The sequence below is a fragment of the Cyprinodon tularosa genome, unplaced genomic scaffold (assembly GCF_016077235.1).
Source record: "Cyprinodon tularosa strain WSP-4 unplaced genomic scaffold, ASM1607723v1 ctg59, whole genome shotgun sequence".
Taxonomy (NCBI): Eukaryota; Metazoa; Chordata; class Actinopteri; order Cyprinodontiformes; family Cyprinodontidae; genus Cyprinodon; species Cyprinodon tularosa.
Window position 1 is genome coordinate 632613 of NW_024039329.1, and position 144179 is coordinate 776791.

General features: G+C 38.5%; 5 protein-coding genes and 1 long non-coding RNA gene across 7 annotated transcripts; 2 read left to right on the forward strand and 4 right to left on the reverse strand.

Annotated features, from left to right (window-relative positions):
• Nucleotides 1–411: 411 nt before the first annotated feature.
• On the reverse strand, nucleotides 412–1906 carry LOC119797588 (protein phosphatase 1 regulatory subunit 3E). The gene has a single exon (XM_038306730.1). It carries the CDS (start codon nucleotides 1576–1578, stop codon nucleotides 694–696), a length of 885 nt encoding a protein of 294 aa, XP_038162658.1. The 5' UTR covers nucleotides 1579–1906; the 3' UTR covers nucleotides 412–693.
• Nucleotides 1907–11564: 9658 nt separating this feature from the next.
• atmin (ATM interactor) lies at nucleotides 11565–22753 on the reverse strand. The gene is made up of 4 exons (XM_038306753.1): nucleotides 22376–22753; nucleotides 18210–18335; nucleotides 15710–15909; nucleotides 11565–15616 (listed from the first exon to the last, which is right to left on the reverse strand). The coding sequence occupies exons 1-4, from the start codon at nucleotides 22724–22726 to the stop codon at nucleotides 13843–13845; spliced, it is 2451 nt and encodes an 816-aa protein (XP_038162681.1). The 5' UTR covers nucleotides 22727–22753; the 3' UTR covers nucleotides 11565–13842.
• A 1052-nt stretch (nucleotides 22754–23805) lies between these two features.
• Nucleotides 23806–28212, reverse strand: cenpn (centromere protein N). The gene is made up of 10 exons (XM_038306741.1): nucleotides 27906–28212; nucleotides 26754–26799; nucleotides 25833–25892; nucleotides 25631–25704; nucleotides 25380–25553; nucleotides 25172–25273; nucleotides 24953–25007; nucleotides 24763–24863; nucleotides 24538–24661; nucleotides 23806–24226 (listed from the first exon to the last, which is right to left on the reverse strand). Exons 1-10 carry the CDS (start codon nucleotides 28113–28115, stop codon nucleotides 24105–24107), a joined length of 1068 nt encoding a protein of 355 aa, XP_038162669.1. The 5' UTR covers nucleotides 28116–28212; the 3' UTR covers nucleotides 23806–24104.
• A 1969-nt stretch (nucleotides 28213–30181) lies between these two features.
• cmc2 (C-x(9)-C motif containing 2) lies at nucleotides 30182–34104 on the forward strand. Of its 2 annotated transcripts, XM_038306692.1 has the most exons (5): nucleotides 30182–30479; nucleotides 33139–33206; nucleotides 33424–33494; nucleotides 33577–33648; nucleotides 33752–34104. In XM_038306692.1, the coding sequence occupies exons 2-5, from the start codon at nucleotides 33170–33172 to the stop codon at nucleotides 33833–33835; spliced, it is 264 nt and encodes an 87-aa protein (XP_038162620.1). In that variant the 5' UTR covers nucleotides 30182–30479; nucleotides 33139–33169; the 3' UTR covers nucleotides 33836–34104. The 2 variants fall into 2 exon arrangements, with proteins under 2 accessions (XP_038162620.1, XP_038162621.1); XM_038306693.1 differs by lacking the exon at nucleotides 33139–33206 and having other exon boundaries at nucleotides 30184–30479; nucleotides 33386–33494.
• A 3136-nt stretch (nucleotides 34105–37240) lies between these two features.
• On the reverse strand, nucleotides 37241–90393 carry LOC119797614 (chromodomain Y-like protein 2). Its single transcript, XM_038306764.1, has 7 exons — nucleotides 90154–90393; nucleotides 60642–61248; nucleotides 51066–51283; nucleotides 41379–41551; nucleotides 38498–38708; nucleotides 38246–38389; nucleotides 37241–38151 (listed from the first exon to the last, which is right to left on the reverse strand). Exons 1-7 carry the CDS (start codon nucleotides 90175–90177, stop codon nucleotides 37993–37995), a joined length of 1536 nt encoding a protein of 511 aa, XP_038162692.1. The 5' UTR covers nucleotides 90178–90393; the 3' UTR covers nucleotides 37241–37992.
• Nucleotides 90394–97659: 7266 nt separating this feature from the next.
• On the forward strand, nucleotides 97660–98687 carry LOC119797566. The gene is made up of 2 exons (XR_005282603.1): nucleotides 97660–97718; nucleotides 98522–98687. It is a non-coding gene; the product is annotated as an uncharacterized LOC119797566 (long non-coding RNA).
• Nucleotides 98688–144179: the final 45492 nt, after the last annotated feature.

Here is a 144179-nt window from a genome sequence, read left to right on the forward strand (position 1 = left end):
TTTTTTTCAGTGTAGGGTCCTGGGATAGATCTATACAGAGCCCACATAAAAATGCTGAGTTTGCTACACCTCTCGGTTAATGTCTGATAGTTTATTTTTATTTCCCAAAAGTTGAGAATATTGCACAAATAAATAACATGTGAACATTTTAAATACAGTAAGGCATTTTCAATATCTTATTAGAAATGATATACCTATGTCATACATAAAATAACCATTTATATATTATCTTTTTATATAATCTATTTCATTTAATTTTCATTTACATCTCCTGTTTCAGCAGATGTGTGCCCAGATAAGCTTTAACCCGTCCCGTTGACCACTGAATCAATACACATGCTAAACAAGACGCACAAGCGATAGTAATGTCACAACAACCTCTTCTGAAGTGAGAAGTAAAGCCTGAAGCTGTTTTTTCCGTGGCATATTAAAGAATATGAGCAGGGCCTCCCAAATGGCACCAAGCTTCACCGAGCCCAGAATGGAAAAAGAAATAAGAGGAAAAAAACAGATCGCATCTCCTCCCTCCTGCTGGGACTCTGTCCGGCTGATCATTTTCTGTCAAAAAGATTTGAGTCACGACAGGAAAAAGAAAAAAAAAAAAAACACGAAGCCAGATATTTAACAGGCTACAGTCTTACAGTGAAGGTCTACCCGGGCATCATTACGCGCAGATTACGCACTGATCGGCCCTCAAATGAAGTGGATCCAACCGTTTTCCCATTCCCGCGGCGGAGACATCTTCAACCGGTGGCGGCGCACCTTGTAGTTGTTCCCGTTGTTATTGTCCCAGAATTCCTGCCCGCCGACACAGTATTTAATAGCGAACTGCAAGGTTCCGCCGTTATCCAGGTATGCGGGCATGACGATCTTGAAGCTGAACTTGTCGGTGACGCCGTCGCTCGAGTCTGGGACGTAGGTGGCCAAGCTCTCCATGAAGGTGATCCAGTTGTTTAGGGAATAGCGCAGAGAGACGCTCTTCTCGAAGGCCAGGTTTAGGACGCGAACGAAGCCAGAGAGGGTGAAGTCATCCGTTTGAACGCTCTCCAGCAGAACCTTCACCTCTCGGACCTTCTGCTCGAACCCGGGTAACGTGCCTGGGTTTGTGAACTGGAGATCCATACACACGGTGTGCGAAGGATCCCGGGGGAACTTTGTGTCCAGGTTATGGAGCGTCCCCTTGGGTAGTTTGGCCAAAATGCGCTCTGGTACCACCGGCTCGTCCGCATCGTCGAAGTGCTTCACGGAAATGAGCTCCAAACCCAGGGAATCAGCGAAGCGGACCTTTTTTTGACTGCTCGGGCTCCTGCTGCGCGCGATCTCCAATTTTGCCCTCTCCGTGGGCGTGGGGAGCGATTTGCACCTCCGGCGCAGATTGGGGCTCTGCGGGGTCTTCAGGAAAATCTCCCTGCCCCGCGGTCTCTCGTCCACCACCGGGCTCTCCATGGGTTCACACGATCCGTTCATCAGTTCGTAGTCTTCCCCATCCTCGAGCCTCGGGTTGGCCGCGGTCAGGCTTCCGAAGAGCCCGGCGATGCAGCTGTAGTTCCTCGGCAGGCAGTTCTTGGGAGGCAGCATTGCAGCGGCTGGGACGCACGCGCACACACCCGGGCTTTGCTTCAGCGCCAGGGCGACCTGCACTGCACAACCGCGCTGCTCGTGATGAAATACAGCCTGCGAGTTAAGACATGAAGGGCTCAGGTGGTAGTGTCCCCCTCGCGGATAGGCGCTCCTGTTGCGTCAGAGGATGACTCCCCTCAGCTCTGGACCAATTAACCGATAGTTTGTTGTTCTGCATCTGGGAGCAGCTACGTAGAAAGGAATTTACATTCAGTTTCTGCTCCGTCAAAACAGAAAAGGATAGGGTGTGAAAAAAGAGAAAAGAAAATGTAAGGGTTCATCTCGTGCGTAGTTGCAGGGCATGGGGGACGTACTGACGTCACCAGGCTACGTGCAGAAGTTCACGTTTCATCTCACCGAAAATGCTTTCCCCACTTCTGAAGCAATAAAATTAACTTCCTTTTTTTTTACTTTCACATGATATAATCCGCCCCCTGGAAAATTAAAAAAGAGAAAATAAAGATGATAAAAATAATAATTTATATGTTTCACATAAGCAAAGCACTGTGCATTCCAGACTATTTACACTATATACTTTATTATGCCAAACTTTCACGAAGCTTCACATAGGCCTATATTTTATTCTTAATGCTAAGGTAGCATTAAGAATAGTAGTCCGTGAGGCAGACACCCTGTCTACTTTAAGGCTAGGCTTAAAACTTTCCTTTTATAGTTAGAGTGGCTCAGGTTATCCCAAGCTATCTCCATAGTTATGCTGCTATAGGTTTAGACTCCTGGAGGACATAGGGACCCCCATTTCATCATTCTGCTTCATTCTCTCTCTATTCTCCTATTCTGCAGAATCTGTTAGTTCAATCTCTAACATTATGCTCTGTCTGCTTTTTCTCAGAGTAGCTTTGCCTTGTCTGTTCCTGTTTGGCTGTGACGCCATCCTGGAGAGAAACATCAGCTGTGCTGCTTCCATCAACACCCTTGTTTATAGATGCTGGAAATCGGCCTGTTTTCCAGTGTAGTCCTGTTTCTCTGACCGTGACTGGCTGGATGTGCTCTCTTCGTCCTCTGGCATGGGAGCTGGCTCGGTGCTCGTCAGCCTGGCTGTGTGTTTCCTGGACGGGGCCGCCTTTTGCAGCTGCTTTTTGTATCTCTGCTTCTGTCTCCTTGAACCCCAGTCGGCCTCGGCAGATGGCCGCTCACACTGAGCCTGGTTCTGCTGGAGGTTTCTTCCTGTTAAAAGGGAGTTTTTCCTCTCCACTGTCGCTACAAGCATGCTTAGTGTGAGGGATTGCATTTGAGTCAATGAGTCGATGCAATCAACTGGTTTTCCTTAGATAGAAAACTTTGAACTGTAAAGTGCCTTGAGATGACTTGTGTTGTGAATAGGCGCTATATAAATAAACTGAATTGAATTGAATGTTTCCTGCGCCGGAAGCAGCCCTCCCATACTCTTAACGTCACGCCTTCCCTGTTACCATGACGACCTCACCACTGCCCTCTGAAGGCATTTACAACTGCGAGGAGTTCTGGCAGGTTAGTACAGGACCTATTCAACTTGTAAAGCAGATTTTGTTTTTTTTTAGGGTAAGAGAGAACTTTGTGAATTTTATTTTGTGTGATCTAAGCTTAAGGAACTATTTGATCATTATTTTATATCATCTCCTAGGATCCACCTCAAGCTAATAACTTTGAGACGAAACAAGATTGTCAGGAAGCGATGAACAGAAACGATAGGGTGTCTGAGCTTTAGACACTAAGGAGGAAATGTGTTGAAGCTCTGCTTGATATAAGTGAGGAGAGCTACATGAGAGATGTGCAACCCTATGAGTGGCATTGTTACTCTGAATAGGAACATGCTGTAAGTGATGCAGTCTCTTTTCTTCTGATTTATTGAATATTGGACTGTTCAAAGACTTTTTTTAAGGCTTTTGAACTCAAGCAAACCATCACAACATCCATTATTCACAAATAGAAGTAACAGCTGTGAACCTCTCCTGCCTTGCTTTCTAAAAAAAACTAAAATCCTTATTCCAGAAGTCAAAGTAAAGGTGATAGTGGGGAAAAACAACAACAAACTGCCATAATGGTCCATCTGGAATTTACCCTTAAAGGTGCTGTAGGAGATCTTGGGAAAAACTGTTCCAACAAGCTATATTTTTTAAACATACACAACCATGCCTCTCCCTTCAGACCACCCCTCAAAACCACCTCTTTAAAACACATGAAGAGCAGCAGGAGCAGCCCTGATGATGCAGGGCGCTATGATCACTTCTCTGAAACAGTTTATTAATGCCTAAATTAACTTAAAATGCCGAAATCTGCCTGCAAACCATGTTCGCTTTTATTACCCTGGTGCCTGCAGTTTGGATTACGTACATGAAAAATGCCTTCCAGCTAGCCTAGTAAACTAGCCCCACCCGCCAGCGGCCAAAATAGTTTTTGCCTGTGAGTGGTCTAGCCTCGATCAATGCCGCAGGCCCTAGAACTGGCGGGCCAATTACAACGCGGAAATGTGTTTTGAATGGCTGGATGCAAAGCGGGCGGGACGACAAAGCTGTGCGACACTGGAGAAAGCACAACGAGGAAGATGGTAACAACTATTAAACAGTTCTCGTTTGACTCAGCTTTACAATCAGTTTTGGAAGGATTAGACTTGGGGTTTTCCTTGAAAGGTGAGCAGAAAGAGGCTCTAAGCTCATTAATTTTTAAGAAGGACGTATTTTCTGTTTTACTAACAGGCTGTTTGTTTACACTCCACCACCAGCTTTCTGTCGCGCTTACGTCACAGTCAGTTGCGCTCATTGGTCAGAGCGTTGGCTAATAGGCACTGACAGCGGTTTGAAAAACAACGGGTTGTTCTCATCAACAATCTTCCGATGTCTTATTCATCGGGGCCAGACTAAATTACACATTTAATCTCAGTCTGGTTTATCAGACTACCTACCAGCTGGTCGCCTCTGCCGTGGCAAACTGCAAGAAGGCGATCAGGCCAGAGGCTGCTCTTGAAGGGGATTACTCGGGGGTCTAAGTTGCTCTGACAGAAATAATATCTGAAGGCAGGATGGTAATCTGGATGAACTGACTGCACTGATGATGTATTCAGGTGGACTTTCACTTCAAAATAGGTTCAAACTACTTTTTACCCACTGATCACAGCAAATATAGCTGCCATTGTTACAGGCAAAGAAAGTATAGGGCATCTCCGCCGAATGCACATCAGACCCATCTTTTTCCACCATGCAGCCAGAGCAGCAACCGGGATTTTGGTCGACTACAGTTCAGCACGTAGTCGAAAAAGAAGTCAGTGCAAAAAAAAAACACAATAATCCCAAGACTTTGAGTGGACTAAAACATCTGTATTATTGGATTTATTGTATGGATCTTTTTTCACACAGATTTATCTTTCGTATTAAGTTTGGTTTGATGAGGAAGATTTAAGAGTGCATAAACAGCAAGTAAAGGGGGGGTACTTTTTTTGCTGCTCTGTATACTGGTGGCTTCAAAGCTTTTTACACACTTTCAAATTGTTGTTCTGCTTTTCAAATATGGCATAAAAGGAAAAAAAATTGTCTGCAGGTTATTCAGAGCTGTTTGTCCTTTATGTGAGAATTTACAGCAGTTGGTACATCTTTCAATCCTGTAAGCAGTGAGGTAGGTTGACCTCTTGAAATTAGTTTGGATTTGATCTGGGGAATTCTGGAACCAAGTAGGCACATCAAACTCATTTTATACTTTTCGAACCATCCTCTTTTGGCTTTTTGGCTACCGACATGTTCCCTTCCAGATGCACTAGACAAGACACAATAATGTTTAGGCTGATTGGTGAAAAAAATCTGACAGTTTGCAAAAAAAGCAATCCATATTCTTCAGTGCAAAGTCCATACCTTTATGACAACTCAGAATACAGCCTCATTTCAGAGCCTCAGAAATGTTTTATCTGGTATTGTTTTGTTTTAAAATAACCATGAGCCATAATTAAGAGAATTTTCTACAGTCCACAACAAATAATTGAAGGTAAAAAAAAATTAGAGGTGCACTAATCAAAGTTTGAAGGGGAGGAATTTACCAGTTTTTCCTTTTTCTGCTAGCAAGAATATTGTACAGCATTTTTCTCCTCTATCTGCTTTAGCCCCAAGGAAAAAAAGAAATCTGTATCTGTCTAATTTTAAATAGGCACACATGATAGTAAAAGCTTGTTCAGTTAATCTTAAAAATCTTAAAAATAAATTTAGTTACTGACAAGACATTATGGATATTTTTACGTCAAGATGTACAAATTCATATATTTTGAACTATTAGTCATACCAGTTTGGAAGTGTTTATCGTTAGATGTTAATGATCATAATGGAGGATGTTACAGAAAAAAAGTAAAATACCAAATACCCTTACTATAGAGCATTCATAGTACCAAATCCTTTATTGTCCAACACGTTTTCTTTTTGCATTTCAAAAAATTTTATGCTTTATTTCTGCGGAGCCTGATTTATTTTATTTGTTTTATATCTTGAGATAAAACTATTGCTATTTTTCACTTATTTCCACATCAGGTTCAGGGTTGGGCCAGAGTCACCCCTATGGGGTGCATGATTATGAATCAGAAGAGCCAGAAAGAAGCAACACCAAAGAAGGCTAATAATCCATTGGGAGGCAACCAAACATCTTCTAAAGAAGGCAGCACATCCAGCCTGATGGAGCAGTAATGCAACTCTAACATAAGCTTCAAGGGATCTGGAACTTTGCAACTGGAACTTCTATAATGAGGCAATTACCTATACTTCCTAAAACATGACACAGTTCATCCAAGTAGTTATTCATAGAGAAGAACAAATCACTTGCTCTGGTGCAAACCCTGGTGACCACCAGGATCCTGTTAACATAAGGATAAGAAATGCATGTTCTAGAGCTTTTTGATGCGTGTCATCACTGATAACATTCGGTCAATTAAATATCCTTAGCTGATGTGTGTGTTTTTTTTTTTTTATAGACAAACAGTAGTGTGTTTTTCTCGGTTAATGTGCAATTTGTATGTACTGAAATTATGTTTCATACTCCCTAAGGCAGGAGTCTCCAACCCTGGTCCTCAAAATCTACTGTCCGGCAGTAGCTCCAAGACACTGCTAATTGAAATGACTGAATTACCTCTTCAACGTGCCATCAGGTTTGACAAAGGCCTGGAAACAAGCTATTCTTTTCATTTAAGCTGTTGGAGCAGGGATTCATCTAAGAAGGCTATCCTTTACGGTGCCTGTGCCATCTTTGTTCTTTCTCACCGCCACAGGAAATCACATGATGATTTGAGAGGAGAGCTCTCACAAAGCATAACAGGATGCATCTGCTCATCTAGTGACCATGGATGATCACTACTTTTCAAGGTGCATTGTGGGAAATTTCATGTCCACTACTTTTTCATCCACTAGACGTTCGGACACTAATTTAAATGACGTAACCACTATACAGTGCACTATATTAAGGGGGACGTTCGGACACAGCTCGGTTTCTTAACCCTGGTCCTCAGGGCCAACTTCATGTTATAGGCCCAGTCCCAAACCGCCACTTAGCACTATGCCTTAACTACTGAGTGTCAATCACAATGAAGTCCTTCTCACAGCTGTGGAGGGCACCTTGATTGAGTTACCGGTAGATGCTTTTCAACTGCTTTTCCCTCCATTGCTATGGCAACACAGTGACTCCCCACATGCATGGATGTAACTCTGCGGAGCAGATTGACATGACATCCAACATTTGTCCATTTCTCAAAATAAGTTTATACAGTCAAATAAAACTATTTCAAAGAGGAACTTCCCTTTTGGGGATCAATGACGTCTTTTTTCCCCCTCCTAACTTGGGATTTTCTGTCAGTGCGATGATGCAACAAACCAGCAGAACTTACATTTGAATGCAGGTGCTTCTTCCAGGTCGCCTTTACACCCGCTGCTAAGTTCCAGAGAGCCTGCACTGTTTCAGACTTGTAAATTAAGAGCTAAATGATCCACTCGCCCTACCCACTTTGTGGTTTAAGACGGCCCTAAATGTGGCGGACACTCTGTAGGGAGGTGCAAAAAAAGGGTTAGTGCTTAGGTGAAGTGGGCTCAGGCCTTAGCTGTGGCTCTACTCAAGCACACCTGATATAAATGATTGCATTACCTCCTCGGCAGCCATTAAATACTGCATAAGCCTGTTGATCACCTTTTCATTCAGGTCAGATATGTGAAGGCATTGAAACATCTAAAACATGGACGACAGCGGTTAAGAAACCCTGATGTAAAACCTGTAGGAGATTAGATCTTGAAGACCATGGCTGGCGACCCCAGACTTAAGGTGTTATGTGCAGTAGGATACCACCATGGTATCTGTTGAGCTAAGCAGGGATTGTCACCAACTTTGGCGCTTCTCCTTGTCATGCTGTAGAGGGATGCTACTCCAGTTTGTGTTGGGAACTGAACATAAGCTGATCTCCACTGGACATTTAGGTCAATGAAAACATGAACTGAGAAAATATTTTGCACTACATGTATTGTCTTACAATATTCCAAGGTATAAAGAAATATTTTTTGTGCTAAAGTTTAAGCCACCAAGAATTAGGTGTGCATCTAAAAAAAACATGTCTCAATAGAATAGGTCATGCATGTTGGGCTGCATGCTTAGCTTTCTTAATAGGAGCACTAGTGTTCCTATTTAAATTAAAATTTTAGTGAGGCTGACTTTTTTTCAAATGGGTGTTGCCAGCCACAAATGCCAAATAACCTGCCTGGTTCTTTGCAATATAAAGTAGGCCTCCAACCTTGAATGACAAATTTGACCCCGGATACATAGCATTTATTGCACTAATTTTTCTCTAAGACCACTTATAACAAAGATTTGTGTTTTCTTTGACTAAATAGTACAAATATCAGAATAAATTATGTTAAAAAGAATAATGACACAATCACATCCTTTGTATATTGTAGGTATGTCGACATTAGCAAGACAATATAATTAAAAATACTCCAAATACATTTTGTAGTGTTCCAGAAGATTGTTTTATCCTGAACTGAAAGTAAATTAACAAATTCAACTTCTTTAAGTAGAATTGTTCTTAACTGCCTTAACATACTGCAAAACCTATTTTAATGAGTTAAAAAAGTCAGAATAATTGTATTTACCCTTTAATTGTGTGGTTAATTTAGATGATTTGCCAATAGAATGGGTATGTTTAGTCTTAAAATAGAATAATTAGATAGGATGCACTTGAAATAAGACACTAATTTGTTTTTCTTATTTTGAATCTAAATTTTCTTGCTCCATTGGCAAAGTGTCTCACTTACCTAGCTCAATTAATGAATGAATTAATCTTAATTTAAGAAAATGTACTTGCTTAGATTTGTTGCAGTGCAGAGGCAGACAGTGGGTGAGACTGTGGATGAATTAAATGTAGGGAGGATCTATTATATTGCAACAGGTTCAAAGAAGGAAATAAGTAAAATATTACACTTACATGCCACTTTTTAACTCAAGGGGATTAGTTGAAGCTCGGCACATGTGGCTCATGATGATTAATGGGGAAACAGAGGAGAGTAACTATTTTCCCTCTGATTGCAGAAATGGGCTACAGCTGCTGTGTTTTGGAGGAGGGAGGGGCTCAACACTCACTACTCTCTAAAGACACTAAACTCAGAGCTGTGTGTGCCTGTGTTGTCAGCAAAGCATCCGACAATACAAAAAGTGGTCGCTACTGTCTGAAAAGTTGCTAAATATAGAAATAAAGTCACTGAATTGGCAACACTGTGTTCACCTGCCTCTGTTAGCTGATGGCAGTCATAAAGGCGCAGAGTCACGTTCTCATAGCGCTTCTTTTTTCATGTCTATGTGCAAATACGGAGGTGTGTGCACATTATTATGCTGCTTTATGTGTCACTGCCAGAAATCTATAACGCAACAGTGATGTCCCATCACTGGTTCCTTAAGTATTTTCCTCATACAAGTTTACTATTTGACTTTTTGGAAATGTCTCCTTTCTTATATTTAATAACTTTTCAATCAAAACAACATATCTGAGAGACAGAAATGTGCTAACCAGCTTTAAAACAACATAATAGAATAAATAAAAGATATAAACATATCCTCCAAGCTAACCACCAGATCTTGAAAAAGATCCTTTTAGGAACCCCCTGGTAACTGAATGCCTTGATGTGAATGGTTTTACAGAAGTCTTACGTTATTAAAAACCTTAAAAATAACTTATTTTTAAGAAAAAATAGTAAAAAAAAAGGGTTTTTTAAAATGTAAATTTTCACATTCAACCCTTTTTACCAGCTTTCTTTTCTTCTAGACTCTTTCTATAAGTGTTTAAGCAGCTCTTCTTGTTACTTAGCAACAATGCACAGAGAGCTAATAAAAAAGTGTAGCAAGATTCTTTATTGGGAATCTGCGCCTTCTTAAACTTTTATCAGTTTTAGTATCAGAGCTTTCATTGTACATCCCCATAGTGAGTGAAGTTCAGCTCATCTAGCTCTTAATCTTATCTCAACATTATGCTAAAATCCAAACCTTAAATATATACTGGTCCCCTAATGTCAGCTAGGTAGTAAAGAAAAGTATAAATATTTAGTTGAAAATGTAAATATTTCAGTTTTCTATTAAGTTTATATATTCCAATAAAATGCACTTTAATACAAACCTTTCTGCACACTGGAAATTTCGTCAATATATATAGTAAATGCACTTTTCTTTGTTCCTTTTGAATAATTATCTTAGATGTATGCAGCTTGGCAGGGCTGTGTAAAGCCTGTGGCTCTGCAGAGATGTAAAGAGAGCTTCAGCTCATCTGTATTGATTTTGCCTCTTATAACCACTCCATAGAGTGTTTATAAGATAGGGTTTAGTGGTTATTTAATGATGGGATCCCGTGGTCATTAAACCAGGTATTGGTACCTTAAGCTTAATATCTGACAGCAGAGGGATGACTGGGTGCTCTAAAATATCCTGTAGTGAGGACCATGTGGACCAAGACCAGCAGAGAACATAGCTGTAAAATTAGCAATAAGTGGGAAAATTCACACAGGTCCTCAAACTGCTTGGTTTATGATTCCCTTCACTCCTCCTTCAGACTCTGGGGCCTTGGTTTACAATTAAAATGTAAGATTGCATTATTAAAACAGCAATGCATATTATGTAACAATCAATGCTTTTAAGCCCATAAGAAAAGCTTCCATAGTCTCTGGTTCAGGAGTAGCTAAAAACAATGAATGCAAAAGGTGTTTTTCAGTAAGATTTTATGCTTTCAGAATCTGTGCCTTCTGTGCTTTGCTATAATGGAGACCAATCTTCCACTGAACTATATATATATATATATATATATATATATATATATATGCTTGGTTATGGTCCTCTTCAAAGTTATCTTGTTTAGCATTTATTTGTAGTTTACTCTTCCCTTGGCTTCTTCTCAACTGTCAACCAGCCATTTCCCCCACCAATGTGTGTATAGACCGTGCATTAAAATCTTTAGTCTTTTTCTAATATTCCCAGTTTCTAAGAAAAACAGATCATTGTGCTTTTATCAGGTGCCATTAAAATGAACAGGGATGTTGGAGATCTATCACTGCGTTTTTGTTTTTATTGAACTTTAACTCGCATTTGAGAAATGTACCTCTGCATTTAACCCATCCCCGTGGGGAGCAGTGGGCTGCCATTGTGTGGCGCCACAGGAGGAGATCGAACCGGGTACTTGGAACCTTCTCACAAGTGCACTACCCTTACTCCCTAGGCTAACACTCCACTGATAAATCTATTAGTTTGACTTTTTAAGTTGCCAACACAATATCTGAAAGTCAGATTAAACAGGATTCACCTGGAGTATCTTCATATTTTAACATCGGAAATATTTCTCAATTTTTATGCAAAATGCTGCCGGATATCTAACTTATGTTTATATTGCTCCTTTTTTTAATTGTGCATACAAATCACATACAAAGGTTTTAAGGGCATGCTTTAAGGCAAAAATAGACAGATGTCCTTTGAATATTTATTGACAACTGAAGTGTAGCTTCAACACATAACTAAGGCAACGGATAACTATAAATTGAGGCAACTGAAACAGAATTATTCGAAACAAACTGTGCATGCACTCCTTCAAAGAGAAAACACTGTTAACAATAAAGACCAACAAAGCTTAAACATCATCAAGGCAATGCTGTGTTTTCTTAAGTCAATATAAAGCAATAAATAGTTCAATTTATAATGTTCCAATAAAACTTTTAAGACAGGGAATCTTCAAACATTAAGAACATTGTGAAAAAAAAAAGTGTGGAACAGTTAGACACTGGGCTATTTTCTATACATTCTTCACTTTCTGATTTTTTTTTTTAACTTGAACCCCCCCGCATACATAAAATAACGAGATGGAACGTTTTCATTAATGACGAACAGGAATCATTTCATATGACAATCCTCAAATCCAAAAGGAACTGATTTGGTACATCATGCAACCCTATTGATAACATTTCTACTCAATGGATTAAACATGCAACGCAAGGACCAAAGGAATGCAGATGGATTCGAATATATTTTATCTTAAAGCAGCAACTTATATCAAACATAACCAAGTTAATAAAGTTAAGGCACAGACAGAAACAAACAAGGCCTATAACCTTTTGTTCTTTTTAGAAAATGATATATTCTGCCTTTAGATAAATAAGTTAAACGGTATTAAAACAAAAGCTATACGTGGACCCTTTTGGAAAAGAAGCTAAAATACAAAGTGACGCCAAAGATTTTCTTTTCAGTCACTACCAGATGGTAAACACAAAGCAAGCTGTTAATCTTAGCTTTAACTCACTGTTTACTGCACATTTACAATACAGGATCTCCTCAGCACAGTGCTGCTACTGTATAAACTTACATCCAGCTAATGAATAAGTCAGAGACTAAATGACTGGGAGTGCTTACCTACGAAAAAAACAATAAAAAAGACAAGTTTTGTTTCCACACAACATTAAACATCAATTACATCTCAATAAAAAGTGTGCTAGAGCTCACAAGACTTATTACTTATTTCAACTTGTGCTACAGCTGAACGCGTTTTATTTTAGACGTCTTTTAGCTGCTTAGAGCGATGAACTGTTGTACTGTGGTAGGCTTAGTGTTAAGAAAACTAAATAATTGGTCACATCTCTCAAACTTTAAACGCTAAGTGTATGAAGTAGAGATTTTAATTCTCTAAGGCAAACAGTAACTTAAAGAAGGGCAGCCATCAGATGCACAACTGCAGACACAGCCATTTCCTGTAGCCAACCTTGTAAAGGTTTCATGCGCTTTTTATATGTAAACAAAGTGTGCATTAAGACATCCTGCACTGTTAGGATGCCGATTGTTCAAGAGGCTTTAATACCTGTTAGTTTAACATGGAAACTGTAAATTAAGAGCAAATGTCATAAACTACTGAAATAATACAAAGCACTTTAGAGGAAAACGCACACAACATACTATGTGTACAAAAAATATATGTAAACTGGCACAAGAGCTAACCAATCATGCCTTCTGAGCTAATAAAGTGCAACAAAGCTGTCAGCAGGGTTCCTACTTATATTTTATAGACAAACAAACACACTTTTCTTTTCCAGACTCAAATCTCCTGACTGTTTTTGTTTTTATAACTTTCTCAATATTTGAGAAGAAAAACATGCACCCTGGACTACTAATAGAAATGTTTTTCAACACACTGAAAAAAACCCAAAACAAAACTAAAATGCTGTTTAAACTGCTTCAATTTTTCAAAATTGTGTATTTATGGATTTAAATATGAATTGTAAGCTATCCAAAGTTAAAGGGGAGTAAAATGGCTCCTTTTATGATATTTCTATTACTGCCTCAGTCAGTATGCAAAAAACTTGAGGTCCTTTGTGGCAAATCAAAGACAAAATGTCCTTTTAACATAAATATATGCAAAAGAAAAACAAAATATCCACACAGAATGTATTTAGTAAGATTCAATTTTTAACCTTGAGAGAATTAAGGTCTAAAGTCAGGAAAATGAAACTTTTTTCAGTAATCACTTTCCTTCTTTCCATCTTCTCAAGACCCATAAAATGCTCCAACAAAGCCTGAACTTTGTAACTGTAGAAACCCTGCCCTGGGTATATAAACCTGGAAACGCTCTGAATGTGACTGCCCCTCTGGAATGGTCAAATGGCTACTAGAACAACATGGACTCATTCTCCTTGAAGAAAGCGGCATATATCAGAACCCTGTTCTGCAAAAGGCTCATGGCAATCCTCACTAGGAGGCTTTTCAGCTGTTTGGTTTGTCAGAGTGCTGAAAAAGAGCACAAAGTTCCTCGCATGTTTGGGTTTCCACGGAGCTGAAGTGTGACTCCATGTTCCATGCCAGGTCAGCTGACAGGAAGTCATCCATTACAGTCTGTGTTTCATTGCTGGTCAGGAAAAGGTGTCCAAGGCTCTCCGCCTGACTGGTCACGGTCTGGGTTTCTGTGCTGTTCAGCATCCTTCCATGCTCGCCCGGAGCTGTTTGGGTCTGCGAGGACAGACCTGCTGCAAAAGAGGGGGGGTCTGTCTGTGTTTCAGTATCTGAGGACTCTGTGCTTATAGAAAAACTTGAATGCCGTAAGATGTTGCTCAGGGGAATGCTGCTTCCAGAGCTTAGCAGGAAATTGAGATCAGTCTGAGTTTGGGTGTCAAATAGCTCAAGGTCGCTGGCTTGGGATCGATTCTGTCCCTCGCTTTGGTCAAGTTCATCCATGAGGAGGAAATCTGTCTGAGTCTGAATATCCAAAGATTCCAGAGGTGTATCGCCACCCAGGACACCAAGTTCACTCTCCTCCGTCTGTGTCTGGATGTGCACAGCATTGAGAAACTCCTCAAAGTCAAAGTCTATACCATTGTGCTGCTCCGGAACTGAGCCTGGGCCTGAGCCACAGCCAGCAGAGGCCTCTGCGAGGTCCTGGTGACCAGACAGAATGTTTTCCAGGTCATTTAAAAGAGTTATAGTTTGGGTCTGATTGTCCGCCACATTACTTGCATTAAGATCATGTGTTTGCACTCCAAAACACATACCAACCACTGACTTTGGGTCCGCATATAGACAACCTCCTTCAGCATTAAGGGTTTCATTTATCTCTGTGCATGTTTGGGTAGAAACGCTGAGAGAGTCATTCTCAAATAGATCAGAGCACATAACAGCCTGATTCTGAGCTTTCTCCTCCAACTGTGGCATTATGAAACATGTCTGTGTCTGCTTCGTTTTGTACGGCAGCACAGATGAACAGGAGGAAGCAATTTGGCTGAAGCACTGACTGTCTGTCTGAGCTCCAACGGATGATGTGGGTTTGGCTCTTGAAACAAATGTTTGAGTTTCAACACTAACTGGCAAGAGGACTTGGGCGCTCACACTGATGTCTGTTTGAGAGCAGGATGACACGGAGGACTCACTCACAGAACAGAGTCCAATTCCCTCTCCAATTCCTGCCACTGGAGCCATTTTGGACAAATAGGACCTGTCTGTCTGGATGTTGGTAGAGACGCCTCTTCCTCGCTGCCCTGTCATGCTGCTTGCCGAGTCGTCTTTATTTGTAGGGTCCAGATTGACCTGAACCCCTGTGCTGATTGGGTCTTGGCTAGAACGTGAAGAAGGAAGGCAATCCTTTAAAGCAAAACTTTTTACATCGAGTTGGGATAGGACTGTTCCTGGGGTTTGTGGCAGAAGCTGAAGGGTTCCCACAGAGCCTTGGTTATCAACGGCAAGCACTACAGACCTCAGAGCACCGCTTTCTGTTGATGGAAGGAGGACAGGCAGATGGGCCAGCTGCATAATTGGAACGCTGACTAAAGTCATCTTGGGTTTCGGGAGGAGCAACTTCTGAAGACCCCTGTGGGGATTACAGTTCTGGCTCACTGGATCTAGGATGTACACAGCGGAATCAGCAGGGAGCGCCATCTCTGCCACTTCTTTAGTATCAGGCGTCTTTTGAGCAGTTGAGTCACAAACCTCAACTTTTTCAGAAACATTTAAAAGTTTCTCCATTTTTCGCTTCTTTACAGGAGGAACTCTGTAAAAGAAAGACAAGACAGACAAAAATCAATTGAATAATAATAATATGGGTAGTTTAATAATGTCCCATTCATTCTAAATGTTTACATGCCTGTGTTCTGAAGGGATTTCATGACCCGTCCTGTAGATATGAGACAGCAGAGCGGCTCTGCTAGCATAGGGGCAGCCACAGGTACACTGGTAGGTCTTCCCACAGTCTTCAACGTGCCTCTTTAGGTCCCACTCTGTGCTGTAGCCATTGTTGCATTTGGAGCACTTGTGTTTTTTTTCTGCGTGCATCTTCATGTAGTGCTACAATTAAACACATTATTGGAAAATATAAAAACATAAAAATAATTAAAAAAAAAGGTTTACAAACACCTCAGCACCCATGCAGAGAAATCCAAGCAGTTAGTCTGGCCTCCTAATTCCAGAAATCCTAATCTGAACCAACAGCTGAGGGGTTTATGTCAGAACTATAGAGACCCCACCCTGTAATCCACAGGACCTTAAAACACATATTATGCGCTGGTAGACTGACAAGGACCTTAGTATACAGGTGCTGGTCATAAAATTAGAATATCATGAAAAAGTAGATTGATTTCAGTAATTCCATTTAAAAAGTGAAACTTGTATATTATATTCATACATTACATACAAACTCATATATTTCAGATGTTTATTTTGTTTAATTTTGATGATTACAAATGACAACAAATGAAAATCTCAAATTCATCATATCAGAAAATTAGAATATTACTGAAGACCAATAAAAACAAAGGATTTATAGAAATGTTGGCCAACTGAAAAGTATGAACATGAAAAGTATGAGCATGTACAGCACTCAGTATTTAGTTGGGCCTCCTTTGGCCTGTATTACTGCAGCAATGCGGCGTGGCATGGAGTCGATCAGTCTGTGGCACTGCTCAGGTGTTATGATAGCCCAGGTTGCTTTAATAGTGGCTTTTAGCTCTTCTGAATTGTTGGGTCTGGTGTATTGCATCTTCTTCTTCACAATACCCCATAGATTTTCTATGGGGTTAAGGTCAGGAGAGTTTGCTGGCCAATTAAGAACAGGGATACCATGGTCCTTCAACCAGGTACTGGTAGCTTTGGCACTGTGTGCAGGTGCCAAGTCCTGTTGGAAAATGAAATCTGCATCTCCAAAAAGTTGGTCAGCTGCAGGAAGCATGAAGTGCTCTAAAACTTCCTGGTATGTGGCTGCGTTGACCCTGGACCTCAGAAAACACAATGGACCAACACAAGCAGATGACATGGCACCCCAAACCATCACTGACTGTGGAAACTTTACACTGGACTTCAAGCAACGTGGATGAAGTGCCTCTCTTCTTTTCCTCCAGACTCTGGGACCTTGATTTCCAAAGGAAATGCAAAATTTACTTTCATCAGAGAACATGACTTTGGACCACTCACCAGCAGTCCAGTCCTGTTTCTCTTTAGCCCAGGCAAGACGCTTCTGACGCTGTCTGTGGTTCAAGAGTGGCTTGACACAAGGAATGCGACAGCAGAAACCCATGTCTTTCATACGTCTGTGTGTGGTGGTTCTTGAAGCACTCACTCCAGCTGCAGTCCACTCTTTGTGAATCTCCCCCACATTTTTGAATGGGTTTTGTTTCACAATCCTCTCCAGGGTGCGGTTATCTCTCTTGCTTGTACACTTTTTTCGACCACATCTTTTCCTTCCCTTCGCCTCTCTATTAATGTGCTTGGACACTGAGCTCTGTGAACAGCCAGCCTCTTTAGCGATGACCTTTTGTGTCTTGCCCTCCTTGTGCAAGGTGTCGATGGTCGTCTTTTGGACAACTGTCAAGTCAGCAGTCTTCCCCATGATTGTGTAGCCTATAGAACTAGACTGAAAGACCATTTAAAGGCTTTTGCAGGTGGTTTGAGTTAATTAGCTGATTAGAGTGTGGCACCAGGGGCCATCAATTTTGAACCTTTTCACAATATTCTAATTTTCTGATATGATGAATTTGAGATTTTCATTTGTTGTCATTTGTAATCATCAAAATTAAACAAAATAAACATCTGAAATATATGAGTTTGTATGTAATGTATGAATATAATATACAAGTTTCACTTTTTAAATGGAATTACTGAAATCAATCTACTTTTTCATGATATTCTAATTTTATGACCAGCACCTGTAAGACTAGGAGTTTATTGATGTGGTGATCAGCAGATCCACCATACAATAACAGTTAAACTTTAGAGATAATTCATAATCTAAATATATAATTTAAAAATCACTAAATTAATATGTACAGTTTTTGTGATGCTTAAGCCAAATATTAATTCATTTAAAACCACACTTCACTGTAAAACCTCACAGATGTAAATACGTCTCCCCAGACTTTTAGGACCCCCATCTGACGCAAAGACACAAATAAATAGCTTTTTGTAAAAATTAAACGACTCAGACCTAATTCAGTAAATCTCATTGGGTGAGAAAAAACATCACGCTATTTTTTAAGTCACATGTAAAGAGATGGGTTTTTTTTTTTTTTTTTTTTTTTTACATAGTTCAAAACAGGTTAAGATAGTTGTCGATCCGGTAAAAAAAGAAGCCATTATATGAAGAGAGCTCTCACTTGCTTAACCAGGGAGAACTGTGAGAAAGGTCTGTTGGGGCCCCTGGGACAGCCCTCGACGGGACAGCAGTAAAGTTTTTGTGAGCCCTTAATCTCCTTTCTGACTGTAGGGTTGACGATTCCATCCTGAAGGAACAACAAGAGCAAAAAGTTAAAAGACATCAAAGAGCTGCATTTCAAGGCTAAAACTAGTCCGAACTCAATTGACACAAACTAAAAGTAAGAAATCAACATTTGATCATTTCTTTGCTGTAATAACATATTTGTGTTGAAAGGAAGCACAAACTGTCAAACTGAGGGCCATTTTTTGGTTAATTCATAAATTCATAAATTGTGGCTGTCTTCTCTGTCCAAAATTCAACATTCCGATTAAACCACAAAAAACAAGAGTCAGTAGAAAAAAAGACATTTAAGATTTGGAGAAAGGATAGTTTTGTCCATAAATGTAAGGTACCATTTAATTGAAAAAGAGACAGCTGTAAATGTTTTTCTAGCTCTAAAAGAAAATTTAAAACTAATCAATGAATAAAAAAACCTGAAACATTTTAAGTGCCACATGTAAAAAAATTAATTCTACGGTATTCCATTTTTTGACATTTATGATTTCTCTAACTAAATTAATGAACCAATTCATATCATTAGGAACCAGCTTTTCCACTGAGTAAATATAACCCACTGGAAACAGACAACACAGCCGTCACAAGGATAATTATTAAAGGATCCTCTGCTTAATCAGGGAGAAGGAAGCAAGCAAGACAACCATAAGACAAACAGTTTGTTTCACTAAATGTTAAATTGTTGACCATCAGCATGCGGCTACATCACTTGGCCCAGATTTATTGTCTTTTCTATAGAGCTCATCAACAACAACAACAAAATGTAACAGAGATCCTTTGTTTCCAATGAGAAACTGAGGCAGTGAAAATCTACTGCAGCTTGAGGCTATTTAGGTTATCAGAGTCAGGTCAAATCAAAGCAGTATCTTTAGGCCCAGGAAAAGATACTATAATCAGATTTTAGACAATCAGAAATAAAATATGTCCATTCTGCAATCAGAGTTCACTTCAGAAACTTAACAATGAGCAACAGAAGAATAAGTTAGTGCTACAGTAATGAAGTGAATTCTAGGGGAGTTAAAACATTCTTAAAATAAAGCAATGTAGTGTCCAACTTCATGATTCAGTCCTGGAGCATCAAATCATTAATTGTAAGAAACAAGAAGTGCACACTGAGAACCTGCGGTATCTATATATCTATCTATAGATATATCTATGTATATATATATATATAAAGCAGAGAATTGATCTTCTCACTCCACTCGAATCAAATGTCAGTTATTTTCTGCTTAGAGCGGCATTGTAGATATATTACCGAAAGTGAGGCTAAGTAAAAGGATTATGATAAACAGGAACAGAGCATTGCCTAAATAAAGTTGAGCTGATGTTTTTTACCCAAGCTATAAACACTGTGATGTTCACGGTCACTTGTATATATAGGGCTTAAACCCTTTATTCCAAATCCAGGGAGTTTACTGGTTCTTTAAAACTTCCTCAGCCTGCATGCATCCACGACTAACAGCTCATTCAAATTCTCTGATTCACCTGTTTTAGACACAGAGCTTAGTCTGTTGTGGGACAAAAGGCAGCCATAGCCAAAGGAGAAGCTCATTCATGGAGGGGGTGACAGTGAATTTACAGCCTGCTACAGGAAGGTCTGATTCAGCAAGGACAGGGGAAACAGCCTGACTGCAAGCCAAAAGCTGCAACTGTCTCGGATTTAACTTAAATTTACCCATTTATAAAAGATAAACCTTAAAAAATGTTTACTGGACGTTAGTTAGGCTCTGTAAAAACTAATCCTTCCAAAAAAGAAAAAGGTAGATTATGCATCTTTGTATTCTGTTCTTTAACATAGATTGTTGGGACATGTGAAAAACTTCTGTTCTATTTGAATGTTGGGGCAAAAAAACATCTTTATCTGTTGATAATGGAGAAGGGTATGGGGCTGAAACAATCGGATTAATCGATAATTTAAATAATCATCAACTCATTTAGTCATCGGGGCTGCACAGTGAGGCAGTGGGTAGCAATGCTCCTTAGGTTCGATTCCTGGCCCAGTGTCTTTCTACATGGAGCTTGCATGTTCTCCCTGAGCATGCGTTGGTTCTCTCCAGGTACTCAGGCTTCCTTCCACAGTCCAAAAAACGTGACTGTTAGGTTAATTGGATTCTCTACATTCTCCTTAGCTGTGAGTGTGTGTGTGAATGGTAATTTGTCTCTGTGTTGTCCTGCGATGGACAACACAGGTGAAATAAATCGGCCATAGACAGCTGGAGATAAGACACCAGCAGGGATAAGTGTGATGGAAAACGGATGGATGGATAATTTAATCAATTAATCATTAACTCAAGTATAGAGACTCTAAAACATACCTTTAGCTGACAAAGCAATCCACTTAGACTACTAACTATACAAATATTGTCAAAATATAAACATTTTGCATTTAAGATAAAAAAAAAACGACTTTCTTCTGTCAATACACTGTTTTTTTTTTTTAATAAGTGCATTTTTTCTTGAATTGAGGAATTAAATAACACTTTGTCAATGGAGCAAGACAATTTACATTTAAAATAAAAAAAAAACTATTGTATTGCCTCATTTCAAGTACTTATGATCTAATTATCTTATTTTAAGATTAAAAAAATCTAATTCCATTGGCAAATCATCTTATTTACCTACTCAAATTAAGAGTAAATACACTTGATTTAATTTTTTTTTTTACTTATTTCTAGATTGTTTTTGCAGTGTATAATCTATCCAGAAGTCCTGAAGTGGAAAAGTTTTAGTTTCACTTGGTTTAATTTCATTAACAAAATCTTCTTTAAAGAACCTAAAAATAATCGACAGATATGAAAAATTGTTAGTTGCAGCACCAGAAGGATATAAATAATTCCTCAAATTGTATTTATGTTACTATAAAAAAGGAAGAATACAATTCTTTTTCCCCCCACTAACATTATACCCTCACAATACTACATTGTCCTACTTGAAATTTGGAAGATCTGTTCGTTTCTGGCTGCAAATGACACATTTCCTGGTTGAGAGAAAACATCTTATTCCCATAAAGTATTTGCTCTCCTTCCCTGACTTACATTTGAACCTAAGTGACATCCCATTAGGGTTCTGTGTGACTTTAAACTAAGCTTCGAAGCTGCAGCAGCTTCAATACTTCTAGGAAGTCTGTACACATGATTTAATGTTGATGGGATAATTTATCCATTACTCTCCATGCACAGTCGTGATGTCACAGACCAACACTGGACAAGAAGGCATGGCTCTCAGTCTGGCTTTGAATCAATCCCAAAAGTGTTCATCTGGGTTAAGGTCAGGAGTCTGAGCAGGTCAGTGCAGCTCATCCACAACAAATGCATCCATGTCTTAAATAGATCTTTGTGCAGTAGCAGACAGCCATGTTGGTTGGGAGAGTAAAGGGCCATGATCACCGTTGTTACACAATATGATGTTATCGTTATCAAATAAAAACCTCAATATCAGTATTTTAATCAACCATAGATTGGAATAAACCAGCTCCCACGTGACTGGTAAATATTTTAAACCTCCCAACTAATAAAATGCATAATGTAACAAAATCTTCAGCACACAGATGAAAGATTGCCTCATTTTTTCATCTGTTCTTAAAAGCAAACAGATGACAGAATAAGAAGGATATCACACTGAGCATATTAAGGGCTTTAAATAAACAAACAGCTCAAGCAACAAAGCAGGAGTGTTACTGGGCGAAGATATAGATCATTATGATATAGAATCACTTTTAAAATAGTATAGATGGCACCAAACAGGCTCATATAACCTAGATCTGTAGTTTAGGAGTTAATATAGGAATCTTCTTTATTATTGCCTAGAAAGACCACAACCCACCACATGCAGCTAGTATAAACCCACCTGAAAAAAAAAAACATATGAATAAACATTTCTTTATGAAACTGATCAAATATTGCACACCCTGTGGGTTATCTTCTGTGTTTGCTAATTGGATGACTTGCGTTTTCTAATTTTAGGGCGTTCTTCATCACTACTTAGCCAAATTAGCATGGGCTGTACTTCCATGTTAAAACCAGCCGAGTTAGCAGGTTTACCTTTACTTACGTTTATTCGGTGCGACTTTACCAGATGCATGTTTAATGCAGGTGTGTTGGGGAGGATCTTGCCACATCCTTCTACGGTGCAGAGGATGTTCGTCCGAACTTCTTTGGTCAGCTCGATAATGGTGGGCTTTATTATCTCCCGACATTGCGACATTGACTCCTCACAGCGTTTCACATCGCCTGACTTCGAGTTCTGCCTGCCTTTTGCCTTAGCCGTTGTAGAGGCGGCCATGTTTCTATGTTGACAGCCCCCTCCCCACCCTAAACCAGGCGTATTGAATGAACAGGGGCATAGGGTCCCTCCGCTTGGACTGAAAGGGAGCGTAACGTGGGGAAATCTAACCCCCGGCATTGACTGAAAGGCATCTTCACCAATCAGCTTACTTCCGTAGTGACGTTGGAGTACGTCACGTCCGAGACGACACAACTTCCGTTATGTTCGGTCTTAAACAGAGGAAAAAATATATATTAAAAAAAGGAAATATACTTTTTAGAAAGGAAACCTTTGTTCAAAGCAACCCCTTTTGAAATTCAACAGTGCATGAGCTTCTTTTTATAATAACATTTTTTTTTATTAAAAACAAAATACAAAACAGGTGCATTAGCTTATGCAGTTGATTTATCTTTTTCTTCCTTTAGATACTTTTCTATGCACTAATTTTTTTTTTTTGCATGATTACAAAAACAAAACGTAACTTTCATAATCCGAACAATTTATTTTTTTCAGCCAAATAAAGTTCAGCAGTTTATATGAACAAGCTTACATGCAACTGCTGTAACATTAAGCTTTATCTAGTGCCGTTCACCTTCACAAAGGAAGTGACTGAAACAATTACAATTTGCATGAATTATAAGCATTGTCTTCATTTGAATTATACATTTTTTGTGGAAATTTAAGTTAATGGAGATCAATATACAATTTTTAACTAATACAGAATCCTTTTCTCAAGATGTATTTATATATTTGCAGGCTAATATTGTTGCAATACTAGCCAGAAGCAGAATTTTTTTTCTTCTCTTAACCCTGTAATGCCAAATGTATCATATTTGATACATACGGTTTCTGAAATGTTTTGCGTCTGACACCTTTTGCATAATTTAATGGTAAAAACTTTGCTCAAAATCCTATTGTACACAATCAGATATACCTGATAACAGAGGGCAGAAGACTACACAAACAATAATCTTGACTTATCGCATAGTAATAAATTATTAATATCAAAAATGTATTTCTGTTTTTTCTTTTTACATATTTTGTTAAAAGGCCAAATAAGTACTTCAAACCAAAAAAAGTAATTTTCTGTTTTGTTTTATCCTTGGATCGGGCTTTGAAGGGTTAACTGTCACTTTTAATTAGACCTAAACACAAATAAATGTAAAATTGTATCTAAAACAACTTACTGCAGTGTTAGGGATAAAGTAAACACAAGGTAAAATAAAATTAAACTTTATTTAAAGGTTTAAGACAATAATTGTACAATTATTTTACAAAAAGAAAACAAAATTTCTATGGAACCATAACTAACCGTCCACTCTTTAATCCTTGGCTCACATAGAGGGACAAGTTAGACACTGGCTTTAATAACACAGATTCCATTGATGTTTTGAAAAAGAGATATATCAAATGGTGAGGTTTACCTTAAACCTTTGCTATGGATAAGCTGTTATCTGCAAGTCAGTTTGACTGAACAGGACTGAACAAAGGTTAGAGTGAGGGGCCAAACTGTAAATCAGTTCTTTGTCTGGGACATTTGTGAGCAGGCGCTGGGAGCATTATCTGTGATGACAAAATAATTTCTTCCTTTAAGGGGAATAGATGACAGCAAGGGAGTGAGGGGGGTTGAGGCAATTCCTGCAAAGTGAAAAAAAAAAACAATAACAGTAGGAATAAGCCAAAACGGGAAAATTGCAAAACAGAACCTCTTTTCTTTTTAAAATACACTCAGTTTCTAAAAATGATCTGAGTATGCAGCCCAGTAGGAGTGAAAGGAAATTGCTAATTTTGTTGGAGTAATCATGATGATTTCTATATCAAGTGTGCCCTCGTGTGGACACTTAGAGAACTGCAATTGTTGAGAAAGGTTCATTATAAAATGCATAATAAAATCCTGTGCTTTCGAATGTACCATTTCCTTTACGGCTGTGGCAAATGCTTTTTAGTACCTGAGGATGCACAGGATCTGAGTGACTCCAGGAGGTTGGTGCTCGTAAATTTAACAGCACATCTAAATGGCTCATCCCGCTCAGTCATGGTTTCATTAGTGGGGTCTTTGAATTTGGTTTCCAGCTTAAAGAAAATATACAAATATTAAAGAGACGCAATTCTGTTGAAAACTATGTGTTGAACCATAACCTAAATCACTTGTATTCAATAAGTGAGTAGTTTACCTTATAGACTGCAGTCTGTATTGCAGGTAACGCCCCTTCACCGAAGGCTTCTATTGCCATTCGATGTCTTTTTGCTGATGGCCCAGATTGCTCTTTTTCGACTGGCAGAGAGTCAAGCACAAAAACCAAACGATGTTAAAGAAAACAGGATACCCAACATAAATAGATCAGATAATTCTACTGAGCATACTTAAGGGGCTTTGATTCTGCTCTTTGAGAGGGCTGGGGAACTTTGTTGTAAACACCTGAGCAAAAAAAAAAAAAAGAAAAGGTTCAGTCAGTTATATCTTTAAGAGAATTGTAAATTTGAAAGAGAAAAAACAATTCAATTTACCTTCAAACAGTAAAACACTGGAATAAAATTACATTGGTGGCTAGTGGAGTATTTTGGTACAGGAGGGTGACTTACATGCTGGTATTGCCTCATCAGCAGGTCCCTGAGGGCAGTCAGTTTCCGTCCACTTAGGTTAGCATCCTTAATTCCTCTATGTCTCGTGGAAAAAGCCAAGGCCTGCAGCAAAAGCCAATCTTAGAAGGTAGAAACATGCAACACAGACACACACACACACAAAATACAAATATAACAAATACTTAAACATAGATTTTTTTTCTCTTACCTGCAATAGCAGAGGCTTATGCTTTGATGACAGACTGCTCACATAAACAAAAGGAGTCTGAAGATGATGGACAACATATGAGGCTCTCAGATTGTTTGGTGGAGATAAGCCCTCTCCCCAGGCGATCCGGATCCAAACAGCTTCATCTGTGTGCTTCCTAATTTTAACAAACACCTTTGATCGAATGCAAAAGAAATCATTAATGTTTCATAATGTGTAAAAACCCACATGCAAATTGTTATTAAGCTTACGTTTCTTTGGACTTCACGGAAATGGGATTTGAATTGCTCCTTAAACTGGATTAGATCTACAGAGCGAGCATCATCTATAAAATGGGGAAAAGAGATGGGAAAGGGTTAAATCTCACTGAAAAGGTGCAAAATAATTCAAGCATAACTACTGGGTCTCAGTGTTTTGAAGGTGGAAGAAGAATATGGTTGTTTGGATTCCCACCATCAGGATCCACAAGTTGGTAGGTGTGCCACATATCCTGGTCAGGATTCTCAGCAACATCTACAAGAAAATGAAACACACGTTACTAATTAGTGTTAATTTTAGCGCATCAATTAAATGAAAGAAATGGCTGCAGTAATGAGGTTTAATTCAGACCACATAATGTTCTGTTCCTATGAATTTTTGTGAACCCGGTTAGAAAAAATGTGGTGTGACAATACTATTTATTTACCTTTAGGTTGTTTTTCTTTTTGTCAAATAAAAGGCTTGGCCTTGATCTTGAACTGCCAATCATTTGGCTAATCCAAAAACGACATTTATGAGCAAAAAGTCACAAGAAAACAACAGAGGGGTAAAATACCAACCAACTACAAGGATAAGACATTTGTCCGTCTGTTTTTTCGCCAAACACCAATAAAGATTTTACGACAGGTTTCTAAGTATGGCTCTAAGAACGACTCATATTTCCTGACAAATCCTTAATCATTCTAATCAAAACAAGCCACTTTACAGGCTTCACATCCCATGTCTGACAAAGTCACCCTTTGTCTAGAGTTTCTGGAAAACTTCTGTTTTTACTATAAGACAGTGCAACGAAAGTTTAGCTCACCATTGTGAAGTGAAAATTAAGTGTTATGTAGTTCCTTTTTTTAAATAAATAAAAATCTATAAGGTTTATCTAAAACTCAGAAAAAAATCTTCCTTATCTCTGAAGGATTATTAGATGGGCAGATTATGAAACAGTTTTCAATGCAGGCCATAAAGTTTGGAATTGATTTCTTTTTACCAAAGCACGTTCTTCCACATTGGATGCGTCTCGGCAAATTTAACATCAGACTCCCTATAGTTTGATCTCTACTGTGATTAAATCAACACAGTAGATCTTGCCTATGACTTGTGCATCTTCTGAAGGGTACTTACATATCATCTGCAGTTCTGCAATGTGTTTTTCAGTCCATTTGTTCTCCTGTAAAGACAATTTTAAAGTTAGAAACCAAAACATCAACTTCTAACAGCAAACATAAACTCAAATCAAAGAAGACTCAGACTGCTTAAAGTGGAGACACATTTTTGTAGATTGATGCCATCTTATGATGAGTACATGGAAAACTAGGGAGCTGCAGCATTTCAACTGGTCTGAATATGAAGCTTTGATAAATGTCACCAATCTGTAACAATAAAAGATTCTTCTTTTCAATCAGATTCACCAAATTAATCATATTATTCTGAAAATGGGGATAGCAATTAGTAGTGCAAGGAAATACTGCACTTTTGTGGCCCGTCCCCTTTTATATCAAATAGTTTAGAGTCTGGTCTTATGTCATCTTGACTATTGTGCTCCAGTGTGAACATCTGCTATCAGGGGTGAACACAAAAAGCTCCAGGTTGCTCAGAACAAGGCAGCACGGTTGGCACTGAGCTGCTCCATTAGATCTAATGTCAGCCAGATGCATGGCTGACCTTCCTGGCTTATAGTGAAGAATAAGCTGCTTTTTAATACACTTATCCTCTTTAAGTCAGTCATGACTAGTAATGTTCCAGCTTTTATACATTCACAAATTGTTTTTAGTAACTCTGTTCATGATCACAACACTAGAGGTTCCAGTAATGGACAGCTTGTTTAACCAGGACCCAAGAGCAATGCTGTAAAGGGATCATTTATATATAGATCATTGTGTTTTTGGAATAATCTACCTCAATACATCTGCTGCACTCATAGCAAATGATCTTTTAAAAAGATTCGGAGACATCACTTAATGTCCTGAAGTGTTATTGTTTTATTGTCTGTTTTTATTTTACTTTTGTTTATTCTATAAAACAACAAGTATCTCTAAAACATGTGTTAAGAAATTATATTTTTGGAAATGTAATATTTTTTGACTGTGCTTTTGTTTTGTATGTTTTTATTATGGACTCTATCAAGACTAGGAGTTTGCCATGGCAACTGCTAATGGAGAACCTTTATACATTTACCAAATTGCCATAAACTGTGTGCTTTTCCTGAATATAGGCCACAATTTGTTCAAAAATGAAGAACATATAACCTATTCAGTGCAGGAGGTTTTACTGTACCTCACAAAGGGAGAGTATTTCTTGTATTAAGTCCCGTTTTGTTGGAGTTAAATCTATGGCTCTTCGCTGCTCTGCCGTCAGACGTTCCCACTTATCCAGAGAGGTTTTCAGCATCCGAAAAGGGATTCGTCGCAACAGCCGCTGCAGGGAGCGTTTCGCAGAATCATTCATATTTCTTATGGAACAATCAACACTGAACACATATACCATAAAACTGTATTTTTTCGGTTCAAACTACCCCGTTAGCCACTGAGAGCTACCGAAGACAGTCTAAACAACCGCCTTTCAGGGAGAGCATGAATCAACCAATCAACTACAAGCTCTCACTGTACTTTAGCGCCGCCTGGTGCGTCGGAGTGGTGCTGCACTTTTATCTATTGTGTACAACACTGGGGGAGGAAAACGTGAAAAAAGAAGAAAAACAGACACTCCAGAAATAAAAAAAGTAGTGTGAACCTTTTTTTGTGTGCTATACTTATTCATTCATAGAGGTGGCTGAGGTACCCCCAAATTGTGCTCAAGTAAGTTTACTACTACTTCATTATAAAAAAGATAGCCATCCAATAAATTAGACAATTATGAGTAAAAACTAGTGCTGTCAATCGATTAAATTTTTTAATCGCGATTAATCGCATCAATGCCTGAGTTAACTCGCGATTAATCGCATTTTAATCGCACATTTTTTTTCCTGATTGAAAATCATTTAAATACTCTGGATGACATACAAAAAAATACATACAGGCTAGGTTTGTGCCAATGTTCTTTTTTTAAAATGAAAACAGGTCACAGATACTGATTTATGCCATAGAAACATATGGCAAGAAGATGGGGAGGCATGTAGCAAAAAATAACAAATATGTAGCCAAAAAAAAGGCCCTGAAAACAGGCTGATGTAAAAGACAGTCTTTACAGTTAATACAGTCTTTTGAACAAAGACAAGCATTTTACCCTACTGCTATAAAATTTAGTAGAATTAACATTAGATGATAATTAACCAAGGTAATAATGAACAATTTTCAATCAATACATCAAAATCAATAGACCAACATCACTAGATGAAGGTAGTCTATGCTCTCTAGAAAGTTACTTTTCAGCCTCTTAACAAAAATGAGAACACACACACACCCACTCACCCACTCACCCACACACAGACACACCCACCCACACACACACACACACACACACGATACCGACAAGAGTGCCGTAGCAGATTCCATTTCACCTCGGTAATCTGTTTTCTCAGCGTATTTCAGGTTGCTACTAGTTACCAGACACTCAACTTGTTTGTTGGTGGTGGGGCTTAAAGAAAAGGCACTAGCGCCACCCAGTGTATGAGCGTCTTTTTTCCTTGAGGAGCTCCGCTCTGGAAGCCTATGAGAAATGCATAGACTGGGGGAAAATAGCCCCGCCTTCCCGCAGGCTGCAGCGGGATGCACTTGGAAAATTGTACCATAAAACCACATAGCGTTAATCTCGCGTTAAAAAAATTATCGCCGTTAAAATGGCCTCGCGTTAACGCGTTAATAACGCGATAATTTTGACAGCACTAGTAAAAACATATATGGTAGAAACGCTACATAAGTGTTGAGTGACTCAAAACATCTGATATTTAATATAATGTCACAGAGGGACCACTATGTAAGCTTAGGTGCAAACGATGGTATTTTTAAAGACTATAATGATAATTAAAACCAAAAATAATGTTCTTTCTTTCTTTCTTTCTTTCTTTCTTTCTTTCTTTCTTTCTTTCTTTCTTTCTTTCTTTCTTTCTTTCTTTCTTTCTTTCTTTCTTTCTTTCTTTCTTTCTTTCTTTCTTTCTTTCTTTCTTTCTTTCTGCTTGAAAAGTAATATTATTGTAAGTTGAAGTAGTCAGTAGCACGTTTTCTGTTAGTTTAAACATGAGTTTAGATAAATTCAGTCTAATTGTTCACAATTAAGTAAAGAAAAAAAGGTTCCAAATGTCCTCAATAAATTATAAATTAAAATGCAGAATTTTGGTAACTGTATTTACTATATATTTTCTATGAAATGTATTTCCTTACTTTTTGAAAGAACCTCTTGACTGATTATGGCTAATAAAGTTTTTGGAAATATTTCCAAACGATAGATTTATGTTTTATTACGAATGTGAAATGTGATACAAAACCGGATACATGTAGAGAGTAACCATCCTACCTTTCGTTTTAACAGTCCCACCCTCCCTTAAAAAAAAGCGCATGATTGGTCAATAATAAATAAGATCGGAAGCTGATTCGTTGTTTCGCTGTGTGACGTAGGTTGTCGCTCCAAATGTTATGAAAGCGGCGTGACTCGCTGCAATGTCCTACAGGCTCACATCTTTCAAGGAGACTATTCGTTTCATTACACACATTGAATAGGTTTTTGACCTTTGTCAGGAATTGCGTCGAGATCCAGATTAGTTGTTTTTAGGGTTTTAAAAAAAGAGGAATTCCTCTTTAAAATAGTAAAAGCCAACCTAGGCCTGTGTTGCATTAGCTAATGCTCAGCATTTAGGTAACGTGTTACATCGGAGGTGTTCTGGAACAGTTCTCATATGACACAGCTTTATCTCTGGTAAGTTTGATTTAGCTGACAGCTCTCAGTGTCTTTGAATAGCTCCTTAACTTTACCGAATAAAGATAAATTACATTTTCTAAAAATCTGCGTTTAAATGAATGTATATGGACCAAAAAGTTTAAAGCGTTGAAGCAAGGGTGTAACTTTGTAATAAAAGTTGGTGTGGAAGCTCTAAGGGTGGAGGCTGATGGATCTACAGGTACTCCACCTGAATGCTTTGATTAGCTTATTGTATTTTCCAAAAATGAGCTCAAACAGATTTACTGAATGCTTTCCTATTGTTGAGAACACAATAGGACCATAATACACTAATATTTATACTTATTGACAGTTAGAGAGATGTCTTTTAGTATATAATGACCAAAATTGATTCTGGTGCTGAAATCGATATCATGCATTCCTTGAATGTACAATTTCAATTCCATCCATCCAGTAAAATATGATATGCTGCATTTTAAATATAGCATATTTCTTTTCTTGTAAACTTTCTGGTAAACCTGAAGATATATTTTTTTGCATGTTGCATATGTAATTAAACCTGCTTCCACTTTCAATCTGCAGCTCTATCTATTTCTCTCTGTGCTCGGTTTAAAAAGATTTATGGACCTCTTTACTAATATAATGATGCCAGATACAAAATTTCAAGATATGTAGAGCTCTGCAGTCTAATTTCTGTCTGCACAATAAGAAAACTTGTGTTCATTTTAACCTGTAACTGAGAGTCTCAAGCTTCTTGCATTATAACACTAACTTGTATAAACTTACAATCTGTTGCCATTTTTAGCTGAAAAAGCTGCATATGTCTAACAAACAGATTTTTTGGTGGCATCTCTAAGTTAAAAAAATAAAAATAAAAAATGTCCTAACTTTTACTTGAAATTTGACCGCAAATCAGATGTCTCAAAGCGACAGATCTGATGATGTCACACCGAGAGGAGGGAGAGAGGGAAAAAAAATAGACTCAAAACGCTCTGAACACAGATAGCTGCAGCCAACCTCTTTGGCTAAAGTAAATGAGTGGAAAGGGGGAAAAAGCAGAAATTATTGGTGGGGACATGTCCACACCGGTCCTTCAGAAAGTTACGCCCGTGCGTGGAAGTATGTTATCACTATATTACAACATCTCAATGTCGTCAGCAGGTAGCTCTGTGATCTGTTAATGGAGGAACTAGCATACCCACAGCTGACTGCATTCAATTCAGAAAAAAATGAAAGAACGACCATAACCTTGGGACAAAACTGCCATCAAAAAGTTATGATTGACGTAGAGTGGCCTTTTTCCCCCAGATATTTTTGTTTCAAGTCATCTCACAAAACTGAAACACATTTATTCACAGTTACTATTTAAAAGACATGTACCTGGCAACCTGTACAACACTGCCCAAAAGTGTGTGTGTTCACTTATTTATGTTGCCTTTTTAGGACCGTTTTTTATATTTACTAACCTTCTAAGGACTAACGGGCCTCCTTGGGATCAAAGGCTGGTCCTAATGTTTATCCTTTTAGATTGAGTTTCATAATAAAAATAAATAATTGAACTTTATGGATCTCACATTGGAGAAATTTACCATTGCATTTAACCCAGGGAGCAGTGTGGGGTTAAGGGTCTTGCTCAGGGACCCAGATTGCTGGCTGTGGGGATCGAACCGATGTTCTGCATACCCATAGTCAATGCGCATGTGCAAGACGTCAGATTTGCGTTTATCCCTTTAGTTTTGTACAAAATATAGACTTTAAACTACCTCAATGGACGTGTATCCCTTTAGTCATGAACGACAAAAAAAAAAAAAAAATTAAGGTGAGATCGACATATGCTTCAAAAAGTAAGTACCGGTACTTAAATGTTTTTTTTTGTACATGACTAAAGGGATGCACGCCCGTTGAGGTAGCTTAAAGTTTATTTTTTGTACAAAACTAAAGGTATAAACAGGTATTGACTATGGGTATGCTCATCTGACAGAACACCGGGTATTTGCAACCTTCTCAGAGCACGAGCAAACTGCTCTAACCCACTAGGCCAACACTCCCCAGTTTAGAGGCATGGTGTAATTTATTTACTGTGCATTTAGTTATTTTCTAAATGTTTAACTTTTTTCCTACTTGTAACTTCCTTCAGTTTTAATGCAACCATGGTCATTTTAGATTTATGTTTTTCTGTGTCAGCACATGCTGATATTTTGTTTGTATGAGGTCCTTGATTACCCTGTTTTTATTCGTTATGGATGGGATACAGTTTTATTTCATTTTTTTTTACAGCAACTGAAACATGAAGTAGAGTTGCATAATTAACTAAGTGCAGTCAGTTTGACCTGGCTATGAGTAGGTTATGGGTTAGGGTTAACAGTGATGCCAGTACTGCTTCAACTTTCTGATATATTTAATTTCCCTTTCGGATTAATAAAGCATTTTTTAATTTAAATTGACCAATTTATACTGTTGCACATGGACCACTAATGATAGAAGGTCTGGCACTGCTGCTAACAGTCTTCCACAGCCATGTTAAATGTGATTTGGAGGAAAGCGTCGCTCAGTAGGTAAATGGTCATGTTAACTAGGATGATCTCTCTAAGACCACAGTTCACTACTGTTTAATGACTGTCTTTATCTATACATATATATACATAGTGTTGTATCCTCGTCTTCTATGTTTCTGCAGGTAAGTGTCCACAGGGAAATCAGTCGTCACAATGACCAGTCAAGATGGAGAGGGATTGGGAGGCACTAGTATCCTTTAGAAAACCTCTAACAGCACAGTACCTAAAGCAATACCAAAAACAGTGACAGGGAGATCCACCCATCCATGCTTTTGAAGACTGTTTACTAGGGAAGTCTTGTAGGCATATGCAAATGTTGTTCAGATGTATGTTCTTACCATTAGTGCTACTCTCGTTTGTTGGTTTCAGCACAGCTGCTGTGGCTCCTTAACTCATAATGCACCCTGACCTTTCACCCCACCTGCACACAGATGAGTGCAATGAACTCATAAGCCTCCTGAGACAGTGCCACAAAGAGGTAAATGACTCTCAAGCTCATTTTGTCACTGTGATTCTTGCATGCAAACTAAACTTTGTAACCTCCTTCATGCCTCCATCAGCACAACGTCATGAAGTTTTTTGGCACGTGTAATGACATGGACCGGGCCATGCGTCATTGTCTGAAGAAAGAGGTTTGTCAGTTTGTTTTTTTGCTAATTATGAACCAGTGTGTCAAAACTATTTAAGTATTTACTTCATTTTGTTGGTCGCTTTCTTCCTCTGTCCATTTCATAGAGACTTGAAAAACGGGAGCGCAGTAAGAAACATGCAGAAGAAATGAGAAAGAGGATAAAGGAAGGACCCAAGGAGCAGCTTTAAAGGAAGCAAAACGCACTGGAGCATAAAACTGGACATTAAACTAAAAACAAGAGTCCCATGACTGCCTTTCTGTCATCACAGAGGAACAGTTGTGACTGATTTATTATTTTTTTGTAAAGCTGTAGTGTTTATATCACTGATGGATGATTGCGGCATCCTCTGATGTAAAATTGTGTTCCTATCCTTTTAGTTTTTGCACATATTGGGAGCTGCTCTGAGGGATGCAGTGTTACAAAACATTCTTATTGGTTAATAAAAAAGAAAAAAAAGAGCTTTTTAGATTATCAACATTTTCAAAACCTCTTTTATTTTCACCGTTCAAATTTCCTTCATGGTTTCAGTGCTGGTACTTTTTTTGCAGCAATCACTGTCTGCTCCATTTTGGGAAACATATTTATTGCTAAAATATGTAGTTGGAATTAATCTTTTTTAAATAAAAAGTGAAAAAGCAAAATAACTCAAATTTGCATGAAATCTCTTTCAGTTAGATTTTGTTTTGTTTATCTAGTAAATTTAGATTAAAATTAACCTTCTAACCTAAAAAAATATATTTAAAAACTTACAAAAACAAAACATTGCCCACATTCAACAAATCAGTGTTTGATTCTTAGAACTTTTTTAAATCATTGATACATTGGGCTGGAATAAACAGGCATAAAAACAAACAATTTACAAAACTGTTCTAAATCTTGCCTTGAGTTTGGGATATTGTTCAGAAGATGTAAATATTCATTTCTTCCATTTATCAGGGGCAAGATAAAAAAAAAAAAAAAGGTCATATGGGCACTAACCTTTTAACATCATTTAAAACAAATAGATTTGATTCAGGACTAGACTATTCAAGTCTTTCCTGTGGGGCTTCCATAGTCCTGAGGCTATGGTTTGCAGTAAAAACAAAACGAGTTGCCCATCTCTATAGTTGGAGTGGCTTCACTAAAGTAGAGGTCAAATATTTAGCAGTTTTGTACATGAATAATTAACTAGGAGAATGACAGAGGCGTTACAGCATTTGTAGTAAACTTTGTGTCCAAACTTATTACTTACTAATTTGATAAATTAAAAGTAATCTTTTCCCAGCAAATATTTTTTTTTAATCTAAAGTGTATTTTTTCTGATTATTTCTAACCTGATTAAAAATAAACCACATCATGTATTTTTATGAGCTGAATAAAGCTGCCTAATCTGGTTTTCAGAAAGTTTAGATGGTAAATGACATGTACTTATATAGGGCCTTTATTCAAGTTAGGAGACTTGACCAAAGGGCTTTACACTACATTAATTCACACACTGATGGTGGCAAGCTACATTGTAGCCACAGCTGCCCTGGGGCTCACTGACAGAAGTAGGGCTGCCGTACACTGGCGCCACCGGACCCTCTGACCACCATCAGTAGACAATGCAGGTGAAGTGTCTTGCCCAAGGACACAACGACACTGAAAGTCAGAGTCGGGGCTTGAACCCTTGAACCGTCAACCCTTCGATTTCAGGGCAAACTCCTACATCCAACGCCACTGTCCCCTCAAGATCCAAATATTCCATAAAAGGGTCATAAACCGTTCTAGCTTATTTTGTCTCTGATAGGCAGGGCAATTCTTCCATTTATATGGAAGGAATGTGTTTAAAAAAAGCGATTTTATGCCTTTTTCCATTAATGATCAATTAGTTCTAAATTATCTGAAACACCAGAATGTCCAAGCATTAAAAGCACATGACAAAAAAAATTAAGATCTTTAGTTTTATTTAAAAAAACAGATCATGTATCTAATTGGACACCTTTAGATACATAAAAAAAAACATGATAGAGAAATAAATAGATAAAAACCCCATTTTAAAGAATATGCGTGGGTGCAAGTCACCAGAACATATTAACATTCACTTACACTTCAAAGCAGTCACAGCATGAGGGTCCTGCTTGCTTAATCTCAAGGCTGTTATCTGCTATTTATACTCATAGAAAATGCAGGAACATCTACTGACTCTAAAATGATTAAAATTTTTAAAACAAAATCTGTCAAAATGTATCTAATCAGAATTATTTCTCATTTGGCTTAAAATGATAATATTCAAGATATAACATCTGTTAAATTTATCTTTACTTGTAAAATAATAAAAAAAAAAAAAAACTTTGTGAAATTTTTTATCACTCCAGTCAATCCATAACCACAAAATAACACAGTCTCAACTTGAAAAATCCATCAAATCCCATGTTATCTACTTGTTCTTATCCATAAATGCCATAAAACACAAAAGATAAACATTGGACATGCTTCTAATTTATCTTAAATTAATATATTATCTAAAATCAGCTTTATTCTTAATTTATTCGCAGTAAAACTATGGAATCTAATTTAGATTACGATTGATGAAAAGTGTTGCAGTGCTACTGTAAGCAAAGAGAAGCCACATGACACTTTACCTTCAATGCTATCTAAAATAAATAGAAAAATAATTACAATGCTACAAAAACATACCCTGAAGTACAATACCATATATTACATGCAAGTAAATCTTCACTGTATAATTATTTACATCTCTTCCTAAACAGTTTACACAGACCTACACCTATGTAGACTTTGCAAAAACAAAATAGATCATTTAATAGAATACACTCTGCAAAATATCCTATTCAAAAAAATACTCAATAATACATGCAGATCAGGACCAGGCTGGCTCAAGTCTCACACATTTTGACACTTTAATTGACTTTTTATGACAAAGTGTTTTGCTTTTCCTTCCTTATTACTTAAAAATGTACAAGTACTGAGTATATACAATCAAGGATCATAATCATCCAATTCACATCTTCCAAAAAAACAATGCATCACACACCAACGGTCTTAAATGATGACTGAATTATCAATCATAAGTAAACTTTGAGGAAACCTGTGGAGGGAGAAAAGGCTAAGGGTGATAGGAAGGAAGGAAACCTTAAAAACTGGAAGCATATTAAAAGAAGTCCAAATATGAGCATAAACAAGCTGTTAACTGGTTAAGAGAGGGATTTAAAGAATAATAATAAATATCATTGATCTCACAACAGAGAAATTCACTTCTGCATCTTAACTCATCCCCTTGGAGAGCAGTGGGCTGCCACGGTGCAGCAATCAGGGGTTAAGGGTCTTGCTCATGGACCCAGAGAGGAGGCTGTGGGCATTGAACCAGGTACTTGCAACCTTCTCAGAACACAAGCGTACCACTCTAACCACAAGGCCACCACCAAATGCTCAATTCCTTTGAAGATTTTTTTGGTAGCTGATTAAAAAGGACCAAACACATTTGTGTATAATGGTATGCCCATTTCATTTTCATTAAAATGTAATTAAAAACCTTTGGTTGCATCTTCATGTTCCTAGTTTTCCTGTGCTAATTTACTGCCTCTACATCTCAGAAGTCCCCACTAAGGGACATTGAGGCTTAAATGTAATCATTTTATTCTCTTAAAAACAAAGTACTTTTTTTATAATCTTACATAGATGCCCAATTAACCAGCAAGAAAACATTCATTGGTCAAATGAAAATACTTTCACATCTAAATCTCTTAGGGATATGAATGATTTGAGGAGGTATGCCCTAAATATTAATATACTTGTTGTTCCATGTTCTCTTGACACACTGAGGTCATTTTCTGCTAAATTGTGGCAAATCTTGAGCTTTCATCTTGAACAACCACCAACATTTTTTTTACTAAAGCTGCTGTTTTCAGTTCATATATGGAGGATAATATTAAAGTGCATGCCAAGAACCAAACAGAACACACCCGTTAACTAAATAAAACAAATCACAAAAATCTCTTATACATACATTAAAAAATCTGAAATAAATATATGAATATATTAACAATATGCATTACTCCTTTGTTACATTAAGTGAGATAATCTCTGTTTTAAATGATGCACAGCTGCCCCCTGCTGCTAAAAGAACATAGAAATTATTACACAGTGGGTCCAATAAAAAGCTCTGATACAAAAAAAAAAAAATGATGTTAAGTTTTTATTTTTGTTTCTCGAGACACAAGTAGACACACGTCCAGAACGTTTTCTCTGATGAATGGAGCCAAAGCCTCAGAGTAAAGAAGTCACAGCATTTTCATCTTGGATGTCCCTATCCAGGACGCATCAGAACAGCAGAGGCCGTATCTTCCCTCTGACTCTGGAGGGTTACTTTTCGCTGGTTTTATTGTGCACGTAACTGAAGAGTGCCTCCAGTCCTTTGGTTGAACACCACAGCTGCTTTAGCATCTGACACTCTTTCTCGTTCACTTCCTCCAGGACTGGGATGAGGATGCTCCTCATCAAGCATTTAGATTCTTCTAGAACCTTATTTGGGGAAAAAGGCAAAGCAGTGATTTGTTAATCGTGTTTATAAGTCACAAACAAATTAGCCCAAAATGTTCTATAGATCAGGACCTACCACTGCATTGCATGATGCCATTTCCTTCACGCGCAGCATCACCTCTTGGTTAAATGTGGTTGGCCAGAAGACCTGTGAAACCAGACCCCGACTGCATGCTTCCTGTGCTGTAAGTTTCCTTCCACAAAACAGCATCTCATTGGCCTGTGGTTACAGGAGGTGTGTCATGTGATCTTTACATTAGTTTGTAATGAAAATGAGCTATTCATGTGATTTATTTAGATAAGAGATTTAATAAAAGTTTAGACCCACCAAAGCTACACCCAGAATCTGTGGGTAGGTGTAAGAGGAGCATCCAGATGGGGTGAGGTGGAGGGCTGCACATGGTGTTTGAAACCATGCTCTCTCGCTCGCCCACACCACATCACAGAGAGGCAGAATGGATGCCCCCAATCCCAAAGCAGGTCCATTTATTGCCACAACAATAGGTTTCTTGAAGTGGATAAATGCCAACACAAAGTCTCTAAAGTTGTACCAGGGAGATGAGTGGAAATTATGTTCAGAATTACTGCTGGTGAAGATTCTCAGTCATCCAGGTCATAGTCGTTCCAAAATAGTTCAAAAACAACCCACTGGACTTTGTTTTCCAAGTTTCAAGACGTTTACCGTATTTTCACGACTATAAGGCGCACTTAAACGTCTTTTTTTCCCCTCAAAATGTGCGGTGCGCCCTTTGGTGCGGTGCGCCCTATGTGTGTTGTAACTGCGACTTTTGAGACCACCTCATTGAGGAGATGATGAAAGAGTGGCTGAATGTAAGGAGACCAGGTGTTTTTTTCCCACTCATCACCATTAATCTGTGACTCCATGCGGGCCCATCTCACAGCTGATGTGAAAAACATGGTGAAACAAATTAACGCTGTGCTCGCTGTTATTCAACCGCTCGACATCGGTGTGAACCGGACCCAGCAGGTGCAGCAGAAGCAGCGTGTTTACATGCAAAGTCAATGGTTGACACGCGTATAGGTGCAGCAAAAGGTCCCGCAGCGCGTTTTGAGCAGCAGGCGCTGCGTCGGGAGCGTTTAAGCATCTGCCAACGCGCTGCTGCTGCTCGAGATGGAAAAATTGAAGTTTTGCTGCTGGACGCGCCGCATCAACCAATCAGAGAAGCTGATCTGGGAGCTGACAGCGAGACAGACACAGCGCTCTGATGACATATGATATTAAGGCAAATGAAAAAGGCTGGATGGATGAGGAGATGATGAAAGCGTGGCTGAGGGAGGTGTATGTGAGGAGACCAGGTGTTTTTCTTCCACGCATCACCATCGCTGTTAATCTGTGACTGCGTGCCCATCTCACAGCCGATGTGAAAAAAAAGGTGAATCAAATGAACGCTGTGCTCGCCGTTATCCCGGGGGGTCTGACAAAGGAACTTCAACCGCTCGACATCAGTGTGAAGCGGCCGTTCAAAGTAAGGCTGCGAGCGGCGTGGGAGCGATGGATGACAGACTGAGACCACAGTTTCACGATAAGTGGAAGGCAGCGCCGGGCAAGTTACGCCACCGTTTGCGGATGGATTGTTGATGCTTGGACTAACGTGTCTGCTGGCTCTGTTGTTCAAGCTTTCGCAAAAGCAGGCATTAGGAGCCGCGCTGCACGGAAAGTGACTCTGACAGCGAAGAAGGGGAAATTGGCATGTCTGATTTAGTGCAGCTGTTTAATTCAGAAACAGAGGATGATGACTTTGATGGGGTTGATTAATACTTTGTAATAAATATATGAATAAAGCACAATCATACTCAGTTTTGCTCCCGCTCTATTTTTCTACCTGAAAACTTAATTCAACAGCAGCCTCTGGGCCGGGTCTCCTCCTCTTCACCGCAGTGGCTGGCAGGTGTTTTTCATCTAAATAATCTAAATCTTGCAGCTATATTTGCTGTGATCAGTGGGAATAAAGTAGTTTTAATATGTTTTTAAGTGAGAAAGTCCACCTGAAAACTTAATAATTGCAGTCAGTTCATCCAGATTATTATCCTGCCTATACTATTTCTGTCGGAGGCGCTCAGACCCCCACATACCAGCGGTGCGCCGACAGTAGAATTCCCTTCAACAGCAGCCTCTAGGCCGGGTAGCCTCCGGGTTCACCGCGGTGGCTGGCAGGTGTTTTTCATCTAAATAATTTAAACTGCAGGCACCAGGATACCGGCAATAAAAGCAAACATATTCTGTCGGCAGGCTTCAGGAGTTTAATTTAATTTAGAAGTGATCACAGTGCTCTGTCATCTGCGATGTGTCTGTCTCACGGCCAGCTCCCAGGTTTGATTAATACTTTGTAATAAATACATGAATAAAGCACAGTCATACTCAGTTTTGCTCCCGCTGTATTTTTAAATTAGCAGTAGAGGTATTTAAAGGTAGTAGAGGACATGTACCGGTATATAAAAAATGCGCCCTATAGTCCGGTGCGCCTTATGTGTGTGTTAAATACAGAAATGGCACACATAACTGAGACTGCGCCTTTTAGTACGGTGCGCCTTATGGTCGTGAAAATACGGTAGTTTCCCATCTAGGAAGCTTGCTCATTTCAAAATGTCTGGAGTACCGTTGAGTTTCCTGCTTTCTTTTTTAAGATAGAGGCCTTGTCCTTAAGACAAACAACATTCTTTTGAGGACCAGAAAGTTCACATTTTGGACAAAAAAGACAAGTGGTTTCAAAGGGGTGTGAAGGAAGCCATTTAAAAAAACATTAAACAGAGGGAGTGGTTTCAGGTTCCAGCTCTCAAAAAAACTACAAGGCAGCAATAGAGTTGATTGCTTCCTGCTATCATCTCGATCCTCATCACAATACAGGGGATCAAAACACCTCACCTGGTCAGCAATGACCCTAACGACTCCCTTTTCAAGGACATGGGCGAGTATCGTGTATTGCAGGCTAAAAAAGACCTCAACCACTCCCCATTACTAAGGGGCGGGCCTGTTTTTTTCGGTTCACTTTGCATGTTTTTTAAACCAAAACAAGGTTTTGTTTTGGGCCACTCTATACACCTGGTACTCAACGCTAATCCAGAGATTTTGAATAGAAAAAGTTTCCTGGATTGAAACGAAATGTCTCCCAACTTTGAACACAAAGTCCAGTGGTTTTTGGAAACTTCAGAATTGCTGCATGTCCAACAATATAGATAATCCATCTTACCGTACAGATTCTGCAATTCGGCTGCTCTCCTTCCTGCGGTCAGTGGACAAACGCCCTATGAGGTATGAGGGCTCCAGGCCGCTACAGAAGATCGTGCCCACAGAGCTGAGGAGTAACAGCTTACTGTCATCAGCAGCTGCATTCCCCAAAGCTCTACAGACTTCCTTCATGATCTGCAGAGAAAGATGGATAGATTTGAATTTTCGCCAGCAGTTAGTAAAGCATTGTTATACTAGTGGTCAACATTTATCACCAGCAAGAAACCAAACAAATGAGGCATCCAGTTTTAAGGTTACATCATTGACGGTCTATAAACATTACAGGCTGTTACCAGCCAAGTGCCAACGTCATTTAGGTTTATTAAAATTAGTATTCCTGGTGTGAACAAGAGGTAATCACAAAGCGAAATCTTACATCTAATGGTGATAGTATTTTCCCCTAAACCCAATCAGATCAAAGGTGTGTTGTCCTAGCAGTGGTTACCTATCTATGCAGGACAAAGACTGAAGCTTAAGATTTGCCACAGCTCCAATAAAAGTTACATTGATAAGTTGCCTGTTGATGTTCCACAGTGCTGCTGTAAGTAGGAAAATATTTCTAACCAGTTTGCATTGCCTCAACGTTATTAGTCATCATGTCCAGTCAGCTCGCTGTATTCCCTTAGGAATAAAATGATGCATCGCTTCCACTTGATTCAGTGGGAAACAGGAAAACCTACAGCACCTTTCAAGAGGATTCATAAAAACTGTACTTTTATTTTTTAGGTTTTATATTCCAAGAACCAAAAATAAAAGCTTCATTTATTAGGATTTTATTTAAAAAGATACAAATAATATTGAACATTATTTTGATTTTTCCTTCACATTTTTTTTACTGCCTTTGTTATGATAAAACATCCCAAGCTTTGGGCATCTGATGAAGCAGCATTCAATATATCGTCCAAAAAATGAAAAGAATATGCCACAACTGCATAGCTATAAACACTTTGCTTTCCACTGGAGTTACACAAAGCATTAAGGTGAAGGACAAAAATATATTGGATATTGGATATTAATAACATCAGCATAATTTTGTCCCATTTACTTAAGCAATTTTAACTGTGATGAAATTAGAGGTCTACATTTTAGGGTCTGAATGCAGTTTTTGCTTTAATCTACAAGCACATATTTAATTTAAATTTCACTTAATCTAAACAGTTGAGGGGGTTTTGGTACATTTGTCTATGCTGTTTGACTTGTGAGGACATGACTAAGATTTGAATTTTATCACAGTCTGGGCAGAAATTGATAAAATATTTACAAAAAAAATAAAATATTAACAGACCAACTTGCTCAGCATCTTATCTTTTAAGCGCCTCGCTGCTAGAAGCGGCTGACTTGACCATATCAGCAATATCATTTATTTATTCTGTAGTGTAGCATTGGCAAACATCCTCACACAAACACAAAAATATTCACATTGTTAAAAAAATATTCTTGTTAGTTTGAGTTAACAACTATTTATCATTTCAAACAAAAACAGAAGTATTGGTTTAACATGTTTGGTTGTTGGATCATGTAATGAAGACCAGAGTGGACTTTAAACTGCACCCTCCACCCACATCACAATCAACAGACAATCATCACACACTAGGTTTTAATCAGATTATCACCCTTGACCTATATCAATCATCCAACCTTAAAGTGAACTTAATTCTCCATGTCTCATCAAGCATATAATCTGTCCTATTTGACTTACTGTGACCTCGGTCTGAACTTACACTTTCAAATTTTTAGGGATATAAGCTGGTTTACAGACATTACAAAGATCTGTGTCTTTATGGACACAAAGAGACATGACAATTGCAGATGTTGATTTTTTAAACAGTTCAGGTTAAACAACAGCTTTATGTTCAGCATTAATACAAGTTTTGAGGAAATTAATCTGATTACAAGTAATGTTTTCTGCACTGACAGAAAAACATCTGTGTTCCTGTGTTTTATAACAAATGATGACATTTTATTGAGACAGATTGAAATCCTGCTCACGATAACGAAGCAAAGATGAACAGATGCTGGATCAGCTCTGTGTGAAAGACAGAATAGGGCTGTCGAAGTGACATTCAAGTGCAGCCAGGAGACATCTTGAGGGGGGTTGGAAACAAACAAATATGGCATCGACACAGCAACTTTGAACAGCAGCTTTCTGGAAGTGAAGACTCTGGGATGATTATGTCCATGAAATCATCCACTTTATTCTGCATTTTATCACACTCAAATTAAAATATCTATTTTCAGCTCTTTTACTGAAAGAACTTGGCAAACTAAAAATCACTTTAAGCTGACGTTAGGAAGTGCAGAACACCAGAAAATCTGATAAATATGCTACTTTCCTAAGAAAACGGCATAACGACCGGGAAATAAGATCCCCCACCAGTGAGCTTTTAAGACCACAATGGGAGATGCAGCAAGTAGTCATATTGGCAACAACCACAGCCAAAGCAACTGAAGAGGTTTTCAGAGTGAATAGATAAAATATAAAAGATTTGAAAGACTTCCTATGGCTTAAGGACTCGAATTAAGACTTACCGGTACCAAGAATTTAGCCCCAATGGCTCTACAGCAGTTCCGTAATGAGATTTTGTTGCAGTGTATGTATCCAGTTTAACAGTGAAACAGAATAAAAGAAACATCCATGGTGAGATTGTCACCATTCTAGTGACTGAAAATGCAATAAGCCTGATGTCACTATATTAGTTTGAAGTGAGACACGTTCATAATTTGACACACAATTTTGAGGTACATTGCCTCGATATCGCCGTCACTCGAAGTCTTTTCTACAACCTCAACACTTTGTCCATGCCAATTTTAGCTTAGCAGCCTTGGTAAACCTTTGAGGTTTCATACACTACGGGGGTTAAATGAGGGTTGACTGTAGCACTGTACCACCAAGCAACTCTCTGTTGTCTGTGAAACATTTTAAGCCGTCCAAGAGACTCCAGTGGGGCTGCTCAGTGGTGTACTGGGTAGCACTGCTGCTTTGCAGCATGAAGGTTGCGGGTTCCATTCCTGGCCTGGGGTCTTTCTGCATGTGTTTGCATGTTCTCCCTGTGTATGCGTGGGTTCTCTCTGGGTACACCAGTTTCCTCCCACAGTCCAAAAAACATGTCTGTTAGGTTAAGTGGCTTCTCTAAATTCTCCTTAGGTTTGAGTGTTTGTGTGAATGGTTGTTTGTCTCTGTGATGGACTGGTGGCCTGTCCAGGGTCTACCCCACCTTTCGCCCGTAGACAGCTGGCACCAGCAGCCCTCGTGAACCCGCTTGAGATAAGCGCGATGGAAAATGGATGGATGAATGGGAGAAACTCCAGTGAACGATTTCTGTCATTTGGCATTCAAATCTGAGGATAAAAGCTCTGCTTTCTGGTACATTCTTAATTTTCATTGCAACATTGGTCCTTTGTGGTCACAAGCCTTTTGCTATGCTAGCAGAAAAGCACTGCTACATTATGGGTAATTCTTGCCCAGGGAGTAATGCACTGTAAAGTCCTGTCTCCAAGTCTAAGAAGGTTTACACGGAGTGTAATTCAGTCTGGCTGGTCGGGTTAGGTCGATTGTCTCCTCTCCTGTGCTGGGTGACCATTGAACTGGCAGCCTCCACTTGTCATAGTAGAGACCACTTCCGTTGGGCAGACAAGAGGTGACAAGAGGTGAGGTGGCCCTGCGATAGGCGCTACTGGGCCCTCTGACCACCAACAGTAGGAAAGGCAGGTGAAGTACCTTGCCTAAGTATAAGACTGCAGAGATGGACAAAGCAAGGGCATGAACTGGTAAATCAAGGGTTACAGAAAAATGTTCTGCATTAGTTGTTAATATTTAGTTTAACTTTTATTCAAGTCCAATCTTGCCCTTTAATTTTGTTTTAATTGTATAAAGACTGTCTGCTGCCTTGCTGAATTACTCTGAGATGGCCTGAGCGGATGTCTTTTCCCCCACTGACAGTTCAAATATGCTTGCATGCATGCAAACTCTCTCCCTATTGCCTGTCACTGTACTTATTTCTATTTTGTGGCCACAATGATTGGAATTTAAAATGTGCTAAATATGGTTTTAAGAACGGCAAAACCTGTGATAACTTCCTATTTCATTTGTAAATTTGATGATAATTACTTGGTTTGGTTATAGGATATGATCTGGATCTATATAAAACCAATGATACACACAGAAGGTTTGCAGCTGCTCCCTGCTATATTGCACACGAATCACTTTGCTCCTTATATGAAGATCTGCATCGCAGGTGCAAAAATGTTTGGGCATTTTAATACACCAAAATCATTTTAAAGATCAGGCCTTCAAGGTTATTTTCAATGGATGTCTTGTATGTTAATTTACAAGAAATTAAATCACAGAAAAGAACTGATGCTAAAACCATATCAGGGTCTGCTGGTGAAGATTCTAAGTCATCCAGATCAAAGTAATTCCAAAAAAGAGTCACAAAAAAATAAAAAAACAATCCACTGGACTTTGTCTCCAAGTTTGAAGATGTTTCCCAAACAAAATGACCCCTATTCTAAAGGGGCAGACCTGTTCCTCAGGTTCAATTTGCATGTTACTAAGCCAAAACAAGGCTTTGCTTTGCTCCACTCTATAAAGCCTTGAACCTGACGCTATTTCTGATATTTTGATTTGAAAAAGCTTCCTAGATGGAAAGTGAAACGTCTTCAAAATTGGAAACAAAGTCTAGAGGATTTTTTAAAAAGTTTTTGGGAAAATCTCAAGGTCAATCTACACTGATCACATAGATCTCATAGGAAAATAAATATCAGTATTTTGCAAATCACAACATTTTTTTAACTTTAATAATTGAATTTGATAATTAGCTTTAGCAATACACTTTATGTTTAGCACTAAATCAGGGGTGCTCAAGTCCAGTCCTCAAGAGCTACCATCCTGTAACTTTTAGATGAATCTCTTCTCTAGCACACCTGAATCTAAAGCCTAAATCCCCTCCTTTAGCTCAGCAGAGGCGTGGTAACGAGCCACTTATTTGATTCAGGTGTGTTAAAAACGGTTACATCATATAGTTGCAGGATAGTAGCTCTTGAGGACTGAACTTGAGCACCCCTGCACTAAATTGACTTGCTTTGTATTGTCACTATGTGTGTCTTTCTAGTATCGTAATATTTTATTTATTAATAATTATGTCAATATTTCACCATTACTGTTTAATATTAAGAGCATCCTGCAAATGTGGGTAATGATGCTGGACACTAGTTTGTATTTAGATTGACAGCCAGTTATGTATTGCTAGAGAGGGAGAAGCAGTTGGGATAGTGGTTCATGTTGCTGCAGTCTCACCTTTAGATGTCACAGAAAATTACACATTGTAGCTTTAAATAATGACTTTGACTTCTTAGAATGTGATCTAGTTATATGCAAAACATACTTCTACTTTATGAGACACCGGGCAAAAGATAAAAAGGCAGCAAGTACAGTCTGGCACAAATCAGGATCTCTGGTCACAGGTGGATGTCATTGCACTCCAGCTGCACAATGCTGACCCGTTATCATCCTATCCAGGAGATATCTGTAAATTCTAGCAATATCTGGTTATTGCAAGTGAAAGCGACACTTAAAAAGCAAAAGAAATATATTCATTATATGGACTCCCCATATAATGCTTATCTCTTTAAGACATATCACTTAAGAGTATCCCCGCTGCACCTTCTGTTTTAGAGGGGAACTACTAGTTCCAGAGGTGGTAAATTACATCAACATGTAAACAACATATAACCTGGTGGGATGGCTCCGCACCTGCAATGCACAAATATTCTGATATCTCTACAATCCATTGGGTAAAATAGCACGAACTAAATAAAAAGAAAACTCATTCTGAAGTTCTAAGATAATAGCACAGATTTCTTTTCATGTTCACAAATCAGTGCTAATTAACCTGAAGTCATACCATATGACCTGGTTTTATGCTTTATTGCATATAAAAACATCTTGTAATAATGTCACTACAGTCTCCACACTAAGTACCTTTTTGAAATTCATCATCAAATGAGAATTTAATAATTATAATCATAATAACACTAATAATAATAGTCATAATAATAGCCGCAATGATAAATAATGAACCATTAATACTACACCTTTACCACAAAATAAGACTTTAAAAAAACTATTTGAGATACAAGACTTAAAACAGCAGATGTTACTGAAAAAGATAAAAAAATACTAGTATTAATGCCATTTAACACACACACAAAAAAACATGTATCTAAAGTTTAAAATAAATATTCACAACAAATTTAGAGCTTTATGTAGATGCAAGAGAAAATCCACATATAGAAATATGATTCGCAAGATATTTCAAAGATAAAAGCGAGATTGTCAGTCAGATCTCTTTAAAAAGACGATTTCCCAGAAAATGGAGCCAAAAAGCTTAGTTCTGTTGAATACTTGGTGTGGAACACGGTAGCTGTAGTTGTGTTTTGAAGATTATAGTAAGTAAACTGTCATACTGTAAAGAAAAGTTGTATTCAAGGTTTTAGAAATATATTTTTTTTCCATTAAGAAGTGCTTGAAATTTTTTTTACTTATATTTATTATATTTTTTGAATTTTTTTTTGCTGCAGCAATTCAGCAAGCACATTTATAGGCAGTCTTGTTTCTGCTACTTCAAAGACCTAGAGGCATAGAAGGATGTATCAGGGCTGCTTGATAAGCCTAAATCTTACAGGCTTACTGTCACACAATTGAGTGCCTGTGAGGTACAATCTGTATTACCCTCAATGATGTATCAAAAGCAGGAACAGGAGGCTCAGTGTAACATGTGAGTAGCAGAAAATCCTGTTAGCTTAGTTATGAGATGGAGGTGGATGAATTTGCCTCACCCTATCATATCCGGACAATCCTGAGCTCACAGAATTTGTAACAGACATTATTGCAATGTTAGAAATGAAACTGAATAGAAAGAAGAAAGGATTAAGTTTTAAACGTTCCTGCTGTTTGATACAGTGACTATTTGCTCCCCAAAATCAAAACCTAAAAATACAAAAAGAAATTCTAGCATGCATCAGGAAAAACTATTTGCATGCATCAATCCACTGGAAATGAGGAGCAGCTTGTTGCTGAGTGGAAATAAGCATCCAATCTTATATTGGTGGAATCCTGCAGGCAGCTAGTTTACAAAGGTTGAAGCAGCTGGGAAGAGTAATTACCTGAAATTCAACTCTTCACATGTTGCCAATCATTTCTATACTGTAACCTTCCTTGACAATTCGTTTTGCAGGGATGAATGCTTTTTCGTCAAGAGAATTTAACTCAGAGCATGTTCTAAACACTATTTTAAGAATTATTTCTTAGTTAATGCTACATCAAATCAGGGAGCAAGCTGTGCACAAAGGTTGTACTGTTTAATTTGCCACTCCATAATAACTTGGGAAGGGAATTTAACTGATAAGGCATCAGCAGGTGATTGTGAAGACTATTAAAAATGCCATTGAACGCTGCTTGGCACAGATTTTGCATCCTAAATGCCTGTAGAGAGCGCACAGCTGGTACACTAGACCTAATCAGAAGTGTTTCTAAAAGTAGGGAGACCCTGCTAGTATGTGTCATGTTTTAAGTGATTTTCAAAAAAACTTTTTTGATTCCTTAAAGGATTCTCCTGCATTCTAGGAATGTATATGTGTATAAAAATGTACTGAAAAAGGAAAATGTATGTGTGTAATTATAGTAGTCCAAATGTGACATCTGTCCTGAAAATGCTTTAATGTTGTGCAGCACTGGAAGTACTACAGAGAGATCAGGGAAACACCGGACATCATTTTTTAGGGTTTGCACTTCTTTCAAAAGGCAATTACGAGCTCTTTTCCTCTTTGAATCAGCAGCACGATAGTTTCACTTTTTCAAGTATCTTCTTGCCTCAGTAACAACAGATGGCTGAACACTGGATTAAATGGCCTGTAGCCCTCTTATGACACTTGTAAAAGTTGGCTTTGGCAGGAGGCAGAAGTCATTTTTCCAGAAGTAAGCTAATGGCAGCTTTATGCAGCTGAAACCATCTCTCTAGGCAGATGTCACATAAGACTACTGCTTCTCATTCTGGCACCTAAAAAGCTAATATAAAGCAATTATAGCGACTTGCAATAACAATTTCTACCCCTTGTCCATTTCATCTTGAAAACCACAAACTTAAATGTAGTTTATCAGAATTTTATCAGACAGAGTCATAGTAGCAAATAGCTGTTGCAGAAGGATGCAAATTTCAAAATTATTAAAACTTAAAAACTGTACATACACAAGTCAAAATGTTGTCACTTTTTCCTGCAATTAGAGATCAAATTTCATCACATATGTCTGACAAAAAGAGGAGTAAAGCCCTTAAGACATAGTTTTTGAACAACAATTGTTAAGTTTTGCCACAGATTATCAGCTGTATTTAAACTCACTGGCCAATTTATTAGACCTAACAATAATAATAATGCATCTGTAGATCTTGCTAGTACAGGGTTGGACGTTCCTTTGCCTTCACAGCTGTCTTTTTGTATGGGCAAAGAGGTACTGGAAAATTCTTGAAAGAGTTTGGTCCATATTGACATAATAACAGGAGGGATTTTTGACTGACTTTTAAATCGGGAGCTTTGCCTTCTGGCCAAGCTCTCTTCCCAAAAACAGTGGTGCCAACCACCCCAGTGCATGCAGGTCTTGGCGGAAAGAAGCAAGCAGAACCACATCATCTGCAAAAAGCAGGGAAGAAATCCGCTGGTCCCCAAACCAGACCCCCTCCTGCCCTTGGCTTTGCCAAGAAATCCTGTCTATAAAGGTTATGAACATGACTGTTGAAAGTGGGCATCCCTGCAAGAGTCCAACTTGCACCTGGAACAGGTTAGACTTAATGCCACCAATGGGGAGTAAACTCAGATAAAGACCAAACTCAACTTGAGATGCATTTAAAGTGCAGATAATCAGCTTTTAATTCAGCAGGTTGAACAAAAGGATTGCATAAAAGTGTGACATACTACTTCATTTTTTTAAAGACACACAAAAAAATATTTTAAGAGCTCAAAAGTAATTCAAAAAATTAAAGTTTTTGTAAATAAAATTTTACTTTGTAAAAACTTGGTTAAAACTCCTTTTTTTGCCTTAATTCTTGAGCTTACAGACATCATCAGATGCTGCGTTTCCTCTTTTCTAAATGCTCTGTTTTGCTACAGCGGTTTGAATGTGCTGTTTGTTTGTGGGTCTTTCTGTATGAAGTTTTGTCTTCAACAAGCCAAATGGATGCTCATTTGGGTTAATATTGGGCGAGTGACTTGGCCATTCAATGCTCCCATTTCTTCTTTTGAATAAACTCCTGGGTTTCTTTGGATTTATATTTTGGGTCTTTCTATTTCCATTTGCTTTATGCATTGCTGACCAATCAGTTTGGCTGCATTTGGCTGGATTGGAGCACACAGAATGTCTCCCTCTACCTCAGAATTCATCCAGCTGCTTCTGTCCTATCACATCATCAATAGACACTAGTGACTAAGTGCCACTAGCAGTAATTTATATACTTATATTGATACACTTATTGCTTTGAGAAAGTATTCGCCCCCCTGGAACTTTTCAACCTTTTTTCCACATTTCAAGCTTCAAACAAAGATACAAAAATGAATGGGCAAATTAAAAGGAAGAAGGTATTAGCAGGTTCTCTCTCACCTCTGGTGTTAGAGCGTTGTTGTCTGTGGTTTGGCTGGAGAGCAGGACATGCGTAAAGCTCTCCTCCTTCCTGACCACAATGTCTCTGAATCGACAGTTGCTCTCGTTCTGTCGGACATTGTACCTGAGCCGCTTGTCAAACACATAGCCTTTCTCCTCTGCCAACTTCCGCTTTACTGAGCTTTGCAGATGCATCTTCACACTGGCAAGAGGAGAGTCTGAAAGAGATGAGGGATGACAGAACAGGCGCTCATTACTTTTTCTTGAAAGGGATTTAACATTTGACAAGCTGTGATTATTGTCCGTTTGCTTTTTTTGAATGTGTGGTTCGACTTCATTTCAGTTTATGTGATATTTCTTTAACATGCTCAGATTAGTGGAAAAAGCCCCCCAGCTCAAATACCTGCAGCCTACAAAATAATTTTTAGTGTAAATTAAAAAAGCTTGCAGATCTTCGTTGTAGCTGCAATGAGCTTTTAACACGCAAAAACAGTTTAACAGAATCAGTCTCTGCCTTTTCACTCAAACGGCAAACTTTTCTCTGAATAGGCAGTATTTTTACTAAGCTGCAATATTCATATTTATTAATTAAACTAGCTAATTCGAGTTTAACGCTCAGAGCTTCATAAAAAGAAAATGAGAAAAACTGAATCTCTTCCTCTCAGATAGCTGTTCATGTTGTGCTCTCAGCTCTCTGAAAAGGTTTATGTTTGTTTTTATAATGATATACAATTCTAACACATGTACATTATTATGAATAGTTAAAAACACAACAGTAAATGTTCTTTTTTTTAAATAAATGTTTACATTTCAATATAATCAGGTTTTTGGAAGGGGTTATCAGCTAAGCAAGAGGTTTGCTTCATGCTTCTTGCTCAGAGCCAATATATTCAGCCTCCTTTCTCACCCAGAAGTAGCCGCTTAATGAACTAATTCCACCATTAAATCATAATTTTTTTTTTTTTTTTACATAGAAAGTACTCCTGATCCACTGCTTCTAGGTTTTTCTATCTCTGGAAGATGACGATCTCCCACAGAGACTTGACATGTTTCATGGATTACTAAATTACAAAAGCAGAACACGTCACTTATCTGACTGATTCTAACCTGACGCGGCTGACCTTGTTAGCCTTTGAAATCAAGCTGTAATAAATGCCCTAATTTATGTTAAAAGTCTTTTACAAAAGTTGTGAAAATAGCAGATCTAGTTCAACACATCATATTGGTTAATACAGGTGCTGGTCATAAAATTAGAATATCATGAAAAAGTAGATTGATTTCAGTAATTCCATTTAAAAAGTGAAACTTGTATATTATATTCATACATTACATACAAACTCATATATTTCAGATGTTTATTTTGTTTAATTTTGATGATTACAAATGACAACAAATGAAAATCTCAAATTCATCATATCAGAAAATTAGAATATTGTGAAAAGGTTCAAAATTGATGGCCCCTGGTGCCACACTCTAATCAGCTAATTAACTCAAACCACCTGCAAAAGCCTTTAAATGGTCTTTCAGTCTAGTTCTATAGGCTACACAATCATGGGGAAGACTGCTGACTTGACAGTTGTCCAAAAGACGACCATCGACACCTTGCACAAGGAGGGCAAGACACAAAAGGTCATCGCTAAAGAGGCTGGCTGTTCACAGAGCTCAGTGTCCAAGCACATTAATAGAGAGGCGAAGGGAAGGAAAAGATGTGGTCGAAAAAAGTGTACAAGCAAGAGAGATAACCGCACCCTGGAGAGGATTGTGAAACAAAACCCCTTCAAAAATGTGGGGGAGATTCACAAAGAGTGGACTGCAGCTGGAGTGAGTGCTTCAAGAACCACCACACACAGACGTATGAAAGACATGGGTTTCTGCTGTCGCATTCCTTGTGTCAAGCCACTCTTGAACCACAGACAGCGTCAGAAGCGTCTTGCCTGGGCTAAAGAGAAACAGGACTGGACTGCTGGTGAGTGGTCCAAAGTCATGTTCTCTGATGAAAGTAAATTTTGCATTTCCTTTGGAAATCAAGGTCCCAGAGTCTGGAGGAAAAGAAGAGAGGCACTTCATCCACGTTGCTTGAAGTCCAGTGTAAAGTTTCCACAGTCAGTGATGGTTTGGGGTGCCATGTCATCTGCTGGTGTTGGTCCATTGTGTTTTCTGAGGTCCAGGGTCAACGCAGCCACATACCAGGAAGTTTTAGAGCACTTCATGCTTCCTGCAGCTGACCAACTTTTTGGAGATGCAGATTTCATTTTCCAACAGGACTTGGCACCTGCACACAGTGCCAAAGCTACCAGTACCTGGTTGAAGGACCATGGTATCCCTGTTCTTAATTGGCCAGCAAACTCTCCTGACCTTAACCCCATAGAAAATCTATGGGGTATTGTGAAGAAGAAGATGCAATACACCAGACCCAACAATTCAGAAGAGCTAAAAGCCACTATTAGAGCAACCTGGGCTATCATAACACCTGAGCAGTGCCACAGACTGATCGACTCCATGCCACGCCGCATTGCTGCAGTAATACAGGCCAAAGGAGGCCCAACTAAATACTGAGTGCTGTACATGCTCATACTTTTCATGTTCATACTTTTCAGTTGGCCAACATTTCTATAAATCCTTTGTTTTTATTGGTCTTCAGTAATATTCTAATTTTCTGATATGATGAATTTGAGATTTTCATTTGTTGTCATTTGTAATCATCAAAATTAAACAAAATAAACATCTGAAATATATGAGTTTGTATGTAATGTATGAATATAATATACAAGTTTCACTTTTTAAATGGAATTACTGAAATCAATCTACTTTTTCATGATATTCTAATTTTATGACCAGCACCTGTACATGCTCATACTTTTCATGTTCATACTTTTCAGTTGGCCAACATTTCTATAAATCCTTTGTTTTTATTGGTCTTCAGTAATATTCTAATTTTCTGATATGATGAATTTGAGATTTTCATTTGTTGTCATTTGTAATCATCAAAATTAAACAAAATAAACATCTGAAATATATGAGTTTGTATGTAATGTATGAATATAATATACAAGTTTCACTTTTTAAATGGAATTACTGAAATCAATCTACTTTTTCATGATATTCTAATTTTATGACCAGCACCTGTATAGCAGATGGACAATAACAAAATGTACAATAAAGGAATGGTTTTAAACATACAAGGTTTCCATCCAAAAGCAAAAATACTTCCTGATCTACTATGAATTATGCATTAAACACAGCCCAATAAAATCTTTATTACTCCAAAAAAGCAAAGAACCAAAAACACTCTTCTTTCTACTTTGGTAATTTTGGCTTTATTTCCAAGACTTTGCCCCTGGTTACTGCTGCTCAGGGGTAGAAGTAGGTTTAAAATAAAGAGTGAACCGACATATTTACCTTATAAAGACATGGCAAGCCGGACCTAAATTTCAATATGTTAAATAAAATGTTGAAATATTCAAATAGATAGAAACAAGAACTACGAGAGAGAAATATTCAAAGATCTATGTACCTTTTCGTCTGGATCTTTATCCAAAAATAAACAGAATGCAACGAAATATTGTCTTTAGATATAATTCAAGGATTCCTTTTGGTAGAATGAAAGAAGGTTTGGCATTTCCTCTTGCGAGCTGGCGGTTTTTTTCAGGGATTTTTTACACTTGTCAGAGTATGATCTGCCCCATATAGTTTATTAAAGCTACAGTGTGTAACTTTTAGCGACATCTAGCGGTCAGACTGCAGACTGCAGCAACATGAACATCTCCCCCCACCGCTTCTCCCCCCCAACAGTACGGCGAGCGTTACGGGACAAAATGTCTTCCACGACGTCCGCATCACCTACCTTCTCAAGTGATGAGGTTTGTTTACCTAGATAATTTTACAGATAGTATTTCATTAGTCTGTGTAGGGTATAGATTTCATGTAGAGTTAAGATAATAAATATACCCGTTATTTTTTCTACATCGTTGTGACGTTTTGGCGATCTCTCAATCGCTAGTTTGTTGGCTCTGCGCTGCCGTAGCGCAAAGATGTCTGCCTCCATGGCTGCGAGACCCGCTCCTATGTAATTATAAATAACGAATTCTAAGGCAATGCAAATATTAAAGTTAAGAGGCTGAGCTCGTAGATGATGATAAATAACATAGTTATGTATAATATATTACATTTCTGACTGTATATCCCTGTAATTATTACACACTGTAGCTTTAAGTATTGAGAGCAGGAAGAGCCATACTGCTGAGAGCGAACCATCAGGGTGGAGTGTAAAGCGCAGACTCTGAGCTACGCACGCGCAAAGACGCATTTCTTGCCAAGCACAGCTGGAAGAGTAGAGTTTGTTTTCACCCCTGCCACTGCTGCTATGATCTATCCGTGATCATTCAGAATGTGCAGTGCTTCACGCCAGGGGGGCGACATGAACAAACAGGATGCAGCAGCACGGCTGATACTGCTTATCCTGTCTGACAGATTAAAGCACAAAGATGCATGTTAAACGTCTGACCGACCACCCGCTTATATTGATTTAGTCATGTCAAGTCTTGTTGACACACCCATGAGTTATAATCTTTTAGGCATCAAAGATCCTTGTTTAGTTTATCAGTTTTAGTTATCGTCATGAAAAAAAAGGAGCGTCAAACAGACGCAAAACAGGGCCCAGGTCGTGGTCCAGGCAATACATGATTTTTCCTCAACAGTCCCATTTATGTTTTTATGTTTATATTACTCTATATCTGCTTTCTCAAATTTTCTGTTTTGCATTTCTAAATTTTCTATGGTCAGAGATGTTTATGATTACATTGCATCTTTTGGGTTAGGGTCCATTCATTGATGATATGAAGTACTGTGATAGAACATGGAAGTAGACAGTACCTTGACCTAAATAAACACCAAGTATTCAAAGAGGCCCCTTGGCCCCTATTGCAAAGAAATCCAATGAGTGTTTCATTGCTTTGTTTGGATTTCAAATCAGTTCAAATATACTTTATCAATCCCAAAGGAAAATTAAATGTTGACAAAATAAATTTTTTTTTTTAATCAAGTTTCTGTAGGTGTTGATAGCTGTAGGCAAAAACAATCTTCTGTAGCGGTCTGTCTTGCATCGCATCTGGAGAAGCCTCTTACTGAAGACACTTTGGTGTCATTACCCCAGCAGATGATGGCAGAAGAGATCACACCCTCTACAACAGACTGATAGAAGATATGTAGCAAAGGACCAAAGCTTCCTTAGGGAGTCATATCTATTTTTTTCTTTCTTATAGATAGCTTCACAGTTGTGGCTAAAGTCTAGTTTGTTGTCCAGGTGAACATCAAAGTATTCATATTCGTCCACTATCTCCACTCCCATGATGTAAACATGATTCAACTTTTTTGTGTTTACTCTGAAATCTATAATTGTCTCCCTTGTGTTGTTGACATTCAGGATCAGATGATTATTTACACACCATGCCAAAAAGCAGTTCACCAGCTCTCAGCTTCTTTAATATCTTTGATGCACCAAATTACTGCAGCATCATCTGAGTATTTCTGCAGATGACAGGACTCTGTCTGGTATTGGAAGTCAGAGGTGTACAGAGTAAAATGGAATGCTGAGAGTTCGGTCCCCAGTGGTGCTCCTGAGCTGCTGACTACTTGATTGGACAGCTGACCCTTCAGTCTAACAAACTGTGGTCTTTTTGTTAGGTAGTCTTTCATTCAGGCGATTGTTGATGCCTCCACTTGAGTCTTCTGGAGTTTCTTAAGTAAGTCAGGCAGAATGTTGCTAAATGCACAGGAGAAATCAAAGAACATGATTTACACAGTGCTGTCTGCCTTGTCTAAATGAAATTGGGTTTTTTGAAGCATGTGTATGATGGCATTTTCAACTCCAACTTCACGGGACTAAGGAAACTGCACGGGGTCCTAATAGCAGCTTTTTTGCTAGCCGAGGTGAACTAAGAGGAGTTTCTCTAGAACCTTTATGATGTGGAATGTCAGAGCAACAGGTTTACAGTCACTGAGATCTGTTGGCTGAGTTTTCTTTGGTACCAGAACAAGGCAGGAGGTCTTCGGCATGACTGGAACTGTCTCCTGGGTCAGGCTAAGGTTAAAGAGGTGTTGTAGAATCCCACAGAGCTGCTCTGCACAGGCCCTCAGGACTCTGGGATAACATCATCAGGACCTGGTGACTTATTGCGATTCAGACTCTCCAGTTTCCCCTTCACTTGATTTCTAAAGACAGGCAGGTGAAAGGCAGCGGGAGCAGCACCATCTTTTGATATAGAAACAGAAGACTCAATGGCAGAGGAGGGCAGCATGTCCATGTGACTGTGGGCAAGAGAGAGTGATGCTAAGGTTGTTCCTGCACTGACACTGTTGAAGAATGAATTCAGTTCATGAACTTTGTCCAGACTTCCATATGTCTGAACCTCCTTCTGCTTGAAACCTGTGATCTTTATCCCTGACCCCACATCTCTGATATTGTTTAGCTGGGTCTTGTCTTTTCCTGTATGCCTCCCTGCTTTCCTTTACCTTGATCTTAAGTTGCTTCTTTAAACTCCTCATTAATTCCCTGTCTCCCTTCTTAAAGGCTTGTTTTTTTTCCTGTTAAGATGTTGCTTCAGATCATTTGTGATCCTTGGTTTATTATTTGGGAAGCATTTCACTGTTCTGATAGCGATGGTGTTTTCTACACAGAAATTTATGAAGTCAGTCACTCACTCAGCCATTGCATTGATGTCCCCTCTATGTGGCTGACACAGTGCATCCCAGACTGTAGTCTCAAAATAACCTTGCAGGGCTTCTTCAGCTTCCTGTGACCATGTTCTTACAGTTCTTTTTAATGCAAGTTGTCTCTCATAAAGTGGCTTATACTCACAGAGCTATTTGTATCTAGCAACACCTGAACTGCATGTCACGTGACTTCAACCTATAAGTCCTATTTGTGCACAATCCTTTGCGTTGATATGAGAATTGTATTTAGAGGTAAATAATTAAGTACTCTGGATCCATCCAAATGTATAAAAAGGTCATTTGTACACTATATAATTTTTCAGTAAAATAACATTTATTCAACACCACTCTAGAAATTCTGTTGGTTTATTATTTTGAAAAAGTTATTGTTTAGATGAAAAAATACTAACTATTACCTTTAAATGGAGCTATTGAATGTCATAATCAAAGCTAGAATTTAGTGAAAATATCTAGTGGAAAATATTGTTATACTCCAATATACAGATCCAACCCAACAATAAGGTAGTGGCCCCAACTTTATTTGCGCCACAGACAGGTTCAATGTCAGACAAAATTTTCATGGACCGATGGTTAACTATAGGACTCTCAGGTGCTATGGTAATGATAATCATGCATTTAAAATAAGCCACCAAAAAAACAAAGTGAATAAAAACAGCCTAGCGCATCAGTAGTGAGTTGGTGGGAGCACGGAGCTTGTTTTACTGCAACGAGATGGTGGGAGTTTTACAGCCGAAGGATCATTTGACGACAATGTTGTGGCCAAAGTACGTCAAGAGTAAGTCAAAGACTGAAATAACAGAAAGAATCCAGGGATTTTTCAAAATAAAAAAACATATAGAGTCAAAAATGAAATACGTCAGAAATAATGTGAGTTATTCATTCATTTTTCCTTAACCAGGTGCCAAATGACAAATGGACAGGTACCGGGCTGAGGCCAGGGTATCACAGCATTAAGGCATATCAGTATGTTTATTCGAAATGCGCAAATCAGTGATTAATTTAAACATAATGAACGTCTCTAAAACACATAAAATTTGTGATAAACAAGATGTTAAAGAATAAACTGCTGCCACAAAGTATTTTTCCAAGTATACACACTGTAATCAAAGATGGCCCAGAAAAACAAAACAAAACAAAAAACAGAACAAAAAATATAAATTGGAAAGTTACAAGTAATTTAACCATTTTGGCTGAAATTCCCAAATACAGAACTAAGAAACTGAAGAGACAACAGTTCAACTGAAACTTAGAAACTACTCTACCATTGGCACCTTCATTAAATGTCCCTTTTGATATGCATTTCTGATAAATGAAAAGGACTCAGCACAGAACTAATGATTAACCATCATGGTTCAGACACTGGACTGTGACCCAAGAGTGAAATTCATAAGGTGTTATCAACTCACAATTGGAGCTTAAACAAGCCACAGTGTGTAAAACCACAGCTCCCTGCATTAGAAATGTGTACCTGCTGAAATATCGAGCACTGCACGCTATCATGAAGTATATTGACTGACTGTATGTAATAGAAAAACTGATCAAAAAAGGGAGTGTTTCAAGTGTTTCACTTGTCTCCTGTGTGTAATACAGTGTGAAAAACTAGAATTATGACTCTTTGTGGTTTTCTTTTACCATTGGCTTTCAACTTGGCACTATTCCCTACAGGCCAGAAATGTAAACTGTGTAGTAGCCTACGTAAGTTGATTATACCTTCAGCTCCCCCAGAGTTACTGTGAGTGCTTTTAATACACACACAAGCACACACAATCAATCTGATAAAATTTACTTTCCTACATGTTTTTTTCATGTATCTCAGGGAGTATACAACATACTCAAAGATGGGGAAATGGCATTTGAAAGCTGTTTGGTCTCATCATTGCATTAGCTTCTTTTGCAACCTACAAATGCCTTATAACTTCTCTGAATGTAATTGGTGAAGTGAGGTATCTGTCAAATTATTATGCTAATCTGTTTTCAGCACATCAGGATCCACACAAACAACTCGAAATGTGACACAGCAAAAACAAAATTTCATTAACAAAAAACGACTCAGCTACATTCTTAGGTAGGTCTAATTTGCTGTTGTGGAGTGGTTTTTAATGAATTTATCTTAAACAGATTTCTAGTTTTGACTTTAAAAAATTAATTATCTAGTTGTTTTCCATCTTAGTCCATGCAAAAAAACAAAAAACAAAACTTTAACAAAGTTATTTTACTGAATTTCATTAGGGGTATTCATTTACTTAGCTTAGAATTGGATAAACCTACTAAAAGCATCAATTAATTAATTATCAAGAAGAAAAAAAACCATACCATTTAAAGTGCAGATATAAACTGCAAATTGTAGTAAAAGTAGTTTCAGTTTGTCTGTTTTTTTTTCAATTTAATAAGTTTATGTTAAGTGATTTAATACAGGACCATAAGGAGTAAAAATTACTTATTTAACACAAGAGTGAAAGGGAATTGATGTAGAAAATCAAGCAATCTATAATAGAGCAATAGCTTTACATTAGTGGTTTCCAACTCCACTCATCAGCTGGATTTTCTGCTTGTTTTAAATATTTCCCTGCTTTAACAAATCTCATTCACATGATACAGTAGACCATCAGGCTCTAAGAAACCCTGAAAATGAGATCAGTTTTACTGAGTTGTGGTGAACTAAAGAAACCTCGGAAACATGAACGACACTGGCCCCCGACTACTGACCTGGTGTTCAATGTAAAAAACAAAAAATACCATAAGTGTTGTTTTCTGATTGCTTTTAAACTATTGTGGTAGCTGTCATACACCTTCAATCTTATATAAACTGTGCTTACCAGATCATTAGCTCCATTAACATCTTACCTAGGTGAGTAGTGAGCGGTGGTCCAGCGGCATCTTTTTCTCTTAGATCTGTATCCACTTTATCGGAGGGCAGTCGATGTGACCTTGCTGCTGTGTCATAAATAAGAGGCTCCATCTCTCCATTTTGAAGTCCATTATGAGGAACCCTCATCGAGGTAAAACAGTGAGACCCACTTGATGGATGAGCCTTGAATGTCATGGCTTTACTCATTCTCTCTCCTAAAGGATGTTTTCCAGCTCCAGTAACTACTTTCTTCTGTTTTTGAGTGGGCCCTGAAACTCCACCTCCAATTCCTAAAACTGATCCAATTCCCATGCCAACAGCTGGAACACTAGTCCTTTTCTTCTTTCGGGCCTCTGACCGTGCCTTGGAACTTTCTGCCACTGTATGCTGACTGGCCGTGAGGCTCTCACCAGGACGTTTGTCGACCTTTGGTCTTTTGTGCAAATGCCGTCTCGAGCTGTTAAACTGGTCGATGAATTCCTCACAGTGAAGCAGGTGATGCTCTGGTTCCCAGGTGTCCTCCTTACTTCCATAACCTTTCCATCTGATCAGGTACTCCCACTTACCCTTCTTGTTTCGCCTCTTGTCCACGATCCGTTCCACCTAAGGGCCACACATAGAAAACACATTAAGGTTGGCTGCATTGCAAATTTATACCTGGAACCCAAAATGTATATATGAAAGTAGAATCGAGGTCACAGAGGTGAAATTCTGTAGCATGGAAAGAGTTTCCAACAGAAGACAATTGCTGTACAGTTCTCAAAAACAGTACACGAAAGAAGTTTGTAGGAGAACAAAAATACTAAACAATTATCAAAAACTACATTCTTAGGACGTGCACTGGTTAGCGTGCACGAGCCATGTACGGTGGCCCTGGTCCTTGACGCGGGCGACCCGGGTTCGAATCAGGCCTGTGCTCTTTTCCCTTTCCCGCATGTCTCTCTCTCCCCCTCTCTCATACCCCTGTTTCTGTCTGCCTACTGTCGAAAATATGAACCACTACTGCCATTAAAACAAAACAAAAACTACATTCTTAGATTAGATGAAAGGGATAAGAACATATAAGAACTTATATATATATATATATATATATATATATATACTAAACTTCAAACTGCAGCACTGAAGACACAGACACTCCCTTTTGTCCATCTTACAAAGGGGTAGAGTAAAATCAGAAACAGCACTGAGCTACGGTTTTGTTGGTGCTGTTCATATAGCAGCATAAGTATCTTAAGACAAGCGCCTTTGTAATCCCTTTTAGCTGAATAAGCAAAAGCTACGTTTTGTGGAATTTCCCTGATGAGACTGATAAAAACGAAAAGACAAAGGATGCTGATAAGCCCTGATGCTAGCTGTTCTTGAACCACAGCCATTAAGAAACATGGAGGAATGACATTCTTATATTTAAGAAAAAATGGAAAATGCTAATTTTGCTCTTGTATCTCAACAGGTAGTAAACATACTTGACAATTAGATTCAGCTTTATTTGGCTATTAGTTAGGCTTTATGCTCCAACAGTTACAGTGTACTTGGAATGGGGTACAAATTATGATTCCTACTCAGTCCCATGACATGTCTTATGTTTTTAGGTATGTGGTACAAACTGCAGAAACCAGGATTATAAAAGCGAACAGCTTTTGCCGGCAGGTGTTGACATTTTAAGTTAATTTAGGCATTAAAAATGTGTTTCTGGTGGAGGTCACAAAACTGTATGAGCTGCGCTGTGTCTGTCTCCCTGCCAGCTCCCAGATCAGCTTCTCTGATTGGTTGATGTGGTGCGTCGAGCAGCAAAATAAAAAATTTAGTGTACGTAAAACCTGCTGATCTTCATAAGGTTACAAAACATTCTAGAAAAGGCTCTAAATAGATATAGATAATGTCTAGCTAAATGTGCTGTTTACCACATGTTTATTTCATTTGACTTTTATTGATTCTCAGTCATTTTTAACCAGTGCTATGCCTTAATCCTGACATCACCAATAAAACCCACCAATAGAAGTATCCCTTACCATAATCTAAACGTAATTGGGACCTAATCCCTAATTTTAACCTTTAAAAAAAAAAAAAAAAAAAAACTTTGATACAAATGATCCTAGATTTGATGGTGAATTTGGAAAAATGGTCCACTGTGGTGCCAAAACAGGAGCTCAGAGATCTACAAAAGCACACACACTTTCTCCTGTGTTTTACAGTAAGAGCACAGAGCGTCAAAATCCTGAGGTACGTTTTGTGACATCTGTCAAGGTTAAGATAAGAGCCAACCCTCTGAAAAAGAAAGATAAGCGACAACATTGGAGCCGTTAAGGCAAATCATCATCTTTTCTGTCAGCCCGAGAGCATTTCACAATAGAACGAGCTACAAAATACTCCAGACCACTGAAAAACACACAGAAATCATCATTTGAACAGTGATGAAATCAATACCAAACAACACATAGCAGTATGGTTAATTTCGTCAGCTTTCTTTAATTTAGTCTTAGTCAAAATGACAAAAATCAATTTTAGTCTTAGTCATATTTAGTCAACACTTTAAATAATAGAACTTCTCCACACACTGATTCTATTTTTCTCTATTTTTTCCAAATTTTTTCGTCATCGTCCTCGTCGACTGAATTAACACTGCATAGCAGGATATAGAAATGCATACATAGACATACACAAAATTGTTAGTATTCCTCATTTAATGAAACAAAAATCCAAAATAGTTAGAGAAATAACATACATCTGCAAAAGTAATACAAATAAAACAATTAAAATAACAAATTCTAACCATAATAATGACAAATCAAAGAGACAGATAATAGGAATAGTATCAAAAGAGCCCAGAAAAACGTCTAAAAAAATTAAAGGTGAACTTCAAGCTCATGGAATATCAATGTCAGATGACGTCATTGGCATAGTTTCGTTTAATGAATGAAAAACCCACAATGGTCTTGAGAAGAATCGGGTCAAAAAAAAGTTATAGTATCTAAAAATTATATAAAAAATTTTGACAAATCAAAGCCAGACATTGCTTTTCAACCATGCTTCAACAGATAAATTTTTTGTAAAAACAAACTCATTAAACCGGCCTGACCAGAAATTATTTAACACCTCCCTTGGAGGCAATCACTGCAAACAAACCCTTCTGTAGCTGTCTGCGAGATTTCATCTCCTTTCAGCAGGTATTTTTGCCCCCTCCTCAGGAGCAAACTGCTCCAGTTGTCTCAGGTTTAAAAGATGCGTTTTATAGAGGACATGTTTCAACTCCTTCCAAAGATCCTCATTAGGATTTAGGTCAGATCTACTCATGTCCTTCGACTGTGACCAAGCCTTCTGACACTAAGCAGGACATTTCTCTTTAGAATCCCTTGATAATCTCGAAATGTAAATGAAGTTGAAGCTAAGCAGCCCCAAAAACATAGCAGAGCCTCCTCCATGTTTCACAGTAGAGACAGGGTTATTTTCCAAACATGCTTCATTTCCCCCTGTGACATACATAGAGCTGATGGTCCTTGGCAAAAAGTTTCATTTTTGTCTCAAACATTCACAGTACATTTTTGAAGAAGCTTTGGGTTTATCAAGATGTAGTTTGGCAAATCCAAGTCTGAATTTTTTATGATTTATTTTCAACAATGCTGTCCTCTTTGATCATCTCCCATCAAGTCTATTTTGGATCAAACAGTGATGGATGGTATGATCTGACACTGTAGTTGTTTGAGCGTGAAGTTCACTCTGAAGTTTTTCTGGGCTCGTCTGTCACCATCTGTATGATCAATCTCTTAGATTTTGTCGTCATGTCCAGGAAGGATGGCTATAGTATTATGGATCTTACATTCCTGAATAATATGTGCAACTGTTGTCACATGAACATCAGTTGACTGGAGATGGTCTTATAGCATTTACCTTTAACTATTTGTCTATAATCTTCCTTTTCTTTACTTCATCTGGCCCACATTGAGTCTGGTACACACCATGTCACCAAACAGCACAGTGACTACTGTAATGCTAAATAGCAGACACACTTTGATTTAAAATGTACCTTTGGTAACATCATTTTCAGTCTTTTCTAGGAGTACCATCATTTCTGTCAAGGCCTGTTTTGTGAGTTTATTTTCTTTTTGAATCATTCTGTTGAAGCATGGTTAAAAAGCAATATTCATCCATCCATTTTCTTCCGTTTATCCGGGGCCGGGTCGCAGAGGCAGCAATCTAAGCAAAGATGCCCAGACTTCCCAATCCTAGCAGACCTCCTCCAGCTGCTCTGGGGGACCCTGAGGCAACCCCCCTGGCCAGTTCAGAAACATAGTCCCTCCAGCATGTCCTGCGCCTTCCACGATGCCTCCTCCCAATGGGACATGCCTGGAACACCTCCAGAGGGAGGCATCTGAAACAGATACCAGAGCCACTTCAGGTGGCTTCTTTCGACGTGGAGGGGCAACGACTCTACTTCGAGCTCCTCCCAGGTAACTAAGCTCCTCACCTGATGTCGAAGCAATATCTGACTTTTATATGTTCATTTTCATTGCACTTTTATTTATTATCACCTTTATCACACTGAAGTTATTTATGTGACCATTCTGGGTAGGTATGCACGATATAATCGGCCCCCTATCGGTATCGGCCTTTATCAGCCTTAAAACTGAATATCGGATATCGGCCACCCCACCATTATTTGATCAGATTCGGAGTTTCTAAAGTCTAAAAAAAAAAATACTACTTCTTCTTCTTCAAAAAAAATTCTTTTTTACAGACTTAAAAACTTCTAAAGACGAGGGAAAAAAATATTGATACATTAAAATATCACAATATCTTCATATGCTGATATATTGCCATTTAAAAACACCATATCAATCTTTTTTACTAATAAAATATTGCTATATGTCATCGTTATGCTACGAAATCCCCCGAAAATTCACAAAATTTTGCCATATTTTTATATGTTGATATATTGACGCGGTATCGATCTATTTTACTAACGAAATCTCACAAGAATTTGAAAAATATCACGAGAGTTGGTAACAATGAAATTTCATGAGATTTTGAAAGTAAAATAGATCGATACCGCGCTTTTAAAAATCAATTTGATATCAGCATATGAAAATATATTTGAGTATATTATTTTTCAAAGTGTCAGAAATGGACAACAAAACTGCTATTTTCAATGACTACTTATTTTTGTCCAGCTTTAACATCGGTATCGATATCGGTTATCGGCTACATGAGTTTTAAAATATCGGCATATTGGATATCGGCCAAAATCCCAATATCGTGCATCCCTAATTCTGGGTTTTTCCTTCATTAAAAAAGGGTTACAAAGATTTATGCCCATATGTGCAAGTTGCTCTGACCAACATCTATCACACATGTCTGTTTATCCTGTAACGTACCCTTCTGGAACTCTTGTTGGATTAGCTCTAGATGGGTGTTCTGCCAATAGCCTTGTTAAAACAATTAAAAATTGTATTAAAAAGACATCACAAACCTTTCTAGATAGTAATTAAAACCACATTTTCCTGAAAATTCTGGAGAGAGCGAAATGGTAAGAAAACACGGCACATTGATGACTGACCACTCTCACTTCGCTCCAATCATCCTGTGAGACCTATAGTTACAGCAACAAGTAGGTCAGTGTTTACTACTTTTTTGCAGTCATGGAAAAAAGGAGCAGCAGATCACTGCCAACACCCATGTTTTCTGTCTTTTTTATTTGATTTAACTAAAGACATCTGATAGATGGTTACACTGCAGTGATAGCTCATCACAGCTTGGCTGACTCCCCTGAAGTTAATATCTGGGTCTTTTGAGGTAACAAGGTAACAAAATGTACAGTAAAGGACTGGTTTTAGACATATAAGGTTTCCACCCTAAAATAATAAAATCTTGACAGTTAGACAACGGGATTTTTTACGCTTGGGAGAGGATGATCAGCCATATATAGTTTATTAAATATCAAGAGCAGGAAAATCCATATTGCTGAGAGCAAATCATGAGTGTGGAGCGTAAAGCGCTGACTCCGAAATAAGCCTTGCAAAGACGCATTTTGGCACAAGCATATCTAGAAGCCCAGAGTTTGTCAGAGTGGAGTGCGCAGTACTGGACCATTCGAAGTTATTTTCACCACTGCTGCTACGCTCCATTTGTCGTCATGCTGAATGAGCACTGCTGCACGCCAGGTGGGTGGAATGACCAAACAGGACACCGCAGCATGGGTGATACTGCTTAGCTTGTCTAACAGATTGCAGCACGATAATGCATTTTAAAATTCTGACCGACCACCCGCTAACATTTTGATTTAGTTTCTTTGACGAAAACTCACTCCTGTGAGTCGTCAATTTTTCATCAACAAAGATTCATATTTAGGTCATTAGTTTTCGTTATCGTCACGAAACAAAGGAGCGTCAATGAAATAATTTCGTCATCTTCATCATTGATGAAAACAAGACTGATTTAGAAGGAGAGAAGGGATCTTTATTTTCATTTTAATGGGATGTGAGCAAACAGGATATGTCTTCAGCTTTTTGTGTTTTGATGATTTTTAGTGACACAGCTAACAAGGTTTATAGGTTTAAATCAGATTGTATCCAACTATTCCGCTGGCTTAAGAAGAACCTTGCATTTCAGAAAGGGCAGAAACAGGCAGGTCATTTGGCGTTTGTGACTGGAAAGCCACATTTGAAAAAAGACAGCTTGATGAAATATGAATATACTACCCAGGTTACTTTTAATTTAAAAAAAAGTGTTATTCAATAAAATCCATAATGCTAATAAATTATATATTTGCTCCTTAAGTTTTTCATTTGGGAGCACTAGTGCTCCTGGTTAAAAAAGCTAAGTGTACAAACCTGCATTAAAGGCTTGTTTACCAAGAGTGGACCAAGAGGTATGGAAAGGGAGGCTTGTTGTCAAGGTAATTTTCATCAAGAAATTTGTGAGACACATTTTTGAGGAAAAACTTTAGTGGCTTGCATTTAGCTCTGCTTTTAACCTAAAAAGTTATAGGATCAATTCATGTAGAATGTTAACCAGGCCATCAGTAACATGAGACGAATTAATAGCCAGCAAACAATCGCGTGTAAAGCCTTGAGTCAACAAAACCAGATTTGAGTATATAAAACAAACTTTTTTACTGAATGCAGGTTCCTGTTAGAAATTTGTAAATTAGACTGTGGGTTTATGAATACATTTACCCAATTGTAAACCAAGCTGTCTCAGAATTCATTATTTGCACAAATTAGGTCTGTGCAATTTGCATTTGCAATATAATTTCAGTAAAAAATACAATTTAATCTGACACTAAATTTTTGTCACATTACATTAAATGACTAACGAGTAGAGGTGAGTATTGGCATGAGTGTTGCGATTCGATACATGTCGTGATACTTGGGTCACGATACGATATTATCACGATATTGCAGTATCACTATATATTACCATATTTTCCCGATCTATCAAAATCAAATGATGAGATAAAACAGCAAGTGTGATGATAAGTTAAGGAGTTGCAGTTTTACCTCCTGCCACCAGAGGGCCACAGACACTAATGTACCCCTTGGATATGTTTGTGTGTAGCAAGTTATCCGTAGATGAAGAATGTCTACTTCACGGTTTACCTGTATCCTCTCGACTCGTTTTCAGTAATAAATAAGTTCAGTTACGAACCCAAGTTACTTCATTTAGATAAGAAACATTACATGGTACCAGGAGTGGTCCAACAGAAGTCATGGAAAGTGTGAAGCCGCCAGAACCTCTGAATTGGACTGGAAATGTGGACTGTGAATGGCGAACTTTCAAGCAACGATTCAGTTTGTACCTGCAAGCGCTGGGACTGGACACAAAGCCAGACGCGCGGAAAATAGCACTGCTTCTTACCATCGCGGGACCCCAGGCTGTGGAGGTATTTAATACGTTTGTGTTTGCTGCAAGGGAGCACAAGGAACAGTTTGACAAAGTTGTGGAAAAATTTGATGACCACTGTTCACCAAAGAAGAACGAAACATTTGAACGGTATGTGTTCCGGTCCCGCATGCAAACGCAAACTGAAAGTTTTGATGCTTTTGTGACGGACTTGAAATTGAAAGCCAGAACATGTAACTTTGGAGAACTGAAAGATTCAATGATTCGTGACCAAATAGTATTTGGAGTCCATGACAAAAAAGTGAGAGAGAGGTTACTAAGAGAGCCCGAATTAAAGCTGCCGGAGGCTATTAAAATTGGTAACGCTGGTGAACTGGCAAAGCTGCATGCAAAAACATTCAGTGGACAGAAGGAACAGGAAAGTGTTCCCGTAGCTGCGGTAAAGCAAATGCAGAAACAGAAAAAAATGAGCAAAAAACCAAATGTGACAGAGATGTTTTCATGCAAGAGATGTGGAAATCAGCATGCACCAAAGCAATGCCCAGCATTTGGCAAAACGTGTAGCAAATGTAAAGGGAAGAATCACTTTGCTAAGCAATGCTTTTCCAAAGGGAAACAGAGTGGCAGTGATAGAGTCCACACAGTGGAAGAAACGGAGCTTGCTGATTCGTTCTTTGTTGGGATGGTAGCACAAGCTGAAGATAGCATAGCAGCACAGCCAAAAGACATTGAACAGAGCAAAAATGCAATCTGTGCTAGAAAAGACAAATGGATTGTGCCTCTGGAGATAAACGGTGCAGTTATTCCGCTGAAATTAGACACAGGAGCAAAGGCAAATTTAATTAGTGAATGTGACATCAGAGCAATGAAGGTGAAACCATGCATCCATCCAAGTTCAGTGAAGCTCAAAGCCTATAATGGACACCACATTGACACAAAAGGCACATGCAAACTTAAAGTGCAAATTAAAGGAAAAGAGCATCACCTGATGTTTGTAGTTGTTCCGGAGGGACATGACTCATTATTAGGTGACGCTGCATGTGAACATTTAGGCTTAGTGAAGAGGGTTTACTGCATTAATAATTTTACTAGCCAGACCAGTGTTGAGGCAATAGTGAACCAGTACCCAGACATCTTCAAGGGGTTTGGAGTTTTACCATTCACCTACAAGATACAACTGAAGGATGATGCACAGCCAGTCATCCATGCTCCCAGGCGTGTTCCAGCTCCTCTACGAGAAAAGCTGAAGCAAGAACTAGATAGAATGATGTCACTGGGTGTGATAAAGAAAGTGGAAGAGCCCACAGAATGGGTCAATTCGATGGTGTGTGTCAGAAAATCGAATGGAGAACTACGTGTGTGCATGGATCCAAAAGATCTGAATAACAATATAAAAAGAGAACATTATCAAATACCTACCAGAGATGAAATAACAAGTAACCGAGACAAGTAACAAGTAACAAGAAATAACCGGGTGCCAAATACTTCAGTAAATTAGACGCCTCACAAGGCTTCTGGCAGTTAAAACTGCATGAGGAGAGCACAAAGTACTGCACGTTTAATACACCGTATGGGCGCTACTGCTTCCAGAGAATGCCTTTTGGCATATGCTCTGCTCCAGAAGTATTCCACAGAACGATGGAGCACATCATTGAGGGCATAGAAGGTGTACGTGTGTATGTCGATGATCTGATTTTATGGGGATCCACACTGGAGCAACACAATGAAAGGCTCATCAAAGTGCTTCAGAGAGTCCAGAAGTACCAGCTGAAGCTGAACAGATCCAAGTGTCAGTTTGGAGTAAAAGAAATCACCTTTCTGGGTGACAAGCTGTCATCAGCCAGTGTGGAACCAGACAAAAGTAAAATCAATGCGGTACTGGAAATGCCTAGACCTGAAGACAAAAAAGGTGTGCTGCGAGCATTAGGTATGAGCAACTTCATTGGAAAATTCATTCCAAATTTATCCTCCAAGACTGTGCACTTAAGAGAGCTACTGCATGACAGGTGTGAGTTTAAGTGGACATCTGAACATGAGGAAGAATGGTCCCGTCTAAAAACAACTCTCACAACAGAGCCAGTGTTGACGTTTTTCGATCCTTCAAAAAAAATAAAGATATCCACCGACTCATCAAAGGATGGCATTGGAGCCGTTCTACTACAGGCATGTGGAGAAGACTGGAAGCCTGTCGCCTATGCGTCGAGAACGATGACAAGTGCTGAGTGCCGCTACGCTCAAATTGAAAAAGAGTGTTTAGGACTGGTGTACGGTTTCCAAAAGTTCCATGGCTATGTGTATGGTCTACCAAAGTTTGTGGCAGAGACAGACCACAAACCGTTAATTGCTATCATCAAGAAAAACCTCAGTGAAATGTCACCTCGCATTCAAAGGCTCATGATGAAGCTACAACGTTATGATTTCGACCTGATTTACACACCAGGAAAGCACATAGTGCTAGCTGATGCTCTGTCTAGGGCAACCACAGAGAAGGAGGAGCAGGCCGAGTGTTCCACGGAAAACGAAGTGAACCTTCATGTGAATCTGATTACTGAGACACTGCCCATGTCCGATATGAAATCCAGACTCATCGCTGATGAAACCAAGAAGGATGCCGTCCTACAGAGAGTCATCCAACTGATAAAAGAACATTGGCCACGGGATGAGTGTCAACAATACTACAACATTAGAGGGGAGCTGAGCTTTGTTAATGGACTGCTCTTGCGAAAGAATAGAGTAGTCATTCCTCAGTCTCTGAGACCAGACATGCTAAAAAGACTAAATGAAGGACATCTAGGCATGGAAAAGTGCAAGAGAAGGGCTAGAACCTACATCTATTGGCCAAGCATAAATGCTGATATAGACAGAATGGTGTCAGGATGTATAACATGTCTAAAACATCAAGCTAAGGAGCCAAAAGAGCCAATGATAATCACAGAAATACCTGACGAGCCCTGGCAAAAAGTTGGGACTGATTTGTTCTACTTGGATGGAAAGAATTACTTGCTTGTAATCGACTACCTATCCAACTATCCAGAGATTGCACTGCTCCCCAACATGTCAGCGGCCTGTGTGATTAAACACATGAAATCCATCTTTGCCAGGCATGGGATTCCTCAAGTTGTGTATAGTGACAACGGCCCATCCTATAGCTCCAAAGAGTTTCAGGATTTTGCACAAGAATATGACTTTCGTCATGTGACTTCTAGTCCCCTGTATGCTCAATCAAATGGAAAGGCAGAGAAAGGTGTGCACATTGTTAAGCAGCTGCTCAAGAAAGCACAAGAAAGTCATTCAGATCCATACTTAGCTCTGCTGAGTTATAGAGCTTCGCCTCTTGAGCATGGCCTGTCCCCTGCAGAAATCCTTATGGGACGCAGACTACACACCACACTTCCATACACCTCTGAACCGAAACAAAAGGAAGTGAAACAGAAACAAAAACATCTGCAAAGGAGACAAAAAGCCAATTATGACAAGTCAACAAAGAGCTTAGTACCACTGGCTAGGCATGACACAGTAAGAATACACAATTCCAGCACCTGGAGTAAAAAAGCAACAGTTCTTCAGTAAGTGAGTCCAAGATCTTACAACGTCAAAACAGAAGATGGTCAAGTCCTCAGGAGAAATCGAAGAAGTCTGCTAAAAACACAAGACACATGGCAAGAACAGACTGATGAAGATTCACTGGGAGATCCAGCCTCCACCGCAACAGACGATCCACCATCGGAAGATCACCAGAGAGCTGTGGAGACTGACTTACCAGTGTTGAGAAGATCATCACGCACTGTCAAGGCACCTGACAGGCTGAATCTATAAGGACTATGAAATGTATCCTTTTCGTTGAAATTTGAGTTATAGTTTATGTTGCTTCTGAAGTAATGTTAAGTTAAAAGAAAAAAAAAAGAGTTCATAGTTATATATATATGTGAGATTACAAGAACATAATAATATACAGATTCAAACTGCTTATAATAAGTATAGAGAGTGTTTGTAAAATTGTTTATTTGTAATGTTATTATTTCTAGAAAAAAAAGGGGATGTGATGATAAGTTAAGGAGTTGCAGTTTTACCTCCTGCCACCAGAGGGCCACAGACACTAATGTACCCCTTGGATATGTTTGTGTGTAGCAAGTTATCCGTATATGAAGAATGTCTACTTCACGGTTTACCTGTATCCTCTCGACTTGTTTTCAGTAATAAATAAGTTCAGTTACGAACCCAAGTTTCTTCATTTAGATAAGAAACATTACAGCAAGTGCTGTATATTTTCATCAGAAAATATTGATTAGGTATTATTATCCATGTTGTTTGGGGTTTTCTTCCACTGTGACTGCCTCAAATACAGATTTGGTGCTGCACGCACAGTTAAAGGGCTCCACAGCGCTTTCTGCCAGAGTGGTGGTGCAGAGGTAGCCCCTTTTCCCCTCAATGTTTTATGTAACCATTTTTTTTTTTTTTTGAAAATCGATACTAAGAAGTAAAAGATCGATATTATATTGGGCAGCCGAATATCACGATATATCGCCAAAACGATTATTTCCCACACCCCTACTAACGAGTAAGACACTAAGACAAAATACATTTCTCATTCCAGCTCTTTAGGTGAAGGGAATATGCTTAAATAGGTTTGCCGAATAGATGAGAGTTCAACTAGTAGGCAGATCCGTGCATACTAGTAAAAGTGAGCACTCTTCAAGACAGTAACGGTAAATTCACAATGAAAGACAATGTACTATGGACAAGCAAGCTTTCAAGATCATACTTACAATGAAACCATGGATTGAAACATCTAAATGTTTGTGGGTAGTGAACACAAAAATCAAAACACAATTGCAATTGCTTGGGGAAAGAAAAAAACAACAGAACATTGTTGGATTGCCTTACAAACACCTAAACTCTAATCTATGCATACACAAATATGTAATTATATGTTTCAAACATAGGATCTAGGTTCCAAATATAGGTGGCAAAACAGCTGAACTGTTACTTGAACTGCACTCTTCTCTATATAGATATGTGATGTTACTATTTCTACTAACAAAAACCACTCTACTGGTCATGGGTCAAAGACCCAATGCTCAAATGACCGCTGGGAAAACTTAGGACTTGACTTTAGACTACTTAACAGTTTTCTCTTTAAGCTACTAGTGTTTATCAAGTTTGTCATGTCAACTTCTTAATGTGTCACATAGGACTATGATGCATCTCTGATTCAAATAATTAGGCTCTTAGCTAGAATCTAAAATTCACCACACGCAACCATTTTATACAGCTTTGTTATACTAGGTATCAATCAATAAATTTCAAGATCCATCCAGCTTCTGGATGTAAATCTAATAGTTCAGCAGGCTACAGCATTGGTTTTCACCAAGTTCCATGATTGTACATCACGTTTTTAGGAGCTACTCCGCAACCTAAAATAACTCTTAAGGTATGATTACTCTGTATACCAGAACCAACATTATTACAGCATTACACCAACAAATAAAGCAAAAATGTATGACTTTATCTACACACTTTAGAAAATAAGCCACATTTATTATACTGCTATTACCAACATCATACCCAACTTAGGTACAGTGCGGATGTCTACATCATATATCACTGTTGCTGAAAACAGAGTATTGTAGACTGATCGTTTCATTAACCCATGACAATGTATTACAGTTAAGTTTTTTTTGTTTTTAACCAAATTAAATGTAAAAATCTCAGCCAGTAAGCTAAAAAAACAAACAAAATTAAACAGTCGAAAACTATTTGTATACAAATATACTTAACTGTTGGAGACTAAGACTAAATATTAAATAAACAACCACTGAATTAAAGAGGAACTAAAAAAACATGTTTATTATAAACAATGTATTTGATTCTTTCCATTCTGCTGCTTATGGAGTAACAATGATAGCAATGTTAGTTAGCTGAAATGCTAGGCATATTTAACTAACTACACTCTCTCTAACACACATAATTCTTTAGATTAGAGTTTGGATTACAGATATCATTCTCTGTACATTTTTTGTTTCCCTTAAGTGAATAGCAACAGCATTTTTGTTAATAACCTTTAACCTTTTATTCAAATGTAGCTCAGTTATGGTATTAGTACCTGCTCTCTGATGCTTTCTATACAGTAAACGTAGAGAACAGCAAATGATTAACAAAGGTCGGCAGTAAATATTTATTATTAACAAATTTGAATGACTAATGATGGACAAAGATTACATAGTTCAAGATTTATCAATGAAGTAGAACCACTGATGCACAATCATCCACAAACTTTCGAATGTCATCTATACATCCCTTCTCTCTAAACAAAAGCTTACCAAATGTCTGTCAGGGATGTGTGAATACTCAGAAGATGCACAGCTGTCATAATTCTTAGGTGTGGTTACATGTGCAGATTTCTAATCTGTTCTAGGGACAAGCACTACAAATCATTAATAGGAGAATCTTCTCTTCTATAAGCACACAAGTGGATGAAATCAAGTTATCAACTGGAAATTGTATTACTCCAATATACTCCACAAGACACAATAGATTTGGGAAATGACACTGACACAAACTTGTTCTCCACAAATGATACTAGCTGCTACGGCAGGGATAAGCATATAACCACAAGTTTCGGTTAAAGGGCACATTGATATTCCACTACTTTTTAAACAGCAGAAGTTCCACAATTTCCCAATTGAGGGACAATAAAGGGATTTTCTATTCTATTATTTTCTAATTTCATTCTCATCAGGGAATATCTGCAAATGTTTTTTAAACCATGAAATATAATCAAAATATCTGAAACCTGGATGACAACAAATTAACATATTTTAAACTAAATGGATAGAAGGATGTGGAGTTGCAATATATTTTGATAAGAACTACAAATTTAAGCAGAAGTTGTGATTGATAATATTCTTGAAAGCTCGACTATACAAAAAGTAATATAGAAATATTCAACGGCTATATGAAAAGAATCTTCAGTGGAAAAAACTGGACAAGTCATCAGTATAGAACAACTTAAGCCTAACAAATATAGGCAACTTTTAAAACTAATGCCAGAGGTGTTAACTTAAGCCGGGCTCACACTGTGCACTTTTTTGCCTTTCCAGCCATGCGAGAATTTTCCGATCGGCTAGACTTTCAGCCTGATCGTGCAACCACAAAGAAATACATTTTCTTGATCAAACAAATTATTTCTCTTTCTTTATTTTTTTAAATACCAACATGCCACAATGAAAATGAGCTTAAATGAAACAAAACTAATCAGTATATTTCTAGAATGTAAAAATTATAACTTCAAAAATATGCAAGAGGTAGAAGTTAAAAGTTGTCTAAAAAAGAATTACTCCTGTAAAATGTAGATAGCCAAAATTTCTACTCAAGTAAGGTAACAAATTATTCGTACTTTGTTACTTGACACCTCTGCCTAATGCATAGTATGGCATTAAGGCATTTCATCAATAATTCATAAGATCAAGCAGGATACCTTTCTAGAACATTACTCTTGAAAATATATTTACATATAATATTGAAAATAATTTAGTGGACGAAAGTGATCCCTATCTTGTGTTTTTGGTGTCTGTCAGACAGATATTAAAAATGTAAAGATCTATAAGAGAGTGATAACGGAGGAATTTATTGGTAAGCAAGAATTTTCGGAAGATATAGGCAAAGAAAAAGATTTTAATAAAGCAAATGAAACGTTTTAAAAAAAAATTTATATAAAACTATAAAAGGCATTGTCTAGTGAAGGCATCCAACAACAAACAAAAGTAAAGGGAATCCAAAATGCTTATTAAAGCAGACAAAAATAACTTAACAAAACAAGAACTGGCAAAAACGTATATACTCAAGGACTACATAGACGTGTATGCTTAACGCATTTGCTTCCTGCCAAATCTGTATTTTAGCACCCATACCTTGCTTCACTTAGGAAAATTTGTATTTATGCAGACAGCTCAGTGTGGACAGTTGTAAGTGTAAAAACATGGTGGACAGGAGACGGCTTGTAATATATTACAGGAATATGATGTATATTTAATAGGAATATCAACAAGAACTATACATCTACTGCTCAAAATTTATTGAGAACAGATGTGAAAGGTATACAAATAAAATCCCGGACGATTTTGAAATTCCCCCCGGACCTTTTTTTTAGGTATGAAAAGTAGGACATGTCCGGGAAAAGGGGGACATCTGGTCACCCTGCCATATGAACAATTTGATGTTTCAGTGAGTGAGTGCTTGTTGCTATGATGCGTCTTTGCTCAGCAGCTTCACTCGTTGTAAACCAACCAATCAGTGCACAGCTCATCTAAATATTCATGAGCATACCATAAAAGGAAGAAAATCTGTCGTTTCATTCTAGGGCTTTAACTAGGCTTGCATTAGGGCTCATAGAACATCAAATATGCAATTTTCAGCACAACTAATGTTACAAACCCTATTCAGAGACCTTACGGACCAGCACCAAATACCCTATAGAATAATTCTATGACCCATTTAATGCTTGGTATGAACACACCATAAAACTTGCCTGTTCTCGTTTTTCTTCTTTCAAAGAGCACATTGTAGATTCTGACAAAACAGTTACGGCAGCAGCTATGCACAAGTGCTCCATGTTTATATTTTGTTCAACTGACTCCCAAGCAGCTCTTCCTTTGCTCACAGCTATATGTCACACCATAAACCATAATATTGCAATGTGATTGGTCAACCTGTTTTGATTTGGACTCAATGGTTGAAGCTGAAGCAGGACAAGATCAATTGTCATGGGTTTGTCAGTGCACAAATATGGTGAGAAAACAGCTGGAGAGGGTGGAAATCAGGTGGATGTATTTGTGTGTTTGGTTCTGCTTTTGTATCAGAGTGAGGACCATTTTCCAATCCACCATCAACTTAAGGATCGTTAGTACCAAAATCAGAACATTTTGCTGGTCCTCACTTCCTTTTTGTCAACATGTAGATTTAGGTAGCGCTGCAATTAATGATTATTTTGCAAATCAATTAATCTGTCCATAATTTTTTGATTAATCGCTAATAATCAGATAGCAAAAGGTTCTTATTAAGAAATAAAACCAGGTGAAACTAAAAGGTTTCCATGTGTGGAGTTCTGGATAGGGCATATTGACAGACAAAAAAGCTTTTTTTTAAATCCTAAATGCAAAGTGTAAATTTTTTTTATTTTTTACAATTTTGGCATAATTACTTCTCTAAGTGCGTCGCTCTTTCAGCCAAAAGCATGTTTTAGTCTCTACACTCCAGTTAACGGTTAATTGATTGCCCAATATCATTTATTTCAATAAATGATTAATCATGATTTGTGTGATTTGAGTAGACGTTAAGGTTAGGGTTTGGTATGCAATGGTTATGGTTAGATCTAGGGTTATTTTCAAGGTAAGGGCATTCAAAGTTTTGAAAACGGTTATTCTGTTTTAGTGTGTAGTATTTTCTAGGGGTGAACGATATTGGGATTTTGGCTATGCCGATATTTTAAAAATCATGTAACCGATATCGATACTGATGTTAAAGCTGGACAAAAATAAGTAGTCATTGAAAATAGCAGTTTTGTTTCCCATTTCTGACACTTTGAAAAATAATATACTCAAATATATTTTCATATGCTGATATCAAATTGATTTTTAAAAACGCGGTATCGATCTATTTTACTTTCAAAATCTCGTGAAATTTCATCGTTCTGTTACAAACTCTCATGATATTTTGCAAATTCTTGTGAGATTTTGTTTGTAAAATAGATCGATACCGCGTCAATATATCAACATATAAAAATATGGCAACATTTCGTGAATTTTCAGGGGATTTCGTAGCATAACGATGACATATAGCAATATTTCATTAGTAAAAGAGATTGATATGGTGTTTTTAAATGGCAATATATCAGCATATGAAGATATTGTGATATTTTAATGTATCAATATTTTTTCCCTCGTCTTTAGAAATTTTTAAGTCTGTAAAAAAGAGGTTTCTGAGGTAGTAGTAGTATTTTTTATTTTTTTTAGACTCTAGAAACTCAGAAGCTGATCAAATATCGGGTTAAATATCGGTGGGGTGGCCGATGTCCGATATTCAGTTTTAAGGCCGATACAGGCCGATTCCGATAGGGGGCCAATTATATCGTGCATCCCTAGTATTTTCTGTTTCAAAACTGCAGTTCAAACATTTATTTATTGAAAGATATTATTTTATAGTATATTATTTATTGCCCTGTTGTAGCACACCTCACCAGGTAGGAATTAATTACAATATTAATTAATAACAAAGTCAGAGCTGTTTGGGTATTAATTCCAGGCAATCGGGAGATTGCTCTACTTCATAATTTGTATGAAAATTACTTGCTGAGTCCTTAATTGCCTTTGGCACATTTTAATAATTGGTCACATAGAAACCAAGCTTTTTGTTGCACAACAAAGGTGATCAATAATACTCTACAGCTTGACATTATTAGAAAAGTAGAAGAAGTGTGCAACAGTATTGACTGATAAAACAAACTTCAGTCAGAATTACAAAATTGTTTTCTGCAGAGTTAAAAAGGATAGCCTCTGGATAAATGATGACATCTGGCTGAGGTAATAGGAGGTGATTCTCAGAGAGAATGACCTCTTACTGCTTTTTCTCTGCTCAGAGAGGATCGCTACTTTTTCCTTTTTCTTTCCTCCTTAATTCCTATCATGGGTAAAATATTCTATTTTTGTATGCTCCATTAATTTTTTTTGCACGAGTCTATCCTGCTTTCTATATACACGATGCGCGACTCCAAAACTGACTGTTTTACCATGCGCTTAACAGATTTTATTTTGTATTTTCCCCCAAAGTGGATGTCTTTTACTTTGTAACAGCATCTCTCTTCCTGACAGACTCATGAATGTTCACCTGAATTTCTGTGTAGTCCGACTAAAATAGCCTGAGCAACGCAAGCCCCCTGCAGAAAATGCTGTCGGCTGGATCATCCCTATTGACTCTTAGTGAGCTCTAAACGCCACAATCTCGTCCGACACGATTTTCTGTCTGATTGGATGCAAAATTTAATTCGGTATGCTCTGGCCTTAAAAGTGCTGTTCTTTAAAATTCAACTCAGAAACCCATTTATTCAGAACTGCCTTTGACTGAAGTTAAAGTTTTAACTGAGGTACAAGTATTTTAAGGTTATCAGTTGGACAAGGTTGTGGTCCAGCTGTTTTATTTTGCTACCAGCTTTTATAATGTTTTTATCTTTATTCGATTTATTTCAGCTTTTATTTTTCTTCTATTATAATGTAAAATTCATGCAAAGAACTATAGATAGTCATTGTACTGAATTGGGCTATACAAATAAACTTGTCTTGCCTTTCCTTCAAAAACCACTAAAGCTCTGCTTCGGAATATACAGCGACGATGTTAACAATACAACGCTTAACATTTGCTTAGAATAAATCTCTTTATCAAATGCATTTTTATCTAATAAACCATTCATTGTAAATTATTGTTTACATACCTGGTACAGATTAAGTTGCATCAGTTTAGGGCGATATCTATTTAATTAAAAAGTACATACTATTAAACACACATTGATCACCAACCCCTAGACTGCAGTCTCATTGTGCTACCTATTCAGCAGTGTTGGGACTTAGTCATTAAATTACAGTAACTAAGTTACTTTTACAATAACTAGCACTGAAAGTAATTATTTTGTAAAAGTCAATAATGCATTAGTCAGTACTATGCTTTAAATTAAATAAACAAAAAAGTGCAGATTAGTGTTCAATGTTTTCAGATGTATAGACCTTTAAATAAATTTTTGTATTTACTAATATAAAACATCTTATAGTCCATTACCAAACTTCTAGCTGTATTTAAAATCCCAATAACAAGAAAGTTTTCAAATTCTTCAACATTTTAAAATATAATCCGAAATCGATATCCGATATGCCGATATTTTAAAACTCATGTAGCCGATAACCAATATCGATACTGATATATATATATATATATATATATATATATATAGGCTGTAGAGCTGGTTGACAGTTAACTTGAACTGCAGTCGGCCTCTGCAGATGGCTGCTCACACTTAACCTGGTTCTGCTGGAGGTTTCCCTGTTAATAGGGAGTTTTACTCTCCACTGTCTCTGCAAGCATGCTTGATGTGAGGGATTGCTTTGAGTCAGTGCAATCAGCTTGTTTTCCTTAGATAGAAAACGTTGAATCAATCTGACTTAAGGACTGCATGAAGTAGGGCTATAAGATATAGAAAAAAGCATATCGATAAAGAAAAATGTGTATTGATCGATATGGTTTTAAATATTTTAGATAATTATCTATATTTCAAGAGTAGCTCTAGCCGTTTCTTAATATTGCTAAATTATTTACTTTTAATAACGAACACAGAATTCAAATTAAAACTTTATGTAACCACACTTTTAACCATATTTGAATAAAAAAAAAAGAAAGAAAAATAACTCAACTTAAGAGACCTGAGTTATGTTATTAAACTCTTATTTCTCAGGTTCTATTCTCTGTCTATGAAGTGAATTGAGAGGCTGAGGTAGAGCTTGGATGTGCGACTTGACTAGAGGTCCGACTTTGTGGCGCAATGAGACAGAGATAGCAGCTCTTTTTGCACCGATTCCCTGCAATCATTGTACAAATTAGGGAGCGCTGAGTTAGAAAAATACTTGCATCCCAGAACTTCATATCAGGGATCAAGAGTGGTGAGCAGCTGTTTGTAGCCAATTTTTCAAATGCAGACAACAGAAGCATAACTTTTGCTGCTAACCATATGAAGCATGTTACTGCATGAGCAGTATGAGCGGCATGTGTCCATATGCTGCTTGGAAGCGTTGTCGTATTCATCACAAAGAAGAAAGCCCAATTTAACATGCTTTACCTGCTTTGTTTTAGCTAAAGTTCCAGAAGATTCTTACGACGATGTGGAAATGCACCGGGGACGATACAGCTAATTTGGTTTTTGTACCAGACTTCCCTGCAAATTTTACAAATCACTGTGGCTTGGTTTTTGTCTTACTTCCTATAACCGAGATATTGCTAAACTGGCAAGCAACTAAAACCCCTTTTTGGAACAATTTTCTCCACCTCTCCTTGCTGCAACATCTTTCCATCCTTGATGGCATGCCTGGGTCTGCGATTGCGCTTGGTTGGGAGGAAGTGGTGACTGTAGGATCAAGCTACATGATAGGTTACAATAAAAAGGAAGTAAAATGTGTTTTATATCTAACTTTTATCAACTCTTTTTTCTATTGCGCCAAACTTCTACTGATCGATATATATTATTATTGAATAATCGTCCAGCCCTAGTATGAAGCACCTTGAGATGTAAATTGCTGCTATAAAAATAAACTGAGGTGAAGTTGAATTGGATCTGCTAATTCTAAATTAATCCAAACAAAAACTACACTAATTAGCAAAATACAAGTAAATGCTAAAAAAAAAAGCAAAAGTTATGAATGTTAAATATATTATTTTGCAAAATTCTCAAACAATAAAATAAATACTGAATTGCTGGCAGATGGCTCAAATGTCTGTTTCTGGCTGCTAACTGCACTCTTTGCTGTAATTCTATTTAGACTCAAAAAGGACTATCAAGTCTTGATCAGGACACCTGAAATATGTAACCTTATTTCATCATGATTTTGCTCTTTTTTGTATAGGCATACGGCATGACAATGACCCTTAAAGCTGAATTGTCATTACATAATCAGTGAATCCTAAAATAAGCAATGGAATAGTGGTTACATTTAACATTAAAAACAAATTAACATAAATAACCAAGGAACCAATTAATTAATCACTTTAAATGCCAAGTCATTTAAATTGACTTATTACTGCTTCATACTCAATGTGCTATATGTTAAATCGCTGACTCCAATTTTATAGTAATTAATAAAAGAAACTTAGCACATAAAAAAAGCTTATAAATATTTAATTTTGGTCAGTGTAATATTTTAGATTGTTTATTGTTCATGCTTGCATGTTGCCATCTCAGCACAAGTGAGATGATGGAGAGAGCTGATAATGTGCATTCAGCACAACTTACCTACATGTTGAACAAGACATTTAATGGCGACTGTGATAGAGGATACTTATGTTACCTGCTTGTGGCGCTTGCTAGCAACCTCATAAAATGTATCATTAAAAAAATCACAACTGTAAAAGAAAGTATATCTAATGTTTAATTTAATAGCAACATATAACAACACTTGTTACACTAGCGCTCGTAATATTATTAATATTTCCATTTAGCGGAGAACATACCTAAAATACTCTTGTCTTATGGTGCGTTCACACCAAATATGATTCCAGCAACAGTCACCACATTCAGGAGCTTCCACAAACATATCACCAGCATCTTGCATGGTGGGCAACAACCTCCACTCCTGTCGATTCATCACTTTATCAAGTATAAGGAGCTTCTATCTGCCTCTTGCTGACTTCAACTCAGCATGGTGGACCTGGATTTTATTCATTATGGAAAGAACAGTAGCATCTGCATCCTTGGGTCCACCATATTCCCCAGAGATGTTCCCGGTTCAGGGAGTCATGGAACTACAGCTGGATTATGGTTCCTTCCTGCAGTATTTCCTTGTGACCAAGACCTGAATAACCCACTGAGTTTGGAGCTCAGACAGGAGCAAAGGGATATCTGAGCAAGAACGGAGACCCAGTGTGCATCAGAGCACACTGGGTGGGACCAGCTCATGTACATAAAAACTTCAATACAAGCAATGCAGGAACTTCACATTCATTAAACTACTAATTTGTTAGCAGTTTTTACATCTATAACACTTACTGCTACGATTAACTGATACACGATACTCTGATATTTTTTGCAAATGCTTCTTTCCTGTGGCTCATACAAAATCCTGGAAATAGATCACCTTACGTTTTTCTTCTCTAATGGTGGGCTCATCTCAAGCAGCAGCTTCATTTCTATTGGCTGATCAGCAGACACGTCAGAGTGATAAATATCTGATGCTATCAGATATTTATCACAGCTTTTTCTTGGTGGCAGGAATCTAACAACTGTCCATCAGTCCAACTTAAGGCTGCAGAATTACAGCCTAACCCGGAGATTTCTGTAAGAATTCTCCACAGTCATCTTCCATGTGTGATAGCAGAAAATCACACAGTGTATACCTGGCATTATGTAATTTAGTTTTCACAGATATTGAACCCTAGATCTTTATCTTAATGTATAGACATCTAAATTATATATACAAGAGGCTTGCCCTATTTTCTACATACAGTGGGTACTGGTTGGAAATGGACAGTTTCCTGCATGATTCCTGTGTGATTCCCACGTGAATCACGATGTATTTCCTGAGGCCAGTTTTTTTTATTTCAAAAAGAACTGCAATGTACCCGGACAACCACCAGGTGGCGCTTGGGACCTCTGCCGTGCTGAGGGTGACGTTTGTGGGCCTGCAGTCAACTGAAAAGCAGGTTTATTGGGGATCTTGGTGTGATACTGTGCTATTTTATTTTGTTTTTGATTAAAATAAAGTTAATGAATTAATTTAACATAGTGAGTGCATAATCTTATTTTATGAAAATGGTTGCGTAATTATAGATACACCTCCGATCTGTTTATTTCTATTTATTTGCATCTCTATTTTTTTATGAAAAATAAAATTAATTAAGTTGGAACCGGGGATACGGACTGAGGCGCAACCAGAGAAAGGTGACAGAGACAGTGCTGCGGCTGGTGATGTTGAAATTAAAATCATATCCAAAGTTGATTCCTCATTAAGATAAGCCAAAGTTATTCAACAGGGTATGTAAGAAAATATATTTTCTTTAGTTTTGTAAAATATAAGTGCCGTAGCGTCACTGCATTATTTATCAAGTAACTTTCCAGTAGTGATGTTATTTTTTTTATCAAGTAGCAACGTAGCGTCCACAAACGCTACAACATCCAGGGCAAAACTAAGTAATGAAACCAGGTTTTCTATTTTTGAAACAACAATTGGAGTTATTCGTTGGACATTCACGCATGAGCCTCCCATGTATAAAAAGAGGAGCTGAGCAGCTCCTTTAGTCAGAGACTTACAGTAGACACCCTGTCTGTAAGAAGGAGCGCTACCGCAGGTCATTCGTTCCTGCTGCCACCAGACTCTATAATAATGCACTATATCAACAATAACTCCTGTAAAAACCACTGTGCAGCTACATTATAGTTTTGTATTTATTGACTGTGAACAATATGCTGTGCAATATGTTGAATGTGCAATATTTCTCCCCCTGTATATAAGCCATCCGGATTGCACATATCTTTATTTCTTTTTTTTTTTATTTCCTATTTTTGTTTTGTTTTTCATTGTGTGCGATACATGTACACATGCACCTTAATCCTATTTATCTTGATATACTGTATATACCTGGATATACTGTATATATATTGCTTATTCTTAATGCACCTTTTTCCTCCCTGTTTGCACCTTCTGTAACTTCTATGCCAATATGTGACGAGTGAATTTCTCCGCTGTGAGGTCAATAAAGCTCATCTAATCACATCTAATCCAATCTAAATAAATACATAAATATATACATGTTCAAAAAATAAATAAGCATTCAATTAATTACCCCCAATAAATGGTGAAATGATATGTTCTCATAATAAATCATTTATTTAAAAAATGCTGTTATGTTCCTTTTTTGTAAAATTGCTTTTAAAATGCTTAACTATTTTTATTCTTTTATTTTCTTTCAAAAAATCACTAGATTTTAAAAACACTCATAGTTTTTGAAAGGTATTATATATATATATATATAGAAACTAAAACGCTCGGATCTTTCTGTCATTTTGTGTGCGTGTGTGGCATCTGCAATGTTTTCGTTAAATATTCAAATAAATAAGATGGACTTTAAACTAGCAGACACGTTTGGAGTTTTGCCATTTAATTTTTTTATTTAATTTTAAAAACGAAAGAAATGGAAATGGGGTTTTTATGTCATGATCTTGGCGCTGATGGTTTGGTTTTTTCCTTTGCTCCTTGCTCCCTGTCTAATTGGTCCTGCGGTTCTAAGTTGTGTGTTTGCCTCCCATCAGCGCCAGGTTATTCGTGTGTTTTGGTAAGACATTTTGTAGCTTTCTTTAGTCTCTCTGCTTCCCTGATTATGACCAGTTTTCTGTCCTGTGGAACAGCTGAGTCTGCTGCTCGCCCTCTAGAAACTCTGGGGGCGTGGCCGCCGCAATTGCTGGTCAAATCTCCCTTCTGGATTCTGCTGAGTTTCTCCGCGAATGAACTGAACTTTGAATCAAGTCAGTGACTTTGCTCCAAGTCGCATTCAGCTCCACATCCAGTCTCTGGCCTGTATTCTCCTATCCATGCAGAGATCAGCCCCGCAGCAGACGAGCAGCCCCGCGCACCTGTTTTGATTAATAAACGCTTTGAACTTTCCCACTGCCTGTCTCGCCTTGAATTCTGGGTCCAATATTCTGAGATCATTACAGAATAACCTGGCAGTGGCGAAATGATGTGGATCAAAGTATTTCCCGGCTAGAATCAGGCATGCAGGAGATCCTTGATTATTAATCAGGCTGCTCCAGCTGCCCCGCCCATGACAGCTGCCGCGCCGTCGCCTGCTACTGATAGTCCAGCTTCTCTTGAACCGCGTCTGTCCCCTCCTGAAGCGTTTAAAGGGGATCCTGATCAATGCAGAGCCTTCCTGACTCAGTGCGAAATTCATTTTGAATTACAGCCCTCTGCGTTTCCTTCTGATCGAGCCAAGGTGGCCTATGTAATCTCTCTGTTAGCGGGAAAGGCCAAATTATGGGGAACATCAGAGTGGTTGAATAATCCTGAACTCTGCAGCTCTTATAATAATTTTTCTTTGGAAGTAATCAGAGTTTTTTGCCCAGTATTCTCCTATCCCTGCAGAGATCTGCCCCGCAGCAGACGAGCAGCCCCGCGCACCTGTTGGTGTTTAATAAACGTTTTGAACTTTCCCACTGCCTGTCTCGCCTCGAATTCTGGATCCAATATTCTGACATCATTACATTTTTACAGGTTTGCTTAAAAAGATTTATATAGTAGCCCATAATATAATAGTGAAACATAAAGTCAGGAAAATGTCTCATAGAAAATGTTTTTTATTTGCATTTCAAATCAATATATTACTGATAGCAAATGACATGTATCTCTTGGCCCTGGGAATATTACATGCCAGTCGCTGCTCCATTCAAGGCTACGACCTCATCGTTGTCATGGAAAAACCGATGTGTAGACATTTACTCTCTTGTTCTCTGACAATAGAGTTCAAGCGCCGCAATATAGTAGTAGCGACATTCCTGCATTAAGTGGTTTGCTTAATTAATTGGTGATGTTTAGAACAGGAGGACATAGAGGAACCCATTATATCCAGATTACGTTCTGGTCATACGTGGTTAAATAGTACATGATTTAAAATGGGAATAAACCGGATTAGCTCACTGACTTGCGCGTTGATCACATAACTATGTTCTTCTCTCCAAAACACACAGCTGCACCGCAGGCTTTGGAAGAAAAATCCAATCCATCACGGCGGGGCGGTGCTGATCCCCGCAATATTAACCCTTTATTTCGTATTGATGATTAAAAGTATTTAGAACTATATTATTTTACAGTACAGTACAGTAGTTAACATTTATACCGTACTTTTATTTGTTAAACAAATGCTTGGGCCTGTATAAAGTTTTTATTCACTGATTTCAATGTTGTAAGGAGTATTTCATCGTATGATAACTCTAAAAAAAAAAAAGGTTTCTACTTCACGTATTTCACCTATCGCTGGTTCTTTTTGGAACGTAACCTCCACGATAAACGAGGGTTCACTGTATTTAAAATGGAAATACTCCGGATTAGCTCACTGACTTTTGGGTGGGTCACAACCATCCCTGACAACAGTTTAGAAACGCCGCTATTCATCGCGGCAGCAAGCAGCATTCTTGCATAATGTGCCCAAAAAGCCTGGGGGGTTGGGCCTTTCATGCTTGTTGTAAGGCATCATAGCGTCCTTTTCCAGATCAAACTGAAAATTTTACCAGCTAGATGATAATAAAAATAACAAAAATAGTATAACAATATGCCTATTATTATCAGAGTAAGATATTGAGGCTGTAGAATGATAATCCCTATGGTCTAATGTAATTCCTTGGAAAGGTGGAGCGCACATCAGCTGATCTAAATAAAAGAAAGATGCCATAAAGTCAAACAGCATAATAGGCTACTATCCGTAATATATATAAATAAGTTAAAGAAGTTATTGTACAATTTCTGATATCATAGGCCATCAAGTGATGAAAAAAAAAAAGAAAAACATTTAAGGCAACATTAATAACTTGACCACAGCTGGGACCGAACCCTTAACCTTTGGAATTGCAGCCCATTCACCCTACCCTCTATGCTAAACCTGGGGAACAATAATCTTCTCAGCTCGCAACAACTCATACCCCTCCCAATCTGCTCATTCAGCTATCTAATCTGACTCATGAGACGCCGAAATGGACTCAGACTGCCACCTAGTGGCTATAGTAGTCACATGTTTTTCACACAATATGTGAAACATGCGGAGCGTGAGTGAAGTGTCCATTTCCAACCAGCGCCCACTGTATTCAGTGAATATGTACGAGTTTCCCTTTGTGAAATGAATAACAAAATATCACCTTAAATTTTCATTTACCTCTGTGTAGATATTTGAATACAATTAAAAAGCCAAAAAACTGAATTTCTATGGGCAAAAGGCACAGTACAGCCTATTGCAGGGCAACACAAAGACACACAATCATGCACACACTCATACTTAAGCACAATTTAACACTCAAAATAATATTAAAAATATTCCAAACACCAACTAATACACACAACAGTATCTACTACATGTCAAAAGCATCAGTGCGTTCTGAGCAAGCCACTTTATAAATTTGATAGACAAAGCTAAAGAAATATATCACGGACAGTGAGGATAACATTACTGATGCAATAATGTTCACAGTGGAACTAGGCTGCTGTACATTATTCTGCAGATAGGACAGAGAACTGGAAACAAATAAATGTTAGGGAAAAACATAATTTATATAATACCGTTCTTAGATTGTCTTAGTTAACAGATATTGTCCATGTCTGAGAATAATAACCCCACTCCACACTGCCCTGCATGTCTTAGATGTTTCCAGGCTGTCGTGCAGTGGCTGTTCTAGACCAAATATACCAAGGGACCAGGAGGGGGCCAGCGTGTTTTCATGGGGGCCACAGAAAAGCATGAAATAAAAAAACAGGACAAGGGAGTCAAATATATTAAGAGAGCTGCATGTGGCGAAATTTCTATTAATTTAGTTTTAAGTAAAATTCTATGTCTTATTAGGTGAATATACATTCATCATTTAGGAGTTGTACATTTTTTTGACTTCCTTTAAGTTAAACATTAAGTTTTCAATAAAATCTGAATTAGAGCTCAAGGAAGACTGATAAATTCAACTGTAAAAATTAGAGTATTTTTTTAAAATTAGTTTAAAAAAACATTTAGCAGAGGAAAACTGGGATCCTATACTACTGAAGCTATCACCTTATTTTTTTTTTAAATAATTAGTAAAACAGAATTTGTAAAAAAAATAAATAAATTGAAATAGATCCAAAGGACCAATCAGTAACCATGTCTGTTCCAGCGCAGATCATCATTAGAATTTCTTTGAGTATTATGTCAGGGGCCAGGACATGATCAACAGGGGCACTGGCCCCCGTTGGCCCCCTGTCTAGAACCGCCCATGCTGTCATCAACCTCATATATCAATTGCTATCAGATTAAGAGGGTTTTCTGAACTCCAATAATCTGAATCAGGTGTACTGAAGCATGGAAACACCTGAAACATCCAGAGCAGTGTTCCTTGAGGACCAGGGTTGAAAAACACTGCTCTACATGAACAATCAAACTCACACTTTTTCCTCAATGTAACTTTTTGAGGCAGATCTGCACAGCATCACTCACAGGTTTATAAAAAGGGTTGAAAGGGTGTGTTTGTTTGTCTTAAACGGGACGTCACCGTGTAATCAAACCTCAATCTCTCTGAATTGCAAAATATGACACTATAACAGGCTTTAGGTCAACAAACGGCTGTTTTTATAGTGATGCTGGAGTGAGAAGTGTGACCTCAATGCAAACGATTTAGGGGCAACTTTTGATATCCAGGCATCAGCTTCCACACTCCTGCCACTTTTCAGCGCTCTGTAAACATAAACAGACACCTTGTATGGCTCAGTCGGAATAAACAGTCGCTCAGCTGTTAATACTGCATGACAAAGTATCTGTTGGCAGATGATGTGCGCACCTTGGGAGCCCATCGCTCAGTCTGCGGCGGCTCACCATGCCCCGACCGTCCGTCCGTCCGTCCGCTCAGCGCGGCTGCTCTCACTTTACTTTCAACTCGGCGTCACACTGAGGAGTTGAGCCCATATATCTCAGCCTGTGTGCCACAGCCGAGAGGAAGCACGCCAAAGTACAGCAGGAGCGACTTTAAGTACAAACATTAATGAAGCCTAGGGCTTGAGGCTGGTTAGTTTCGCCTGTTAAAGGGCTTAGGACACGTTATTTTTTTATTTTTTTACATACGTGACGCCCTTCCCTTTACTTCCTAATTCCATTATTGGTCTATTTCACAGAGCCTGCTCCGCGGACGGCTTTTTATCCTACCTCGTAGAGATCTCCTGAAGCCATTCTGGGTTGCGGACAACGGCGGCGCGGCGTTCTTGCCTGCCCTGTTGGGTTTTTTTTTTTTTTTTTTGGACCCTACTCTCTCGGTGTTTCGCCGACAGCCCCGATAGACGGGAATTAGCGAGCAGTCTTGTTATTCTGAGCAATCCGCAGTAGTAGATCAAGCAGACAGTGTCAATCGAGCCCGGCGCTGCGCGATGGATTGGTCCACACTTAAAACAAACAAGCATCGGGGCGGTGCTGTTTACCCAGACCCAAGTGCAGGACTGGAAATTAGTCCTAGGCTTAAAGAATGAAGAGTCTGAAGGTCTACATGCACCAAGCTCTGTAAAGCTCTCCTGCAGCCCAACCAAAGAGGGATGATGTGTTAGATGTTTTCTTTTTATTTGATCATTACCTAATATTCACCTACCTGTTCACTTTGCTGACCTGATCTAGTCATAATTTACATTTTTTAGATTAAGAGTAAATATGCATTTTATAGTTGTGGCAGAAAAACCCTTATTGACTTTGTCTAACTATGAAATTAATGGCTCCTAATTGATGCTGATGAAGGTTCTCAGTCATCCAGGTCATAGTCATTCCGTAAAAATTCAAAAAAATTCAAAAAATATCCACTGGTGGATATCCAGTGGATATTTTTTTGAATTTTTTTGAACTCCTAATTGATTTTATGAAGTTGGTTTATGGGGAGGGAATTTATAGATTAATTAGAAATTATATAATAAAACCATTGGACTGTTATTTAGCTTTTATGTTTTCAAGTTGGACAGGAAGTATATTGATAGATACAAATAGAATGTGTTATAGTTAAATGCATTTTGTTAAAATTTAAATCACATATTTAGACACTTTGAAGCGAGGCACTTTAGGGTTTTAATCTTAGTCTAGGGTCCTACATGGAATGTTCATTTCCCCCCTTAGTGTAGGTACTTTTTGTTTCATCCAATAGTCCAACAAAATATGATAAGAGATCTCTCTAAATAGCCCTAAAGTGTGTGTAGGCACATGGTTTTTTTGGGGGGGATCCCTGTTTTCCCCTGTAAAGGAGAGATAAACAACACCAGGGGCAGATCTACAGGGGGGCAACTAAAGTAGAGCCTTGCCCATCCAGCTGCTCCATTGCTGTTATATAATTGGAAAAAAAAAATGGAATGGAATTACTGATCCCTTGTTTGTTCAAAAGCCCCTTAAAGCCTTGAAAAGATATATTGATTAACCTAAAACATAGAGTATAATATGTATTTTTAGATCATATGTAATATATAATATAAAATAGTTCATTTGTTGCCATTGTAAGATTTCTAAAGAGAACTGCTTTTTTCACGTGTGTGAATGTGGTAAAGATTTCTGGTTTCATATTGTGATTGACTGGCTAATAGGGAAATTTGTTTCCAAATCTTAATGCTTGCACATTGCAGATGAGAAAAGGGAATATGGAGATATTTCTAGTTTCTTCTGTGAAGAAAATGAGGGATGAGAAGATTAGAAAAAAGAAGAATTATTAAAAGACCAAGATGATCACAGGTTTCACTGGAAGTGACACAGCTGAAGAACTGAGTGAGGATGAAAAAAAAAAGACGTTCGTGTAAGTATAAAGATGAGAATATTTCAGTCAGAGAGAGGAAATGAAGACAGTGTCGAGGAAAACTGTTGGAGAAAAGAAAGCCACAGAATCAGCGCCTCAAGTTGATCCTACAGGACCAACGTGCATGTATTTATTCTCAGTAAAAAATTCCAGCGCAAAGATATTAGATTTACAATTTCAATTACAATTTACAATTGTTGCCTTAAAAGCGATGGCTGAAATCAGTCCAATAATTACTTTTTTGAATTTGTCTTCTATATTTATTTATTCTTTTACTGATTTTGTGGAACAATTTTTTGTAAGTTTTGGTAAGTAGCCGAGTGTGAAGCAGCCGGGATGGGGATCAGTGCCTCCAAATCCGAGGCCATGGTCTTGAGCCGGAAAAGGGTAGAGTGCCTTCTCCGGGTCAGGGGGGGTGTCCTGCCCCAAGTGGAGGAGTTTAAAGGAATAGTACATCCAAAACATGATTAGCCTTCATTTTCTACTCACCCCCATGCTGAACAACACTCTGGAGTACTTTTTTGATATCTCAAATGCATCTGGAGATCTGGGAGGCTTCTTGCTGTCTGCTGACATTCAAATAATGGAGGTCTATGGCGCCAGAGGCAGAAAGGTCCATAAAAGTCCACAAAAAGTGTAAATATTCCTCCATACTGCTCGTCCAATGTATTCCAAGTATCCTGAGTGGGTAGCGTCCATAATTTTCTCGAAACAAAGTCATTTAGAATGTTTTTAGAGCATAAACAGTTGTGTATAGGATTTCCTCAAAGCGCGCGCATGCAGGTTCACGACTCTACGGAAACCGCGGCAGACCAAACCAGATGAAAGTGCGCATTCAGCGTCTGCTCTGCCGATAATGCAAGCGTAGAAGAAGAAATGTGCTGTTTACCTGTGCAAAGAAAGAAACAATGAAAGAAAAACGTCTGAGGACTTCATTGTTGAGGAAGAGCATGAGTTCTTTGCCGAGCTGAATGCGCACTTTCATCTGGTTTGGTCTGCCGCGGTTTCCGTAGAGTCGTGAACTCGCATGCGCGCGCTTTGAGGAAATCCTATCAGAAATGGAAATAGAAAGCTCACTACTGTGAAACACAGTATTGAGAGTATGCATCAGTTGTGGGATTCTAGAGTTACTTTATATATTACACTCCTTATGAATTGCATTCAAATGTTGACCCACTTCATCCTCAGATACTTCTATGATAAAGGAGCATGAGCATTAACCAATATAAGCAGATGTAATGATATAATAGGGGTAGTACATCTAAACAATGTACGTATAAAAAATATATTTGCAAATTGTCTTTTAACAACAACAAAAAATACCTAGTTAAGCCAATTGTACAAAAAGCAATTAAAAAAGAAAAAAAATAGTCAAAAAATTTAAATAAAGCTATGCAATAGTAAATTAGATATAAAGAATTAAACATTGACAAAAAGCAATCACTACAGGGAAAAAGATAAAGAATATAAGATGTAAGGGGTAATTAAGAATAACACACAGAAAAGCATAGAGTCTTTTAGCATTGGTGGTAGACATTATCTTTAAGGACAAAGTAAGTGTATTTTAGGCTTGTCCCGATCCGATCCACGTATCGGATCGGACGCCGATATTGGCAAAAATATGCGTATCGGCAAAGCATGTAAAAATGCCAATCCAGACTGCCGATCCAGTTTCTAAAAAAAATTCAGTCCGTATTTTCCAGTTTCACCGATTGAAACAATCCATTCCACTATTTTGCGCCAGTGTTCCCTGAATCCGGTCCGTATTTTCCAGACCACAGGTCTTTTTGGGTCTGTCTCCCGGCCTAACCATTAAAACAGGTGAATTGGAAGATAGCGGGGAAATGTCAGCCGTGTGGGATTATTTTATCCTGCACGATGTGTAGATGGAGACTAGGTGTGGAGGACATTGGGGAGTATAAGGCATTTTTGTGTAACTATTATTTGCATTGATTTTTTTAAGCAGTGTCTTTTTTCAAGAGTAGAGTCCTGATTCTAAGTTAATAGACTATTTTCCACTCTTGTCTGTTTTGCATTTTTATTAAAACTTACAGTAATATAGCACCTTTAACTGATTACAATATTAGATTGCTATTCATAATTTTGTCCAGTTTGTGTTTATCTCTTAAAGGGACACTATGCAACATTTTTCAGTTAATTAATGTGTTCCATAACGTTATGGATGACTAAATGAGTCATTTTAGGTTGAACAAAGGTATTCTCGGCCGCCCTGGTGGTCTGTGGGGGAAATACTGCACTTGCAACTGCAGGAGCACCGACCCGCACCCACAGGCTCAGAAGTCTCGTGAGAGTCAGTCTTGCTTTACGGCGAGAACTGCTACACCCCCCAGTTAAAAGCATTCTCGTTGCTAGCACAGTGGCAATCTTTGTGCAGTTATGCTACGTTCACGCAGCAAAATCGCATCTGCTGCTTCCTTTTTGCTGCTTGTACCAGTTAGTTCTGACGCACGGCTGAAGCAGCTTTGCTGCTCTGGCTGCAAAAGTGTGTCTGACGCGCGTTGGGCGGAGCTTCACTATCCTTTCTCTGCCTTGCAGCTATATTTGCTGTGATCAGTGGGAATAAAGTAGTTTTAATATGTGTTTAAGTGAGAAAATACACCTGAAAACGTAATCAGTGCAGTCAGTTCATTCAGATTATTATCCTGCCTTCAATATTTTTTCTGTCGGAGCCGCTCAGACCCCCACATACCAGGGATGCGCCGACAGTATGGATCCCTTCATCAGCAGCGGTTCACCGCGGCAGCTGGTAGGTGTTTTTCATCTAAATAATCCAAACTGCATATTCTGCCGGCAGATTTCTGCATTTCAAGTTAATTTAGGCGTCAATAAACTGTTTAAGAGCAGTGATCATCAGCGCTGTGTCTCTCTCCCTGTCTCTCACCCGACGCGCTGCTGCAGCCGCTCAGACATGCTGCGCCTGCAGCTCAAAACGCGCCGCGGGACCTTTGCATGTAAACTCACTGCTTCTGTCGCGCCAGCTACATCCAGTGTGAACGCAGCGTTAGTCATTCGCTGCTAAGCTCAAAACAACCGCGCCTGGCTTGACGGAGAAACCAGGAGAACAGCTGAGCATATTTACGACAGTGCACTTTTACTTTCGCCCTCTGGGGGGAGCCTCACTGGAAAATCAACACCGGTTGCATAGTGTACCTTTAATAAACAGGTAAGTTTGTTGTTACCAATCATTGTGTTTTATTCAATCTCACCTAATTCAGCTGGCTAGATGTTATCAAGAGTACTAAAACCCTTTTCAACATGAGTCTTACAACTAAGGCTAAATACTTTGACTTAAACTTAAATACATGCTCGGATAGGCTGGTATCGGCCAGTATGGGTATCGGATCAGAAGTCCAAAAACAATATCGGTATCGGATCGGAAGTGCAAAAAGCTGGATCGGGACATCTCTAGTGTATTTATTTTGTTTTTAAATGCTATGATTGTAGGGAGAGTTTTGATAAGATGACGTTTGTGTATGAATAAATTGACCATAACAATTATATCATAAATTATAGATTTTGTTTGTTTATCTTGAGGCAAATATCCTTGCGGAGGGGGGGAAAGATAATGTTTAAGGATTTAGAGAGTAACCAGTTATGAACTGGGAATAAAAATATTTGTGTCAATGTGGGGGGGTGGTTGCTTCAGGACCCAAATGCAGAGTTGAGTGAGGCAGAGATTAGTTCTTGTAGATTTAATGAAAAAATGAGGCAAACATTAAAAAACACGAAAATACTGAGAACCAAAAAACATCCAGAGACAAGGAAGCAACTAACAACAACAACAAGGAACCAGCGCTGAAGAACCGCACAGGGAGAGTATATATGGTAGACAGAACAAAGACTGGGATAATCAGATGCTATGGAGCAGATGTGGATAGAGGTGACTAAAAGGGAGCAAGGGGAAAGGAGACAGGCACACGGGGGCAACAGAGTGTTACTTAAAACTGCTTGAATATAATGGAAAATAAACCAAAGATCAACAAAACAGAATGACTTAGATAGTGAAAACTAAAAACTCAAAGGGCCAGTAAACTCCAACTTTTAGATGTGCCTTTGGTTCAACAATCCTGAATCAAGTAATTGGATGACTAAGAGGACTCTCGAGGAATTGATTGTATACTGAGGAAACTCTGCCATTTGATTGACCAAGGATGAATCTAAAAGTTGCAGGATAGTGGCCCCTTAGGAATTGGAATTGCCGTCCTGAAGTAATCAATGTTTTTTCCTGCATTTATAGTAATTTCCAATTCTTAGTTTATATGGTTTAATAAGATCTTAGCGCACCAAATGAAGCTTTTATAGTGTAAATTATCTAAAGGCTTTTAACAAGGTATCTAAGCAAGCAAGTGATCTTCCTCCAGAAGAACAATTCTGAGGTTAGGTGCTGAAGTCTTCCAGTTCTGAAGGTTTGTGTGTGTATGTTTGTGTGTGTCTGTGTGTGAGAGACAGGACTGACATTGGGAAATTTTACAGTGTTCACATTCACATGTTGGGGCACACTAGTCTCACTGTAATTCAACAATCCTGTTTTTTTCATATTTCATATACATCAATCTAAAATCTAGAAATTACATTTCAAACCTGTGTTAGTGCCCTTAAGTGCTCGGGTAAGAATCAAAACAAGTTCATGTTCTAAATGTTACATTTAGCTTCAAGAAACTATCATACTCATGCAAGTAAATCATCAATAGTGTATACAACATAGTAAAATGTGGGATTAAGTTCATATATTCATTTACTAAAACATCAGCTTAATTTCAGTCACAGTAGAGTCGATTGTATGTCAGTGACGTACAGGTTTGGTATTCATGGTTTATGAAAGCTCAGGCTTTTATGTGGCAGAAAATCCCCAACTCTCCAAAAGATCTGTGGCAGCCTGGTTTCTCTGGCGAGCAAAATAGTGTGTGCTACAGTGTTAAGTACATAGTAAGTTGATGAAGGAGCCTTAGTTATGGGAAAAGCCAGTCCCTGAATGAAATATACTTCACAGAAGGAAACCATAATCAGCTCTTTAGATGTTATATCTGAGTTTTATCTTTGTGTTGTTTTTTTTTATCTTTGTGGTCTTTTATTTTATAATTTTCTACTATTAGTTATTATTTCCACGTTAAAACCATGAGGCTTTAAGTTAATAAAAGTGGTTTCATGTCACTAAGAACTTGTCTCACAAAGGTTTATTTAGAACTTATTTTGTTTTTTTATATCCACAGATTAATTAATTTTAATTGAATTGGAATTATTCATTCTACCCAAGGTACACTTTATTTGCACTGGACAATTCTGTATAAAAGTATTAGCCATGTTTTTGCTTGCATATTTTTATATCATTAATTTTCAGCTGAAAAAACTTTACATCAGACTACTCTCGCAGCTGGATTAGTCCATGCATAACTCAGTTTGACTGACCAGATGCAAGTACAGTATGTGTGTGTGGGTGTGTGTGGGGGTTATCATTGCAAATGCAACATTCAGAGTCTCAACAATTTCACCCAGTCTGTGTAAACATCATGATTAATTAAAAGTAACTTATTTGATATGCAAAAATTAAGAGGTTTTCATGTGAGGCTTTCAAAAACAGAGTGCAACAAAGGGCAGAAGCAGTTGTAAACAGTTATTTCATTGAAGTTTTTATAAGTAAAGCAAACATAGTTAGTTAATAACTTCCCAAATCAGATATTTTATTACAAACTATCTTGTTCTGTTTTAAACTTCATATCTGTGTTGGATTTAACTAATCCTACAAATTGCAACAACAGTCCCCAACATACTGTACATTCAAGCTCTGACATCACACCAAAGGTGATACAAGGTTGTGTAATCCATAGATATCCATAATAAAGGCTAGATGTCTTACGGTGGAGTCTCAAACGTCATCACCGGCGGCCATCTTACCTCAGGCAGGCTTTCTGTTGTAGTCTGTGGTACCTAATGTAAGGTGAATGATCAGCATGAACACAAATACTCTTAGCTCACTGAATTCTTGACGGATTTACAAACAGTTTGGCTTCTTACAAACATTATGAACGTGGGTATTATTCTTGATGCTTGAACATGTCGAAATTGCAGATTTTCTTGTCGAAAAATGACTTAATCGCGCAGCATAGTTGTGCATCACGGCTACTTGCGCAAGTTATCAAGGCTGAGATTATTAGTCAATTATAAAGGTTTTACTCACACCAATAACGATTGTATGACAATCTTTGGTGTAAATTACAATCTTTGTGGATGTGGTTGTAGTTATTAGTTGGCTAATAACAATAATCTGAGTGTTGTTGTATTTTCATTATTAGCCTAACGTTAGCTGGCTAATAACAAGAAGCTGCGAAGTGAGACCTAACGTTAGTAAGTTAGCAGCTAACGTTACAGTTTAGCTAGCTGCTAACGTTAACAAGCAACTTTACATCAGTGGAAGAGGCAGAATTGCACATGATTTCCAATCGATTTGGTCTGTCAACACATCTTACATTATGTTACAGGAATTTGCTGGGTTTATTAAAAGGAAGATGCCAGACTTTTGCTATGACATAATAGTATTACAAGACTGTTGTTGACTCAAAGCTTTTATAAGTTTGTATTAGTTTCATTTGGACAACTTAAAGATGGTGTTGTGCCAAACATTTTCAACTTTCCAGCTCATCTTCAAAGGGCATGTGTATCATTGAAATTGAATCACATATTGATATACCAATCTTATACACCGTGAATTGTTGTTGGTCACTTTTGTTTTTGTTTCTGCAGGTTATATAATGTGTAAGGAGGAGGAGAAGATCTTCCATCCCCGTTTGCTGACCTTCCTGCACTAGTACATGACCACAGCTACCTTCCTGTCCGCTTTGATGGCCTTGTGGACAACGCTCTCTTGTACATTACACAGAAGCTCAATAAAACCTTCCTTTTCAAAGGGCATTAGCCAAGCTATGTTTATTGGGTCATTTTTTAAATCTCTGTCTTCCATGTGTATACCATCACAGTAGTGTAGGTGGGGATTTCAACATGCTACATCTATATATACTTGTGAAGGGGACTATTGTACCAATTTTAATAGCAAATAAATGTCACTTTTATAATGGTTTAAAAATAGGAACTTTGTGTAATTACCCCTGATATATAATCCGAATAGTCTACATGAAACTTCAAAGTGTTACCTTTAATTTGAAACCTGCATTATGCTTCTACACCAAGAGGTTGCCACACAATAAGCCTTTTTTGTCAGTATTTCATATTTTATTATAACAATAATATTCATATTATAAAAGCATGTAAATATAAATAAATTAGGACTGTGAAATAATTAATCACACCCAAATAAGTGTTTATTTATAAATATATATATATATATATATATATATATATATATATATATATATATATATATATATATATATATATATATATATATATATATATATATATATATATATATATATATAAATGTGTATATATATATATATATATATATAAATAAATATGTATATATACATATTTTTATATATATATATATATATATATACACATATTTATATATATATATATACATATTTGTATATATATATAGATATCTATAGATATATCTATATATCATGTTGCCATTCAGTACACTGAGTTTTAATAGCATATATTGATTTAACATAAATACCTTGTGCATGTGTATATTTATTGCACCTGTATGTTCTATTCAATGTTCTTTTCATATGAAATTCCATGGTTATAATTATTCATAAGTGTGCAGTATCATAACTACATGTCTGACTTTTGTTTAACAAACCAAACAGTTTGAGAATCGTTAGACAATTGAGGAAGTTATGGTTATTTCAGTACATGCGCCTTTAAAACACAATGTTACGAATGAGCGAGCTGCCTGTGGCAAGATGGCCGCCACGTGCGGACGTCGACCCCCATTGGCCAGCAGCGCGGACGAGAAATCTAGCTTTTATTATGGATATCTATGGTGTAATCTGCCTTTTAACCCCTTTTGATAACTGCTGTGTTGAAAAGCTCCCCACTTCAGCTAAAGCTTAGTAGGTTTTGAAATGCAAACCTTGTGGTGCTGCACCTTTGGTGGCAAAGATGTAAGACTACTTCCTCATCATTCCTTTAAAGAAGATGAACCAGCATGAACCAATTGTCTACAGAGCTCCCTGAAGCTTTTTCGATTGGAGATGCTACTGCCTCTGTTTCTTTGCTACTTTAACTATACATGGGCTGGTTTTACAACGCATAGCTTTAAATTATGATATTGATGAAGGAGTTTGCTTAAACCTTCTTCTTAACAGGTATTTTTTATTATGATCTTAAACCTAGCTGATAACACTACCCTGTTGGTGTTGAATTTTGAGAGTGAGCCACCAGTGAGCTAAGTTATAACAATAATACTAAAACTACTACAACTTATAATAATAATACATTTTATTTATAATGCACTTTAAAATTTAAATAAATCTTAAAATGCTACAGATCACTTACATACAGGAGAGTTGGTCAAATTGCTAAAAGCTGTATAAGGAGGTGGTGGAGCGGAGCTTTCATGAGGCAATGTGTAGGATGACTGACTCGCAGAGGTAGGCAGGGGCTCCAATGTATGCATTGATAAATGAGGCAGTGTTTTATAGAGATAATGCATTGAATGGGCAGCCAGTGGAGGGGATTAGACACAGGGAATTTACTGTATACATATTTGCACCTCCTTGTCACGACCAGGGCAGCACAGTTCTGAATGGGCTGGAGCTTTTGCCTTGGATCCCAACAAGGAGGGAATTGCAGTACTCCAACCTCAAAGATAAAAAGGCTTCGATTGACTTGTCTGCATCTGGTTGGGAGAGGGAGGGCTGGAGTTTGACAATGTTGGCTGATGTTGGTGTCAAATGTAAAGTGTGAGTCAAGTCAGACTCCAAGATTTCTGTCAGAGAATGTTGGGGTAATGTTATTACCAAAGATAAGGATACTGCTTAGAGTGAGTGGATTTGTTGCAAGGTGCCATTTACTTTGGTTTTGCTACTACTAAATTAAAGAAAGTTATCTCCTCCAGGCAATCCTGTATTGGAACCGGATAGAACTGATGGGAGTCCCTCTTTATTTACAACTGTGTAAATTCGTTTTTAGCAGTGAAATGAAACCTCGTGTTTATGCATGACTTGACAAAGTGGAAACATATAGGTGGTGAAAAACAGTTGGTGCAAAAAAAAACAGACCCATGTGGGATGATTTGGATTGTCCAAGTGCCACATGCTTAGTTCTGCCTGTCCAGGACCAGTTTAATGTGAAGAGTCCTACCTCAGTCTGTAACCATTGAAGCTGCGTGTTATGGTCCATTGTTTTAGGGGGGTTCTTTCTCTCTCTCTCTCTCTGTCCGTCTACCCCCCTGCTTGACTTTGTGTCCCTCATTTTTTTACTCTCTTTCCCTCGCTGAACACAGCTACATGTGCCCGCTAATTTGGGGTTAGCCTATTGCCTGCCCGAATCCCTTCCTCCCCTCTCTGCTCTAACCACACCAAGCCAGAGTAAGGGAGTTTAGTTTGCTACCTTGCGAATTCACTCCAGTGCTGAGTTTATTTCAAGATAGCTGCTGGTTTGAAGCATAATTCATTATATAATTACCTAAAGAAGTGCTGCTACCTAGGTTGTTCAGATTTTCCTTGGTTCTGTAATTTTTCTTCTGGTAGTTTAATATGTTCTAGTAGCAATATTAATAGAAACATTTGCTTGTACAGTAAAAGGTAATTATTTCTTAAATAAATTCCCATCTATATAAAGTGTTGTTGTCTGCAGTTATGTTTTATCAGTGACCTGCTTTTACTAAGGACTAAAAAGAGAGATGTTTTGTGGCTTTGTAAATGGTTCATAATTATCAATCGCATGTCTAAATTTAAATAATAAACATTTACTAGTGGTTAATTCACATAAGCATCTACAACTGGTTTAAATATCGACTTTTACTGATAAAATTAAACAATGATTGTTAATTGATGGTACAAATTCTCAATTATATTCCTTACCAGCTGTTTGCATTATACACAATTATCTCATATATCCTTTTTTTGTGGATTAATTTTCATTAAAATTATGAATGATTATGTGATGATCTTGGCAATGATGACTGCCTTAATTACTCATTCCATTCACATGTCTATCTCAGCTGGTTTCTAGTCCCTGCTCATCTGATCCAACTGCTCCTGCCTCTATTTGAGGTGCTTGCATCCAGTTATCAGGGCCTGATTATTTTTGTTCTTTCGTGCCAGTGGTGAAAGGGCTTTTAGCGTACCTTAGTGTTTCTGATTTCTTGATCGTGACCTGTTCTGCCTCTTAAGCACTGAGCCTCCCTGTTGCCATCTGAACGGTTTGACTGAACTGTCTTTAGACTCCTGGCCCTCTAAACCAGCCTGTTCCTGTTCTGATCTATTTGCCTGATCTCACTTCGGACCCCTGCTTGCTGCATAATCTGAGACAGTCTGGGCGGCGCCCAATGCATCTTGGTATAATGTTACTGGCAATTTAATGGAGAACGTTACTTTAACTAGATTAAAAAAAAATTAATAAGTTTAGTCTGCTGCAGGGAGAGGGAGACAGATTTCAGTGCAGAGACAAAGCAGCAGTTGGAGGCAGGGATCATAATTTTGGGTGGGTGTTAAGCATGTAATAGAGGAGAGACGTGAAATGATGGCAGTTTTGCAAAGCATTTGCAGCAATCGCTTTTTCGTGGGAGTACTGAACAAAAGCATGATACAGAAAAGCATGGCAATATATTAGTTTGTTAGGCAAGTGAGACACAGAACAAAAGAGCCATTTGTGGCTGAGGAGACTCCAGATGCAGGACCTTAAGAAAGTATTCAGCCGCTTGGACTTTTCAACCTTTTGCCACATTTTGGGCACTTTTTTAAACATAAAGATATACATTTAAATTTTTTTGTAAAGAATCAACAAGTGGGACACCATTAGGAAGTGTATTTGATATTCAAAACTTTTTTAACAAATGAAAAACTGGGTGTGCAAAATTATTCAGCAACCTTGAGATAAGAATTTGTAGCAGCACATTTTGCTGTCATTATAGGTGCAACTTGCTTCGGGTAGCTATTAGTTTTGGCCATTCTTCCTTGCAAAACAGCTTGAGTTCTGTGAGGTTGAATGGACAGCGTTTGTGAACGGCAGTTTTCAGTTCTTTCCACAGATTCTCATTTGAATGCAAGTCTGGACTTTTTAACACCTGGATTTGTTTAATTGTGAACCAATCCATTGTAGACTTTGCTTTATGTTTTGGATAGTTGTCTTTTATGGAAGATAAATCTCCGTTCCAGTCTCAGGTCTTTTGGAAACTCCAACAGGATTTCTTCCAGTATGGCTCCATTCTTCTTGCTATAAATTTTAACCATCTTCCCTGCTGAAGAAAAGCTGCCCCAAACCATGATGCTGCCACCACCATTTTTGGCCAAACGTAACATTTTGTATTGTTGCCAAAAAGTTCGATTTAATTTGACCAGAGCACCTTCCACATGTTTGCTCTCTCTCTCCCAGGTGACTTATAGCACATGTTAAATGAGACTTTTTATGGGTATATTTCAGAAATGGTTTTTCTTGTCCATAAAGACCAGATTTGCTGTAGATCGCTGCAGTTCATCCACAGTGATGACTGGACCCTTGGCTACATCACTGATCAGTCTTTCGATTATTTGAGATGCATGTTCAGAGGGATAGTCGTGTCTTCACAGATTTGTAGTGGTCTGATACTATAGCTTGCCACAACAGTATCTCAGAACTGCCTGGTGTGCTCCTTCTTCTTCATCATGCTCTCTATGCTTTAAACAGACCAGGGGGTCTGTTTCATGAAGCAGGTTTACAAAAAACTCTAAGTTGTCTAAACCTGAATACAGAGAAACTCTGGCTTTTCAGGTTCACATAGATTTATTTCCTGATATAGTCAGATTTTTGTCGTAGTTTTGTGCATAAAAAAAAAAATAAATAATAAAAAAAATAAAAAAAAATAAAAAATCTATATATATAAATATATATATATATATATATATCATTCACTAGGTCCATTAGACATATTAGTTTTTAAAAACAAACATTGCATGTCAGTTTTATGAGGATCTTAAAAAAGAATGATTTTCACTTTTTCACAGAGAATTAATATTTATAGGGAGATGATTTCATAACTCAGTTGACAGGTTTTTGGTTTGTTTAATATAAGTGAGATGCAGATCATTTTATTTTCATTTAGGTATATTTACAGTACATGAATTCCGCAGGGGTAAAGGAATTAGTTTAGGGATAGGATTAGGATTCACTCAATGATAACAACATAATGAGCCTACTTGCACAATCGAAGCCATTCTATGGGACTGATAGCCGCTTAGAACGACCTTTTGACTGCAATCAGATACCTAACTGTTTAAAAAGAGACTGAATCAACCTGAGGAGGGACAATTCACAGGTTCTATTTATTACGCTTTTAGACTTCATCTTTACCTGCTGCCAGAAGAGTTCACCTAAATAGATACATTGATCTATTACCATTCAAGAAAGAATCCCGCAATATTTTCATGGTAACTAGTTTTACTGAGTATATATTCCTGATATCTGAAAAAACAAACAAACATCTTTGTCTAAATGACCATTTCAAACAAAAAGACATTCTACACATCTAGAATATTTTCAGATCTCCATATTCCTAATATTACTGGCCAGATTTTGTATTATTTTAGCTATAAAATATATTTACTATAAAGTATAGATATTTTCTGATATACATAAATACATTTTCAGTCAAGCTGATAAATGTCAGAACGCCCACTTAAAATGTGTAAACATTTCTAGATATATAAAACTTAATTCTTTCCAGTATAATTTTGTTTTATCTTACTCTCTAAAATTCACTTTCTGCTACAAAAATGTAATGTAGAAAATATATTATTACAGGAGTGTCTAGGAGTGTGATTTTAATCAGGTAGAAATTTATTTAGGCGATCATCGAATGGAACAACAGATCGGAGAGTGCTTTTAATAAAAGAAAAAACGGTCTGCCAATTTTGGCGACTTTTGGCTAGATCAATTTAGAGTTGCAGATTTTAATCTGAATTTGTTACACCTGCTTCGTGAAAGCAGGAGCATTTATAAGGAGACTTGATTAAACACAGGTGAATTCTATTTATCATCATCAGTCATTTATGTCAATATTGGATCACTCTGAGAGCCCCACTGAATTCTGGTGCACTAAAAGTAAAGGTGCTGATCCATTTTGCACATCCAATTCTTTAGTTTTTCTAATCTTTTTTCAAATAATGTTTTAAAGAGATAGGATTTCAAAAAAGGTTTGAAAAATATATTTTAATAGCTCTCTCATCACCTCCATATTCAGTATCATGACACCTTTGTCCCATTTTCCCCTACAAGACATTCATCATATGTGTCCCTTTCCTTCCCTGCTCTCTGCTTATGTTATGGTCCATAGCCTTGTGACCTCCCACATCGATTGCTGCAACCATCTTCTTTTTGGCCTTCCCCAAAAATCTTTCCATAAGCTTTAGTTTCTCCAGATTTCAGTGGTTCATATAATTACTAAAGTACCTTCATTCGTCAAAGACAAGGCTGAGCAAACATAGATACTATGGTCTATCAGTTTTACAGAAAGAACTCCATTTCACTCACACCCCCGCCATGCTTCTGTGCTTTTGTCTGAGATGAAGAAGAAGAAGAAGAACCAGAACAGTCCTTGTTTGCGCATGCCCAGTGAGAAATTGGCCCATGACGGCCGATTGAATTTCAAACATGTTTGATTTTCTCCCGACCTTACGATTCCTGATCGGGAGGTGTTCGTGAGGGCTGATAACCCCTCGTTATCCCCTGTACATTACACTACACACGAAGCACAATCAGGCTGAAAGTCGCCCGATCAAAATTTTTTTGCATGATTGGAGAATAAGCCCGAAAAGGGCAAAAAATCATACAGTGTATGCCCTGCTTAAAGGAGCTTCCCAACCTTTCTATTGGCTTCAGAAACCTGTTAAAGATCCTCCAGCTTGGTTTCAAGATCACCTATAATCTTGCTCCCCCGTACTTCTCATATCTCCTTCTGTCATGATCTTTGCACTGATGACTGGATTATTAATTCGTTCCTTCCAACTGCTTAGCTCCACCCGGTTTTAAACTGCCCTCATCTGATTCACATGTTCCAAGCTTCTATTTATGCTGACTGTTTCCAGCCTTCAGTGCCAGATTATTTGAGCCGAGTGTGAGAATATTCCAGCGTATCCTGTTGTGTTTTGACTGCCTGATCCTGACCTGTTTTTGCCTCTGGATTCCTGGTTTTGGCTTGTTACTGTTCTGGTCTGTTTTTGCCAGTTCCTGTGTTCGGCCTGTTAATGACCTTGAATCAGTTCCTTGACACCGGCTTGGATTTTCCCTTTGGTTATCTGTGTCTCTCAGGACTTCTGCTTTGTCACCTTCTCTGGAATCTGCCTCTGGGCTCTTCTGCTCTTCTGTGTCTGCTGGCTTCCGCTCATCAGTCTGCTCTGCCTCACTCCTGGAATTATGACTTATCCACCACAAACTGTGGATAAGTCATCTGACTGGTTCCTATTCCTTGCTTTGGACACGGAAAGAACTAGGAACCAGAGAATCCAGCAAACCAGTCCCAGCTGACGAGCCACGCAATCCTGAAGCAGTCAATAAAGCGTTTAACTTTTATTTTAACCGGTTCTGTTTGCGTGAATTCTGGGTCCTATTTTCGGAGCTTTGACACCTTCAAATTGCTACCCCCCCTCCCATACCCTCTTCTATCCATCTTGTTGAGCCTCCTGCCGCCTCATCACCATGAAGAGCAGTGCTTTCTCTTGCTCCCAAACTTTGTAATTTACTCCCACCTGATATTCATAATATTGACACTTTACCTCTGTTTAAATTCAAGTCATCTGTTCAAGACTGCATATCTCACCTATATTGTGTGATATTGTGTATTTTTGACTGTTTTTTCTACAGTGTCATTTGGTGTCCTCAAAGGTGCTTTATATAAAATGTATTACTGTATTTTTTTTTTTTATAAAAAAAAAGTCTAACTATTATTACTTTTACTTTTATTTTTAATTTGTTGACATGGACAAACTTGAAGACAATGTTCCTCTTTGTGTATTATTATGGAACTCTGACAATGACGGATAATTTAATTCCAAAGTTTATTTCACTTTGTTAAATTGTTTGAAAAGCATTATTTTTAAGCATTTCTTAGCAAGATAAAAACTGGTAATGTGCCTGAATATCAAGTTCTTTAATGTCTAATTTCAGAGTTTTGCTTCAACTTTGCTGGTAAAGTGACTGTATCTGAGAAACTTTGAGCCGAAATCCAGCATAATAAGTTGTTGATACTTCCTTTTGTTATACAAGATGAGGAGACTGAAATCTCTGCCCATTGATCGACTTAATCTCCCTTCGTTCCGTCCTGGCCAGACCTTTGCATCCAAGGTGTCTTGTGTGGCTTGTGACGTTTCTGACCCACAAACCCACCAAGCTGCTGTTCTGCTTCCCTGCAGGCAGGAAGAAATCCTGCGGGGATTAATGCATCTGGAAGGCACTTTTAGAGCACTGTAAGTTAAACACTAGAGAAATTCCATAAAGTCTGTGTTGCTGTGTACCAGACTGACTCAAAGTTTTCCGAGTGGCTGAGGCTGACAGAGGATCCAAACCCCTGCCGTAGTGAGACTCTCAGGCAATGTTCCACCACTTAACTATGTCTTCCTGTGTTTACTTTATGCCTCATCTATCCATCTCCATCTCTCCCTGTGTTTTCCATGAAATCTCTGTTACAGGTTTGGTCCAGTTTAAGTCAGTACATTGTGAGCCACTCATACATTCGTTGTTCGGTCATCTTGTGAATGGCAGCTAAGTTCAGGGGTTCTTATCTCTGGTCTTCAGGGCCCACTGTCCTTCATGTTTTAGATGTGTCTCTACTAAACTACAACTGATTCAAATGATTCCATTTCCCCCTTGACAGCTGTCAAATCCTGCAAAAGTCTGTTAATTATGTTTTCATTCAGGTCAGGTGTGTGGAGGCAGGGCATCACCTAAAACATGTGGGACATTGGGAGCTGAGGACCAGGGTTAAGAAACCCAGGTTTAGTTTATGACCATAATTTTGGCGTAGTCTGACAGTTTGCGATTCCTGGCTTGTTGGTTACTATCCAAGCTGCTAGTGTGCTAGAGGTAGCCTGACTGAGAACAGAATGGTTTGTGGCCTGTTGGTCAGCTGTGGTTGGCCAGTAAGTTATCGGTTACCTTGACAAAAGAAACCTCTCATCCTTACATCCCCACTGGGTTCCACACTCATTTAAATTCTTTCACATCACATGTAATGTGCTTATTAATGTTATTAATAATTGTTCATTATCGGATTAACTTAAAACTGGACTGATTTGAATGTTACCAAAGACTACTGCTGCACATCTTTTTGCTGTATATTATATGCCGATAATCTGATGGACACCTTATAAGTACATTAACAGCTGAACTTATTGAATGAAAAATATCAACCATGCTACCTCAAGGTCTCCTTTATTTCGTTCCATGTTTACTGATTCTGTCATGTATTCTTTATTCATTTCAGTAGTTTGTAGTATTTATGTAGATTTTTAAACATGATAATAAAAGGTGAACCCCTTTTTTAAATTGTGGTTGTCTGTGGTTATTTTAAAACAGTTACTAATTTTTTCTAAGAGATGAATCAAGTTCCTTTGAGTTTACAAATTATTAAAATTTATTTGTGGTGAATACACCTCCAATACACACTTGCACATTTCTAGATTTAACCAACAACCAGACCCCTAGACATTAAACTTAAGGCCCGAGAATACCCAATCCACCTTCTGACCCTACTAAGCATAGCACATAACAAGCACGTAACACCTACATTTACTCATCACATTCACAAACAAGAGAGTGTTACCAAGATACTCTTGGTGCATTTGTAAGCACCAAACACCTTACAAGATGGATTCCAGTTATGCATGACTGGTCTTGATCTCGAGTTGAGTGTGAATTCCTTTGATCTTCATCTAACTCTGTTGGGCTGCAGGGTAAGGTCATTGAGTAATCTAAGACTACACCTAACCTAACCCTAACAAATTGTGTCTTGCATTAATATTTCTGACTTCCTCTTAGCAACATCACTCAGTGTTCCAATGTGAATGACTACGTTATTTATAGTTTTTTATTATGCACATAATAAAAAAAGCATGCTAAAACAGAATAAAATCATCAACAAGGTGCAAGAAAAACTGTCATGATGGGTTCACTAAAGGAGACCCAGTTATGCAGAACACCACTGACGGACACAAGGATGAAAAGTTGAACAGTTTATTAAAGCACAAACACACAGAATGTACTGATTCTGGTTCTGGTCTGGGTTCTGGTTCACCGGAGTCTGCGTGAGAGACAGCACAGTAAGTGACTGTTGACAGGGTTTGATTTCCACGGGTTTACTGTCTGTACCTTGAGGGTTCTTGAGGTTTACTTTGGGAGGGTCACTGTTGGTTCTGGAGAGGGGTTTGTCAGCAGAGTCCGTTTGCTGCTTCAGCGTCTCACGTCTTAGCTTGAACAGACCTTGGCTTGGTTTCCCAGCTCTAGTCCTGAGCTGCTTGGGAGTTCTCTGTGAGTCTTCAGGGTTTGGCTCAGAGGGTCGGCTCGGCAGGTTAGCTCTTCCTGAGCTTTCACGGAGGAGGCACAGGTTTCCTGGAAAACAGAGACAATAGTTAGAATCCAGACTGGATTCAGAGTCATGGAGATGCACTGAGAATCTAGGCTTTAGTGCTGACCAACTGGAGCAACACTGCGGCGTTGAGGCAAGGTCTGAAGACAGCTTATATAGTGGATCCTCTGATGGTCTTGATGAGCTGCAGCTGTGCAGGAGGCTCCCTCAGAGGATCCACAGCGGACTCTGCTGGAGAAAGATGGAATCTTCTCCAGCTCCCAACAGTACCCCCCCCTCAACGACCGCCCCTTGGCGGTCCGGAAGAGGTTGATGGGCAGGAACGCTCGTACTCCTCGATGAGTGCTGGATCGAGGATGTACGAGCCAGGGACCCACTGGCGATCCTCCGGTCCGTAGCCCTCCCAGTCGACGAGGTACTGCCATCCGCGACCTCGTCGACGGGAGTCCACGATGCGGCGCACTGTGAAGGCCGGATGGCCATCGACCTCCAGGGCGGGTGGTGGGGAGTCGGACGGTGGGCACAGAGGGCTCGAAGAGACAGGCTTGATCTGGGACACGTGGAAAGTGGGGTGGATCCGGAGGGACTGGGGTAACTGGAGACGAACAGCTGAGGGGTTGATTACACGAGATATCCTAAAGGGTCCGATGAATCTTGGGGAGAGCTTTCGAGACATCCCCTTGAGAGGGATGTCTCGAGTGGAGAGCCACACCTCCTGGCCCTCAGCGTACTCGGGGGCGGGACGTCTCTTGGCGTCGGCGAAACGTTTTGCAGATGCTGATGATTGATTGAGTGTGGCAATGGTTTCCCTCCAGATCCTCTGGCAACGGCGAATGTGGTGATTGACGGACAGCACCGATATCTCTCTCTCATCTGCGGGGAAAAGAGGTGGTTGATATCCGAGACTGACCTGAAACGGGGACTGTCCAGTTGATGCAGAACGGAGTGAGTTGTGGGCATATTCAATCCACGGAAGGTACTGACTCCAATCCACGGGGTTGTTGGAGGTGAGACAGCGGAGGGTGGATTCCAGTTGTTGGTTCATACGTTCAGTCTGGCCGTTAGATTGAGGGTGGTAACCTGACGTGAGAGATGGTTTGCAGCCGAGAGAAGAACAGAAAGCCTTCCATAGCTGTGAGATGAATTGAGGTCCTCTGTCCGAGAGGATTTCCTGGGGTATACCATGAAGCCGGAAGACATGCTTAATGAGTAGCTGGGCTGTCTGGAAGGCCGTGGGGAGTTTCCTGAGGGGAACTAGGTGGCAGGACTTCGAGAAACGATCTACAATAGTAAGTATGGTGGACATACCTCTGGAGACAGGGAGACCGGTGACAAAATCTATGGCTATATGGGACCATGGACGCGAGGGAACAGGTAGAGGTTGAAGCAGGCCCGAAGGAGGTTGGTGTGAGGCTTTGTTGCGTGCGCATGTGGGGCAGGCCAACACATACTCCTTAACGTCCTTATGAAGCGTGGGCCACCAGAAGCGCCTGGAGATGAGAGCAACTGTCCTACTCACACCAGGATGAGCGGTAAATTTGGCAGCATGCATCCACTGGATAAGACGGGACCTGACGGAAGATGGGACATATGTACGATTAGGCGGACCGGTACCTGGGTCTGGTTCAGTGGCTAGGGCAGAATTGATTAGATCCGTTATCTCCCAGTTGACCACTCCAATGGTGCATGATGCTGGGAGGACTGGTTCAGGAGTCTCAGGATGATCGACGGAGTAGAGACGAGAGAGAGAATCGGGCTTCACGTTCTTGGATCCGGGCCTGTATGAAATGATGAGATTGATGCGAGAGAAGAAGATTGACCACCTGGACTGGCGAGGATTTGCCTGTTTGGTTGGCTGGATGTAAGCAAGGTTCTTGTGGTCTGTCCACACGAGAACCGGATGCTCAGCTCCCTCCAGCCAATGCCTCCATTCCTCCAATGCCAGCTTAATAGCCAGGAGTTCACGGTCACCCACGTCGTAGTTCTGTTCGGCTGGAGATAGTCTACGGGAGAAGAAAGCACACGGGTGAATCCTTTGATCTGAGTCGAGCCTTTGAGAGAGAACAGCTCCAACCCCGGAGTCTGAAGCATCCACCTCTAGGATGAACTGTTTGGTTGGATCTGGTTGAATGAGAACAGGTGCTCTGGAAAACAAGGATTTTAGTTTTTCAAAAGCTGTTTGAGCCTCGGGGGTCCACTGAAAAGATCGTTTGATGGAGGTTAGTGAGGTTAAGGGAAGGGCGGTCTGACTGTAATTCCTTATGAACCGGCGATAGAAGTTGGCGAAACCTAAAAACCTCTGTAGCTGCTTTCGGTTCTCTGGAACTGGCCAGTCCAAGACAGCCTTTATTTTGTCCTCTGAAGGTTTTACCTGGCCGCCCTCGAGCACAAACCCCAAAAAGGTGACTGAAGGTTGATGGAACTCGCACTTCTCGGCTTTCACGAACAGTTTGTTTTCCAGTAGTCTCTGTAAGACAAGACGAACATGTCTCTTGTGTACCTGGAGGTCCTTGGAATAAATGAGAATGTCATCTATGTACACAAAAACAAATACATTGAGGAAGTCTCTGAGAACATCGTTAACCAAAGCCTGGAAGCAGGCAGGAGCGTTTGTTAAACCGAAGGGCATCACCAGATATTCAAATTGACCCAAGGGTGTCTTAAAGGCAGTTTTCCATTCGTCGCCCTCACGTATCCTAAGGAGATGGTAGGCGTTTCTTAAATCCAGCTTGGAAAACACTGTTGCACCCTGTACAAGTTCAAAAGCAGAGGCGAGAAGAGGCAGTGGGTATTTATTTTTAACTGTGATCTGATTCAAACCTCGATAATCAATACAAGGTCTCAGGGAACCATCCTTCTTGCCCACGAAGAAGAAACCAGCGCCCAATGGAGAGGAAGAAGGGCGAATTATTCCAGCAGCTAATGATTCGTTGATGTATTTTTCCATTGTTTCTCTTTCGGGCTTGGAAATGTTATACAATCTGCTGCTAGGAAGAGGTGCACCAGGTAAAAGTTCAATGGCGCAATCGTATGGTCTGTGTGGAGGTAGGGACGTCGCACTGACCTTACTGAAGACAGGGGCTAGGTCATGGTACTCAGAGGGAACTGAAGAAAGGTCAGGAGAGTCCATCTCCCCCCCACCACTAGGAGGCCCCACCATAGGGGCAGCAGAACGAAGGCAGGTTTCGTGGCACGTAGTGGACCATGATTCCAGAAGACGTTTAGTCCAATTAATGTGAGGGTTATGCTTCTCCAACCACTCGAACCCGAGGACCAGCGGGGAACATGCAGAGGGAAAAACAAAGAAAGTTATAGTCTCTCGGTGGTTACCTGACAGAAGTAGCTCGAGGGGCTGGGTTTGGTGGGTAACACGGTGGAGTCTTTTCCCGTCTATGGCGGACACACTGAGAGGTTGAGAGAGAGGAACGGTTTTAATCTGGAGTTGCTGGACGAGGTTAGAGTCGATTAGGTTACGCTCACAGCCTGAGTCGATGAAGGCGGAGAAAGAGAGACTTTGGTTATCACAGAAGAGGGTGGCAGGCAGCAACAAACGAGGAGATTTTATTGTATTTATTTGGCCCCGGCTTTTGATTTTGCCGGGCAGGAGGCGATGAAGTGTCCACTCTCGCCACAGTAGATACATAACTTACTTAGGAAACGCCTCTGTCTCTCCTCTGGAGTGAGCCTAGTGTGTCCCACCTGCATTGGTTCATAATCCCTATCCCCCGAATGAGAGGCTTGAACAGGCAATGGTAGAGGCTGGGGCTTAGACCTCTGAGTGGGCATCTGCTCTGTAGAGGGAGAACACACAGTCACGTTAAGAGAGGCAGGAGAGAAATTACTCTGCTTCTTAGAACTGTTTCTGGCTCGAATCCTATTATCTAGTCTAATGGAGAGGCGAATTAAATCCTCGAGGGAAGCAGGTTCGTCGAGGGTTGCTAGTTCGTCCTTAATCTGTTCATTTAAGGCCATGAAGAAGGCTCCCTTCAAGGCGCTTTGGTTCCATCCGGAAGCTGCCGCCTTAACCCGGAAGTTTATTGAAAAATCAGCCACCGAAGAATTTCCTTGTTTAAGGTTGAAAAGAGCTCTGGAGTCAATAGTTTGGTCAGTTTCCTGGTTGAAAACCTGGGCAAATTCAGCAATGAAGTCAGAAAAACGGCAATTTAAACTGTCGTCAGTGGCAAATCTTGCCTGAGCCCATTCCAAGGCTCTTCCTGTTAATTGAGAAAGAATGAACGTTATCTTCTTGTGATCTGTGGGAAAGCTACTAGGAGAGTTCTGAAAAATTAGCCGACACTGGAATAAAAATCCTTTGCAATCTTTCATGTTACCGGAGAATTTTTCAGGAAGACTAGGGCGGAACTCTGATGACGTCACAGGTTGTGACCTCGGGGGAGGGACTGGACCCGGAAATGGTTGCTGAACAGATGCAGCATTAGCGCTGTTGAAATAATTAACGTAACTTTGGATTGCTTGATTCTGTCTTTCAATATGAGTGTTTAACTCACGTAGAGCCAGGCCATGTCCATGGATTTGGGCAGCCTGTTCCTCTAATCGACGGAGTTGGTGATCTGCTGGGCCTTGAGTTTGGCCGCAGTGTTCTGTCATGATGGGTTCACTAAAGGAGACCCAGTTATGCAGAACACCACTGACGGACACAAGGATGAAAAGTTGAACAGTTTATTAAAGCACAAACACACAGAATGTACTGATTCTGGTTCTGGTCTGGGTTCTGGTTCACCGGAGTCTGCGTGAGACAGGGTTTGATTTCCACGGGTTTACTGTCTGTACCTTGAGGGTTCTTGAGGTTTACTTTGGGAGGGTCACTGTTGGTTCTGGAGAGGGGTTTGTCAGCAGTCCGTTTGCTGCTTCAGCGTCTCACGTCTTAGCTTGAACAGACCTTGGCTTGGTTTCCCAGCTCTAGTCCTGAGCTGCTTGGGAGTTCTCTGTGAGTCTTCAGGGTTTGGCTCAGAGGGTCGGCTCGGCAGGTTAGCTCTTCCTGAGCTTTCACGGAGGAGGCACAGGTTTCCTGGAAAACAGAGACAATAGTTAGAATCCAGACTGGATTCAGAGTCATGGAGATGCACTGAGAATCTAGGCTTTAGCGCTGACCAACTGGAGCAACACTGCGGCGTTGAGGCAAGGTCTGAAGACAGCTTATATAGTGGATCCTCTGATGGTCTTGATGAGCTGCAGCTGTGCAGGAGGCTCCCTCAGAGGATCCACAGCGGACTCTGCTGGAGAAAGATGGAATCTTCTCCAGCTCCCAACAAAAACAAGAAACCCCCGGGGGCTTTATATAATCTCCCTAATTCCTATGATTGCTCTGCTTGATGTGTTTTTTAGGGACAAAATCATATATTGTATTTAATGTTCTGTAATTGTATTAAGAGTGAAAATATCACAGTTCTAAGGCTCGATATATTCAACTGGGTTATCATTTACCATGGAAATTCATTTGGCTAGGGCTGGTCCAATTTCAGTAAGAAATTAGTTATACATCTGAAGTCTCCGCTAAGTGCGGAGCCCATTCCCCCCGTCCTGCTCTCCCTCCGCTGGCTGGCGTCGGGGCTCACCGGTGCACTGGTGGAGCTGGGGGTGGATGCCCGGGGGACTGCTGGCTCATTCCTGGCGGCCTCTCCGCTGGCCCCGGCCGGCCGGGGCTTTGCTGGGGCTCCTGTCTGGGGATGGGGTGCCCTTGGGGCCTCGGATCCCTGGGGCCTGGGACTGGATCCGCTTCGGGATGGGGCTGGGTGTTGTTCGGGGATTTTCGGGGTCGGTGCCGGTGCCTTCGCTACGATGCCGGTTCCTGGGCTGTGTTTCTTTCCTATGCCGGTTCTGTGGTATCGGTTCGGGGGGGGGGGGGGGGGGGGGGGGGGAGCTGCGCGGCATGGTGGGGTGCGGGTCTTGGGTCCTGTTTTGGGCTCCGGTGTTTCCGCTCGCACTTCTCCTCTTGCCTATTTATTTTAATTTTAATTATTAATTAATTAATTTATTTACCTATTTATTTATGTTTTTTTTTTTTTTTTTTTTTTTTTTTCTCTTCCTCGGTGGGGGGGAGCGGTTGCGGGCGGGTCGGTGTCTGGTGTCCGCTGTCGCATTGTGGGGGCTCCTTTTTTTTTTTTTTTTTTTTTTTTCTTTGGGGGGTTTGGCATGTCTGTTTTCTCGGGGGGGCGGGCGGGCCTGCTGGGTGGGGGTCCTGCTGGCGGCGCGCCGCTGGTGTGTGGGGGTCCGGGCGGCTCCGGCGGGGGTAGTGTTGGGGGGCCGGTCTGGGCGGGCTGGCTGCGCTGGCTGGGTATTCGGGTGGGTTTTCCCTCCTGGAGGCATGGCGGGGCTGCTCTGTTCCCGCTGATCGCGGCGGGTGGGGCTGCGGGGCGGGTGGGGGCCTGGAGTGGCTATGGCCGGCGCGTGGTGGGGGGCCGGGGCGGCGGAGCTGCTCTGGCCGCGTGTCAGGGCCTGGTGCGGGCTGCGGGGGGGGCGGCGGACGTGGCTGGGCTGCTTTGGCTTCGTCCGGTGGGGGGGCGGCGCGGTTCGCTCCGCTCTGGCTTTGTGCTGCCCCTCGGGCTGCTGGAGGGGGTGGTTGCGCCGGCTGCGGTCTGCTCTTCTTGCGGTTTTGCGCCGGGCGGCTTTTCTGCTCTCGGGCTGATTCTGTGCGCGGTGTGTTTCGTTGCGCGCTGTTGGCATCGGTCTTGGTGGGGTGGGGCTGCGCTTTTGGCCGGGGGGGCGTTTTGGGGGGGGTCCCGTGGCGCTCGTGGCCGGTTCGCGGCGGATGCGCGTGGGCCCCGGCCGGGGGCGGGGCCGCCTGAGTGTTTTCCTGGGTGGTGCGGTCGCGGTGGGTGTTGCGGCCGGTCGCCGGGGCTTGGTGCGGGGGGGGCGGGGCGTGTTTCGGTGCTCTGTGGGGCTGGGGCGTTTCGGTCGGCACCGTGGGGGGGCTGGTGTTCGGTGCCCGGCCCTACTTCGGGGTGGCCGGCTGCCGGCGGGGCCCGCGGACTCGTCCCCGCGGCTCCCCGGGGCGCCGGCATGGCGGTGGCTGGGGGGCTTCTTCGTGGCTGTCTCTCCTCCTGCGTTGGTGGGGTCTGGTTTCCGGGGCTGGCCCCGCCTTGGTGCCTTCGCTTCTGGGGTCCCCTTGGGCGCCTGGGGCTCTGGGTCTCCCGGCGCTGGACTCAGTGCTCTGGGGGGTGTGCCTCTCCGGCTCTCCACAACCACTATTGAGCATTTTTTTCTATGGTTAAAACTTTACATGCACAAGTTCACCCTCACAAACAACTACAGGTGCTAGGCTTCAGGTACTTAGAGATTCACTTTCAAACAGAAACCCCACATTCATATCTTCAGGTAACACAGAGTACATGTCAGACTTAATAATATTACTTTAGCGATAGTTTCAAGGTGTTTGCTTTATTGTATATCTCGTACCATGTTTTTTGGTTGTGCTGTTCTTTTTTCTTTCTTTTTTTTTTTTTCTCTCCATCTCATTACAGGTGTTGAAGCAGACTGAAAATGTTTTGTCATTGCCTCCTTCCTATCTCCTCTTTCTTTCATCTTTTGTCCTGTTTTTTTCTTTTTCCTTCTTCTTCTTCTGTTTTTCTGCTCTACTTACATTGCAGTGTCCATATGAACTGTAAAACTCCCTGCATAATTATAATAAAGCAATTTATATACATGAAACAAGTGGAGCGGTATGGCAATTGCGATACCGCTACACTTGTGAAAGTAAAATCTGTTGGGCTCCTTTTGGCATCAAGACAATTATTCTTAGTGCCACCTTGCCAGACAGGACACTGTAAAAAAAAAAAAAAAAAAAAAAAAAAAAAAAAAAAAAAAAAAAAGAAATTAGTTGGGTCAGATGTAGTCTGATCTCCAACATTATATGTAGTGGGAAATTATTTTGGACGTTTCCTATGATTTTTAATTTGGTTTACTGTAGACCACAGAAATTTCATATTGTTTTTGGCCAATTAATTGGCATAAAATTTCTTGTTGCAGAGCTTAATGCATGATTTAGTTTGTTTCTGTACCATTTATACTTTTTTTAAGGCTTCTCCAGAAATTCTCACGGTTCAGAACAGGGGACCCAGTATTCAAGGCAGACAGAGAGACTCAAGAGTGTTTATTTTAAAACGGATCTTCAGTAGCAGCTGCTAGGGTGTTCAGGGCAGGAAACTCTTCAGAAAGGAAACATAGGTTAGTGACCACGTAAATCTAGAGGAAGAGGATTATGAACCTGAGTCACCAACCTGGTTCAATAGTTCAGTCCAAGGCCAGAGAACATGGTAGGATCCAGGCGGTGGGCAGCCAACAAGATGTGGCAGGTGCAGCTCATAGAGTCCCAGATGCTGTAGCCCCGCAGGACGGAAAACAAGCAGATCAGATCCTGGCAGATGATGGAAGGCAGGATAATCAAGAGTTCGTAGTCAAAGCCGGTGCCGAAGACGTGGTCAGGATACAGAACCAGGAGATCAGAAGTTCGAATAGGTTTCAAAGGGATATCCAGGTTGGTGACAGGAAACTGCTTCAAGTTCAGCAAACAGGCAGAATCCAGAAGGAGTCCATAGAGAGGTCAAGCAAACAGATCGGACAGGAACAGGCAGGCTTAGTGGTTGAGAGGCAGAACAGGTCAGGATCAGGTAATCAGAAACACTAAGGTAACACAGAATTACTCTCCACTCTGGCTCGAGAATAATCTGGCAATGGTGACTGGAAGCGGGCAGGTTAAAACAGATCAGACGGGAAAAGGCAGGCTCAGTGGTTGTGAGACAGAACAGGAAATTAGAAACACTTATGTTTCTGATTTATGTTTCTGAGACGCTTTCACCACTGGCTTGTGACTAATCTGCTCTGATGACTGGAAAAAGGCAGGTTAAATAGAAGCAGGTGGATCAGATGACCGGTAACGAGTAAACGGACGGAGCCAAGCAGGTGAATTAAATTAGTAAACAAACCAGTTATCAGCGTCAAGATCATGACAGACATACTATTTCTTTAAATTCCAAACTGTTCACAAACAAAAAAAACCCCACCTCCTGGTGTATTTATTTATTCAATTTCGACTGCTTAAGGAGCCATATTTTGTGTTTCCTCTTAATAAATCTCAAATTATTAGGTGGTGGTTGAGTGGTCTTTCTTTCTTTACAATGCTCTTGTTACAACTACCTGCTCTTCTATACTGTGCAGACAGTATGTGTCAAGTTTCCTTACATCTATTTCCTCAGCATTGGCATGTAAGCTGGGTTTTTTTCTTTAGACCTCTAAGCACAACACCATTAATTCCAGAGAACTGCTCTAGTTCTGCCATCCAGCTTTTAATGTTGTTTATCCTTTTCTGTATTAAGCTGTTTTAGGGTTTTGATTTACCCTATTAGGTCTTATCTTGATTGACAACGATTAAAAAAAATAAAAAATACTTTTTTTAAAGTAGTCCCACTAGAGAGTCCTTGAAAATACAGTTTTGTCCAACCTAAAGTGAGAAAAATGTAAGCAAGTGTTGAGAGAAGGAGAGATGTGTCTGAGCAGGCAGCAAATACGTTTGGTGATCTGTTTGCCTGCCAGGCTTCTCCGATCCTTTGCTGTCCTCCTATCCCCCACAGTTAGCCTTTAGAGGCTAGTCCCAGCCATCTGTAGCCTCGCCTCACTCTGTCTTCCTAGTGCGAATTGCAAAAGCTAATTCCAGGTGAATTTGAAGTTCAGTGAAATCAGGTAAAACTAGTTACATTTATGCAGGTTTTGCATTTGTTGTGACCACAGCTTTAGAGTTTGCCATTTACATTTTTATGTTTATGGATTGTATGAGAGAGATAGAGAATGTGATGACGGGATAACAGATCTTGCCTGAAGATGTACAGTACATGTGTCCTTGTGGAATAAAAAGGAGATTTTGCAGAATGTTGTGTCATGTTGGTTGATGGCAAACTCATATTGAGCCTAAGCTGAACTTGTCAAGCTCATATTAAGCATTTAAATCATTTGTTGCACCTCATCTCCATCAGTAGTTTTCATTGACTGTTTGCTAGACATGTTTTAGACACAACTTTTGGAAAAGATAATTTTTATTTTTACTTCTCAATCAGTTCAACTAACAGGTGACATGGCATTTAACAGGAAGCCAAAGAAGAGCAGCTAGGATAGGAGAGATATGAGCTTTCTTTTTAAATTTCATAAGAACTCTGGGTGTAGCATTATGGATCAGATGAAGGGTTTTAACTACAGTTTGGAGACTACCAGATAATAAAGGATTACAATATTCCAGCCTTGAAGTAACAAATGCATGGACTAGTTTCTCAGCATCACCACTGGACTGGATATTTCTAATTTTCGAAATATTTTGCTGATGAAAGAAGCCCTTGTGATTTATTCCTCACTGCTTGGCTTTTACTGGTCCTTTAATTTTGCTTCTCAGCAGAACCTCAATCTTCAAGTCTCTCTTCCTCCTCTGCAATGCGATTTTTGTGAATGAACATCGTCTGACAAGTGCTGGAAATCATACCCCCTGAATTTCAGAATTTAATGTGGTGTGGTGCACTTATAAGAGCACACGGTAGGAAAAAATATAAGAGAAAATTATGACATGAATAAGGCAGAACTGCATTAGAAAATGTTTACAGCAAAACAGCTGTTACTGGTGCCCCAGGAGCAGGAAAGTAGAACAAGCTTGAGGCAAATTGGACTGAGTAAACAACAAGAAATGAGTATACCAAAGACTGTCCAGAGAGAGAGAGAAAAGTGTGGCGAGATAGCAGCAAGTGGGTAAGATGGGTATAGAAGTTGATTACATCAAGAGTTTGGTTGACTTTGGCAGGCATATGTATGTTAACCTGATTTGAATCACAATGACCGAACCACAACAGCTTTTCTGACTTAAGAGTTTCATGGTGTTTTGGATGATAGAACAATTTGGAGAGAAAATATTAGATAACAGCAGTGTTGGTAAATGATGAGCACCAGGTAGGGTGATAGCAGACCACTCTCACAAGTATGAGGCAGTATCAATGCTCAGGGGCACCCATAATGTAGATATGGACACAAACAACGATAGTAATGTACCCTGGTCAACACAGAAGACAAGGAAGACAGGTAAGGGACTTAAAAAGAGAAACAAACTGGATCAAGGTGTGAAACTAACACAGCTGCAACATGGTGAAGGTTAATCAGTTTTCTAAGACCTGTCTGTCTGTCTGTCTGTCTGTCTGTCTGTCTGTCTGTCTGTCTGTCTGTCTGTCTGTCTGTCTGTCTGTCTGTCTGTCTGTCTGTCTACATTATGTGCAGAACTTGATTCCAGAATCCTATATCCTATAAAGCAACTTTAAAAGGAAAAAGGGTCAAGAGGAGATACACTTTTATTACAAAACTCACACATAAGCAATCCAAAGTGCTTAGAAAGATGCAAATCCAAAGATTTAGAAGAAAAGAAGCACAACCATGAAAGCATTACATAACATTAAAATATTTTCACTCATGGTCCAATATTTCTGCAAGTTTCAGATTTTGAGGGAAATGCTCCACATCTGAGGAGCATTGAAACAAAATGCAGCTTATTGCAGTTATGTTTTGGTCCTGGTAGAAATGTATTAAGACATGGCATGAAAATATAATTTATTTAAGACATTTCATTAGCAAGACAATTTAAATTGCCAAGTTAGCACATCTCAAACCTGAGGGTTCTACACAGCTCATACTTGACAAGCAAGATGGAAATATCAATCAATCCATTTCTGGCAAGCTTTATCCCAGCTGGGGTCACGAGGGGTGCTCGTAAGATGGAAATGTATTTGGCCTAATAGTGCTTTATTGCTTAACAGCAGGCTAGTTTTTGACAGTCAGAGAGTCATTATAGTTATCCATATTCCTGGTTTTAGTCAAGACTCTCACAGAAGTTATTTAGATGAGCTGCCACTGCCAGATATAATTATTTCTTTTAGAAAGAACAGTACATCCACTGTTGGAGTTATCTAACTTATTAAAGGTATGCACCATTTTTTCTGTGTTATTTGTGATAGAAAATCCTTCATTTTGGCCATGCTTATATAATTATAATAAACAGGTTTAGAAAGAGATCTTTTCCTGATGGTAACATTAAGATCTAAGTTTAAAGCTTCATCCAGTTTTCTTGCATGCTTTGAAGTCCTTAGTCCCTTTAAGTCTTGCTAAGTGTTGATTTGAAAGTCAGCAAATATGTTTTGGGGGTCCAAAAAATGAGCAGCTCATATTGTCTTAAAAATTGGGCTGGATACAGCCTTGGAGAACTTCACATTTCCTATGGTTTCACTATATTGTGGTTACCAAATGACACAAAATATTCCTTGGTCTGTGCCAGATTAAGATCTGAATCAGTTTACTGGAGCACAACACTAGACAAGAATCCTTTCCCAGCCTTTGCTTATTCTATCCTATATTAGAATTTAATGATGCACTGTATATAAACACTGCACAGAGGCAACTAAAGTTAAGACAGATGTTCTAAAACCACCACTGTTGAGAACTATATTCAATTCAGTTTATTGTATTTATCCACCCCAAATTCACAAAACTCTTAATTCAGTAATGCTTTACAGACAAAATTCAAGTTAATAATAACTATTAAAATTAAATTATTTGATTGGGATAGTACAACCAGCCCAATCACATGATTGGACACACAAAATTCCAAATGTGATTCACACCTGATTCCAGTAGATCATGTTTCTAAAGTTTTAAACAATCATTTGATTTTGATAGCTGAAAAATTTACACTTTTGATAGATGAGACAATTGTGAAATCCTTAATTAGGGATTGGAACTGTCTTAAAGAATTAAAATGGTCAGTGTTGGCTATAAGAGTGTCATATCCATTTTTTTACTTCCATAGTATTTGGATTGCATTTAAAATAAATGTGGATGGAGCTTGTAATAGTATTGAATACTATTCAAAAAAGTTCCCCTTTTTGACAAGGTTTAAATCCCACCTTGAAAAAAACTTTTGTTATATAGTCAGGGATATATTATTTACATTGAGCTATACTGGCAGAGGCTTAAACAACTAGAGGCCTGCTGGGTTGCTCATAAGCTGTTGGAGAAATGTGTCACTAGGAGGAGGAGTCTGAGCAGATCCACTAATCTCTGGAGAGATAACTCCCGGTTGGGCTGGAATGCCTTAGTCCCTCAATGCCTTTGGGACAGGAAGGATGAGGTAACTGAAGAAAGTCTCTGTACTGCACATGATGTTTACCTAAAGCCCAGGTTTGTGCTGGACTGTACAGCTCTGAGTTCCTGTAGGAAACTTCCAGGTGTTGTCAACCTGATTTACCTTTTCTGCCTTGACAGTAAAATAATGATATTAACAAACTGGAAGATATAAGACATAAATAAGGAGACAAAGTCCATAGCAGAGATTAAAAGACCTTCAGATTTCATTAAAAGCTTTCAATTTTAAATAAATATAGGAAAGTAAGGCTCTGTGAATAAAACTATAACGGAATTAGATGGGCTTAAAACTGTCATGATTTTACTAAAGTTCAGACCCAAATGCAGTACACCAAACAGGGAGAGCAGGGAAAGGGTTTAACAGGTTTTATTGAAGAGATATCACAGAGAGAAGTTTTGCTCTGAACACTGCTCTACCTGAAAACTGAAAAGTGAGGGGAAGACGCAGCGGTTAGTTCAGGCTCAGTGGGAAATTTGATTCATGAACTTGGAGAAGAGGATTTGGTTGGTGACTCATGTTTCCAGAGAAGTTGTTGAATCTTTGACTCCAGTCTGTATGCTGTAGTTACATTGTTTGTCTAATTCAGTGGAGGGCGGAACAGGGTTTCCCCAGAATGCGGTTGTTTGTAGGTGAACGGAGAAACTGACTGCCACTCAGATTTCCTGCAGTACTTGAACGGGTTGTAGTGGAGATGAATCCCTTTCTCAGTGTGAAGCTCAAACGATCTCTTGGGGAAAGTGGATCCAAACCTCCTGCTGGAACCCCAACTCAGTTTGAAGCTCAGTTGATCTTTCCAGGGAGAGAAGGTCCGAAAAAATCCAGTTTGCAGCATGACTTCCAGCCGAGAGGCAAAGACAAAACAATGTTAAAACTCAGGTTGATAAGAACTCAGTTTGAATCAGCAAAAGTTAGCTTGGCCAGAGTACCCAAAACTGGCAAACACTCTGGCGTTGAGGTAGTGGCAGTCAGCAGCTTAAGAACACTCCGTTGACGAAGTAACCATTTGCAGGTGTGTGAGGAGGCGGACCAGAACCAGATGCCTCCTGGTGGAGGAAGGGAGACAAACACAGAAAACACAAACAGACAGACATGAGTCCTGACAAAAACCTTTGAAAATCCTGCTTGTTCAACCATGTTTGACTCCCTACAAAACATGTTACACTGACCAGCCTAAAATGCTGAAATTATGCCCATTAAGATTTTTATATTTTAATATTATTTTTTTCCAATTGTTTCTTTAAGTTTCAATATTAAACAGAGAAAGCTGGCAACAATGTTTATGACTAAAAGTCAAATTATTATCATAGTTTGCCTATGTTAATTCTCAGTAAATTCTACCATGGTATTGTAAACATTTACTGCAAAGATCTACTGCAACATATTTTTTGCCTTTCTTACTTAAATTTACTTAAATGACCCCACACAAATATATTGAGGATTATTGTGGCCTTGAACAGTAGAGCTACATGCAATGTACCGCCCACATGCATCACAGGCCACCATGTGCAAGAGAGGGCATCGAAAAATGCTCATAGTAACCAAAATTACATAATATTTAAAATGAAAATATCTAAAGCTTGTTATTAGATGTTAGCATTAGGGCCTCTCAACCAATATATTTGTTTAAGAAAGAGTTGAACCTCTCTCCAGTCTCTCCTATAGTGCCCCCTCTTCGATCTGCCATTGGTCTTGTCTCAATAATTCCTCAGACCTGTGTTTAGGAACAGACATCAAGAATTAGATGCAGGAAATAGTAAAAGGAAGAGACAGGGATTGGTTATATAAACGGTGTATTAGAGTTAACACATAAATGCACTAAAACACAATTTTCTTTGCAAGTAATTTCTTTTGATAAATGATTTATGCTCATGCTCCCGTACTACCCGAAAGAGGAGCACACAGCTGATTTGAGAGGCACAGAGAAACAGGACGAACCTTTGGATTTTTTTCTCTGTGGCAGACAAAGCAATTAAAAAAAATCATAATTTTACATGCATTTATTTACTGCTGAACCAATAATAAAAATACTATATGGGGCGCACAGGAAAGCACTCGCTCCTAGGGGACCCAAATAGCTTGCATCCTCCTTGAAAACATGGGCTAAACAACCTGTGCTCTTTGCAATCACAGCTTAAAATATATCTACTTCACCATTATTTTTCACAAATGCAGTGATCAAAACTGTACTGCATCTGAACCCCTTGTTACAAACTATTCTTTCAGTGAAAAAGCAGTGCATTTCTATAACACGTGTCAAGTGTTACAAAATGTAGGGAAGTGGTGGATTTGTGTTTTTATGAATCAAGATGGACGGCACAGAAAAAAAACAGCTTCCTTTTGCAGCTATGATGAGGAACACCTACACAAGCGATGCTACTGTAAAAGCTGCATCATAGATGTAGGAGGACATGAATTTTGAGCCACAGCAGCTCAAATCTCCACCAGTTTGATTGTATCCCATTCCTCATCACATTCTGCATCACAACTGCTCTATTATCAGGGAAACAATTACTGAGGAAGCTGATAACACAAAAGAATAACAAGACACATTTTGAAATGAGACAAATTAGAAAAATGCCTAAGGTAACTAAAGGCAAATATGATCTACTTTGTCCTTCTTTGGACGGTGCTTTTCTGTAATCCTCATAAAGTTAATATTTGGAAGTAATTATGCAGTTACCATGATAATCAGCCAGCCAAAATTTAATTTCAAACAATGGAGACTCTTATACACATAAAATTCGACTAAAGACTTAATTATGAGAAAAATAGCCAAACTTTAGGTAGCAAAGTACTGTTCCAGTCAAGCTAAAAAGCAGCTTGACAATATCTTCTCTCTTTGCCTTTAATTGGTGTCTTTAGAGAAACTGCGACTTCTAGCAAAGCTAAGGTTGATGAACAGCTGGTTGAAGCCACAGTAAGGAGCAAGGTAGGGAATTCCAGTGGAATGCTGGGAATAAAAATCGAGATTACCATAAACACTCCTAAGAGGAGCTTAAGCACCACATTTTCTGAAAAAGAGAATTGGATTTTTAATATTAGAAATTACTTTACTCACTGAATTATTGCTGTTAAATATCAAATGAAACTTGTCAATCAAACACATTGTTTATTTTGAAATAATTGCAATAGATTTTGATGGAGCAAAATTTGCTGTTTGTTGATATCATTCCAAACCTTTTAGGTTAACTGGATTGTACCAACATGTTTTCAGATGTTAAGGTTTATGACCTGCATTTAAAAAAGAAGCAAATGAAAATATCCTTTGAAATCTTAATTACATGTATGGGACTTGCTAAAGTCAGAATCTACCTTAATTGCATTAGGAGAGCTGTCTCAGGTCTTTCCACTCCATACATGCTCAGTGAGACATGTGACTCTAGTCTATCGTTTACTTTTAGGCATGTTTTGATTTATACTTCTCAAGAAAAGTAGTCAATAAAAAATGTGAAGATGGTAAAATGCGGTTTGGATTCTTGACCTGGTCTGCAAACTCTACCACTGCCTGATTTCCAAGATTCCAGCTTTGCATATTGTAGAAATAATGGCAGAAATGTAGCCACCTATGTAGTCTTTAGTTCATGTTGTACTCTGTAATTGTTTGTCTATTGTGCTTGTAAAATACTAGGAAAGGCAAAATGGAAAAGGGGGGCAGGAGCAGGAAACAGACAAAAAAAAAAGGTTTCTAAGAGACATATTTGGCTTAAAGAATGCAGATATGAAAATCACTGAACCAACTTTATAGTGGCAAATTTGGGACTTGCTGAATTTAAAAGGCTTGCTTAAAGGAAGAAACAACAACACACTACAAATGATGGAACAGATCTTTCTGGTTTGACTTGTTCAACACAGACAATCATGTTAAAAGTCACCATGAGGCATTATTAACTGTTACCTGTAAATATTTTCCCTGTTACAAGCTCCTGGCACCATTAAAGCAATAATAATCTGTTGAGTCATTCATGCCTGTTGACAAGCCTGTTTTCTATTATACAAACGCTTTCTTGTCAACAGTGCATGACGGCTGACTAATATGTAGAAATATGTGCTTATTAAGGTTGACTATCTATCCATTCAATAATTTTCTATACCTGTTTATTCTTGCAAGATCAGTAGGGAGCTGGTGCACATTTCAAGCAGACATTGGATGAGAGGCCAGGTACAACCTGTACTGGGCAGTCCATCAGAGGACAACAAAAAGACCCACGGGACAAACAACCAGCCTTCATATACCTCATATCAAAGGACATTTTAGAATAAACAAATAGTCCTATAGCCATGTATTTTTAGACTATGGAGGTACCACTGTTAGAACCCAAGAATACAAAGAAAGCACATTCAAACTTCATGTAGAGTGATTCAAAGCTAGAAAAGGGACCTGGGGCCTTCTTGCTGTGAGGCAACAGTGTCAGCAACTACAGTATAACCATGTGCAAACATGAATTTGTATCAGAGTGGATCTTTTAAAAGAAGTATTGTTAAATAAAAAAGCTGTTTTCATAACTGCCACCTTTCAGGAAATTTGATTAGTGCACTCTAACATAACTGACTAAAGTGTACATTTAACAACAGTAAATTTTATCATCAAAAAGTGAATAATATCTCTGGGTACTCCAGCTTCCTCCCACAGTCCAAAAAACATGACTGTTAGGTTAACTGGCTTCTCTAAATTGTCCTTAGGTGTGATGTGTGTGTGCATGGTTGTGTGTCTCTGTGTTGCCATGAGTGGCTACCTGTCCAGGTTGTACTCTGCCTCTTGTCCATAGACTGCCAGGGATAGGCACCCGCCCCACCTGAGAGAATGAGTGGGAGAAGATGGATGGAAGTAAATAATAATTATTATATATTTTCTATGTAAAATGCTGTAAGATGACATGTGTTGTGGATTGGCAATACTAAAGTAAACAAAACTGAATTATGCTGAATAAACTGAATATTACTGAGTGCTACATTTATAACCAACTGTATTGAAATTGCATTGAAATCATTAGCTTTATTTTTAGAACTTTAAAACACAATTTTGCTAATTTGCAAGATGTTAATGAACAACATTACATTGCAATCTCTCTGATATGAGCATACGGTTGATGTCACTGTACTGTACCTTCTTGTGTATCTTTAACAAAAGCCAAAAATTAGATCACACAGGGTATGCTACTAAAGAGGATAGTGTCCAGTTTAAAAGGCACTGAAGAAAAAAAACCTATTAACCTCAAAAAAGGGTTTAAAGCTAACCAGCATTTTTTTTTTGTACTCAGTCTTCAGTCTCCCTGCCTGAAAAACTTATTTCCTTCACTAGATGGCAACATTGTCCTGTATTGAGTGATGGCAACGCTCAGTAACACCTTTATCCATGAAACAACTAAAACCCACATTTAAAACTTGCTTTTGGCTATAAAATAAGTAAAGAAAAGTATTAATTTTATTCTCACCTTCACAGATTTAATTATTTTGGGAAATTGGTGCAGAATTATTACTCTTTATGAGAGAGACATCAGAGTAAGAAGAGAATGATGTATCCTTTTTGTATTGCCTTGTCTGAGATTTGTCACAATTAATAGACAAATAATCTATAAATGCATGCCAATGGGCTGTTTTATTCCTACTACCCTATTTTTTACCCTTAAAGCATAAACTCTCCAAAGCTTTGTCTTCATAAAATGAGCAAGAAGGTGTTCCTATTGCAATTTCTTTAGATAAGACTTAAAATGGATGTTACATTTCTGGCATATCTGTGGAATTAAATAGTTTAGCTTTTATATTTACAAAACAAACTGATTTTTTTTTTTGTGAAGCCAAAAACACAAGGCAACTCGTTAGTCTGGGTTAAATTCTATATAATCTTTGGGTTAGATGTAATATTATGAACAGGATTCTGAAAAAAAAATGTAATATGGCAATTCTTTTTATGTAACTGGTGATGTTCTTACTATATCCATGTATGTGAAGACTGAAACTGAATCACATGCCATTCTTATCCCATGGGATTTCACATAATGTTGGCCTAGCCTTGGCTGCTATGACCACTTTAACTATTTTACCAAGGACTTTCCAAATAATTATGTGTTTATAGGGATTTTTCTCTAAGATTGTAGATGTGTATTTTCTGAGGTCATATTCTGATGTTGAATGAGAAGGCTTGGCTTTGTGCAATTCCTCCTAAAGGGGTTTTACCGAGTTGAAGTCAAGACTCAGTATAAGGTAATAATATTCTCCAGAACTAAGAGCAGTTATTCATGTATTTATGGAGTTTGCAGTGTTTCTTGGTCCTGATGGAAAAGAAGGTGATCCCCCAACAGTTTCCACAAATTTTGAGGCATTAAAATAATCAAAATGTCTTGGTATTCTGAAGTTTATTTTTACTTTAGCAAAGGGATCCCCTTTTGCTACAAAAAAAAAATAAAAAATCCCACATCCTAATTTCCTTTACACCTCACTTTACACTTGACAAAATATAGACAGTTATTAATAACTCTTTAAGCAAATGGGAAACAAAGCCTTTTGCTCATTTCAGAGAACACATTTCCACTACTTTAGATTCAAATGTAGGCATGCTTTTGATCAAATCATCCATGGTCTTTCCTGGTAATAAAAGAGTTGGATAAAGAGGGTCTACCATAATGATATGCTCCATGAATCTCTCTCTCTACACACTGTTTTTTTTTTTTTTACTTGATGCAAAGTGTGGGTATTGATTCTGCTGAATGTTGGCAACTTCTGCCCAGTGTGCTGCTTAACACTCCTAATATGCTTTTAGATTTGCCTTTATTACCACTGGCTCTGTGACTGACTGCATGCCTTCTGTTGGAGGAAATGCCACAACTGTATGTTTACTCAGGTGGCATACTAATATGGTGACACTCTGGAATTCATTCATTCATTCTTGGTTGGATCCTCTGCTATTAATCCATGTGTTATAGTTTGTCGGTTTGTCTAAGCCAGAAGTCTGCAAACTTTCATAACCAAAAAGCCATTTTGACCTGATTCTGGCTAACTAAAAGTCGATAGAGCCAAAAAACATTACATGACTTTTTAATAAAACATAACCTATTATTTTTGTTGAATATGTGCCATAGGAAGACTGTGAACATATTAATCAACCAACAGTCTATTTGTTTTATCTGCTTTTAAAAGAACAACAACATAAAAAGTAGATAGAATAGAATTCAACTTTATTGTCATTACACTTTCACAAGTACAAAGCAATAGGAGCAATAGACTGCCATTGTGAGCAGTGTGGGGTTAAGGGTCGTTGCTCAGGAACCCAGAGTGTCAGTCTCTGGGAGTGGGGCTTCAACTCAAAACCTCTGGATTCCATGTTTCCTAACCACTAGGCCACCGCTCCCCTAAATAAAGCCCCTAAATAAAGATGAAAAATGGATTTTATTTTGTAGGGTATTATCTTATAAAAAAAAGAGAGATAATAATGATAATAATTATTATCTCATGTAATAATTTACAAGATACTTAAAAGAAAAAATATTCTAAAAACATATTTCTGGTTCAACAAAAAAAAAAAAAAAAAAACAGCTTCCGCTTCTAAGACTTTGGGTATTTCTTTTTATAATACATTAACTTATGAGCCACTATTACGAGCCATTGTAGAGGGTCCAAAGAGCCACATTCGACCCCGAAGCCACTGGTTGCAGAACCCTAGTTTACTCCAGCACCTTTATGTTTCACATTCTTTTGAGATCTAGACCTTTTTCTTTTTCTTTTAACAAATCATTCATTATCAGACTGCCTCATTCTTAGCAATGGTTTTGTTCTCTCAACAACTGCCTTACTCAGTTGTTTGGCGCTCAGGCCCCGGCAGAAGACTTTGATGCTGTGAACATTCTTTTTGATGAGTAACCTATGAAAAGGATTAGAGTAATCTTTCCCAGGGGGGGCAGACACTGGTGATGGAAACGCCCAGAGGATGAATTGGACTAAAAATAGCCTTAGAGTGAGAGAGGAGATTGAGTGGAGGTGGGTGAAAGTTTGCTGGTGTGCAGGTGGAATGATAGGCCAGAAGCTGTATGAAGGGGATTTTGAAAGAGGATTCGATTTGTAGTAGGTATGGTCCCGACATTGATTGGCTAAAGCTTGACCTAGACCACAGGCAGGTGCTCCAGGTGGGGCTGATGAGGATCCTCCAGATTATATTTTAGAATTAACTTCATTTAGTCATAAATATGTGACTCTCTGGAAGTGGTCCATGTTTTCAGTTTGAATCCTGATGTTTTCTCAGACAGCAGGCAACAGCTTACTTTCCAAAAATCTCATGTCTTTTCCATAATTAACATTATTTTGCTTTACAAAATTCCTAAAGTCATCTCAAAAACAGCTACAAACAAACAGCTTCACTGTATATTTTAATTTGGTTAACATTTACAGATAGAATTTTGTTGGCATTAATTATAATGCTTAAGAAAAATATGAAAAGCATTTTGGTGGTAACAATCTGGATGGATTACATAATAAATATATGACATGATAAACATTAGGCTCTCTAAAATTAATTCAGTGCTGCTACAGAAATAAAAGATAAAAATACTCCAAACAATCATAAAAGCTATAACTTTGTTAGCTGAATTATGGTAATAGCTATTCTAAAGTATGGCTGGCGCAAGGTGCTACTTCTTTACAATAAGACCAAAACTCAGCTTGCTCACATTAAATATCTTATATCTTATGTTATTCACATTATTCATAATTTTTTTCTGAATCAATGCAACTTAAACCAAACAATTAAATGTGAAATCGTAAACATTGCATATTTATGAAGTATTTGACAAATAAGTTAATAGGAACAAATTAATAAAAATTAAAGTCAACTGATAACCGTATTGCAATTATTAGTTATTTTCAATCATGAGCTGAAATAGTTAATTCTTGTTCTGATTTATGAGGTAAATGAGTAAATTCTATAAGCTTGCATCCATTTTATTGCACCACAAACTGCCCTTATATCAGAGGGTTAATTTCAGTTTTCCTCTTTGCTCTCAGGGAAATTAAGTATGGATCAGGTCATGAAGTAGCTCAAGTATATTGTTTGAAAAACTGTGAATCCTTAACTGCTTTAAGCTATACTTTTTATGTTGTCTTTCTGGGAAAACCATAGGAAAAAGGGCAGAGAGGGTTTCCAATAAAAGCTTTTTAAAGTTTATAGCCATTATCAAATTTCTCTTTGAAGAAAAGTAAGTTATAGCTTACTGGCCAATAGAGGGCAGACAAGTACAGCAAATCTCATAGCAAGCTTATCTGAAATTTTGCCAATTTGAAAAGATGCATATCCTAAGAAATATAGAAACTGAATAGGAATTATGGTGATATCAGATAAAATAACACAATTCTACACAATTTCCTTTTTTTATTTAAGTTTTCAAGTTTAGTCTTAACATTTATTACACCATAGCCTTGAGAATTTTCTCTTGAAACTATTAACTAAATTCAAATTAATTGTATTAAAATGTTATTTTTTTTTTTTTAAATCCTCCCAGCTTCATTTACATTCAATTTTGCTTTGAATTTGACTTTGCTACGGTCCCCTCACCTTATCATGTCTACCTAATCCAAAACATTAAGGATACATTTTTTGGCTACAATTAGCGTGATGTCAATAGTAATTGCCACCCGTGCTCTGCTCCTCTGACTCTAAAACTATGTGTTGTGAGAAAAACATTTTAATTTTCATGTTAAAATTAATTATTTTAGTCAGGTTACTGTTGGAATTAATAATGCAATTTGCTCCGAACTCACTCAGCCACAGACAGAAGGGCTAGATTCACCATGACAACAATAAAACATGCATGTGCACACACAGTTAATAATTCAAGTAGAGGAGGAACACAAATGACAGAGAAACAGAGATAATTTTCACTTTTAATAACTTTAAAAGAATATCTGCATTTATAAAATGTGTGTCTTTGTTACAAAAGGAACTGTAATACATTTGATTTAAAGAGAGAAATATATTGAAAGTGTTTATGAGATAAAATGCTACCTTCAATTAAAGCAAGCGAAACCACATTCCAACTTGTTTATTATTTGTTGTTTTTATGAGTTAAATTAAAATACATTAAATCTTTCAGGTCTACATTTTATTAATTTGGACCTAAATTTTCAGGCTAAATATTATGGTAAATGTTTTAACCATATAAAATCTAAAAGGAAGTTTTTGATTACAGGTTTGTCATCTGATCATTTTCTATTGTCACAGTGTTTGCTGTTTTTCATTTTTTTGTAACATGAGTCTTTTGTTGGAGTTATAGCTGATCGACTTCCATATTCTTTTCATTCTATTCAAAAGAGTTATTGCTCTGAAATTAGTTTTTAACTTCCAGTTCACTTGCAGTGTTACTGTTTCTTAGAAACATGAAAGATCAGCAAGGTGAGATAAATCAAACAACAGTTTTTATTTTCATTTTGACACCATACTGAAAGGGTTAAAGTGAGTTGCCGCTCATCCATCCATCCATCCATCCATCCATCCATCCATCCATCCATCCATCCATCCATCCATCCATCCATCCATCCATCCATCCATCCATCCATCCATCCATCGCCTTCAACTTATCTCCATTCAGATCATTGGTTCTGTGCCACATTTCTCTTTCCAAGACCACTATTGTTGTCATTTTGTGGGATCTTAAGTTTCCAAAGTCTAAATAGATATTTAGCTTCTCCAGAGAGTAAGGCTTGTAAAGTAGAACTGCACCTAAATACTGCACATTTTTGGTAATTTTGGTAAAATTTTAAAGTTGCAATCCCACATGGATTTTTATCAAAATAAAACTCAAGCGTTTATGTCTGCCAACTGTAATGATGATTGCATTCCAGAAACCAGTAATTTTCATTTCTTAAAGACACTGAAAACTGCATGATAGAAAATAGCAACAATGTCTCTGATGCATTTAGCAGTCCTTCTTCACTTCTTTAGCAATACTGTAATTGTGCAGGATCGCCTGTCTGTAGATGATCAGCCTGTGTCTTTGCTGAGATGCTAAGAAAGCCCAGGCAGCTTTAATTGAAACCATCAGTTAATCTGCAGTGATAACCAGTGTTTCTCATCTTTCTTTTGACAAAATGTGTAGTATCACTCCAGGGTTTGGAGATAGAAGGTTTGATGAAAGCACAGATAGTAATACCATCATATTTAAAGTTGCAAAGTCTCACTGAAAATTTAACCAAAATCTTCTAAAATGTTGTCAGTAGAGGGAGTTATGATCTTTCAGTCTTTGCTTTTATGTTGTCCTTCTTTTAAATGATTTGCCACATATGACTTTCTGTGTTCATTCATGGTTTATTATAATTGACGCTCAGGCCTTACCGTATCGGTTCTTCTGTTTTAAAATTCTCTTTGCTTTTGTGTATTTGTGTTATTAGCATTTTGGTTTAAATTACTATGTCTGTGTTAGACTTTTCCTATTTGGTTTGTATATCCAGTCTATTTATGTCACCCTTTCTCTGTTAATCATTGTCTCAGCTCATTGTACCCCTAGTTGTCTCCTACCTGCTCATTAACTCACCTGTCTAGTATTTCAGTAATGAAGCTCCCCAGTATAAATGTTCCTTGGTTTCCTCAGCAATAGGCAAAGTTTGATGGATCAAATTGTACTTACCAAAATAAATTTGCTAAATAGAGACACTGTAATTTCTTATAATTCATGTTTTAGAAGATTTGATTTTTTTTTCAGTTGTATCAAAAATTGTTATATTTTGCAAAGATTAAAGACTTTTTTTTGCATCATACGACTCACGTTATCTGCAATTGGACCAAGAGGAAGTAGTTTCAGAATGGTGGCACCCATTAGACCCGTGGCTGAATTATAGATATATCTCATGTTTGCGTTTTTGATGTTAGACATAACATTGTCAGGATGAAAGAAAAACCAACAACAGAAAATAAGTAAAATTATTGATATACTGCAAAACTTCTTAAGCTTTTGGATTGTTACAATTGTTTAACACGTCTTTAAATAAAAGTATATATAAAAAAAGATGTTAAAAGAGGGGGTGATTTAAAAAGAAAAGAAACTTATGAATACAAATTTTACCCAGAAGGATTAATTTGCTGTTAAAGTTTGATTCTGCTTTATCTCATGTTAGGAAGATATGTCACACGTGTTTACATCTGGCACTGGCATATTGTATTCAGAGTTATCACATGTAATAATTAATTTAGGTATTTAATTTGGTAAACTTTACATATTTGAATTGAGCAGAATATCTACATGGTTTTAAACACATTTTTAATGAAAACAAAGTGTGTTACATATCTCCAGACTTTAGTCTCCAGCATTTTTTCTTGTTGCTTGTGGTCCGCTCATGAATTATAGTTTTTGATTTCCCCTCAACTATAATTTTTGTTTTAATTTAATTTGCATAATTTATAGTAAAAACAGTTTATTTTTCGTCTACCTGCCTCCTTCCTCTTCTTTCCGCCACTTCTCTCTAATTACAGATGGTAGCATTAAATTGTCTTAAATGTCCTGTTAGAGAACTGCACTGACTTTGTTACAGTAGCCAAATGCAAGCACTCCAGACTCTTGGACTTTTATTTCTAAATAAAATGTAAAAGATTTCAACCATTAAGAAACAATTTTTATTCCAGGTAATGTAAATTCCTTTTGACATGTTCTCTGATATAGCATGCTCAATAAAAGCAATGTAAAAGATTTTCGCTCAGGTTCTGAATATGTGTCTGTAAGTGGCATTTACAGTCCATAGCTGTGACTTTCTCCTAACGTTATGAATGGTCTTTTTTTCCCAAACTTCTTTAAGCTAAAATCATTGTTTGTACAATATTTTAGTATCACACCTTTTCCTTCCAATTAACTTCCTATGAACAGGCTTGTACCAGCAGTAAGTTTCTTCACAATTATCTTTTAAGGCTTACTTGCTGCACTACTCTCAGGGATTCTGTGTATTGTATGGTAGCCATAACATAACATTGCATTATTAAAAAAAAACGTTTTTCAGTTAGTGTCACTCAAGTTTATTCAATTTTTCAGAGAAGTTCTTGAAATATTCAATTCCTTAAAATATATATACAGTAACCATAGTATTGCATTTTGATTTAAAGTACAGATATAGACATTTGGTGGTATTCCAAGTGTTTGTGTTTTATTTTCAATTTCACTGTTTTATGCATTTTATTTAATCAAATAAAAAGAGATAAAAATACATAATATTTGTCATGGTTTTGTTCAAGTTTTCTCTCTGAGTTTCCATTGGTCTTATTTTTCATTCTTGAGTTTGAGCCATTTTTTATTGTATTTTAGTTTTTAGATATTTCTTGTTTGCCCTCTTGGGCCAGTCTCCTTTTTCCTAGCTCCCTTCTCGCCTCTGTTCACACCTGCTGCCAATCTGCTAATTAGCCTGGTCCTTGTCTCTCTCTCCCATTTATTCTCCTCCTGCTCAGTCACTCTTAGCTGGTTTGTCATAATTTCTTTGCCCCCTTCTTGTGAATATTTCTGGTTCTCAGTTTTTGTGGATTTTCACACCTTTGTGGATTTTCACACCTTGACAGCAGATAAAGCTTGAACAAAACCAAAACCATGACAACATTAAACATATGTACGATTTATCGCCCTTCATTCAATTATTACACATAAAGCATCCATCCATCCATTTTCCAACACGCTTATCCCAACGGGGTCACGAGAGGTGCTGGTGCCGATCTCCTGCTGTCTGCGGGTGAGGGGCGGAGTACATGCTGGAAAGCATAAAAAATTATAAATTAAATTTTTTAAAATAAATTTTTTAATTTACAGACGCAAAATATGCTGAATTATTTTCAGGTGCATTTTCAGTGCCAGATATACAACTTGGATCACACTAAACAGAAATATCTTTTATTTTCAGCTGCCATACATGTTGGAAAAAGATAATAGAGTATGTAATTCACCACCATATATGCCCTATGATGCAGATGATAATGGTTTAATAAGTATTAAAAGCATCAAAATAGCAAAAGTGAAAAAGAAGAAAAAGAATTAAAAAAGCTGGCCTTTTTGTTGTTATTGTTGTTGTCATTGTTATTATTACTAACAGTACCACTGTCTCATTATATTTTAACTATGAGCAAAGCACATTTTTTTATACTCGTTTACCGATTTCCCTCCAGATGTATTTATGATTATGTTTATATTAATACATTTAATTTTCGTTAATGGACATTGCTATTGCTTTATTTATGCGCCAATGTCTTTTTTTATTTAATGTATTTGTAGATAGGACTGTTTCTTGTTTATGACTTATGGAGTCAATTATCATTTGTCCCCTTTTTCTTCGCTCCTCCCATGCAGGCATAACTACCGTAAATTATCTTCATATAGATCTGATGATTGTTCCTCATGTTCCTAACAGACTACTTTTCTTTGAATCTGCAGGTTTTACTAGTGGTACCTAGAATATGACGATTCCTGTCTGTTCTTGTTGTTGAAGCTGCTGCACTGGCAATCTGAACAGTTACATACTGTATGTGACAGTTCCAGTTACTGGGAGTTACTGCATCTGGTAGGAGCACAATATATTCCTGGCTCTCCTATTGGCTAACCACCAGATTCAGAAAAGCTGTTCATGTGAGTAGACTATCCAGCAATCCTTGTTTTGACATGCTGATGTTGACCTGTCTTGCTCCCGTTGGATAATTCTTTTGGCTTCTCATGTCTCGACATTGACCTCCTGCCTTTCTTCTGTTTGCCTCTGTCCCACTCTGGATTGTTCTTTCAATCTCATATAACCCAAACTTGAAACTTGGACTCACCTGCTACCTTTGTCCTTTTGGAAACCTCTGCTGGGTTAGTGTGCCTACTGATACCGATTATCTTGCCTGGATTCTGGATTTCCCTTGGTCTTGCCCTTCTGGAAACCTCTTTATTCTCTGTGCATGATCCCTGGACTGACTAAAACTCCAGTGCTAGCTTTAGCCCTGTCCGAATCATCCAAACAGAGCCACTGGGATCAATCATCACATCATTGAGTTGGTCTAGGCTACCTCCTGCTCTCCTTCCCACAGTGATTCCAGTTCAAGTCAGTTCCTGTTCCTGCAACACCTGTTAATTTTTTAATACATTTTTGAGCTCTAACTCTTTGTGTTGACTGAATTGTTGGGTCTCCAAATTATATCCAGGCAGAGAAAGATAGACTTTCTAAAAGTAGTCCAGGAGGCAGATCTTTCATTTATCAGGTTTCTTTCCCATAGAATGTCCTATCTCTCTCCTATACATATCTACAGTTTGAGCTCAGCTTTTATAGTGACTAACTGTATGTCCTCTCTCATGCATTTTGACATGAAAACTGACACTGCTTACCTGTTTCTTTCCTACAAAGAGTTGCCTATGGATCTAGTTTACCTTTAACTTTTTTAACACAGAAAGTATTTGTGATCAGGGCTTCTATGTTCCTTTTGTATGTCTGCTTCTGTCTCATTAAACCCTTGTTGGCCTCGGCTGAAAGCCCCTCACTTTGAACCTGGTTCTGCTGGAAGTTTGTTCCTGTTAAAAGGGAGCTTTTTCTCTCCACTCTAGCTGGATGCATGCTTGGAATGAAGGATTCAACAACAGAATGCAAGCGAATGTCTACTGTCGCCACATGGTTATCAAGGAGGAGCGAATCCTGAAAATTTAATGACGCAAGGAAGTCAGATTGGTTTCCTTAGTTAGTAAAACTGTAACCAATCTGACTATGATCTGATTGAATCTTCTCTGTAAAGCGCTTTGAGATTACATATGTTATGAATTGGCACTATATAAATAAACTGAAGTGGACTGATTAAGGCAGGGGGTTGTGGAATAACCCAACAGTTGGTGGGTGACAAATGGGGTCATAAATGCACTAGATGGAGGTCAAGTGAGAAAAACAAAAATACATACACAGACAGGGAAAGTCTCATTACTCTGAGAAAATCCATGTATACAGAAAAAGAAAATTTTAAATCCACACAGGAACCGCTCCAGCTAAGATACTTGCTAAAAGCATACCATCATAAAGCCTAACGCCTCAGAGCTTTAGAACATAAGACAAACAGGTTAATATAACATTACAGGTTAAATTAATTGTTGATAATGTCGAGTCTACAGAAAACTATTTTTGTTAAACTATTGTTTTTCTGATTATTCAAGAAAGAACACTTTAAATCAAAGCTCACTGTCTTTATTTCCACTACAGACTAAATCTTCAAATATCTCCCCACAAGTCCAGAAGTATTGATAGAGGTGATAAAGTCATAATAATGCTATAAACCCACAGAGGACAGGGAACTGTGAGAGTATATCGTCTCAGCAGAATAACCAGTGATCAGTCAGAAGGGTGAAAAATTACAGGGCAAATATGAACAGACAGAAATGGGGAATAAAACATGGGGCTGGTGAAAGCTGAAATGACGAGAACAGGAAGAGGGCAGAGGAGCAGAGGTGACCTGCTCTTAGAGGGTACAGGTCTGTTGCGCTTCCTGATTACAACCGATAGGTCTCAATTTCATATGACAGCCACTACCCATTTGAGGTAGAGGGTATATTAAAAAGGTTGGAGGAAAAATGATAGGAGGGGTAATTGTCTGATTGGATTTATCTGTCTAAAGTAACCTCTATGACAAAGATGGATGTGTCAGGTTTTGCAAATCTTGAAATACAACTTTTTTATTTTTTATGTATTCTCTTTAGCAAATTATGACCTAATTTTATCATTAACAGAATTGTGGTGGGAAGAGGATGTTCAGTCCTGATACTGCTTTTTATTTTGAGCTGTTCCCATCTGGTCACCTAGTCCTTATAGGTTATTAATTACTTCTGCAGCTTTCAGTGGCATCTGACTGTTCATGCACTGAACAAGTAATAAAAATGAAACTGCTACCTCTTTTTCCTATATTTTATGCAAATAAGACTGAAGGCTTCTTCCTTTAAGAGCTGGATGATTGCCCAGCATGCAGGAGTTTATCTGGCATGCATGTACCCTCCCTCCGTATTTCACTTCTGCTTCTTCTCTTTCCGTCTGATAGCTTTATCACTGCGGAGGGGTCAGATGCTGACACCAGCATAAGGGGCGCTTAAATGGCTCTAAACAACATCGATCATGGACCCTATAAAATAAGCTTCATGGCACACACAGTACCCTGGCCTTGCGCTTGGAAATGCTCGTCGATCATGGGGCTGGTTGACTCGAGAAAAGCTTTTTTTTGATGATTTGTTGAAGTTTCAGTGGAGGAAGGTTCCGATTTCGCCCTAATCGGTCTTTATGAGTAATTTTAGATACAGACTGCTTGGGCAATCTATCACTCAACAGGAGTGCTGACTGTAAGGTGATGAATGGCATTTGCTTACGGTTCTACTTATTGATTAGAAAGAAGCTTTATATTGTTAAAACTTGTTTGAAACGTTAGTCGGAGAAAAAGATAGTAAGAAAAGTATACAGTAGTAATATTGGATGTTTGAAGATTTGATAGAACACCAGGATTAAAACTTGAGAAAACTAAGACACAGCTTATACGGATAATTTGCATAGTTATGAAATAGTAAGAACTTTCTACAAAATTAAAGTCACAAAATGAGTAACCAATTACTTATTTATCAGATGCAAACAGATTGCATTTGTTATTTGACAGATTTTAAAAAGTAATCTGAGAAATGTTCCTGATCTTGACATCATCGGTTCAGTAACATTGTTCACGACACATTTCTCATGAGGAATGAGCTAAGGTTTCTATATTATACCCTTACCACCAAGCTCTATGAACCAGCTTGTCATCTTAAAGGTTAAGTGTAGCCATTAGCATGAAATAAGCATTAAATTAGTCAGAGAGGTCATTTAAACTCAGGAACATTTATAGAATTTGATAGATTGGCAAGCAATATCCATATTTCCAAATTTTGATCTATTCTGAATATCAGCGTAGTGATACATTTGAAAACCCATTTCTCAGTAATGACGGCAGTGCTGATTTATGTTTAGTCCCTTTTACATATTTAACTTTTTTTTTTTACATTTAATCCACTCATAGGTGGTACCATTTTCAGTCCATCTTTGCAGAAAATGAGTCCAAAAAGATAAAAGTTCAACAAAAATGTTTTAATTACTACCATTCTAAATGGTAAAGCTCAGCCTCATGCATAAGCCTTGACTTATGGGAGTTTTTCCAGGAGTAAGGCAGTGGTCTCATAAAATAAATCAAGGAGCAGAGCAAACATGTCCGAAGAAGCCAAAAAGAGGAGAACAATAAATGACCCAGAAAAGAGAAATTATTGTCTTAGTCCATCACTTAATTTCTTTAAAAGCCTTTTGAGAAGTCACAACCGCTCAGTGCACATCCACTAAAGTTAACACTCTTGGTATGCCATACAATTTAATTATTGGGACATGATTCATTCAGTAAGTGTTCACCCATTCAGTGGGACCATTTATGGGCCGGCTTATTCTTTACAGCTCAAAAATCTTTCTTTTGGTCAGTAATTACTGAACTGTACTAATGTAATTAAGATACTTGATTGAAGAAGATATTTAGCTAATTAAGAGTTTTTGTAGAGTGCATAATCATTTTGCCTACCCATTGATCAGGAACAATGTGATGATTAGCTCTCATGGAAGTCCAAGGGCTGTTTATCTTCTGCAAAGAAATATTAGGCCTTTTAAGCAATCTAAATATAACAAGTAATTGAGGTGAGAAAGCCAAAGTCTTCTAATTCATGTGTTTATATTTTTTTAACTGCATAGTTAAATCATACACCCTAATTTAACTGCATATTTTGATGATCTATCATATTAAAATTCCAGAGCATAGTAGGTGAAAAATAATAAAGGTTCATAGGTGTTCTTTTGTTATGAGTTTTTTTTGGGGCAGAGTTGCCAGGTTGTTAAGCTGCTGGGTTCACTTCAAATGCAGCCCACCCAAGAGCTTGATAACCATGCAACCGCCACCAAGAACTTGGAAGTGAAGAAGACCTCTGGAACCCAGTTCTTTTAAAATAGTTTTTTTCAGCTACACCATGGTAATAAAAGGAAAAGGTGATTAATAATAAACAAAGCAACTTAATTAGTGCAGATAAATATATTGAAAATAACTAAATAAAATTGAAAAAAAAAAGTATGAAATGTTTGATGTAATTCACCTTCAACTAAACATGGATACACTTTTATGCCATGAAAACAATCACAGTGGGATGTAACTGATGCCTAACGTGAATATATACAAATTTAGAGGTGGCAAAAAGCCTCACTAGTATCGTTTCACTGAATATCAATCAAGTCTGAAAGAAATAGATAGTGGGGAGAAATAACATCCCAAATTCCCTATGAATTGATAAGATCTTAGTGAAATTTCACAATCAAAGGCTTGAGGCAAAAAAAGTTATTTTGATCATTTCAATTTTAACGAAGAACTTACTTCAATATCAATTAATCAAATCAATCAATCAACTTTATTGTAGACTACAATTTACATAACAAGGATTTTAGTTTCAGTACAAACCATTAATCACAATACATCACATACATTGAAGTGGGTTGGGGATGCTGAGAAGGGGAACGGTTCTACTGTGCCATCCGTGCCGCACAACACTGCCTTTAGCGTGTTCTTATGGCTTACCAGGTTCCCACCATGAGCCGGTTACCTATAGCGCTGCCTTTTATCTCTGTCGAAAGGTATGAGCCACATTGGGGAGGAAGAGAAAAAATAAAGAAGCATGCTTCACAGTTTATCCTGTGTATCCACACAGGATACAGTTTGAGATATCTAAAAAACCTCAGCACAAGAAAAACACATGTAACACAAGAAGGACATTTCAGAGGAGGGTCATATCGCAGGCGGGGTCACATGAAGTCAATCTGACATTTGAGACATTAGTTGTGTGAATGATGAGTGTGTTCAATTTGTCCGTGAACAATGTCTACAGGCCTTTGTTCTTGGTGAGATGGAGGTTTATCAACAGTTCTGGGCGCATCCACAGATGTTCACGGGTAGGGGAGGGGGGAGCAGTTCTTTCATCATAACATCCAGGGGAAATTTGATAAGGGGAAGGCTGAATCCAGAATAACACTTATTGTTTTGAGAGCAGGCTGCACAGGAATTTTCACTCAGCCTTGAATCTTTTCATGCTGGCTCTTTGTGGCGAATCCAATATTCCAAATTTTCTGGGCTTTTCCACCTTGAAGCGAGCGTGCACATCCAAGATATTATCCCATCTCACCTTTGAGTTCAACCACCGCACCCTTTGTGAGGGCTTCAACCGCTGCCAGCAGACTGATCAGTGCCCAAATTGCCACTGACATTCTCTGTAATTGTAGATACATCAGGTATCCTCCAAATCCAAACAGGAGAAATTAGAGTATCATAAAACCAAAAATCCATACATCTTCGATATCCTCCACTGGCAGCATCAGCATCAAACAATCTCAGGGCCTGCTTTCTAAAAATTTAAAATAATGAGGGAATTACTGGCAAAGAAATTGATGTTTGAGAGTTTTACTATTTATCTGTAAATCTGAACAGTTTCTTCTGCCTCTGTTAATGTCTTATAGCCCATTTGCTCCAAGTCAAGCTCAACGCATTTGTTGAAAAGTTCACTTCTATGAAAAATGCATAGATTTCTCCTCTATAAACATTTCTGACAAACAAGTCATAGAATCACTGCCTTCATTTGTTTCCAAAAAACACTGGTTGCAGACTCTTGAATGCTTAATAGTTTAATATGGAAAAATGAACTGTTTATTTTCCTTAAAGGTTGTATTTTTCATGTTTTTCTTGTCAAGCAGTAAACCATCACTCCAGACTCCGCTGGATCTTTCTGAACACTGAAAACACTGAAACCCATTGCCACGGATGAGTAGAAGTTGATCTCTCTAAATACTTTATGAGTTCTCCTTACTTGTCACCCCCATACTATGTTGAAAAAACTCGCATGATCAAAACAAAATAAAACAAAGCATTTCACTAATTGTTTTCAGACTTAACCCCAGCAATTTGTATTATGCTACATAGTCAATGGTTTCAAGGAAAATGTATCCCTTTTGTGTGTGTGTAGATATCTTACATAGACACATAAGCAATAGTCTGCATTTACCAAGAGCCTGCTCTCTAAACCACAGGCTATCCTTTTCAGGTTTTAGTAGCATAAGTTTAGGGAAGGTATGTCATGTCAGACACAGATATCAAAAGGAGGTCCTTGGAGGTGACTAATGGGTTTAAACAATAAATATTGTCACCACCTTTTCTTTGGACTCCAATCAGACACTGAGGACCTGAAAGGTGTTCAGTTAAAAAAGAAATACATAAAGTAATTAAAACGGCAAGGAGTCAAAGCCCAGAAATGCAAATCAGGAACCCTTATTTGTTGCATGCATTTTTTTTTATTATCTTTTTTGCATCTATTCTGTTACTTATTAACTCTTTTGGTAAAAAAAAAAATCCAATTGGTAAAAAAAAAAAATCCAAATCTCTAATGCAATCGATCGCTGAGACCACTAGGAAAAACAGTTGAAAATCAAAAGATGGAGACAACATCTAAGTATCATAGAGTTTATCTTGGCTCAAGACCAAAGATTCTTTTTAAGCT

Coding starts and splice junctions, on each gene's coding strand:
- LOC119797588 (XM_038306730.1), bottom strand. CDS start 1,578: ATGCTGCCTCCCAAGAACTGCCTGCCGAGGAACTACAGCTGCATCGCC.
- cenpn (XM_038306741.1), bottom strand. CDS start 28,115: ATGGTATATGTGTTCAGTGTTGATTGTTCCATAAGAAATATGAATGAT. Junction 26,800..27,905: donor AAATACTCTCCCTTTGTGAG/GTACAGTAAAAC, acceptor TTGTCTTTACAG/GAGAACAAATGGACTGAAAA. Junction 24,864..24,952: donor GCAGAATCAAAGCCCCTTAA/GTATGCTCAGTA, acceptor ACTCTCTGCCAG/TCGAAAAAGAGCAATCTGGG.
- cmc2 (XM_038306692.1), top strand. CDS start 33,170: ATGACCAGTCAAGATGGAGAGGGATTGGGAGGCACTA. Junction 33,207..33,423: donor AGAGGGATTGGGAGGCACTA/GTATCCTTTAGA, acceptor TAATGCACCCTG/ACCTTTCACCCCACCTGCAC. Junction 33,649..33,751: donor GTCATTGTCTGAAGAAAGAG/GTTTGTCAGTTT, acceptor TCCATTTCATAG/AGACTTGAAAAACGGGAGCG.
- LOC119797614 (XM_038306764.1), bottom strand. CDS start 90,177: ATGGCTTCAGGAGATCTCTACGAG. Junction 41,552..51,065: donor ACAACGCTCTAACACCAGAG/GTGAGAGAGAAC, acceptor CTTTCTCTGCAG/ATCATGAAGGAAGTCTGTAG. Junction 38,152..38,245: donor TGGCATCATGCAATGCAGTG/GTAGGTCCTGAT, acceptor TCCCCAAATAAG/GTTCTAGAAGAATCTAAATG.
- atmin (XM_038306753.1), bottom strand. CDS start 22,726: ATGCCGGGGGTTAGATTTCCCCACGTTACGCTCCCTTTCAGTCCAAGC. Junction 18,336..22,375: donor TAAAGTCGCACCGAATAAAC/GTAAGTAAAGGT, acceptor TTGTTCCTTCAG/GATGGAATCGTCAACCCTAC. Junction 15,617..15,709: donor GAAATCCCTTCAGAACACAG/GCATGTAAACAT, acceptor TTTCTTTTACAG/AGTTCCTCCTGTAAAGAAGC.